This window comes from Carassius gibelio, chromosome B20 (assembly GCF_023724105.1).
Source record: "Carassius gibelio isolate Cgi1373 ecotype wild population from Czech Republic chromosome B20, carGib1.2-hapl.c, whole genome shotgun sequence".
Taxonomy (NCBI): domain Eukaryota; kingdom Metazoa; phylum Chordata; class Actinopteri; order Cypriniformes; family Cyprinidae; genus Carassius; species Carassius gibelio.
Window position 1 is genome coordinate 24,892,483 of NC_068415.1, and position 144,179 is coordinate 25,036,661.

The following is a 144,179-nucleotide window of genomic DNA, read 5'->3' on the forward strand; positions in this document are numbered from 1 at the left end:
ACTTAACCCACAGGAGAGCAGTTCCAGAGATTCCCATCTTTCTGAGGGTGGACAGGAGAATCTTGTGATTAACAGTGTCAAAAGCAGCAGACAGGTCCAGTAAGATGAGTACCGAGGATTTTGAAGCTGCTCTTGCTAGTCGCAGGGCTTCAGTAACCGAGAGCAGAGCAGTCTCAGTTGAGTGGCCACTTTTGAAGCCAGATTGGTTGCTGTCCAGGAGGTTGTTCTGTCCAAGGAACATAGAAAGCTGGTTGAACACAGCCCGCTCAAGTGTCTTTGCAATGAATGGAAGCAGGGATACCGGTCTGTAGTTTTCAAGAAGCGCTGGATTTAGAGATGGTTTCTTGAGCAGTGGGCTTACCCGAGCCTGCTTGAATGCTAAGGGAAATGTTCCAGATTGAAGAGAAGAGTTGATAATGTGAGTAAGTGAAGGTATGACTGAAGAAGAGATCGCTTGAAGGAGGTGAGTGGGGATAGGATCAAGTGGACAAGTAGTAGGATGATTGGACATGAGAATTTTGGAGACGTCCATCTCTGAGAGTGGGGAGAAGGAGGATAAAGAGTGTGCATCGGTCATTGTGAAGTTTTCCTCAGTCTGCGGTGTGGAGAATTGGTCACTGATGGATCTTGTCTTATTTGTGAAGAAAGCTGCAAAGTCGTCCGCTGTAAGAGTCGATGGAGGAGGTGGAGGCGGCGGATTAAGAAGAGAAGAGAAAGTCTTGAAGAGTGTCCGAGCATCATACACAATGCTGCTTTTTCTTTCTTTTCTGATATCAGCATTGTAACAAATGTTATAATCATTTTATACAAGTTTAATAAAGTTAGTGTTAAGTGACCTACATTTTAGACACAATATTGTCTGTGGTTGCTCAATTTTTGCCAAAGAAAATCGTTCCAAACAAAGATAACAGCACTGTTTAACTGAGCACCAGGCGCTGTTCGCTCCTGAAATGAATCAGCTTTCTGATTCAGTGACTCACTCATTACCAGAGTCAAACGCTTTGTTCTGAATGAATCAGCTGTTTGAATCTTGAATCATTTCAATTATATGTTTTTTTTATGTTTTTAGAAAAACATCAGTATTTAACGTTCAATGTTTAAAACAAAGCATTATTTATGCATTTGTATCTGCATGTTGAATGCATCCATGTCTCTCCAGAAAGGCTTACTTTTGGAATGAAAGAGACTGTACGTACTAAGTTTGGTTTAATGAATTGTCTCTTATGCTTACCCAAAGATACAAAACTGTACACATTATTAGTCCATTACTGCTCAAAACCTCAACAGTCAGCATAACAAAGCAAAGCACACATTACTTCACAATCATACACAACTGGTGTTTTTATACAGAGTCAGAATAGAATACAGAATAGTGTAATAAACTAGCACAGAGGGTTTGAGATGAGTCCACACTGACCTCTAGTGTCATCATGTGTGACATCACACAAACCCTTCCTAACAGGATCAACTGAAGAGAACAAAATAAGCTCAGATGTGTGCCTGTAACACAGAAGCAATAGCAATAGACATGGGTCAAAATTATCAACTTTTTTTTAAATGCCAAAAATCATTAGGATATTGAGTAAAGATCATGTTCCATGAATATATTTTGTAAATTTCCTACCGTAAATATATCAAAACTTAATTTTAGGCTAAGAGGGAGTGTGTAACATAACATATTATTTATTTGCCCCAGAGTTATTCATATTTTTGCAAATTTTTCTTTAAAGAACACCTGTTTTTTCTTTTTCATTTTTACTTATAGAGATAATTTATGGAATATTGGCCATGCTAAGTTGAAGATTTCTGCTAAGATTTGACCTGGTAGAAAAACATTACTATTAAAATCAATGCCATGATTCTCATTATGACCACTAGCTAGCAGCAGAGGATCAGTCATTGTCTCATTTACCATTTCCATTGTCAAAATTCAGCATTATTTTATATTGTAGTATGAAGTAGCAAGAGTTTTCAACTCATCGGATCTACTTGAATCACACAGATGACCTAATTTGTATTCAAAACTACAATAAAAAAAACTTAAAAGACAATAACTTAAAACAAGTAAAAGGCTCACTAATGGCCTCATGAAGAAGCAGGTAGTACTAGACATCAACCAGCAGCAGAAGATCAAGCAAAGGGCTTTGGCAAGACTAGGCCCTTTTGCATTTTTTTTGCGCCAAAGCACTGTTAACTATCAGTGTGTCATGTAATATTCCCATATAAACTTTAACAGCCAATTAAAAAATATTGGTATAATAAAATTTGCTACTTCATGAGATCAAAAAACTAATTATTAAAACCTCTTTATCAAGATTAATGGATCACACCGAGGTGTCGAAATGCTGAATCAGTTAAATCACTTCTAACAGCACTTAAAGGGTTAGTTCACCCAAATAGCATAATTATGTAATTAATAACTCCATCAGACCTCAGTTTATCTTCGGAACACAGTTTAAGATATTTTAGATTTAGTCCGAGAGCTCTCAGTCCCTCCATTAAAACTGTGTACGGTCTACTGTCCATGTCCAGAAAGGTAAGAAAAACATAATCAAAGTAATCCATGTGACATCAGTGGGTCAGTTAGAATTTATTGAAGCATCGAAAATACATTTTGGTCCAAAAATATCAAAAACTATGACTTTATTCAGCATTGTCTTCTCTTCCGTGTCTGTTGTGAGAGAGAGTTCAAAACAAAGCAGTTTGTGATATCCGGTTCGCGAACAAGTCATTCGATGTAACCGGATCTTCTTGAACCAGTTCACCAAAGCGAACTGAATTGTTTTAAACGGTTCTCGTCTCCAATACGCATTAATCCACAAATGATTTAAGCTGTTAACTTTTTTAATGTGACACTCCCTCTGAGTTAAGACAAACCAATATCCCGGAGTAATTCAATTACTCAAACAGTACACTGACTGAACTGCTGTGAAGAGAGAACTGAAGATGAACACAGAGCCGAGCCAGGTAACGAAAAACAGACTGACTCGTTCACGAGTCAAGAACCAGTTGCATCAGTTTTCGGATCACCAGTAGTTCTCTTTCTAACATTCATTTGGTATCTCACTATGGGACCACACCTCAGCACATACCAAAAAAAGTAGGAAAAGAGCTCTCTGTCGCAGCACAGCTCCGTACTAGTTATCATGTTGTGGTGGGCTTACCGTACGAAGAGAGTGCAGGCTTCATGGCCACTGCAAAAGAGCCCCGGAGGAAAGGGTCGTCCTCCTCATCCATGTGCGTGCGGAATGTGGATTCACACGGTCTCGGCATTACCTACTTGGGTGCTAAACACGCTCAGACAGCATTGACCGACCCTGAGGGCTGTCCCCACTGTGCAACATTCTCGGTCAAAACCCGAGAGCGAAGGCTTCATGTTGCAGTTACTGGGAAGTCGGACCCATGCCTCTCTGCTCAACCCAGAGAGGAACCAATGGATTGTCCACAGGCCTCCAGCGCCTGGGGTGAGATGATGGAGAAGGTGTCACCTTTCCTTCCCCCGCTGTTTGAAGATCCTTTAGCGGGACAGGAAGATGACGATGACAAAGTTTTGTCGACCACCCGAGGACAAGGATGAAGATGATGAAGATGCTATTCTTCTCCTAATGCAGTCGCGTCCGCCGAGTGCACAGGATAAGAGCTTACCTTCCCCTGTGCAGACGGATACAGATCTTCTCGAGGTCTGTCGCAAGGCAGAGGCTAGACTGACAATCGACTGGCCACCCCAACCAGCAGATTAAGGAGTTGAAAGAGACTTGTATGACGGAAAGAGACTTCCGTCACGTCTCCATCCAGCAAGGCAGTTTATTCCAGCCATCCCGGGTTGTGTGGCGGGAGTATGGGCTTAGTGGTTGTGGGAGAGAGATCGCTATGGCTGGGTTTGTCAGGCCTCTCTGACAGAGTTTTTGGATGACCCTATTGATCCGAAGGCCATGTTCGGCACGACGGTAACAGCTATGCGTCAGCAATGTGACCTGCAGAAAAAAGAGGGAGAAGCATTTGAGGTCTGTCTCCCCAGAAAGTTGGCAGCTCGTCCTTATCAACCAAGCCGTCCGAATTTCAGGCCTTCAGGTAGAAGAGGTCATTCGGATTATCAACCTTCCCGTCCTGCTCCGCCACAACAGCCGGGAAGTGCGGGCCCCCAGTCAAAGCCTGGTTTCATGAAACCGAAACAATCGTTCGCAGCGAAACACCGGTCGGCCCCCTCTCAGCGGAACACAAAGAGGCGGTCGACCTGAGACATCAGTTTGGCAACAAGAAGGGTTTGGAGAAAGCACTCAGGGTTTCTCTGTCCCATCCCTTCAAAATGATTCCTTTCTCCCTCCTGCGGGGAAACGGAGAAGGAATTTAAATGTGCAAAGTGTTCGTGTTGGAAGTTCAAAGTCCAGTGTTCACGGGAAAATGGCACATGTTCACCTGGTGGAAGCGGCTCTGACACCGTTAAGGAACGGAGGAGTCAGAGTTTCATCATATCTGGATGATCTGCTCATCTGCGCACCGTCTCCGTATCAAGCAGAGAGTGATACACACAGACTAGTGACGCATCTGGAGAGATTAGGTTTCAAGATAAACCAAACAAAAAGTTGTCTAATTCCTTCACAGGAAATAATCTACTTGGGTCTCAGATTGATTTCAGTGAGGTTTCAAGCGTTCCTATGAGAAGAGCGCATCAAAACATTTCTCAACTGCCTTTACCTCTTTCAACGAGAGAGTTTAGTCTCTTTCTGAATGTGTCTTCGACTACTGGGTCTAATGGCCTCAACAGTGTCAGTGGTTCCCATGGGACTGCTGAGAATGAGATTTTCAAAACTGGACAGCATCACAGGGCATTTGCCCCACTAGCCGTCTCAGCTGCAGAGTAAGAGCGATCTCTGTCATTGGAGAGCCCCTTCTTTTCTCAGGACAGGATGTCCTCTGGGTCCTGTACTATTGAGGAAAGTGGTGACAACAGATGCATCTCTCACGGGCTGGGGGGCAGTGTTTGAGGGCAGAACAGTGAGGGGAGTTTGGTCTTCGGCACTGAGAGAGAAGCACATACATTTTCTAGAACTACTTACAGGGTTTCTAGCTCTGAGACATTTTGTGCTTTTTCTCAAGAATGATCATGTATTGGTCATGACAGACAATACAAAGGTGATACCCTACATAAGCCGACAGTGAAGAGTGAGTTCTCACAAGCTCCATTTGTTAGCGAAAGACCTGATTATGTGGAGCAGCAGGAACCTCCTGTCATTACGCATGACGCATATTCGAGGAATAATGAACAGGGGAGCAGACTTACTGTCCAGAGGGAATCCTTTGTACGGGGAGTGGAGACTCCGCCCCGAAGTTATGATCATGGCGTGGCAGACATTCGTCTAGGCCGCTGTAGATCTCTTAGCATCGCGCACAGACGCGCAATGTCCCCTGTTCTTCTCTCTGGTGGGCAACGATGCACCGTTGGGCGTGGATGCTCTAGCCTACGATTGGTCAGACTTGTTACTTTATGCTTTCCCTCCATTTGAGCCTGATCGAGCCGACTCTATTAAGGGTTTGGGATTGAAAACATGTAATGATTCTGATTGCGCCATACTGGCCAGGGAGACTTTGGGTGGCGGAGATTGCGCAATTGCTCTACAACCAGCCATGGCCATTACCAGCACGCAGGGAACTCCTCTCACAAGCACAGGGGGAAATATTTCACCCTTCCCCTCAGAAACTAGCTCTCTGGGCCTGGCATGTGAGAGGCTAAATCTGGATGCAGCTGGGTTATCAGAGAACCGGGGATATGTCAGTAACCTAACTTTCTTTCGGACAGTTCGATTCAATAAACCAGTTGAAGAAAACAGTTCACCGGTTCTTTTGCGCTCAACGTAATGGCGTCATTTGCAATGATTGCCCTTGATTCAAGCTTTCGGTTTACATGTGCTCATAACAATTGTGAACACAAAGGATCAAAAAAAAAATAAGGAGAAGACGAAATACATTCGTTGCCAAAACCTCTCCATTTATTTTACAATCATGCCATTAACCAACATTAAGACAAAGTGCTAGGACTGCCAGTCTGCCACCAAATCCCGTCTCCCCAGCCACCAACAGGCAGCAGTCTTTATAGGGAGCAAACACCCAGAAACCGGTGCCTCCAATTACACCACAATCAACTTCCACCTGCAAGCAATCAAAACACAAACACACACAAGGCAGAAAAAAGCTGCTGGGCGTCACACCCTCCCCCATAAAATAAACTTTAAGAATTAAGTTCAAAGTTTACCCCCATAATCACCCTGCGTGATGAAACATGAATGTCAGTTCAACGTCATATCCGAAAACATCTCCTAAACTGCAACACCACCACAACGGGGACCTAGGAAGAACAACACGAATGACAAACACAACAATATATTATCACATTAATTCTTAAGACACCGGTGCACGGGAAAATGCGTCCGCCAACACATTTTCCATTCCCTTTATATGACGGATCTCCAGATTATAAGGTTGCAGGAACAGTGACCAGCGCATCAACCTTTGGTTAGGATTCTGAAGGGTCGTCAAAAACGTAAGGGGGTTATGGTCACAATAAATCACAACGGTCATACCACCCCCTCCCACGTACACATCAAAATGCTGAAGCGCCCAAACCAATGCCAATGCCTCCTTTTCAATAACTGAATAATTCAGCTGATATGACAAGAATTTTCTCGAAAAAAAAAACATACCGGACGCTCAACTCCCCAGTCATCATCCGTTAGAAGGACAGCTCCCGCCCCTACCTTACTAGCATCTACATGCATTTTGAACGGTCTATCCCACTGAGGAGCAGCAAGCACTGGAGCATTACTAAACAGCGCTTTGACATTCTCAAAAGCGTTTTGACAGATTAAACTCCAAAAAAAGGTACGTGATGCTTTCAATAAATCAGTCAATGGGGCAACAGTTTCTGAGAAATTCCTGCAAAAACTCCTATAGTACCCCACCAAACCTAAGAAATGCATCAATTCCCACTTTGTACATGGTGGAGGATACTTCAAAATTGCCTCAATTTTTGCAGTCACCGGTCGAACAACGCCATGAACAACGACCTTGCCCAAATAAGTCTCTCTAGCCCGAGCACTTTGCTAGGTTCACTGTGAGATGAGCCTCTTTCAAGCGATCAAACAAAGACTGAATTCGAAATAGATGTTCTTCCCATGAATCGCTATACACGACTAAATTGTCCAAGTAAACAGCACACCCCTCAAGCCCAACTACCACAAAATTCATTAACCGTTGAAATGTGGCAGGTGGGTTTCGCAATCCGAAACTCATAACGTTGTATGAAAATACACCATCTGGAGTTATAAAAGGGGAAGTCGTGGCCTAATGGTTAGAGAGTCGGACTCCCAATTGAAAGGTTGTGAGTTCAAGTCCCGGGCCGGCAGGAATTGTGGGTGGGGGGAGTGCATGTACACTTCTCTCTCCACCTTCAATACCACGACTTAGGTCGAACCCCCAACTGCTCCCTGGGCGCTGCAGCACAAATGGCTGCCCACTGCTCTGGGTGTGTGTTCACAGTGTGTGTGTGTGTGTGTGACACAACAGTGGTAGGCCTCATCAGGGATGACAAGGACCTGGCTTACAGAGAAGAGGTGGAGCAGTTGGCGGGCTGGTGCAGAGATAACAGCCTGATCCTGAATGTCGACAAGACCAAAGAACTCATTGTCGACTTCAGGAAGAACCAGCCCAGCCATGCTCCACTAATCATCAACAACATAACCGTGGAGGTGGTTAGCAGTTTCAAAGTTTCTGGGGGTGCTTATCACAAACGATTTTACCTGGTCTGTAAACACTGCATCACTGGTGAAGAGGGCACAGCAGCGGATGTACTTCCTACGGAGGATGAGAAGAGCCCATCTGCCCCCACCTATCCTCACCATATTTTACAGAAGCACCATAGAGAGCATCTTGACCAGCTGTATCTCAGTGTGGTGTGGAGGCTGTAGTGCCTCTGACTGGAAGGATATGAGAAGAGTGGTGAGGACAGCAGAGAGAATCATCGGCACTTCTCTTCCCTCCATTCAGGACATTGCAGAGAACCGCTGTGCATCTCGGGCCAGAAAAATCTGTAGCGACTCCTCTCACCCCCATTATGGTCTGTTTATTCTGCTGGCCTCCGGAAAGAGGTTCCGCAGCATGCGGTGTAGGACCACCAGGTTCTATAACAGTTTTTTTCCCCAAGCCATCAGACTGTTGAACACTTAGAACACTTTGTTGCATTGACATTTACACTGTACTGAAACTGTGGCCTATGCAAACGAAATTTCGTTCTGTACACACTTGTTGTATACTGAATGACAATAAAAGTCTGTCAAGTCAAGTCAAGTGTGTGTGTGTGTGTGTGTGTGTGTGTGTGTGTGTGTTCACTGCTCTGTGTGTGTGCACTTTGGATGGGTTAAATGCAGAGCACAAATTCTGAGTATGGGTCACCATACTTAGCTGAATGTCTCGTCACTTCTCTAAAAGCGTTGATTTCACGAGCACGCTCGGTCAATGGGACTTGCCAATATCCTTTTAACAAGTCAAACTTGCTAAGATATTTCACTGTGCCCAACTGATCCATGCAATCTTCTATACGTGGTAGCGGAAAATAATCTGGTTTAGTGATTGCATTTAATTTTTTATAATCTGTACAGAATAGATGTCCCATCCTTTTTCTTTACCAACAATCAAGGAGATGACCAATTTGACAGTGATGGAACAGCTAGATTATTATCAAGCAGATACTTAACCTCTGACTCCGGATGTTTTATTTTTTCCCAAGGTGCTCTATAAAAGCGCTGACGTATTGGAGGGGAATCACCCACATCAATATCATGTTGCACTATATGCGTCTGAGAAGGAACATCGGTAAACAGAGATGAATATTCCTGAATTAACTTCCACACTTTTTTCCACAGCAAGATGATCTAAAAATGTTGGCAAATTTTTCAAGGTTTCTGAATTACTTAAACGAGGACACATCACACTGTCTTCAGGCTCTATAGCTTCCTCATAATCTATTAAAGGCAACTCATTGTTTAACCCATAATCTACAGATAAGACAATTGATTCTGTTCTATGAGGCGATGTCTGTTCCTCCCGCACATAATACAGTTTAAGTACATTCACATGACATAACTGGGTTTTAAACCTTCTTTCTGGTGTGCTAATGACATAGTTTTCGTCAGATTCCCGTCGCAGTACTGTATATGGACCAGCAAACTTGGCTTTAAATGGTGATGAAACAACAGGTAACAAGGCCAGCACCTGATCGCCGACACAAAAAAACGGTATTCCGTTCTGCAATCATACAGTCGTTTAATTTTTAATTGTGCCCGTTACAGATTTACCTTCGCCAATTTAACAGCCTCAAAAAGTCGTCTTTTAAAACCATCTACGTATTCCGTTAACTTTTTTGGTGTTTCAGTATGTACCCAGCCCTCTCGCACAACAGTCAGTGGCCCACGAATGGTACTAAACTTACTCTCGATCTAATTCCGTACAATAAGTACGTAACAAAGACTTCAAAAACTGATGAAAGCGTTCTAAGGCACCCTGACTTTGAGGATGATATGCAGAGGATATATTATGCTTAATCTTTAGTTGACGCAATACCTCCTCAAACGTGTCAAAGGTAAAATTAGAGCCCTGACCTGACTGTATAATTTTAGGTATCCCAAAAACCGAAATGAATTGGGTCAATCCTTTTATCACAGACTTTGTCGTGATTGATCGTAACGCAAATGCAGCAGGATACCGAGTAACATGACACATAATGGTCAACAAATATTCACTGCCAGATTTAGAACAAGGCAATGGTCCGATAAAGTCTACAATTAGATGGTTAAATGGTTCAGACACTGCAGGAATCGGTAGCAAAGGAGCCGGCCTTGGATTCTGGTTAGGCTTACCTCACACCTGACAAGTATGACATGTTCGAATATATTTAGATACATCACGTTTTAAGTGAGGCCAAAAAAAAAAAAATGCGCGTAACATGATCGTAAGTCTTTTTCACTCCAAGATGTCCCGAAAAGTCATCATGAGCAAGTTTTAACACCATCAAACGAAATTGCGTTGGAACCACTACTTGTACAATTGACTCCTTCAGGAAAGCTTTAGCTTGAGGTGTCCATTTCCTTATCAGAATCCCATCACGAACAAAATAACCCTGTGCAGCATTTTCGTCAGACATTACCTGTGAAAATAACGCATTTAAGGTAAATCCGCCTTTTGCTCCTTAATCAACTCACCCGGAGACACAGAAAGAAGAGTCTGTGGCCACATGATGCCTCCATCCACCACAGACAGTTTGCACTCTTTCTGGTTGCAGCTGTTCGACTAGCGGCACGCGTAACCACACATGCTGAAAAAACATCAGATAAACTCTGCATACTCTCATCTATATCCCCAGTAGAAACAGGTTTAGATGTAACAATCAAAGGTGATGGCACGTCACTCCAAACCCGCTCTCCTGCCAGATTATTCCCCAGAATGACAGATATTCCTTCCTCTGGAAGAGCTGGTCTCACACCCAATTCGACTTCACCTTGAATTAAATGAGAATACAGACAAACCTTGTGTAAAGGTACAGACATTTTAGTCAGACCTATTCCGCAAATCAACAATGATCCACCCGTAAAGGTTTCATTTGAAAAAGGCAATACCGATTCCAAAATAAACTAAGCAGAGGCACCAGTATCTCGCAAAATTTTCACCGGAACTTTCTCCCCCTGCGGAAGTGACACGTAGCCCTCAGAAACAAAAGGTGAAAATCCAGAATTTGCACTGATGGTCTTTTCAACATGGGGCACACCTGCGAGCTCTAAACCACCTTTCATGGAAACAGCGGCCGCCAATGGATTGGACAAGCTATAACGATTGCAATCTTTTGCCTTAAGTATCGGGCAATCTTTTTTCCAGTGACCATGACCAAGGCAATAATTACAAATTAGCGAAAATTCAGGTTTACCAGCAAATTTTGTATTTACATAACGTGGAATAATTTACATATTTGGAGATTGAATCGACGTTACAACATTTTTACCTGCGTGTTCATTTTCCAACCGGCCAGCATCAAAACAGGATTTATGGATTAACTCATATTCATCAGCCAAAACTGCTGCCTCAGCTGCGGTTAACACCTTACGCTCTGCAATATACATAGCCGTTTGACTAGGAAGCATATTCTTAAACTGTTCTAAAACTAATAAATTGATCAAATCCTTGAATGATTCAACAGCCGAAGCAGTACACCAACGTGTGAAACATAACTCTAATTCAGGCACGAATTCGACGTGTGTTTGAGTAAAACGTTTTTTAACCCTCTGGAGTCTAAGGGTATTTTTGGGCCTGGAGAAGTTTTGTCATGCCCTGACATTTGTGTTTTTTTCAGGTTCTTATAAATATCTAAATGGGTAAAGTCTAATCTCACTGTAATCAGCAAAAACTGGGCTATAATAATATGTGAAATGCATGTATGTACATGATTGTGTTTTTGAGAAAAAAAATATTATGAGTGGTAAGTGAAAAACTAAAAATGTTAAAACACTTGAAAAGGCCATAAAACACATAAAGAACAATGGTTCCTGGGATTTTTGAGAACTGGAGCATGTAGCCTAGAATTTTTCTTTCTAAATTATGTGAAAATCATCTTGTTTACTAATTTACAGAAAACAATATATTGATTTAAATTTTCTAACACTTTTTGTTGGTAAAAGTCATATGTGAGTAGGCGTCAACTACCATGAATATCATTGTGATTTACACCTGAGAAGACAAAGGGCCGCATAATGAGCTGCATAGTGAGCCTTTCAGTCAGCTGTGCCACTGTGAGTGAGGAGTTACAAGAAAGAATGTGAGAACAAAATAAAAGTATATAATTTTATGTTTGTAGTTTATTAAGTATATATTTAATTATCCCACAACATAATTTAATATCAACTTGGGGGAGCAGTCAAACACTTTATTATAAACAATCAAAGCTGACTTTCAAACAAATTGTTTGGCATCATTACTCCAGTCACACAATCCTTCAGAAATCCTTTTAACAATCTTATTTTCTACAAAAAACATTTATTGTTATTATTATTATCATTATTATTAATGTTGAAAAGAGCTTAGAATATTTTTCTGGGTTTTTAGGGGGAATCAATTGAAAGAAAAGCATTGTTTTTAAATTTGTTACAGTTATCTATTTGTTACATTTATATTCAAGCTTTTGAATGGTATAGTATTGTATATTGTTATTGAAACTTCATAATGTTTCACTTGATTATACATTTAGTCAGGAATTATAGTTTGGAAAAAGTCTTTGGAAAAAGTCTTACTAGTAAAATGTTTACACGTTGTGTGAAAACTAGTACAAGTATATAAATAAATAAAAAGAGACTTACTCATGTTTATGATCTCTGTTGAATAAAGTGCTTCATTCTTTTTTTTTCTGAGGAAATCCATTTCTCAAATCCTCAACCACATCACATCTTTTTGGGGTGATTTATGTCTTATTCCTCTCATCGCGAAGCAAACAGTAAAATAAAAAAACTTGAACAGTCTGGCTGCTTTTTCTTCTGTGTGGGTGTATTCAAGCCGCGCTTCAGTTTGAATCTGAATAGCGCCTTAAGCGCGGGGGCGTGGTCACATTAGATATAATGAAGGGAGACATGAAAAATAGACATCGTGTTGTTTTCATATGGATTACTTTATCACAGAATATCTGTTTTCTGCGGCACTTGTTTAGTTTAAAAATAGACATGTCAAGCTTTCTATAGATATTAGCTTTCATGTCTCTTCGTTGAGTATTCAAGGAGTTACACTTCATTTTAATGATGTGATTGTCAAAGAAGATCAGCGCAGACAAAGGCTGCAGACAGCACACCTTGTTTGTTATCTTTATTGTATAAGTGCACAAAGTTTTGTTGTAATTATGTCTGTATCCAAAAAAAAGTAGACCCTTTACAAATTCGATTGATGTATTGCTCTTATCTGTACGATTAAAACTGAAAGTGTAATTTAAGTTCTTTTCGGGGTTATCAGGAGAAAATGACTCAAAACGCATATATGCGTTAATCGACTCGAAAGGGTTAAGCCCACGAAACTTCTGGCGATATGCCTCTGGAATCATTTCATATGCCTTAAGAACAGTATCTTTAACTTAACCTTCTTATAATTCTGACTCTCAGCCCCGCTCAATGCAGAATAAACTCTTTGCGCCTTACCTGTCAAAACACATTGCAACATTAAAGGTGCGCTCAGTTTCAGGCCATTTTTATTTATCAGCAACCCGGTCAAATAACACGAAAAACGAATCCACATCATCCTCATTAAATGAAGGCATCAATCGCAAATTTGCTGCCACATTAAACTTAGCAGAAAACAGGTCACTTTCTTCCACAACACTGTCACCAAACATTTGCATCCTACCTTCTTTCATGAGGTTAAGCCGCTGTTGTTCCAAATCTAATTTCCTTCTTTCCAAATCCTGCTGTGCAAATACGGTCTCCTGTTCCAATTTTCGTTTCTCTATCTCCATTTTTAACTTTTTATCATTCGTAGAAAGGTTAACATCGTAATGTGCTGAGACTTCAATCAATTGATCTTTCGTTAATAAATTAAGAACCTGCTCAGACGGATTTCCAAAAAAATCACTAACTTCAATCGATGTCATACTTAAAAAAAATATACCTTCACAATTCCATAAAAACATACACTTAAAATCTACTACATACTCACTAACTGCAAAATCATCACTAAAGGATACCCTAGAGATTCAACTTCACACCCTCCCTAAAAAGTAAACTAAGTAGACCCTAATCTTCAAGCATACAGTGGCGGGTTTTTATGCACCTGATACCGCAAGTCGAGAAGAACAACGAATTAAATTGGCGATTCCCTTAAACCTCGGCGTGCTCCCGAGACTTAGCTCTAACCACCGATCTGCTCAAAAATAATAAACTAAAACCAAAAAAATTCAACATGCCCAAAAAGGACATGCCGCTAAATCCTAATAGTGAAGCCAAAACTCAAGGGTTCCCACTAAATAAGCTACAGCTGTGAGCAGTTGAAAAAAACATATAAGCCTAAAAAATTTACTCATCTCTCCTACCAATTTAAACAATCCAAAACAAACTTACCAATCCTGCTGCCAGGCCAATAACAAAAAAAAAAAAAAAAAATACAATTCCAAATCAAAACCAAACATCCCGGATGAGCCCCCATTTGTTGCGAACACAAAGGATCACAACAAATAAGGAGAAGATGAAATACATTCATTGCCAAAACCTCTCCATTTCTTTTACAATCATGCCATTAACCAACATTAAGACAAAGTGCTAGGACTGCCAGTCTGCCACCAAATCCAGTCTCCCCTGCCACCAACAGGCAGCAGTCTTTATAGGGAGCAAACATCCAGAATCCGGTGCCTCCAATTACACCACAATCAACTTCCACCTGCAAGCAATCAAAACACAAACACACACAAGGCAGAAAAAAGCCACTGGGCATCACAATAAGCACAATAATAATTAGCACAGAATCACCAAAAGAATCAGTTTGGTTCAGACGCTCTGTGTGTCAGTCTGCTTCACGCTGAATCACACATGCGCAGCTGAATCATCATCCCCTTGTTCTCGGATCGGACACGTCTAGACAGAAACGGTTCTTGACTCATGAACGTGAACAGGGAGTGTCAGCCACATTAAAAAAGTTAACAGCTTAAGTCATTTGTGGATTAATGCATATTGGAGACACAACCCGTTTCAAACGATTCAGTTCGATTTGGTGAACTGGTTCAAAAAGATCCGGTTACATCGAGTGATTCGTTCGCGAACCGGATATCACAAACTGCTTTGTTTTGAACTCTCTCACAGCAGACACGGAAGAGAAGACAATGCTGAATAAAGTCATAGTTTTTGCAATTTTTGGACCAAAATGTATTTTCGATGCTTCACAATATTCTAACTGACCCTCTGATGTCACATGGACTACTTTGATGATGTTTTTCTTACCTTTCTGGACATGGACAGTAGACCGTACACACAGCTTCAATGGAGGGACTGAGAGCTCTCGGACTAAATCTAAAATATCTTAAACTGTGTTCCGAAGATGAACGGAGGTCTGACGGGTTTGGAACGACATGAGGGTGAGTAATTAATGACATTATTTTGCTACTTGGGTGAACTAACCCTTTAATGAGAACAACATCACTCACTTAGAGGACAGAGCGTTGTGTTATTTAAAGGGGAAGTTCACACATTTATGAGTAACAAAGGTTTAAGTAGCTGCATTGATTACTTTTATTGCACCGATCAGGCTTTTATATGTTGTTTGGAGTAACAAAGGGTTTTATAGGGTTGACTGAAATAATAATGCAAGAACTGACACTTCAAATCATTGTGTCAAGCAACAACAACAAAATAATTGAACAAAAAAATGTAAATGCAAAAAGTAGCCATATCACATCGAAACATATATCCAAATCCAGAATCAAATTAATGTATGTGTAAATTATGTGCAATGCTACTAGGGATTGTTACATAGGGCTATACAGGCATCTAGTGGCAACATAATGATATTACTGATAAAATCTGATCACCCTCTCCATGTAAACATTGAGCCAAACTAAAAATTATATGACACTTCAAATACAGTTTTCCAAAGATGTTTTTTGTCATTTCAGGTATCACGCTAATGCACGTTCAAGTTTTCACTTTGCTACTAAGTTCACTTTTAGTTAAATTATTTGATGTTATAAAAACAGGGTGTGGCATCATGATTGTGTGATACACCACTCCACAAACTGAGACAGACTCAATCCAGAAGAACTGAGTCTCCAAGACGCTTCAAGAAACCTTCCTGCTAAACTACAGTACTGTTAAAAGTTTCAGGCACTTGTGTAAAAATTTTGTAAAATGAGGATGCTGTCACAAATAATGTCATCAATGAATAAATGTTATTTATCAATGAACTTCTATTAACTGAATGAAATCAACATTTGGTGGAACATCCTCTGTTGCCCTCGGTGCACTTGAGCAGAGTATCTCAGGAGCTTTGCAGGATAAAGTGCAATAAAATAAACACCTAAATGTGTATTTTGAATGTTTTATTTGCCCTAGCCCAAAAAACACCTTATGGATGCAAAATAGAAAAACATCTTACAAAACAACAACAACAGAGAAACAATGGTTTTGCCTGTAGTGTCTCATCAAACCTGAGCCCAAATTACAAAGCAGAAACCTAGATGTGCTCCACAGCAGTGCTTCTGAACTGACTTTACTTCAGGATCCAGAGCAAACATGAGAACTGATGTGAGGAGAAGAGCAGACAGAGCGATCTAAACAACACAAGTGAATACTGTATATGAGAAGTGTTCTTCTCCTCTTTCAAAGGCGGTCCACTCAGTCCAGAAGCACTGGTTCACACATTACTGATCTTCTTCATAGTGCAAACTGTCTGTGAGAGCATGCTGAAGGTTTACTCACTGAAGCTGACGCTCTTCTCTCGGTGGTAGTATCCATCTGCACTCTTTTTCTTCAGCATGGAGCACAGGTCTACTCTACACACGCATTCGTCTCCAAACACACGGCCCTCGAACTCAGAGAACAGCGTCAGATGCAGCTTCTTAATGCCCTGCGAAGACACACACACGTCACACAGCACACAGTATGTCTAGAGCAAACAGAAGGACGGGCGAGAGAAGAGAGAGTACAGTAGGGGTGGAAGCGTCTGTCGAGGCCGATAACCTCAGCAGGAAGTGTGTCCTGTGGGAAGATTACGCGCCTCCAATCTGTGTCCTCCACATGAAGAAGAAGCATCCACCCGCTGTACTGTCTGTCTGTCACGTACACACACACACACACACACTCACTAGCCCGCACGCACGCACACACACACTCACACACACACGTTTGTTTTTGTGTAAAGTGTGTTCATCCCATAGGTGTAATGGTTTTTATTCTGTAGAAACTGTATATTCTATGGTCCTTCACCAACCCTACACCTAACCCTAACCCTCACAGGAAACTTTATGCATTTTTACTTTCTCAAAAAAACTCATTCTGTATGATTTATAAGTGTTTTGAAAAATAGTGACATGGCTTATGTCCTCATAAGTCACCCTCTCCTTGTAATACCTGTGTCATACCCATGTCATTATACAGAGTTGTGTCCTTATATAACACACACACACACAATTAAAAGAAGAGCTCAGCTAATGTAATTCCAGGTTATTTCTTCATAGACAAACAGAGAGAAACAGAAAAACTTGAACTTAATTTCCATAATGCAGCTGACAGAATCTGTATTATTTGCTTATGATTAGAGAAATCAAACACATCCTCCTTCTTCAGCACACACTCAGTCAACCCTCTCTCTCTCACACACACACACACTCACACTCACACACACAAGCCCCTTTCACACTGCGATTCCGGCAAATACAGGGGTAAAGTGTTCCAGCAATTGTTCCCGGGTCGCTAGATTTTTCACTTTCACACTGCCAGTGATGACCTGGTATATGTGCGTGCTTTCACACACAACCCGTAAAGATCCCGTAACGACACGTGACATCAGTGCATGACATTATACTTTCACTGAAGCAAGCGAACGATCTCTGCGTCAGCGCGGAAAGTGAGGAACTAACTGATCTCTGCTTCATTACAGTTTGCACATATGTTTTAATCCCGAATGTTGATCTTCCTTCAAAACAGCCGGTAAAAGAGTGATAGCGTGTGTCATCACTTCGACATGGCATTAGATCTGGCTTTTGTTCACACAGCGCTCGTCCCGGGTTGAACCCGGCAATGTTACAAGGTCCCCGACCCGGGTTCAATGCCTGAATCAATCCCGGGACGTGGTTGCTTTCACACAGAAGGCGACCCGACAATGTTCCGGAAATATGCCGGGTCCGATGTGCAGTTTGAAAGGGGTTACACACACACACACACACACACACACACACACACATATTCCATCTTCTTTCTTCATGAACAAATAGAGAGTTTTGTTCCATCTTTTCAGCACCAGTCTCTTTCTTTACATGGAGAAGAGCAGCGTGAACATTTACGTCTCTGTTTGATAGAAAGTGGACGTGGAAGCACATGAGATTGAGGAGTGCTCTGTAAAGTGTCTGGTGGGTTGTGGAAAGATTAACGCTGTGTAATGTGTGTTTGATGTGATTGTGGTGGACTGATGAGAAGATCTGGCGTCAGGTCTCAGCCCTCACTGTCTGAACAGATAGCATTAACCTCAACACCTGACTCATGCAATCACAAACACTTCTGCTCAACAACACTACGTATTTGATTGAAAATACACAAAAAACTGTGAATTATTATTATTTCAAACAGCTGTTTTCTATGTAAATATCTATTAAACAGTAATTTATTCCTGTGATCAAAGCTGATGTTTTACTCAAATCATTCACACCCTGTGACTGCACAAATAAATGGATGAACTTATTCAGTCTAATTATCTACAGATAGACAATATTATTTGAATAAGGAATAGTTTGTCATGATTATCACAAATACATAATTATCTACTGATCATTGTTGTTGTGCTGTGGTAAAAACAGCTTAAATGCTTCAGGTCTCATTCAGAAGAACTCTGTTTATGTGAAAACGAAAGAGTAAGATGTCAAACTCAGTTTCCATAATGCAACTGACAGACTCTTTAGTATTTGCTTATGATTAGATAAATCAAACACATCCTCCTTCTTCAGCACACACACACACACACACACACAAGTCCTCCTCACCTGCTTGTGTAGTTTAGGTGCTCCAGAGAGTTTGAGAAATATCAGATGAGATTTGAATGCTTTGTCATCTCCAGAAGCGATGCCCCGCTCCTCAAACGCCTCCCTGATGCTCTCTGGATGGAGAGAAACAACACTCAGAGCCTCAGACAGACAGATGCATCCTGGGATAGTCTATTTACAGCCTCCGCGGCTGGGCCGAGCCTACTCCACTGTCCTCAATGTAAGACAAGACCATAATCAATACAGAGAGAGAGAGAGAGAGACCGTTAACAGCCCGAGCTCTCAGGATCTCTGTGCATCTAAACCCTCAACACATTTCACTGGGGTTTTCTGTAATCATCTAAAATACTGTGCTCATGTAATTATCAGCCAGTATTAGTTCCTCTCACTGTCATATCAATCTGATTAAGCCAATAATAGAAGCACTGGAATAGTGGAAATCAGATTACTTTTCAAGTAACTAGTAAAGTAAGGCATTACTTTTATAAATGTCCTTAAATCACACCCTACATCCTCAGTCACTAGTCCCTACATTAGTTCACAATATAGTCCACTAGACAGAGTGATTGAAAACAAATGAGTGAATTCAGACACTGATCAACAGCTGTTAACTGGCAGAATTACTGAAGGAAAGAACAAGAAACAAAACTACAAATGACTTCCAGTCACAGCCTTAGATGAAATTAACCAAAATAAATCAGCAGAGGAGGATTACACAACTCCACAAACAGCATTGCCAGCTTCACTCATTTACTAACCTATTTTGACGAAACACTGATCGCCATTATGGTGACTTTAAAATTAAAATGTAATTAAAATTAAAAAACAACACCTAAAATCTCAATTGGAGCTTTTGTACACATGACAGAAATAAAGTAACACTGGTTAGTGAGAAGATACTGGTGATGCTGTTTTTTGGAGCCATTTAATCCTCTTCTGCTGAGATCTTGATAAATGTTATGTGTTTTATTTTCAGTTGATTTCATCTCTGGCTGTAAGCTGTGTTTATCTGCTTTTGTTTCTCTTTCCTTCTGTGATTCTGCTTGTTAACCGGTGTTCATCACTACTGCTCAATCCTCAGTTAATTAGTCACGTAATTATCTCATTAACCTCATCATTGCTTCATTGTCACTTCAACACTCTTTAGTGTGGACACATATAAGTGCTGTGGGATTAAAGGGGTTAAATGTGTGAGATGACGAAAAACACACTGTGAAATTTATTTTTAACAGAAATATACTGTTAATATAATTTACGGAAGAAAACTGTAAAAAATTAAATAAAATAAAATTGTAGATTACTGGCAACCACGGCTGCCGGTATCTCACCATAAAATCAAGAAGAATATAATAATGTAAAACCTAACAGTCAACTTCCTGTTGTGTGTTTATGGGTCACCACTGTGCTGGAGAGTAGAGCCAGTGTTTAAGTCAAGGCTGGACAGAGAAGCACTGATGTTGTGCTGCTTGTTGCTTTATTTAAAGGCAGTTATGTAGTTGCTGATGCAGTGTGAATTTCTTTGATAATTTAAATCACACATGAATATGTGCTGCTGTTATCTGCAAGACATTTGAGTTAAATTGGTGCTTTAAATAGCTTTGCATAAATTAGTAAGTTTTCATTCATGGACTTAAGCAAAATAGTTCTCAATACCAATATGCTTGAATTACTTAAATATTATGAATATTACAGTTTTTTTACAGAAACTAGGACACATTTCTCAATACTTACTTCAAAACTCTTCACACAGTGAGCACAACAGAAGTCTATGTGAGCTAAACTGAGGATCAATTATCATTGCTTTGGCACAAAATGCATTCAATGACTACATCTCTCAAATTTCATGAATTCTTCTCTCAGTCAGACACAACAACTGCCAAAACTCTTTGTACGTACAGGCAAGTTTACACATGCTTACATGCTGTTATCAAAACTGTTAAACTTATGTTCAAAACAATAACATCATACAAAACTGAATAAGACAGCAATTTGCTACATTTCTACAGTAATATTTGAGTGAAATATACTTTAAATCTCCAAATTAAATGCTATAAAAACAATTGGACAATTAGTAGATCAGCATTACTATTGTATCTGTATCAGTGGATGGTGTGGATACAAATTCTTCTATTTTGGAATTACTCAAAATAAAATAAAAAACAACATAAAATATTGATGAATTCTGCAACATTTCTGATTCATTCCAGTAACATATATTGCAGTGAATTATAATTGTGTCCTTGTTTCACACAAGAAAACATTGTATAATGCTACATGTTGTTAGTGTTTTTAGGTCATTGTTTTGTGGGTGACAAAGTGTGTTTGTCGGCTGTCAACCTTTGCTAGTGTTCTGGAAGAATGAGTTGATTTGAGACCTGAATAAACTTGGTAGTTGTAGTGCATTTTGAAGGTGAAATGAACTGCTTTGCCAAGCTGAAAGTTGGTTTGGAGAACTGTGTGGAGAGTTTTGAAAAAGTGATCAAAGTATTGAGAAATGTGTCCTAGCGCCTGTAAAAAACTGTAATTTATAAACCAATGTTAATTGGCCACTTTAAGTGCAGTCAGTTTCTGCAAATAAAACTCAAAGGTTTGCATATTAACATTGTATCACTTAATGAAATACAGTTTTCACTGTAAATTTAAACAGTTCTGTAAAACCTAAAATGTTACTACCGTATTTTTCATGGTAAAGTTCTGGCAACCATATCTGCTGGTATTTTACTGTGAGTTGAACAGATTTTTATTTATTTTTTTACAGTGCATTTTCTTCAACTTCAGTCTTATTCATTTGTTTTGTTATGAAAGGGCCTTTACAGTTGTCAAAAATATAACTTTGTGTTTTTTTTTTTTTTTTTTTGTTATTTAAAACCTAATAAGAAAGCCCAGCCCAGGTGACAAAAATAAACTAAAAACTAATTTATTGCATTACCTTTTATAAAAATTAGATTTACTTTCATATGAACTATCCATTTGAACTGTATACATGTATTTGTATATTTGTATGCATATCTGCATCATCAGCCACAATACTGCATAAATAATCAGTTTAGAGATTGGGGCAGGACTATCGGTCTGACTGACCAATGGCAGACTGACACATCCTAAGGAAGGACACAGTGTACTGATGAGAGGATGCAGGGTGAGCGTGAGTGTGGTCAGATGCTCTCCGTCCGCGATCTGAACCTGAAGCCACTTCCTGTTTAAAGTGTCCGATTCCACAGAAGGACAGGATCAGCCAGCGAGTTCAGAGGAGACTTCAGCTCTGACAAACACCACAAACATCCTGACAGTCCAGTCCTGCATGCTTCTGCTGCCAGTCTTCCTCTTCTATCTCATCACAGATAATGAGAGTGAAGGCATGTCATAATTACTGCTGTGGTGTGAGATGAATGCACACGAAGCTCTGGCAGATCAGTGTGTGTTCTTGGCCTTTAAAGATGATAAAGCAGCTTAGATTTGGAAGATTTGTTGCTTTACGGAGCAGCTAATGTGTTTTAACTTGGGATCTGAATTTAGTGTAATTCGAGAACAAAGACTGACCACACAAAACAGAGTAAAATTATAGCTATTATAATAATTCTACTATTATAAACTTTCTAACTGAACTTAACCGATTCAGTGACTCAAGCTGAAATTATCCAATATTTGCCCCTGAACTTGATTTCAGCTGCATTTTTTTAAACCCTGTTAGGGCAATTTTTATAAATACACTTGTCACAGTGTCTGGTCTGTGTATCCCTGGGTGTCCACTAGAGGTCTCACTTCCCTTTATCGTCACTGTTCATTGTTTTCAGCTGTTTCCACTTACATCGGAGTCCTTGCCTCATGTTATCTGTAGTCTCTTTCTTCCTTTGTGTTCTGTCTGTTCCTCATTGTTTGGATACTCTGGTTTTGACCCAGCTTGAACTGTTTACCCCTTTGGATTTGCCCTTAAATAAAGATTCATACCTGCATTTGGTTCTCTATCCTCGTTCCTGTATCACCGTACGTGACAGAAAGACTCCGTCACACAGAGAACCAGTGGTATGTCCATGTCTCATTCCCCAGCCACAGAGCGGGAGCGAGGCGGTTTTGAGGGAACTCGCCTGGTGGTTTTCCGGGGGACTAGGGGAGGTCGCCGAGGAGGGAGTGGTAGAGAGGAGACTCAGCATCGCTCTCAACCATGGCCTCCCATTGATCCGGGGCTCCTGTGGAATGGGTCAGAGCCACCGTCTCACCATGGCAGACAGAGAGGTGAGAAGAAGCGCACACCCGCCATGGGTGACAGTATGGATGCCAGCATAGCGCCACAACCCAAGATGGCCGACAGCCCAGCGCCACAGCACCAAGTGGTCGCCAGCCCAGTACCACAACACAAGATGGCCGCCAACCCAGCACCGCTGCGGTGCATAGCCACCAACCCCGCACCATGAGGCAAGATGGAAGCCAGCCTCACACCACAGTACCAGATGGCCACCAGCTCAGCGCCGACGTTCAAGATGGCCGCTGACTCATTCTTAGAGTATTTCTCCATGCTGTCACAGATTCTAGAAGTTCCCAAGACTGTTCACGTCAAAGCTGCTGAGCCAGCGCCACAACCCAAGATGGCCGCCAATCCAGCACCACAGCACAAGATAACTGTCAGCCCAGAGCCACAGCACAAGAGGGCCGCTAACCCAGCGCCAATGCCCAAATTGGCACAGGTCCAGCGCCACAGCCCAAGATGGCCACCAGCCTAGCCCCACAGCACAAGATGGCCACCAGCCTAGCCCCACAGCACAAGATGGGCGCCAGCTTAGAGCCACAGCACAAGATGGCCGCCAACCCAGTGCCACAGCACAAGATGGCCGACTCAACGCCTGAGTCGCCAGTCAAGGTGCCACCGACTCGCCATCATAGAGGGCGGAGTACGAGGAGACAGGCGTCTACCGTTCCTTAAGGCCTGGAGAACGTTCTCGAGCGGGCCACTGCCGTCCAGGGGGACATTCCCAAGCGGGTCGCTGCCATCCAGGAGGACGTTCCCGAGCGGGCCGCTGCCGTCCAGGAGGACGTTCCCGAGCGGGCCGCTGCCGTCCAGGAGGACGTTCCCGAGCGGGCCGTTGCCGTCCCCGAGGCGGTACCCGAGGTGGTGCCCGATGCTGTTCCGGAGGCCGAGGTGGTGCCCGAGGCTGTTCCGGAGGCCGAGATGGTGCCCGAGACTGTTCCAGAGGCAGTGCCCGAAGCCGAGGCGCCTCAGGTCTCCACAGACAGTCCAGAGTCTAGTCAGGTTCCCGTGAACTCTCCAGAGTTGAGTCATGTTCCCGTGAACTCTCCAGAGTCGAGTCAGATTCCCGTGGACTCTCCGGAGTTGAGTCAGGTACCGGTGGACTCTCCAGAGTCGAGTCAGGTCCTGGTGAACTCTCCAGAGTCGAGTCATGTTCCCGTGAACTCTCCGGAGTTGAGTCAGGTACCGGTGGACTCTCCGGAGTCGAGTCAGGTTCCGGTGAACTCTCCAGAGTCGAGTCATGTTCCCGTGAACTCTCCGGAGTCGAGTCAGATTCCCGTGGACTCTCCGGAGTTGAGTCAGGTACCGGTGGACTCTCCGGAGTCGAGTCAGGTTCCGGTGAACTCTCCGGAGTCGAGTCAGGTTCCGGGGGACTCTCCGGAGTCGAGGCAGGTTCCAGCGGACCCTCCGGAGTTGAGTCAGGTGTTTGTGGACCCTCCAGAGCCAGGGCTGGTCACCGATGACCCTCCAGAGCCAGGGCCAGTCACCGATGACCCTTCAGAGCCTCTCTCCTGGTCTCCCTGTTTTGTGTTTACACTTCTGGTGTCTGTTCCCCAAGTTTTATTTTCCGTCCCTCCGTCCCTCCCCCTGAGCCTCCACCTGTCCGCCGCCCTCCTGGTCTTTTTGGTTTGTTTTTTGTGTCTGAGGAGCATCTGGAAGCTGCTCCTTAGAGGGGGGGTAATGTCACAGTATCTGGTCTGTGTATTCCAGGGTGTCCACTAGAGGTCTCACTTTCCCTTATCGTCACTATTCATTGTTTTCAGCTGTTTCCACTTACATTGTTTGCACCTGTCTTTAAATACCTGCTTTGTTTCAGTCTGTGTTACGGATTCCTTGCCTCATGTTATCCGTAGTCTCTATCTTCCCTTGTGTTCTATCTGTTCCTCGTTGTTTGGATACTCTGGTTTTGACCCGGCTTGAACTGTTTACCCCTTTGGATTTGCCCTTAAATAAAGATTCATACCTGCATTTGGTTCTCTCTCCTCGTTCCTGTATCACCGTACGTGACAACTCTATTAAATGAAAAGTTGTTGTTTTTTTATGTCAAAAATTTCAACCAGTTATAATGCTAAGCCACTGTTTCTGTGAAGACAGAGCAAAAGACAAAAACTGCATCGTGGATATAGCCTATCAATTAAAAACAGCAACTAATTAGAGTGTGAAGCTGCAATATCATGATGTTGTAATAATGATTGTTAACGTTGATTAATAGTAAGTTTTTTGGGCAAAAGCACATGAGATTATGGCTACAGACAAAACAAGCTAAGGACTATTCCTTCATTTGTAAACTGCTTTTTACAGATTAGAAAATCAAGGCTTCACATTGCTTATTTCAGTAGCATGACAGACAAAACTGCTATTTAAAATGCAAGCATTGACAAACGTGAAGAAGCAATTCTGAACTCCGCCGCACAGAAGAAATGCCAAAGCACCCAACAAATGTTTTATTCATAGCGTGTAGCCAGCTGGGACATCTGAATGCAAGAGCAGCTGCGGTACTAGGACGATCCATGCATCGCTGGCCAAGCAAACATCGTCCCTCAGCTCTCGCACACGCCGCTTCATACAATGATTCCTCCGCCCGGAAGATAAGATGAGCTACAGGAGCTGGATAACACCGCTGCTGTGAAAGGTAAGTGAGCTCTGCTGCTGTTCTAGGAGCAAGTGTGGACTCACAGCTCCTTCCAGACCTCTGTGCTCAAGAAGGAAGGCTCTTTCTGCCTCTGTCTGCTTCTTCTTCTTGCCTGCCACTTTCTTTGGCTCGATCTTTACTTTTTTGACCTTCTTGACTCCTACAAAGAAAAGGAAAAGAGAGCTAATAAGGACAGGAGAGTAAGACTGCTGACTCATGCTGCCTATAGATAACAAGGTGCTGCTGCGGGTTTTACATTGAACATCTAACCCAAACCACATTCATCAAATACTGTACTACCGAGGCCTGATGATGCACAGCATTATTGCATGCTTGATTTCCAAATACCTATTGAGTTAAGATGGATATGTTTTGCATGCACAGCACAAAACACACTTTTCCAGAATGCAACTGCATGCATATTTAATCTGGCTGCTATTGTCTTTGGCTTTTCTTATAGTTATAGAGATATGAAAAATGTTAATGTTTGGCTGTGTGCCAAAATACGGTTGAGTTCGACAGGAAACAGCTTTTGACCTTAAACACAAAAGAAATGAGAAGCATTTTCTTCCCTCCATTAAAAATAAAAATACTTGAAAGAATCTGCACACTCCAACAAAAATCAATCACATGCGCATTGAAAAACAACAGTAATGTTATATGATTTTAATATGAAGTCTTTACACATACAGTAAGTGAATATTCGGATATAATTCATTCACTTTCCTGTAGTTTCAAACTTGATTTTTTAAGTGGAACACAAAATAAGATGCAGTGTATGGAAAACAATACAGGGACACCAACAGGGACTTTAAAGACATTGCATTATAAATACACATAATACAGTTTTTTACAGACACTAGGACACATTTCTCAATATTTTGATCACTTTTGCAAAACTCTTCACACAGTTCTCCTAACCAACTTTCAGCTTGGAAACCATTTCATATTCAAAATGCACTACAACTACCACAACACTTTCTTCAGGTCTCAAAGCCCACATAGACTTCTGTTGTGCTCACTGTGTGAAGAGTTCTGCAAAAGTGACCTAAGTATTGAGAAATGTGTCCTAGCGTCTGTAAAAAACTGTAATATGGAGCTGTTCCGCCTTTGCAGTTTCAACAGCTCCACTCTTCTGGGAAGGCAAGATTTCCACTAGATTTAGGAGTGTTTCTGTGGGATTGTTTGCTGGTGTTGGCTCACAATCTCTGTTCAGGCTCATCCCAAACAAGTTCTACTTTCACAATAACCCTAACCCAGACTCATCCAATCATGTCTTCATGGACCTCACTTTGTGCACCCAGGTGAAAAAAATGTACACTTATATTATATACTTAAAGTGCTCTATTTTGCACACAGATTTTGTACTTAATATGCTAAAAATGATTCTTTAGGACATCTTAAGGACCATCTAAGTGTAATCAACTGTGTTATGTTGGAACACAATGAATATGAACTAAAATGCACTTTACTATTTCTGTATTCAAAAGAATGTATTTAGTATTTAGTACTACCACTTGTTGACCATCTTTCATACACTAGTGCACTCAAGTGTACTATACAGTAAGTGGTGACTAAGTACATTTTTCAAATAGAGAGATATGTTAAAAGCACATTTTAATTCATATTCAAAAGATTCAAGATTCACTCTATGGGGAAGGCTTGGCTCATGAATATTAATGACATAGTTTGATGTTTACTCAGCAACTGACTGAAAAGCAGGCAGATGCTGGTGAGTGTTGGTTATAATTATGGATCATACTATTGTGAATGATGGCTTGGATTCATATAAATATCATGTTCAGGAAACATCAGCAAGACCAAATTAATATTCATGAGCTCAGCCTTTGCCATAGTAGAAGCTGTTTCTATGTGATGAATTGATTTTTTTGTTCTTTGTATCCAGCGCTTCCTTCAATCCACACTGAGGCTTTTATTTCCAAACATAATTCAGTCAAAACTGTCAGCCTTGTCGAAACATGACACAGACAAAGAAAAAAAGATTTGCCTCACAATACAGTGATTCTCATGCTATTAAAAATATATATTTTATTCTTCTTTAACTTTCCGACAGTATGTTCAAAGAGACAAACAGACCCATACAGAAGTTTATTATATGACATATATTGCTCTATATAGATGTATAGATAGATAAAGGTAGATAAAGATATGATTTTAGAACATATATAAATCCCCATAGTAAGATTTGTGAATGTACTTCTGTTAATAATATCACTATTATATAGTAGCAACTATGTCAACAATATACCGTACATGCTATTTATCTATGCATTTTTATTAAAACTTATATTCAAAAAATCAATAAAATACATGCCTTTTGTAGTTAATTACATAATCAACCTGCCATATATGTCCAAAAATGTTTTACACATAAACATACATATTTCTATGGCCTGGATATATGCAAATATACAAAATTGTACCAGTGTAGAAAAAGGTTTCATATATGTTTTTACTTCATGATAATATTCTTCAGGATTACATAGTAACAAGCTGAAAAAAGACAAAGCCGAGGTTGAAATCTAAACAGAAACTGTTCTGCATGTTCTTTCACTGTTTCTGGATGCTGTGAAAGCCAGATTTAGTCTTTGTTTGTTCTGACCTTGAACCCATTGAGTGATTCTTTTCACTTTCACAAATACTTTGGGAAGAGCTTGCACACATATTCTGATAACGCAGCTATTGTGTGCATTGCTGTGGAGGGTTCTGCTTCTCTCTCACACCCTCGTTTGTATTGTGTAACTTTATACCACTGCTTGGGTTTCAGGCCGCGGAGGGCGAGCACAACTATCACACAGCAAACAGGTGTACAGCAAGGACCCGTTCTCTGACCGTTTGCTCTCTGATGTTCACCTGAGAAGTTTCCGCCTGGAGTCTGAGGTGAGCCAATCCTGAGCGCTTGGGACCTGTTTAACAGGGTCAGGGCTTCAGTTACACACTATTCTCTCTTATCAATGCTCTGCTGGCTTTATAACCAAGCAAGAAAAGCTTTTTTCACTTCCAACAACCAGCATAATTACACAGCTCTGGTTCCACGGATGCCGTTTTGTCAGAGTTGTGCTGAACAAATATTTAAAGAATGACTCAATCGTCATGTGACTCCCACCAAACACGCTAAACACATACTGTATGGCCTTTATTTTCATGCCTTCACAGCGCACCATGTTTCTAGTTCTGTGGAAATAACCAGGGTGCTTTCTGAAACACGATGATCTTCACACCCTCATTACAATTCTGTCTACTTTTATTTCGTTCCTTGGAAAACAGAAGGAGAGTGTTTTAATATTCAGCTAATGTCCATGACTGTTAGAATGTAAACAATAACTTTATATTGTAAACAAAAGTCATGCAGTGTGTTAAAGATGCTGAATTTAAGTTTCTCCATACTTATCTTTCCTTTTTTTTGTCCTTTTTTTAAGCTTGTCATTGTATTGGAAGAGCAGCCTGAACATTCTTCAAAATTTCTCCTTTTGTGTCTAACTGAAAAAAAATTTTTTATATACATACATACATCTATACATTTTTCTTTCAATTTTAAGTACTTTAGTTATTTCACTACATCAAGTTCTACAATAAATTAAAATTGTTTCTTTGGCTGTTTTTATATTATATTGTATTTAATTTCAAGTAACAAAAATTATTTGTATTTTTTTAATTTTAGTTAACTATAATAACAGACTATATAACCCACATATATTTAAATGTTAATAATATTATATTAATAATATTATAATAATATTATTTTTTTATTAATAAATATAATACATCATATAAATAATAGTGCTGTCAAACAATTCATTGTGGTTTCTTTCCATAATATATGTGTGTTTTCTATGTATATTATTATTAATATATAAATACACACACAAGCGCATGTATATATTTCAGAAAAATAGTTTATGTTTATATATTAAATATTTATTTATAATATAGATTATATGAATATAAATATAGATATATAAATGTAAATATTTTCAAAATATATACTGTATGTGTGTGTATTTATATACACATAATAAATATACACAGAAAACACACATATAATATGCAAACAAAAATTTTTATTCTGTAGGCGATTAATCATCTGACAGCACTAGTAAATAATAATAATAATCACTAATAATCATTAATATATATATATATTAATGATTATTAATATATATATATACAGTATTACAAAATTAAACACACACACAAACATATACAGTACAACTATATGCCCTAATATTTATAGAATAAGTTTCAGAACAATAGTACTCTTGTAATATTATTATTAATTGTTCTCCATGGGACAGTGGCATAATGGCTGAAGGTGCATGTGTTTATGTGTGTGTCTGTGTGTGTGTTTAAGGCCAAACTTAGCATCGAAAGCATCTCTGTATCCTCTCTCCTTCCCAAATCCCCTTTACTTTAGCTCTGTCCACTGGCACTGGTCAGCTGTTACATCAACAACATGCTATTTATACCCTGCAGGTATTATCCCAGTTTGCTCCGAACCGTTATTAGTGGTGTGGTGAGCGTCAGAGCGAGTCCTGGTTCAGCCGTCAGGCTCAGGAGGGGTGTTTAGCTGGAGATCTGTGTCCAGGTGGAGGACGGTGATAATGCTGTAGCTCTAATCCCTTCTGAAATCTGTACAGTCATGCTCTGGGCTTTCAGCAGGAGCGTCATCTCTCACTGGAGGAAGGAGAAGCTTTAACTGCAGAAGAAGAGCCTCCAGGCTAAATCAGGCAGAGCTATATCAGGATAATCGATTTCTTCCAGGTCATCAGAGTCGTCTCAGCTGGACTGACTGCACACAGGTACACGCTCTGCTCATGTGATCCTGCAGCTCTCTGCAAGGTTACAAATGTACACACAATATGAGTAGGCCTGCCCTAAAACTCTCTTTTCTCTTTCTTTCCATAAACCACGCTAAATGCGGATGGATTATGCCTGTATTCTCTTCTGGACCTCTGTTCATCCTCCGGTGAGTGGAAAGTTTTCTTTCTGACACACAGTGCAAGTGTAGAGTTTAGACACACTGAGTTTGTAATAAAGCCTTATGATCTGTGGGCTTCTTCCTAAATGCTTGAAATTAATTCTGTAGACAAATGCAGTTGGGAAGCTCTTTACAAAGTAAAGTTTTGGTGGTGAAGGAGAAGCACCATAAAGTGCTCATGAAGCTGGTTGATGAGCGTCAGTGCAGTTCAATTTATTTATATAGCACATTTAAAAAACAACCATGGTTGACCAAAGTGCTTAACAAGCACAAGATGGTTTCATCATTCCCAGATGTCCATCTGTGAGAAAAGCTCTGGACTGGTTCTGTAATCTCGTCACTGAGATTTACACCAAGTGCTGTTGTTATTGCTGTAAGTATCAGAATGTAAAGTTGCATTAGTTTTCTGCTTCTGGAATATGAAATGTGTGCTTGAACAGGTTAAAGTCTGTGTAAACGGGAAGTTGCAATTACCTTTACTTCAGTATTGTGACGTGTTTCCATATCAAATTAATTATTGAATTACTGTACCTTGCATGGATGAATTGTTCACCACAAGACTAGTGGTGTGCACTAACAGAGTAAATCTGCTTAACTTTGATTTTATGCTTTCAATTAGATAGGCAGCGATGTTAGATAATGTTTTTCTTTCATTAGTTGTTTAAGCTTGGGTAGTTTTGGAGGTTAACACACAGTACTGGTGCATTATGGGTCTGTTCGTGGTCAGTGGTCATGTTAAGGTAATGTTTCTTATCTTTAATTCCTAACATGATAGTCTAACAGATCCTGATCTTGACCTTCACTAAAGACCAGGCCGTTTACAGCAAAGTGCTTTAGCTAAGAAAATCCTTAGTTTATAAAATATGATGGTTAATTTGGTGATGCTTTCAGCTGTCGTACAACACAGATTTCTTCAAATCTTTCACCAAAACCACTGCAGAAATTGCAAAAATAGCCTAAATGCCAAAATACCATAGTTCTAATCAGATGCTAAAACTCACAGGGCCAGGGAGAAGAAAGCCATGATAGCGTTTCAATTACCTTCCAAAAGAGGAAAATTAATGATTATGTTCGTCAGAAGTTCATCACTTCCTCAAGTGGAGTGTTAGAAACACTCATACAACAGTGTTGACTAGTTTACTGTAATTAAATACCAAGGTAAGAAAACACAAAGTATGTGGGTTATGAATGGACATTATTCGTATTTTTAAGAAAATAAAAAACTTAGATTTACTGTGTTAATAACTGCAGAAACGCATCCTCAGTCTGTGAACATCCCCTTTACTATATATGCTACTATTTAACATGGTATTTACACCATCGGCATTAAAGAAATGAAACAGAAGGACATAATGGTTTCTACTCAGTTTGGACGAGATTCCATGTTTAATCTATGTTTATTTTACAGTTACAATAATTGTATGGTAAATTCAAGACTGTGTAACAACTGTACAGATACAAAAAAATAATAATAAGTTAAAGATTTCTTCACTGTTTTCTTCTTTTTATCTAGTTTTCTTCTCGTGTTGCTTTAATCATATCCACTAGTGAGCGCTGTTTCTCTTTAAGTCCTCAGTCTTCGTCGAGGTTCCTTTTGTAGTCAACATCCTTATTATAAACAACTCTCAAAGCCCACCAATTGAATGCGAGAATTTCAAACAGACAGCGAGTCCCGCCAATGACACCTCGAGTTCGATTTCCGCTAGCCAATCAGCGACGCGGAGGCGGGCTCCAGTGCGCTCGTAGAGGGGAGGGTTCGCATGTCTCACTACGTTGGCTTTTCTCCCAGAAAGATTTCGGTGTGGGAATTTCAATTTTACATTTCTGAAACTGTCGGAGGCTCTTTAACCGGAGACCACATCCTCAAAGTTTCGCCGAGCGCGTCTAGACTGCAAAAGGTACGGCGATTTTGACTGTTTTTAATCATATCAGCAGTGTTTTTGTGTGCGTATATTTCCAAAAGCTGATTCCACAAGGAGCTGACTGAGGAGAATTTTATTATGAGCCGTTAGTCTGATGTCACGTCGTTCAAAAGATAACGCCGATAGCTGCGAGATTAATACTCGATTAACTCAACAGTGAGGCTTCTTTCTGGCGGGCAGTGTTTGGGATGGTCACTCTGTGAATCTGTGTCTCGAATGAATCGTGTAACGATGATTTACAGCCCGTCGTGGGCTGTTCGCATTGCTGTGGTGTTTGGAAATGTCGTTAATCCAGCGAACCCGACGTGTGTTCCGTTACAGTAAATGTGTGCGCTGCACATGTGACATATGGACAGTTCTCAAATCCCATATGGCGTCTTTATGTAACGATGTAATCTCCAGTCGAGATGTTTACACCGATCACTGCTGTTTGTCTGCTTTAACAGCGCTTTACCCGCCTGAACTCTTTAACTGCTTCACTCATCTGGATGTGACGCTGCATAACATCAGCGCATTTTCAAGCGACTGGAAGCCGTTAAAATCCTCTTACCGTGTTTTTGTTTGAGGTTAAATTTCAGTGGCACGTGGCTGACGCGAGGCTCACAGCCCTGTGTGTGTGCGTGTGCGCGAGCGTTTCTCTGACGCCAAAGCTTCAGTCCAGATGTGCTCTTTTTACATCACACACTGCGAGCGACGCGACGAAACGTCGCTTTATTCGCGTCGCAAGCACGTTTCACCGAAAAAAGCACGCCTCAAAGCTGTTGTTATTTTTTTCTCTACTTTAAAAATGTAGTTGCTGCAAGCCTGTTAGTAATACTTGTGTCATCATAACATTGGAGATATTTTAAAATTCGTATGAATGCTGGAACGCGCCAAAAATGTCTGAAATGCGTTTCCTGTTATTTTATTCTGAAGCTCATACTCTGTTTAAAAATGTAGTAGGTTTACACGATTTAAAAACATTAAAGATAGTAACTGTTGTTTTTTTGGCAGGCATTATGGACAGCCTGGCCTTTTTTTGTTCTGAAGGCCAGTCCTAATTTCTTTAGTTGACCCTTCACCAAAGTGCTGGAGCAGATCGTTCACCCAGAATAAATGATGAAAGTTCTGTCATATTTCCTCTCCCTCAGATTGTTTCAAACATATGAATTTATTTCTGCTGAACACACAAGACAACTTTTTGATGAATGATAGTAACCAAACAGCTTGTCCACACTGACTTCTAAAACATATTTTTTCCATACCATGGAAGTCAATGGCTACCGTCAACTGTGTGGTTACCCAGATTCTTCAAAATATACTTTTGTGTTTAACAGAAGAAAGAAACAACACGAGGGTGAGTAGATGTATTTATGGGTGAGCTATCTTGTTTTATGGCCAGTGATTTTGGCGCCGAACACTTTTGATTTAAAATATTTCCTGAAAGTCCCTCGGAGGTCTTTAGTTCTCTGTTCTTGATTCATGGTCAAATGACATGCAAGTAAACTAATAAAATATTTGAGGGTTTTTTTTTTTTAGTATGTGTACATTTTTATTTTATTAAAATAAATGTTAATAAATGGAGTTATTTTGATATAACTTTTTTGATGGAATGAATCATTTGATGTCTGTTGTGCACCAGATCATGCAGTGTGAGTTAGTGTTTCTGCATGCAGCGCGGGATCTTAACCCGGACTGCACGGGACACAAGCAGATACTCTCATCACACCGTGCACACAGTATGAAACAGTGCTTCTTCTCAAAGTGCATGTGATGGTGTGATGCAGACTGTTTTTCCTGTGTGAATCACACTGTTGTAAAGCTTCTTTCTAGTTCTGTCTAATGCATGTGCAGCTCTGTATCGCAGTAGAAGATGTTTGCATTTGTAAGTGTCAGTGTGGATCATGTGATGTGTGTATGTGCTAATATTTGACAAGAAACAGCCACTAAAAGAGTGAATGCACGGTTTCATTCCCATTACACTGTCGCAGGACTTCAGGGCTAGTTTTGACCATGTGAAACGACACGTCATGTGGACCGCGGCACCCGATTGAAGGGATTATTAGTGTGTGCTCGAGTGTCAGGGTTTTGGTGGAGTATGGATCTCTATTGGGTGAGCTGTGAAGGTTTTACCCCCAATTGGACAGTTTTCTGCTCCCTGAGTCCACCGGTGAAGCTTTATCCCCAGACCATCTGTCAGACCTGTGCAGCGTCCCTGCAGTGCGCACACACACACACACACACAATTTCACATCCGGTCTGCTGTGCATCTTCACTCGTGTGTCATAAGTGCACATGGGCCATGGTTTAAGTGTGAAAATCATTGTCACTGTTTTGGTTTGTTAGCTTGTGTTTTTAGACTGGTTGTTCACTGCATTGGGAGAATGCTGCATGCTAGTCAGTTTTGTTTTTGGTTTAATAGAAATCACAGCTACAGTGCTGTATAATTGAAGTTAATTTCATCTGATCTGCTTCAGGTTGATGTTACTCTATTAGCACGAAGTATCCTTTTCTTCTGCTTGGTAACTGTGACAGATCTTAACTGCGTTGTTTGGGTCTCCCACATGTCACCCTGCAACACAAACCTATAGTTTCATTAGAGCATCACTGAAGCTGTTTTCATCTAAGCTGCACATTTATGGAAAACATTTAGCATTTCTGTGCCATGAGTTTATTTCCTGATGGGAACAGATTTGGAGAAATGTTATCATTCCCTCCCCTGTTCACCAGTGGAATGAGAGCTTCCAGCTATAATATGAGTCTATAATCCATAATAAAGTCCATCTCATGTTGTCTCTCGCATCAAAATCCAGACACATACTGTCTGCTTGATCTGTGCAGATTTCTCTCCTGATTCAGAACGTAGCACTTTTTCACTGGAGGAAGTGTTATTATGGATCATGGACTCATATTTTAGTTAAAAGCGTCTAAATGCTGGATTTGTTTAATCTTTGGTCTGATGGACTGGAGTGCTGTGGATTATTGTGATGTTTTTATCAGACTCTAATTCTGACGGCACCCATTCACTGCAGAGCATCCATTGCTGAGACACTGATGCAATGTCATATTTCTCCAAATCTGATGTAGAAACAAGCTCTTGTAGATCTGGGATGACCTGATATTTTCATGTGATCTCTGGGAGCAGTGTTCAGGTGCCTGCAGCGAGGTCTGGAGAGCTGTCTGTCAGAAGTTGTGGGTGTTTGTTGTCTATGTGCTCTGGGTCTCTGAGCGTCCCAGCTGACATCACCCTTTGACTTATCATTAACTGGACAGAGATACATGTCTCTTCATACAGACACAAGCATCATAAACAACATCAGCTCAGTCACATTACCCAGTCATATAACTGAAATGTTCTGTATAGTATGGAGTGTCAGAGAATTAGCAGTGTGTATAGCCCCTTTCACACTGCACGTCGGACCCGCAATATTCCCGTAACATTGCCTGGTCGCCTTCTGTGTGAAAGCAACCACGTCCCGGAATTGATTACCGAATCGAACCCGGGTCGGGGACATAGTAACATTGCGGTAATCGATCCGGAACGAGCGCTGTGTGAACAAAAGCCAGATCTAATTCGGTATCGAAGTGATGACGCGCGTTATCGCGCGACTCTTTTACCGGCTGTTTTGAAGGAAGATCAACATTCGCGACGAAAACATATGTGCAAACTGTAATGAAGCAGAGATCAGTTAGTTCCTCACTTTCCGCACTGACTCAGAGATCGTTTGCTTGCTTCAGTTAAAGTATAACGTGCCTAGCGTTGTCGACTCGTACATTACACGTCACGCGCTGATGTCACGTGTCGTTACGGGATCTTCAAGGGTTGTGTGTGAAAGCACGCACATATACCGGGTCATCACTGGCAGTGTGAAAGTGCAAAATCTAGCGACCAGGGAACAATTACAGGAACACTTTACCCCTGTATTTGCCGGAATGGCAGTGTGAAAGGGGCTTATGTGAAGTCTGCATGTGCTGCACTGAACATAATGAAACACAGACGCTCGTCTGCTTCTCTGGAGGAACACATGACCTGCAGAGATTTCATTTGAGCTCTTCACCACAACCCACCCAAAGAATTCATCACACACTTTATATATCAATGCTTTCATTTAAACTACTAAATACACGTCTGTTTTGCAGCATTTTGTTTGTCAAAAATGAAAGTAATTTATTTGATGTAGATTTTAGAAGATTGATTAAATCTTTTAAAAGTTATTCATGTAGACGATTTTTTAATAATTTTTTATAAAACATTTATGTAAATCATCTTACCCAGTCCACAGAGATTAAAACAGACCGTTCAACTGATTAGACACCCGATTACAAATAGAGTCCGACCGATAATATCATAATATCACCATGTATCATTAATCATGTCATTATTAGAATTAGAATTATAATAAACAGGGATCTCCTACATAGGCAAAAATTTATAAAATTATAATATATATATATATGTATATATATATATATATATATATATATATATATATATATATATATATATATATATATATATATATATATATATTATTTGTCAAGCGATAGGTATGACCTATTACCTACTTATATTTAACAATATTATTACAAAATTGTCCTGTTATGTCTGTAAAGCTGCTTTGAAACAATCTGTAAAAAAGAAAAAGAAAGAAAAAAAGCCCGTGTTCAGCTCACATTTATTTACATGTCCCCTCTGGTTTAATCATTTCTGACGCACCTACTGTAGTTACTGTAACTACACTATATTTGCTCTCACAGACACATTCACAACGGACCCGTATATCTTCTCCTCTTCTCTTTGTGCAGGGAAGCGACGAGCACGCGGTGCGACGCGCCCGTTTTTTGATAGTAACGATAGCCCGTCCCCACCGCATCGAGTTAAAAACATCGGTAACACTTTAGCATAAGGTTCCATTAGTTAATGTTAGTTAATGTATTAATTAACATGAACTAAGCAAGAACAATCCTTCTACAGCATTTATAAGTCTTAGTTCATGTTAATTTCAACATTTACTAATGCATTATTTAAATCAAAAGTTGTGCTTGTTAACATTAGTTAATGCACTGTGAATTACAATGAACTAACAATGAATAACTGTATTTTCATTAACTAACATTAAGAAAGATGAATAAATACAGTAATAAATGTATTATTCATTGTTTGTTCATGTTAATTAATACATTAACTAACATTAACTAATGGAACCTTATTCTAAAGTGTTACCAAAACATCTAAACTTTTCAGAATGCCGCAAGCGCACCGCGGGTCATGTGACAAGAACTAACCAATCAGCGTCATCCTTTCCCGTAACAACGTTGAAAACTGAGCCAAGATGAAGGAACAGCTGTTCATAGCTGTATATGGATTGCCATTTTGAAATAAATTTAGTAGCAGAGCTACTGCGAGCGATTTTTAGTGCTGCAAATCCATTTATCCTTTGCTGAAATTTCCGCCTCTTCATGGAGAGAGCATGTCATGGTTTCTTAGCAAAGGCAGACGCCTCAGGAGCGCTTCTGCCAGAGCGATTTGGAAAGAAGCAGAAAGCGGCGCGCCTAGCGTTTTCCACGCATTTTTAGGCGCGATATGTGAACGGCCCCTTACGCGGTCATTATGTGGGAAACACTGCAGATATATTTAGAATAAGATAAAAACTAAAGTTATAGTTTGACCTCTTATTAACGTTCGCGCTCTTCCACTGATAAACATGGTATTAGCTTTGTGGCTTATATAATATAGCAATGCATTAGCGGCTGTAAGTGATGTTACAGAATATTTAGAAGTGATAATGATAGGACCGTTAGCTAGAACTACCACAGCATTTTTGTATACAGTGTATGAACTAGGGATGTCAAATTTCGATTATTTCCATGATCGATCGTCGTTTAAATTAACGATCAATTAATCGATTAATCGTTAACCATAATACTGTAAAATGCGTCTATTGCAGGCACGCAGTCAGCGGTATGACAGGATGTGCAAAAGCCACACACACACACAAAACGCTTTCTCACTTGAATTAAAGAGGTTTTAGTCTGAATAAAATGCTAGTAGCAGGATTATAAAATGAATAGATGCGATTATGATCATTTGATAAAATGAAGAGAGCGCGCCATACTTTTGAGGTCATTTTACTTTGTTGACAGTTTCCAATCCCGCACGGAGAACGCTGAATGCGCCTCTTTAAATGGTTTTGTGCTGCTCGTTGTTGTATTTTAAAGCACAATTGCAATGTTTTCAACTGACATTATTGTATAAAATTATCCGAAATGTGGAGCGCGTGTGACTGCGCTGCACATTAAGTGAACTACATCGGCGCTGCTGCACCAAAACACACTGTTGCTCACATTAATTTGATCCTGCTGGATTCTGTCCTAGAAAATGTCAGATTTTTTAAATCCGGCATACAGTGCATTAGATCGTGACAGTGCATGCGTGCACACGAGGATGAGCGAGCGCGGCTTTGGCCAGATTTATTTGGAGGTTATTGCTCATGTCTCATTCGGCACAAATCGAAATGTTTCCATATTCGCAATGTATTTGAATGTTAAACTATTATTTATAATGTAAACTAGGCTTGTACTTAACACGCATTCGCATATAGACGGAAAAGATGATCCTCTTCATATGAGCAAAAACGTCCTTGGAACAGCAGAGAGGACCGGTATACTACGGTCTATTTAAACTGACCAGTGTAACCTTTTAAATGTTTAGTTGACTATTTTATTTTGATAATGAACAGACTGCGATGAAAGTTTGAATCGCTAGAATATACGTGTGCAGCAGGCTCCGGGGCGATCGAAACAGCTGAGACAGAAGAAAAATATATATATTTTCCGCAAAAGTGTTTACTTTCATTTGTGCACACTCACAATAAAAACAGAAGATTTGTGCTCTTTTAAAATAAAGCAAACAAACAGAATACGTTGTCATCCTTTTTTTTTGTGAACTTATGGAGCGCCCACACTTCTGTTTTAAATCCGTTAATCTTAATTAGCCTATTTAAGTCGGATATATTTCGCATAGCCTATTTAAAAAAAAAAAAAAAACATGAAAACAAATTGTTATTTTTATGTTGGGCCTATTACTTAGTAGGCTATAAATTTTCCTTAAAACATCCCATTTTGTCCCAGGGCTTAGAACCTGTGCCCTAGTCAGGTCCATGCAGAAACTTGTGAACGATGCTCGGCGTCACCGTTTAGTGACAGCAGTGAATGCTCCAGGAATGTGTCGGTCACAGCGCCTATTAATCGCTGTTTTGAATCCAGCAATTATTTATTTAGAAATGATAAGATCTGATTATGACAAGTGTGGTATAAAAGCTTTGTTTATTAGAGGAATAATAGGTTAACTGGAAAATGTTAGCTCGCGACCATGCTTTTGGACCCCATAGTCTTCATTTACGCGGCTTTGTTCTGGTTTGCCGGTTGGTCACGAATTTCCACAAATTCAGTAGGCTATATTTAGGCATTGTTTCTTTTCCTAAATATTCATAGTCTAACCCTCTAATTTCCCAGGTTTATTTTATTATCTTTCGCTTTAAATAACTGTTTTCGCATCTCTTACTGTGGTAAACATGGGAAGGGAAATTAAAGATTTCATGAATTAAGAATTCGTTCGATTTATTAATTTGTTCCCTTATTTCACTTAAATCATGGGTTATTTAGGGAACAAAATTAATGAAACATGGACAATTGCCACATTAATAATTCGTAGGAATGAATTAACAAGTTGTAGGAATGAATAGACAACCTGTCCTGTCACTGTGTCCCGCAGCCCTGCAAAGCGCACGATATAAAACAGTTATCTGATGAAATGATTAGTAACTACATTTCTATTGCATTTAATGTTGAAGAACTTTTATGTTGTTTCTATTTTAATGTACTTTAAAGTTTAAATCACATTAAAAGCTTAATTTGTACATTGTGAATGAATGATGATGCTTTTATATATCGTCACCGTCACTCACAGCCGCTCGCACGTGTTGAGTGCGCATGAGCCGCACGCAGCCCAACATTGAATCGGTTAACCGACCATCGATAGCCTTAATCGATTGCATCTCTTATCGACAATTAATCGATCATCGATTAATCGTTGACATCCCTAGTATGAACTAAATCATCTCACATGACGAATGACAGACTCACCGTATAAACAGTACATCTCTTGTGGCTTGGCTGATCGCTTTCTTCTATAGTGGAGTTGCAGACTCTCTTCAACTGCAGAGCTCCCTCTGGTGGGCAAACTATGCAACACTCATAACATGAGAGAAGCATGAGACTCTGTTTCTCATGTTTCATCGGCCGTTATAAACGCCGATGCAGATTTAAATGCAATAAGCTCATATTCAGCCGAAAATATCGGCCGGCCGATATATCGGTTGGGCTCTAATTACAATTTAAAGGGTCATGAAACTCCAGACTGCTTTTAAAGAGACTTTAGCTTGTGTTTGTGTTGCATATCATAGAAGACAAAGTTAGCATCTTTTAATTTTAATTGTTGGAGAAAACTGGTTAATTTTAAGATCTTTTTGTGTGCCATTTTCATCGTCCGGGTTTAAAATCTACATTGTGTTGATGTCACTGTATTTGTGACTGTAGTACATTGACACATCGGTGTGTATTAAATTATTAATGAGACTGTGTGTTCTTATCCTATGAGAAGACGCTTCGCTTAATTATTCACAGCAGCATGTGCTGATTTGCTGTAACAGACGCTTGAGACTGAGATGACGTCCCACACATTAACTGAGAGAAACACTCATGGATCGAAAGAGAGCGTTTGCTCTTTCGTTTTGTAATAAGAGTTTGGCACAAATGCGATTCTGTCATGAGTAACCAGTTTTACAGCTCCTTGACACAACCCATCAAAAGCTTTATATAAACGCCACAGAATAAGCTTTAAATGTTATCAGCGGTGCAAGCGCATTATATATGTTTTCGACGCAGAGTGTGAATGGCTGTGCATTTATCGGTGTTTTTAACTGGATGGGGTGAACTGAAACTGTCTGTCTCCTCTCTTCCCCCTCCGCTCCTCTGCACACCATGTAGTGTGAACTAACCCGTGCTCAAATGGTGTTCAGTGACCCTTTAATTAAACCTCTAAAACAGTGAAAAATATATATATATGACCGATTCAAAAGTGCCATAATAAACCATCATTGTCTTCATAGCCTGAGTTTTTAATAGCAGCTGTTGCTGAGAGCAGTGTTTCCTCTCACATCACTGCACTGAAGCGTTCTGCTCTGGTGTTTAATAAGCTGGGTGGAAATGGGGACAGGTCTGAGGGTGCGTTTCCTGTTGGACTCTGGGGCATGCTGGGACAGTGATTGCTTAACCATTCGGAAGGGTTGTGGGAATATCTCTGTGAGAGCTACTGGTGTTACATCATGCAGCAAGACTTCAGTCCAGTTCAGCTCTCACCAAACCAGTGGATCTCATGAAGATGGGGTCTGATGAGCTGTCTGAATGACATGTACAGCTCACTCAGTGACAGTAAGAGCGTACCAGAGCGGATCAGCTGTTCTTTCAGACTGATTAGAAGGAGAGCAGAGGAACGGCTCGGGGTTTGGCCCGCTCCCAAGCGTAGTTAAAAACGGCTTATCCGCAGGACGCCAGTTTAGAGAGCCAACCTTTCACCTGAAGCACAAGAGAAGAAGTCATCTGGATAAAATGTGCTGCTCCTCAGATCACGGTGCTTGATAGCAGTTGAAAGAGTGGCTCGCTCGTGTCCTGAAGAGTGCTGCTGGATCTGTCTGGACTGGAGGAGGCTCTGGAGGGAGAAATGAAGCACTTGTACTTAGAAATAGTTAGCTTTTTATGGATTACAGTATATGTAATGACCAAGAATGAAACAGCTTTTAGTAACCACAGACCTTATTTCAAATGTTTAGCCAAAACCCATCGACACTGGATGTGGAAGTGTTAAAATGCATCTTTTGACTGCAGCTCTCTCCAGAACGGTGATGATCACGTGATGATTGTGTGTTCAGATCTGCACATCTACATCTGATCTCCATACCTTTATTTTCAGAAGGGATTCGATCCCAATCCAATGCAGCACAGATCAGTTTTTAAAACTTCTGTGTGTTGATCACATCATTCTTTTGTGAATTCTAAAATCTGCTAAACATAGAAAACTTAGTTTTAAAGAAAAAATAACAAATGAACAAAATCTGTGATAAAGATACTATTATAAATTAAGTTAGTGGATAGTTCAGCAGCAAAAGATACTCTGGAAAAATCATGAGTGCACAATTTGATCAAATCTAAGCATGTAGTGAGATCACTTTTATTTCTTCCCCACTAAATAAATAATGTTAAGATTGACTGTGTTTCTGACCAGGGACTTCTGTGTATTTCTATCATGTTTCTATTCAAATCCTGAAGATTTGGGGTGTCCTGTAAACACAGATGTCTTGAGTGTGAGCTGGTTTATTTCTGCAGCTCTGTTTGGTGATGATGACGTGGCAGAAATGAAAGCTGTGTGTGTGTGTGTGTGTGTGTGTGTGTGTGTGTGCAGTAAGCTGAACTCAAGTTTACCTCGGTGAAGGGTTACTGAGGTGATGTGTGCACCTGTGTGGCGCTGAAGCCCTCCCAGTGAGACCAGTTCGTTCCGCTCGCTGCACTAACGAGAGACCAGAGCGGAGCACAATAGGCATTCAGAGCTGACAGCACATCTCAATCCATGCTCTGTGTGTGTGTGTGTGTGTGTGTGTGTGTGTGTGTGTGTGTGTGTGTGTGTGTGTGTGTGTGTGTGTGTGATCTCTTTGTCTGATTTTCTCCTTGTCAGGGCTGATCAGGCCTCTATGTGAACAGCTTTATTCTGCTGTTCCTCTCTCAAATCTCAAACCAGTGTGAACTTGACACATGCTCTGGTTTGTGACTCGTTTTCTCTGGTGTCAGATCTGTCTCTACCAAACACTGAATGGTCATTACACAGTAATATAGTATATATATAAATGGCCATAAATACTGTGTTCTGCAAGTTAAGATTAGAGAGAAAGACATGAAAAAACGTATTTTGCTGGCAGCTTGTCAACCTTGATCATGAGAATCATATCTTTTTTTTGTGGTCGTTATGTTTGCTTCAGTCATTTTGATTCAAACCAAGCAGACCAGGATTTTGGTCCGTGTAGTGAATTTGCATGAGTGACTCAAACATATCAAACATTTTTCATCCTTGTGTAAAATTCCCAGTCATGAGAACTCTGATGGGAATGACTGGATTTTGCCTGTGAAATTTCACCGAACATCAGTAAATGCATGTAATCCTGACAGCTGGCAGCTGAAATGACTATAGCAGTCCAAACTCAAAATATTGTTTCTCCGCCCCTCCTCAGACTCGGTCGCCAGATTGAGGAAGCGCTGTAAGGCGATGAGTTGATTTATCTGTTTTAGATCCGGTAGTATCTGTGACCTCTGACCCAGTTCGTTTGCTGGCTTCCATGGCTGCAGTACGCTGTGTTTTCCACCAACTTGGCAACCCGGGTGGAGTCCCACAAACCAAAACAAAAAGACATTTCAAAGCAGAATAACTGGCAACAAACAAGCATGTGATCTTAACCTGTTTCCTAAATATCTGCAAGCATATTATGGTGTTTATGCAAACAAATGAGACACACAGCAGCTGTAAGACATCAAACAGAATGGCATCAGGACTGTTTCTGAGCACATCTGTAGATCTGAATGGTGTTTGATGGCTCAGGAGTGACACACTGGAGCTTTTCATAATGTGATTGATGTTGTGTTGGGCTCCTCTGTAATCTCTGATGTTGGAATCAGACGGATGCCAAATGGACGATATGAACATTTTGAAGAGGTTTTTTTTCACAAGGCTGTGTGGGACAGATGGCAGCACAGATTACAAAAAGTGTTTGCTCATGGGATGATTTTCCTCTTAAACCTCATTAACAAATGTCTGTATGTCCACCTGGAACGGGTGGATGATGAACAAATCTGAGCTCTACTAGTAGTAGATTTCTTGAAAATAAAAAGCTAAGTTTTTAATGTTTGCAGTGTAGAGGGTTGTTAATGTTCGTAAACTCTGGGAGAATCTCCCTGTGGTGCTGGAAGAGGGGTTTCTTTGAGCTGAGCTCCTCTTTTCCTGATGCACATCTTTAGCTGATAGGTTCATCAGTGTTGGAAGTTTAAAAAGACGGTCAAGATCAGTGCTGATCTGAGCTGTGTGCATCTGGACTCACACCCTTGACTCGTGTTCTTGTGTCTGAGTCCTCCAGTCCTCGGTGGATCCACGTGTGTCCCAGCACCGCCTCGGATGATGTCATCATGTCAGAGAGCAGGTCCATCCAAACAGCTGGAAGTGTTCGGCTGCTGATCTCACGCTGGAGCCGCTCGAGCGTTGATGTGATTGTGTGTGTGTGTGTTTACATCGGTCTTCCTCTCATTGATCAGCTCAAGATGTCCACTGAGATCAGTCCAGCTGTCAGCTGGTTAACTTCACTCTTCACTAGAGCCGTGTGAAGCAGTTCAGGGGGATCAGATCTCAACAATACAAGTCCTTCAACATTGAAAGAGTCACTAGACTTTGGATCTGAGCCCAGTTTAATGATGTTTCTCCATAAAGAGAAATTTGTGCTCACATATTCTGCTCTGTGCTTTGAATCCTGCAGGACAACATTTCTTGTGTTTCCTCTGTCACACTGGATGAAGTTTTTTCCACTGAGCTCATTGCAGTGACATTTTCAGGTCACTGTCCTGGGAAAAATATCATCGCTCCCCCTCTCTCTCTCTCGCTCTCTCTCTCGCTCTCGCTCTCCCTCTATCTCCCTCTATCTCTGTCTCTCTCGCTCTCCCTCTCTCTCTCCCCCTCTCTCTCTGTCTCTCTCTTGCTCTCCCTCTCCCTCTCTCTCTGTCTCTCTCTTGCTCTCCCTCTCCCTCTCTCTCTCTCTCCCTCTCCCTCTCTCTCTGTCTCTCTCTCTCTCCCTCCCTCTCTCGCTCTCCCTCCCCCCCCCCTCTCCCTCTCTCGCCCCCCCCCCCCCCCTCTCTCTCTATCAGTGATGGCTATAGAGGCGGTCTTCATGGGCATCTCACTAGGTTTTGGAATGTAAACCATGTTAAACCGCATTTGCGGCATTTATTTTTTTGCTGAAACTTTCAGATATTTTGATATTTTCAGGGATTGTGAAATATTCTGTTGCCCTAAACCCCAAATATGATGATGATGCTTGAGCTTTCAGGCCCATTTACTGTATTTATTTCAAATAAATTCCATTTGTTTTAAAATATTAAAACTGCAGCATACAAAAATCATTAAAATATTGTCTGAATGCAGTTGTAATTGCATCTTTGTTGGAATAATGCAAGTCAAGAGGATTGGGGTAAAATCCCAAAAAACCCCATCAGGATTGGAGTCAAAACTGAACTACATCTGTTAGGATTGTTGCGGTTAAAGTGTAACAATTGAGTGTTATTGGCATATTAAATATGAATGGAAAGGTGTTAGTCCAGTGAACCTATAAAAACAATTTCATTTTTATTTCCTACTATCTAAAATCTAGTCTGATAGCTGAGTGGTTTTCAGACAGTAGAACAGAATGGTAATCAGATTCAGTGTTACAATCATTGCATGTAACATTATATTATTAATATCTTGAGCTTTCTGTCAGGTTTTCTGCTGAATCTCGATCTTCTTTGATATGATGCAGTGATTCTCCTGATGGCAGCGTGTTGGAGCTGCAGGAGTTGTTTGATGAGAGATCGTGAAACACACACACACACACACACACACAGAGGTCGCAGACTCGCGGGACACTCACTCCTCAAATGCGCATGTTTAAACGCGTCATGAATAATTCAGTTCTCGCTGGAGTGGAGTGTATTCAGGGATGTTTCCAGTTTATTTAAAACTCTTAAATGAGGGCAATTTGTTCCAGCCCAGCGGGTGCGATCGTGCAGATCCAGTGTGTGTGTGTCCTCTCGCTGTGACCTTCTTTTATTGCTGCTGAGTTGACATGACACACACTGCATGCGTAACCAGGAACTGACCGTCTCCATAGCAACCCTGAGCCCCGGCAACTGGAAGGGGCAGCGAAAGACAAGAGAAAGCGTTTGTCTCTGAGCTGTCCAACACTGATCTTAGTAAGAAATGGCTGATGTTTGTAGATGCTGCAGCTGTGGACTGACGAGAGGCTTCTCAGAAATATAAAATTGGTGATCCAAGATGTCGATGAGTTTGTTTCTTCAGCAGGTTTGGAGAATGTAGCATCATCGGTGGATGTTTCTCTGCTAGTGTCACGGAGCAGGCGTGCTACAGATACATGGTGTTATTATAGACGTGGCACACAGCAGGCGCTTGTTTCTATCTGTGCATTTCTAGAGGGAGATAAAATGACAAGAGTGCACATAAACTTGGTAAATCAATATAAACAACATTTATTCACAACACATTGACTGTGTAATCACTGGCACAGTGTACAATTGTGGTTTTTGCATTTAATATTCCTAGGACTTAAGGCCCATTCACACCAAGCACGATAACTATAAAGATAACGATAAAGACATTTCTCAGTCCACACCACAATTATAACGATAAAGGCACAGAGAAACAATATCTCTGGAATCACTTTCAGAATGATTTTTTTCTGATGAATGATAAAAACATTGCCAACCAATCAGAATCTATCCTGCTGTAATGAGCTCCAGAATTTAAAGAATTTCTAAGTGTGCGCTTAGAATACACAGACAATATCGTTCGCTGGTGTGGACACTAATATCGTTATCTTTATAGTTATCGTTCTTGGGGTGAACGGCCCTTAAGGCTGATAATCACTCCTCCACAACCGTGCTGGCATCCACAGGAAGGAATTAACCTGCCAGCGTCCTCAGGTGAGCGTGAGCTGCTCGTGGTCAGTGTCCAGGACCTCCAGCTCAGAAACCTCACCTCAAGCTGACGCATCAGGTCATTAAGTAGGGGACCATTACCTGATTTAAAACTTGAACGAATGTATTAAATGAATGAATGAAAAGGAAAAGTGATCAGAGATGTTTTTGTAATGACCTCCAAACGAAACCTCCTCCAGAGTTGCTGCCTGTCTCCACCTTTTGGTTGTTTCCTCCTGTCCTTCTCCTGCTCAGTGGAAATGGTGAAAGCACCCAAGCTGGCTGGGTCATCCAAATACTGGATCAGCCTTGACCAGCGTGACCAGGAACCTGAAACATTTCAAATGATCTTCAGTCAAAGGTCTTCTCTCACTTGCTTTGCTACTGCAAACTGTTCCTTGAAGGCCAAGAAGTCCACGTCTTCCTTTTGGAAGATCCTGGAGAGACGAGCCAGGTGTGAGCTGCAGGTGAAGAGCAGCTATGAAGCAGTATGTAAGGAAGGAATAAAGTCCTTTAGCTGTAGGACATTTCCTGACTTCTGCCTCCTCAGCCTAAACTGTCAGTGCTAGTGGTCAGCATTGGTGATGTATTATGTTAGTGTTGGGTGATATGGTCATTTTTCAGATCGTCATATGGTCAGCCCGTGAGATCGACGATACATGATATTATCGTGCATGTGTGGAGCAAGAGAGAGACTCTTTGTTCTTGTCATAGCAGAACTATCTGGTGTTTTAAACCGTGCAGGTGCACGAGAGAGAGACTATGGAATCACCAATAATCTAAAAAATACACTTTCAAACATACTGATAAACTAACGTTAAATATAAAATACTGTATCTAAAACAGTTCATATATAGTCGGATGTATCTGTCATATCACTCATCCTGTGACAAATCTGCCACATCTGCGAATGGAAGTTATCAGTCTAAATGTCAACTAGGGCTGCACGTTTTCAAGTTTTTCATTAACCGTTAACCGAGGCCCTTAGCGGTTAATACTCGGTTAACCATAGTGTGCGCCAGAGTTTCCGTTGTCCGGTAGTTTCCGGACATTGGCCGAAAGCGACAAAATTTAATCTCTCCGGTCAAATTGTCCTATTAAAACTGCCTAATAATCCCGCCCACTAACACAATCTGAATTTGAGAATAAACCTAAAATGTATAAAGCAAATATACACCGACCTTTGGCTATGTTATAAAGGAACAGGCTCTATAATAGTTATGTAACTTTCCGTGTTTAGGCGAAGGTAACAAGCAGGCTCCGCGGCCGCCTCGCTAAGGCTATGACTATGTTTGACAGGTACAATATTTGAAAATCGATAATTATTATTATTTTTTTAATTACATTTATATCTGAATTTATGTCAACCTATAGACTTTCAAATATCAAAATGTCATGAATTAATATGTATTTGTGTACAAAATGACATATAAAAATATTTTCCTATTATATTTTGCCTGGAAACGCTTCCAACAAGGCGTCGGTTCTATTTCTAGCATGCACGCGTCGAGCCGCGCGTCTCACGCAGGCAGTCGGCAAGCTCTAACCTGTTAACATGGGAGCCGAATTAAAAACAGACACGCCACGCAGCTGTGATGCTTTCGCCACGCATCCAGTGTGTCCTGACCGGCCTAATGATGCCCGGGTGTTGGCTGTTGAGATTACAACAACGAGGTTGTACTTGAAGTATATCTAAGCACTGTATTGCAATACTTGCATTTTGCCCCGTCACTCTCAATTTTAAAGTGCTCCAATGCTGTACTTTTTTTGCCCGCTTCATATTAGAAAAATTACTTCTTCTTGTGGACATTACAAATGTCTGGGAGCGCTCTGGTGGTGCAAAAATGTATTACAACTAAATTCAATGCACGCCATTGACGTCACTTAACCGAGCAAAATGTTTCACTCGGTTACGCAATTTTTAACAGTTAATCGGTTAACCGGTTAACCATGGACACCCCTAATGTCAACGGTGAAAATCAATAGTAGATTTATTTTAAAATCCAACAGTTTGACACTAATATTGGGCATAAACGAACACGTTAAATATAAAGTATTAAAGGGGGGGTGAAATGCTCGTTTTCACTCAATATCCTGTTAATCTTGAGTACCTATAGAGTAGTACTGCATCCTTCATAACTCCAAAAAGTCTTTAGTTTTATTATATTCATAAGAGAAAGATGGTCTGTACTGATTTTTCCCAGAAAAACACGAGCGGCTGGAGGCGTGGCGTGTGGGCGGAGCTAAAGAATCACGAGCACCATTAGGCTTTTGCGTTGAGAGAGTTTGGAAGCTGTGACATTACCGTGAGGAAAAAAACATCATCCAAAACAATCCATGGCTTACAGTCAGATTCAGCCGTTTATTTATGATCCAGAATCCGATCCCGAGGCTGAAACTGAACGAGAGCAGCAGCAGCAACGACTCGCTCTGAGCGGGGCTCGAACCCGGGTCTCCGGCATGGGAGGCGGAAGCACTAACAAGGAGGCAGAGATATTTGAAGCAGTTTTACTCACCGCCTGCGGTTCCAACACACGATCGTGACCCTTTTTCGTTGGGATTGCATCATCCTTAAGAAATAAACGATATGCAAATCCGTCGTCAAACTGGGCCTTGTTTGTAAAACAAGCATCTTCGAAATGCAGGGAACAAACAAAAACACTTGCACAACTCCGTTGATGCTCTGTAAAAATAAACTCCATCCACTGGTCCCTTAATGCTGTTTCTCTTTTGGTAATCTGTGCAGGGTTGTCTTGCCCTGGCAACCAAAAACACACTTCTTTTGTGACATTTGGCGACGCTCTCGCTCTGATCAGTGAAGTCTGTTGTGCTCTCAGTGCTCTGCTATACGGGAGCGCGCTCTTCCAGCAGAAGTGCCTCAGGACCCATATAAGGAAATTCTGCTCCATCTAACGTCACACAGAGCCATACTCGAAAAAAACTTTCCCAAACTTGTGACAAACCGGAAGGAGTATTTTTGGAACAGAAATACTCCTTCAAACGTACAACTTAATTTTTGAAACTTTCTCCATGTTTAGCATGGGAATCCAACTCTTTAACAGTGTAAAAAACTCAGTATGCATGAAATAGCATTTCACTCCCCCTTTAACTAACCAGTGCACATTTTTGTAAAACCTCTTCAGTTTTTCTTCAGCCTGTGTGCTGACATCATGAGGGTCAGGTGGGCGGGTCTGAGTACTGAACCAGTAATATCGGTCTGCTTTAATAATCCAGTCAAATCCTGATGGTTGAGCTCATGAATACTGTCAGGGTTTGTGAATATCACTAGCAGTCTTGTGTAAGCTGATTTACACACTCCCTTGATCACACACACTGATGGATGTGGTTATGAATGAGCTACACACACACATGCACGTTACAGTCCTCTCTCCAGTGTCCTGCAGCCTGAGTTTATTACCTCATGAGTGTGTGTGTGAGTGTTGACCCAAACCGTCTGTCCCTGATATGTGTGTGTGTGTGTGTGTTTATGCACTGGAATCACATTTTGCAGGTGAAAGCAGCTGTAAACCCATTACAGTAACTTGATTTAGAGCGACCTGAATCTGTTTCTGTGTCTGTGTGCTCTCAGAGTGTGTGTTTGTGTGTGTGTGTGTGTGTGTGTGTGTGTTTTTCATACCTCTGTCATGATTAGGGTTGCAAAAAGGTGGAAAATTTCCAGTGATTTAAGTCTCACAAAACTACTTTGTTCTTCCAAAAGAGGACACAACTAGAAATCAGTGGTTAAGTTGTATTTCAACACTGTTCCAGAACAGTTCAACCCAAATATTGTGAGCAGCACATTTTTACGGAGGATGAGGAAAGTTTCTGTGAGAGTGGCCTACGACGTAAAGTTTTATTAACAAATTTTGGGAGGAGTACGCACCGATAATCAACACGGCCAGTTCACTATCAATAACCACAGTATCCAACCACCAGGAGAGAACAGCTATAAATAATCATATCAGCCTTGGCTTTCTCCTCTCTAGTCTTTCAGCATCCCTCCACCGGTGACCCGTTCCTCCGGGAGGAGCGCTCAGTGTTCGGGATGATGCCGAGCTCAGAGACCTCTCCCTGAGCATCACTCCAGAGACCAATTCTGTCCTTCTCTCTTTATGATCGTCAAACTGCTGTCTGTTTCTGTAAAGTGGGACAGTTCCATATTTGTGAGGACAGTCTGTAAGTACGTTTACATATGTAAAGAATTATCCACTGATGGTTCAGACGTGAGTTTTGAGCAGTGTAGAGTAGAGTTTGTTCGTTGTTTCTCCCATCATTATGTTTCCGCAGTGTGATACACAACACAGCGCGTAATAAGACATAATAATCAGTATTATAATAATATGTAATCAGTCCCCACTGGATGCTATAAATGCCTTGTTTGTGATGGTTTTATTGGTTTTGTCTTGTTGTGCTGGGAGACATGTCACAGTGTGGTGAGGGGCGTAACATATTCGTCATACACTTGAGGGATTCGTCCAATCACAACACACTGGATAGCTGTCCAATCAGAGCACACCTCGCTTTTCAGAACGATGAGCTTAAAAAATATATACCGACGTGTTTCATAAAGGCAGAGCATAGAACAGAAACAATAATGTGCAGTATGTGTTTTTGAACCTTAAACCTCGTAAACACATTGCATTACACCAAATACACCAAATAATGTTCTTTTTAGCAATGTCATATGACGTTATATGATCCAATAAGTTAATGTAAGCAAAAATAGTAGTTCCATGTAGTTAATTGGTTGAACAAATGAATCAGAAGTTATCATAACTTAAAGACTGATGGGAGTTGTTTTGTGTTTGTCAGTGTAGAGTTGTAGTTTATAGGTGTGTGTGTGACAGCAGAGGATCAGGTGACTTGAATCACTTCTCTCTTCATTGATTTGGTGTGATGAAGTGAGCGGAGCAGCAGAACAGCTGCTAACACAGTTACTGACGGCCGTAGAAACACTGCTGGTTCAGGGTTTAGCAGGTTTCTCTGTAGGCGGAGATCGCAACAAAACTGCAAACCAGCTGAGTAGTGAAGTGGCACTTGTGAAATTGACCAGCACAATAATCCTGCAGCACATGTAACACCGGTGCATAGTGTAGTTTTATGAAGAGCCGTCTCATCGTCAGGTTCGGATGAGAGCGGTTCAGTGTGTGTGTGAGGCGATGAATCGAACACGAGCACTCACAGCATCTGTCTGAGAGCTGCCAGTCAACCAGAAGATCAGTGATTTCTGTGTGCCACGCTCAACTCTGTACATTATTACTACATGATGCTCAGACGTACTGGGAAGGTGAATATATTGTTCATTGCATTTTCATTGTTTTTTTCCCATACATAATCTAGTCCTAATGTTCAGAAGAGGAAACTAAGACAAAAGACGTTTGCGTCCTTCAGTTTGTTACCTTGTTGTATCTTGTGATCATTCAAACAGATTACATTTCTCTAATGCGTCAATTAGTTATGAACAACTTCTCAACAAAATAACAAATGATTATAGCAAACTTTATTTAATTTCAACCCATCACAAAATAATAGAAAAGGAATCAATGTCAAGGCTTTATTGCTCTGTAATGTGTGTGTGCTCTCATGCAGAGGCAGTGCTGCTGTTGTGTGCTTATCATGAGAAATGTTTGCTTTCAGAGCTTTAGTCACACACAGATATGAGATCCATGGCTTTAGATGTCATTCAGACCAGATCACACAATAGATGCCAGAGCAGGACACCTGCACGATCACACACACACGCACACACACAAACACACACAGACACACACACACACAGACACACTGATGACCATTAGAAGAGGGCTGGGCTTTACGGCCAAAACTATTATTATAAAACAGTAGTTTTTCCTTTATCAATATTATCCCAATATTAATTTCCGAGGGAAGGAAATGCTTTTCACATGTCAGACCTTGAGAATGAATGTAAACTTGTTTTTTTACAGTTAAAATACCTTTTAATTGAGGACCACATGAAATCCATTTTATTTTCCCACATTCTGTTTTCCATTTCATTTATTTAGCCTATTTATTTAATACAAACGTATTATTTAAAATGGTTTGATGAGATATTAATTAATAACATATGATAAAAATATTAAAACATTAGATATGCACAGTATTATTGGCAGAATCGGTTGATAATGGTTTGAAGTGTGAATGTTGGCATCGGCCCGATATGAAAAATAATGTGTGCATGTTTTGCAGATAAGAGGAGTACACTAACTCCCATGTGCTCAGGGTGTGCTCGTGATTACTGTATTTTCTGCACTATAAGGCACACTTAAAGGCTGTGTTGCAGGGTTAATTTGTTAACGAATTTGTGCAATTTGCTTGTTGGTAATAAACATTTAAACTGTTATCCATTGTATTTTTATGTGGTTGGGTATCACAAAACGGAATATGGGTTTGCGATTGTCATCGCATCTCGTGCGCCACTGATAAAGGCCAAAGTATAATTTGACTGTCCGCATGATGTAATTATCGTCATCAAGAGGGCTCACAGTCCATGTGGTCTGAAGAAGTGCCTGCACGTGGACGGGGTGCGCGGCTGTCAACAGCGAGGTGAATGATGACAGAAGTGGTACTGCGTGAGGGGGGTAACATTTCCATCACACGCTTGAGGGATTCAGCCAATCACAACACACTGGATAGCTGTCCAATCAGAGCACACCTCACTTTCCAGAACCTGAGCTTTGTACAAATCATGTGTTTCAGAAGGAGAAACAATAATGTGCTGTATGTGGAAAATAATGTGCTTTTTCAACCTTAAACCTCATAAACACATTACACCAAATACACAACATAATGTTTTTTTAGCAACGTCATATGACCCCTTTAAATAATGTTTATTTTTATTCATTAATGTGTAATAAGTTTTATTTTTTAAACCAATCGTACGCTCTGAAAATTGTAGAATTTTTACAACTCTTTTGCTTTAGACCATCTACAAATATTTCACCTTAAAATAAAAGCTTCAGTGTACTGTCAATAAAATACTGTGGGGTCGAGTTAGGGATGGGCGTTTTCCTCAAATATCACATTCGGATATTTGTGCTCACAAAAAATTAATCTTCGAATATTCATTCATTTATTTAAATTTAATTTAATGAGACAGACTTAATTTTTCAGCAACATTTATTGTTTCTGTAATTTTGAACAAGTTTACACACAATAAGCTTGAACATTACACACCGTGTTTTGTAGCTGAAAATCTTTAACAATGTGTGCAAACAAACAAAAGTACAGATTAAAAGCAAAAAAACAAGACGCACCACTCGCATCAAGGAAATTTTCTGATAATGTTCAAAAAACATTTTTTCTTCTCTAAATTTTTCATCGAGAAACGTGAGATGTTTGTGCAGAGGGTCTAGGGCAGACACGAGAAGAGGAGTTTTCACTGCATTCTCCAAGTTAGCTGTGTTTATTCACTGCATATTTGAAGTACTGTAGAAGACCGCAATTCTTAGGGGCTGTTCACATATCGCGTCTTTTGCGCGCTCAAGTTTGTTATTTCCAATGTGTGCGATGCAGAGGCGGTTCGACGCGCCCGTCAGTTTAAAACATCTTAACTTTTCAGAATGCCTGAACCGCCAACTGCCCACCGCTCCGTGCGTATGTGTGTATGTGTGTGTGTGTGCGTGTGTGCGTGTGTGTGTGTGTGTGTGTGCGTGTGCGTGTGTGTGTGTGCGTGTGTGTGTGTGCGTGTGCGTGTGTGTGTGTGTGTGTGTTCACTACTGTATGTGTGCACTTGGATGGGTTAAATATTGGCCACGCACATTCACTTCACTTTCACTAAATTAAAAGTTGGATGAAAAGTATATTGGATTTATTATATTAAAAAAATATTCTTTTTAGGCTATTACTATTAAATGTAATGTCAAAATTTGTCACGATTTCTTCAGTTTAGACCAGACTTTTATTTTGATGGAAGGCTGTGTAGATCTTAGTTTCAGTGTGTATTTGACCTGTGTTTCTCAAAGTAAAGTGGTAAATCTGCTGAGGTCGCTCTGGATGTCCTCGTACAGTGTGACGAGCGTCACGTGTGATGAAACACTGAGAACACACACTCATCACACATGCACTCACTGCTGCTGTCATGTTTTCTGCTGATAGATTCATCCACATGCAGTATCGTTTCAGATGGAATTGTATTGTGATGTAAAACTATATGATTCCTCTTCTGCTGTTACTGCCCTCAGAAATAGCAACACTCAGATGTGGTGTGTTTGAGACCGACAGACAGATGGGTGCTTGTGTGTGGCTCTGGATCCTGATTAGTTTTGACAGCTTGTGTTGATTGCCATCTGCAAGCATTGCAATTTGGGGATTAGAGTGTTGGGACACACACACACACACACACAGACAATTATCCGTCCTGGTGCTTGTTCTAGACTTGCGAGGATGATGATGATGATCTTTATAAGGTTCTGATAGAGATGCATCGATCCGATTCTCAGGTTCTGTTTCGGCTCTGATACTGTTATTTTCTGCTGGATCGGGACGGATATCAGTCGGACGAGAGAAGGCTCAATATACTTACACAGATTAAATAAACTACACATCCATATCAGTTGTGTTTTGGACTGCTCTATGCTTCGCTGTGACTGCATGTTGCATCATTTTGCACACGGGATGCTCATAAGTGCTTTGTGCGGCGCTGTCTTGGAGCTTTTTGTATTCTAATACTTTAGTGCAATGAAAGATTATTAATAGCGTTTCTTGTTCTGTCCCATTAAGGCTGTTAATAATCACATGTACTGTATAGCACAGTCATGGAGGCAGCAACATATGATTGATAGGACTCCATTATTATGCTATACATTTTAAAGACATGTCTTTTCATTTTATAGTTTATATTTATTTATAAATGCATGTTTTTAATGTATTTTACAACAATAAAGATAGCAATGTGTATAATTTTACCAGATTTTATTCTACACTTATTCACTTTTATTTGTTCCCCCGTAAATTTGCTTCTTATTTTTAAAATAAAATAACAATGATGATAATAATAAGTACAACAGCTTTATAAATATGTTTATTATAACACTCACACATAGGCTACTCTTCAGATTGCCATCTACAGGGCTCCAGACTAACTTTTTTCACTAGGAGCACAGTGGCCCCCAACTGAAAATTTTAGGGGCACAACCAGAAAATTTAGGGGCGCACACCGTAAATCAACATGCTAACCAAATCTACTAATTTCCACTGTATTACTAATAAATACTTTAATAATAGATGCAGAAATTACAATGTGCTGTTTCAAATTCAGTGTCACATTTTATTCTGCACTTTTGAAGATGCAACAACAAGGTAAACTGACAGCACCATCGCTGTCATGACAGTACAAATAGTAAACAAAATTCCATACACTCAGAAAAAAAATGTGCTTAGTAAAAAAGTTTGTGTGCATGCTGTATCGTTGTTGTATGTTTCGTTAAGTTTTAAGCCATTCTTCCTTTGAAGGTCGAGCTGGCTTTTGTATTTGGTGAAAGGTAGTTCTAATGCTTGTAGTACCTCAGCCATCTGAATTCTTACAGCCAGTCTTCTCGAAAATGGTGAGTGTGGACTAGGGCCGGCCCTAACCAATTTGCTGCCCTAGGCAAGATTTTACCTGGCGCCCCATGCATCACAGCCCATTTCACCCTGTCATTGTGTTCATGCTTTAGCATATATATATATATATATATATATATATGTATATATATATATACACACACACACACACACACACACACACACACACACACACACACACACACACACACACATTACAGCAGAACTGTTTCCAACACTCATAATAAATCATCATATTAGAATGATTTCTAGAGGATCATGTGATAGATTGGATGTCACATGTGACACTGAAGAATGGAGTAATGATGCTGAAAATTCAGCTTTGCATCACAGATATAAATTATAATTTAAAGTATAATAAATTGAAAACAAATTATTTTAAATTGTAATAATATATCACAATATTACATTTTTTTATGCATTTTTGATCAAATAAATGCAGGCTTGATGAGCAGAAGAAACTTCTTTCAAAAACATTAAAAATAGTAATGTTTCCAAACTTTTGGCCTGTACTGTATCCCCCCAAAACTGCACAAATGTAGAGTAAAACATTAATAAAAAAGTGATAATAAAAAATATGTCTTAAAAATGACATGATTGTACAAAATCACAGTCTGGGGACTCAGATCAACTGCTAACATTAAGCTTAAGGTAAAAATAACTGCCATGAAATTATAGTATCTTACTCCTATGCAATAAATTGTTCTTTCACTACATCTCTTTACCTCTGTCTTTATCCTCTTCTCTTCTTTTTGGCACTGTATCTATCGCAGACTATGCTCATTTATAATGTGTCATGTAAATTCGGCCTTGCGTCACAATCAGGAAACTTTCACCGTGTCTAGAACTGGCGTGAGCTGCCAGGCCCGTTTCTACGAGCTGTGTGTTAACAGAAGCAGTGCTGTCTACATTGGATGTGGCGTCGGGCACGCTACGCAACAAATTACCAACAACTGATCGTGCGCGCGCTCTGTTTCTGACGCACTTCAAGCACTCGATGGGCGGGGGAAGATTGAAGAGCCAGATTTTTTTTTTTTTTTTTTTTTTTTTGCTTTATTTGGAAGTATTTCGAATTAATGTTTTTTAAATAGTAGCCTATTATAAAAAAAAAATGTAAATAAAAAAAATTCACTAGTTCACTCATTCTGGCACCCCTATGGATGAGTGGCGCCCTTAGCATTTGCGGGTGCAGACTTTTTTCGTCACACCAACCTCTGACTCTGAATCATCATCTGACGGTGACACTGTAGACTCTGGCACTGGTACACTAGCCGCAGGTCGGAAGAACGAATCAATAGTTCGCTTGCTCATAGCTCAGACGCACTCACATATCAGGTTGTGAAGATATTTGTCTCTGTTTCCTTCCCACAGATGTTTACGCGCGCTGAATTATCTCTAGGCCCCTCCCCCTCCACACATTTTAGCCACTTACAGTGGCCATTCCCTATTCTTCTCACACGCATTTGCCGCTTCACAGTCAGGCATCACTCAATGTGTTCAATGTGCTCGCGTCTCATTAGTATGTGTGCAAGTGTGTGTGTGTGTTTGCGTGCGTGCGTGTGCAAATCTACTGGTCGCACATGTGCAACTGGATGTAAAATTCAGTCGCACACTCTCAAAATTTGGTCGCAAAATGCGACCAATTGGTCGCAGTCTGGAGCCCTGATCTATAATATTGTCTAATGTTTTAAATGAAGTCTCTTCTGCTCAGCATTTATTTGTACAGTTAAATTGTGCTTCGTTGGTATAGTGTCTGCTAAAATTGTAAAAAAGCAGGACAAAACAGTAAAAAACACATTGACTATTCCGTTTACTTAAAGCAAAATACATGGGTGAAACAACATGAAAAACCGTGTTCAGCATTCTGCCCATTGTCTCCTTTTGTTCTGCTTCAGGCCAAGAATTGTCATTTCGGTCATCCCTAGTGATACAGTGATGTTATTAGGTATGACTGTTACACCATCACACCCACTACGATGAGCACCTGTCAGGGGGGTTGGAGAGGTGTGCCCAAACCGTGAATCCTTAGAATGGAAAATAATGCCTAATAATTCCTAACACTGTGTCTACACTGGATGTGAGCGGCGCAACACGACTAAATAGAACCACAGATCTATAATAGAGATTCTTTATATATAGATCAGTCAATAGAACTAGGGATCAAACAATATATCGGGCCGATTTTTGAGGATTTGACGTGTATCGGCATCGGCCGATACGTGGCTGCTGCATTCGCCGATTGTTTTTCCCAGCATTATTTACAGACAGGCGTCCACAGGCAGCTCTGTGTTAGTGGAGACGCTGCAGTTCACACTGCCTCTCCCCCACTAATGCCCCGTTTCCACCGCAGGAACTTTACCCAGGAACTAGGGACTTTGGCCTGGTACTCGGTGTGTTTCCACCGCAGGAACCAGGAACTAAATAAAGTTCCGGGTAAAGAAATGCCCCTCAGAAAGTCCCTGCTGGCGAGGTGGTGCTTTTTCAAAGTTCCGGAACTTTCGGGGGCGGGACTTGGGCGCTAAACATCCTGATTGGTTGAGTTCATGCAGCATTGGTTGAGTTCAACCACCATTTATTCGGATCATTTTCAAAATATTACTGTTATTGTGTCATGAAATGTGATTTTAAAAGTATTTCAGGCAAGAATGTAGTTGTTTAAAACTCAAATCTTTGGTTTATTTATAAAGACAGGGCCTCTTTAAAAATGTGTTTGGCCGATCTCAGAGACGATGAGCTCCACTCGATCAGCGGGAGCCCAGTGATCATGTATCCGCAGAGAACAGCCTCTCCTGGGATAGACCTTCTGATGTGTGCCGCTGGCTCTGATGTGTCTTTAGTGGTTAAACATAAAATATCAGCTGCGGGGTAAATCTAACAGGTTTCCTTTGGAGGGTATTCAATTTATCTATATGTTAAAATGAAAATTAAAAAAAAAAGCAAATCTATATAATATTTCGTTTCATTGTAATGGCTGTATACATACAGTACACACATCCCTGAGCTAAGTACATTTCTGCAGCTGTTCTTATGTTTAAATGAAAACGAAAGGAGGCAGTGGTATTTGATATCCTATTTCGTTTTATTTATTAATATACTGAGAGGAAAATTGCAGTAGCCAAGACGAGCTGACAGTACACTGCTGTTTGCAGATTTACCGGACTTGTGTCGTCGCAGACATCACACTCCCGAGACGAATGTGCAATCTTCAGCTGGGACGTTCCTGTGACAGCAGATGTCACTGATGGACACCGACATAAAAACAATATACATTTGATATTTTACAAGATTAGTTTTTATATACAGTATTACATAGCATATATATTTATAAAAAAAAACTTTTTTTAAATATAAAATGTATGTTTATTTGCAACAGTAATGCTAACAATAATAAAAATAGATTTATGACAGTAAAACAGTGACATCTGCTGACGGACACGTGCTGCGCTGTCACAGGAACATAATGAAGATAACCAGCTGAAGATAATGAGGAAATGTTGTCCTTCCTTTAGCCAAGTGCACTCCTAACAACACTTAATGTGACACGCGTGCCCTGCTCACTCCAGAGTCCCCACTCCACAGAGATCGGGATGATCACTTACATTTGGATTCTGCTTCGCCATTTTTGTCTTCTCTTCCAGATGAACTGAATCATGATGTTCATGACGTTCACTTATGGGTGATTTATAAGATGCTTTTCCACACGGGCCGAACTCACTCAGCACAGGTACGCTTTCATCTTCCAAGCTGAAGCCAGTATGTGTATATATGACAATATGGGACAAATATAATGTCATTTAGTGGCGGCAGGTGAAGCGTGCTGCTGTTAGATGTACAGTCAGACACGACGATGTGCACGGTTATCACATACAGTCGTGGGAACAATGTGTTCGGCAATTAAAGACGCGACAGCACGAGTTTGTGGATGTGCGTCATTGAATCAATGTCTCAGTAATTAAAGAGGCAGGGAGGCGTGTCCCAGTGTGTTAGCCCTAGTGTAGTGCTGTGTTTGCATCAGTGGTTTTCCCCTGGCCCAGGGTCAGCTGGACGTCTCTGTGCTCTGTGTTGTAACAGCTGTGTGCTCTCAGAAACTCCCACAATTCCTCCAGCTCTTCTCTTTCAGCCCATCTTGAGGAAGTGTTGCGCTCATGAGTGTCCTGATGAACCTGAGGTGTGTGTGTGTGTGTGTGTGAGATTGATTTGAGCACATGTGCAGTGATCTTATTCAGAATCAGGAGAGTGTTGATTTTCATTTTGGCGGGATTTAAACGGTTACAGCAGGTTCAGGGGGCGTGACCATTGTTTAACATGCCAGAACTTCATTAAAACAATGCCAACATTGGTCTGGTGTTGATCCTGACTCAGGATGGGATCTGCAGATGTTTCACACGCTCACCTGCAGATTTCTGTCTTGGTTTGAGTGTGGAGGATGTGAGTTACTGACCGGTTTCAGTGTTGCTGATGTCATCGAGCTGGCAGCTGATTGGTCCGTCAGCAGCTGCTGATGTTCCTGCAGTGCATCGTGGGTCGTCTCATGAGCGCTGTGTTGTGTTTGTTCAGCTTGTGTTGTGTGTCAGTGGAGCTCACACACACACACACACACACACACACACTCACACACAGTGCTGTGTGTTTGCTCATGGTGGGGTTTGATGACTATTCAACATGAAAGAGTGTTTTGATGCTTTTCATTCTTCACTGATTCTCTGTCTCTTGAAGTCTCAGACTCCCCCACATGATGATGGATGTGATTTTGTTTCATGACAGTGGAGTTTACACACACACACACACACACATGCACACACACACACTTCACATAGAAGCAGGGTAATTTAAATTTCATTCTTGTATTTGTAATTTTTTATTAAAGGGTTATTTCATCCAAAAAAGAAAATTAGGCCTGGTTTTACTCACTCCTGAGGAATCCTAGGTGTGTATGTCTTTCTTCTTTCAGATGAATCCTGTCAGGGTTATATAAAACTAGTCTTTGAGCTTTCAAGCTCTATCATTGCAGTCAGCACGTGTTGTGTGTGTTGTTAAAAAGTGCCTTTCCATAAAAAAAAGTGTCTCACACAGCTCTGGGGGGTGAACAAAGGCCACACATGCGTTTTTGTAAGAAAAATATTGATATTCAAATTAGGGGTGTGCACGGAAAGCCGGACATTCAAATATTCGTTCTGCTTTAAGTATTCGATAAATACAAATTATATTAGAATTTCGTTATATTTTTGCTTGCTGTAAAAAAAAAAACTATAAAACCTAATTCGGTCACTTTCTGTGATTCTCCACGGCATATTTGAAGTACTGTAGAAGACCGCAGTTCTTATGGGCCGTTCACATATCGCGTCTTTTGCGCGCTCAAGTTCGTTATTTCCGATGTTGGCGCGTGGTATGAGCGCTCATAATGGAAGCGACGTGGTGCGATGGGCTTGAAAGATCAAAGACTGTTTATAATATAACCCTGACAGGATTCATCTGAAAGAAGAAGGACATGCATACAGAAATTATTTGTTCCAATTTAAGTTGATTTGTACATTTTATGGGCATTTTTACCTTAATAAAACCATTTTTTTCTTCTAAAAGTATGCTTTGTCTTTTAAGTCAATTCTTAATTTAATCAGTCAGTTAGAATTAGACATTTTATGTTACCAAACAAACAACTGTTTAATTCAGCTCAGAGGGACACGAATGCATTTAACCTGCAGTTACAAATGCATAAATAATAGGGGTGTCACGATTTCGATTTCGATTTTAAATCGAAATCGATCGAAATTAAGTCACAGTCTCGAACTTCGAATTAAGAAAATGGAATCGTCGATGCTGCCACGCTCCCATGTTGTATGACGGCAAATCAATGACAAAAATAACCGAGCATTCAACTGATGCTGGCGCGCACGCTATATGGCTTCCACGAGAGGAAAACTGAATCGAATGCGAAGAAACGGGAGCCCGCGAGCTCATTTCAAACTCTAACGTGCGCGTGACATGTACTCTGCCCGCAATAAAAGCCCTCGCGCGCGCATGCTCATTGACCACATCCTCGCGCTCGATCATCTCACCTCTGCTCGCGCGAACAATTTTATTTTTGTCAGTCGTGGGGCGGGGCTTGCTGTTTTAGTTGTTATCTCAAATGTCATTGGTTATTCCCCTTTTCCTAAAGTCAGTATTCGACGCCTGTTAGAAAATGAGTAATAATTGACTTGACTTGACCCATCACTTCATCAGTGGACCAGATACATGCGAGTAATCATTTCTTTTGCTTGTTTAATTTATTTTTGTCTTTAATGTAATTTAATGCATTGTTTATAGAGTAGATCTTTTGTAGATACTTGATTAACTGGAATTCTTCTGATTGCTAGTGATTGTAGTCTTGTAATAAGAGATACACATATTTTACAGACTGTAATGATGCACACACACACACACATACTGTACATACATAATATATATATATATATATATATATATATATATATATATATATATATATATATATATATATATATATATATATATATATTATAAATAAATCTAAATGAATGACAGTGAAGTGTTTAACAAGTGTTTTATCTTTAATCTTTTAAATAGATGCATCGTAATATTTGAAGGTTAGTTTAGTCATTTTTTATTGTTTTTGTTTGTTTTGTTATGAACTTGAATGTCATCTTTTGTGACTGCACTTACAAAAGAGAAACTGGATGGCAGTTTATTTTAAGTTTTCAATTGACTAAAGATATAAGTTATTGTTACATTATGTTGTTAATGAAAGTTTTAAATTTGACAGTGTAATGTGGTACATTGCAAACAAAGGTCAGATATTATATTACATAAAAGTCTAGTTTGAAAAATGACAATCTGTGCTTTAAAGAAGTGAAGTGACATTCAGCCAAGTATGGTGACCCATACTCAGAATTTGTGCTCTGCATTTAACCCATCCGAAATGCACACACACAGAGCAGTGAACACACACACACGCACACACACACACACACACACACACTGTGAGCACACACCCGGAGCAGTGTTCATCATTTATGCTGCGGCGCCCGGGGAGCAGTTGGGGGTTTGATGCCTTGCTCAAGGGCACCTAAGTCGTGGTATTGAAGGTGGAGAGAGAGCTGTTCATGCACTCCCCCCACCCACAATTCCTGCCGGCCCGGGACTAGAACCCACAACCCTTCGATTGGGAGTCCAACCCTCTAACCATTAGGCCACGACTTCCCTAAAAGAGAATAAATGTAAAAATCGAGAATCGAATCGAACCGTTACCTTAGAATCGAAAATGCAATCGAATCGAGGATTTGGAGAATCGTGACACCCCTAATAAATAATAGTGTCATTTAAAAAAAAAGTGTAAATACAGTTATTTACAATTATAAAAATAATGAAAAGATACTTTAAAAGTGACACGTCATGAAAATCTGACTCTTCTGGGTTTTAAGTGCTGTTATCAGGGTCACGGTGTATCTACCACCCAAGGAAACATGACTAAGATTAACCCAGTAACTACGTTTTGGTAAGCTCTTTTCTGCAAGCGTCTGAATAAAGAGTGCGTCTGATTTCACTCCCTTGGTGACGTTTCAGAGATTTCATTATACATGTATACGTGGATCTGCTTCCACTCAAAATAGGGATTTTCAAAGGGATTTTGAGCTGAAACTACACAGACACAAGCTAGGGACACCTGAGACTTGTATATCGTAAAAAGGGATATAATATCTCCTTTAAATGTGAAATTAAAACCACCAGAATGTGGCAGCAAGTCTCTGTTAATAAGTGATTCATGCAATTGAACCGAATCATTGGATGAAATAAAGCAAAAACGGGCAATATAGTGTCTAAAACGTAAGTCTCTTAAGATTAACTTCTTGTTTAGTAACACATTTGTAATCATAGTGTGATTTCCAGTCTTAAATACGTCCAGCACTTTATTATTTTCCAGTCTATGTCCAGTGTTTATGGGGTGGTGCGTCAGTAATAATGGTCCGTAGGGTTACAGTAAATGGACTAAACGAAGCCTCGAGGCTAATAATTTGGCTGAATGGTTTTTTTGTATAGGAGTTACTCAAGGTATTGTTTCAGCTCTATAATGGTGTACTTAAAGTGAGAAGTTGAAATGTCTCATTCATTGATTTCCTAAAACTGCAGCAGATTAACAACACTTTTAGAAGTCACACTGTATGGAGCTGCACCTCTTTCACACAGACACACAGGACAGCTGGACTTCATATTCAATAGCAGTGTTTTTGAGCTTTAATATCCACACATTATGCCAAAGCCCATGGCATTCCATACTGTATTGTACATTCCCTTCTGGATTCCTTTCGTGTTTTCTGTGCGGTGGAAGTCCTAGGGCCCTGCATACAGACACGCAGAGAATACAGCTGTATACACATTCTACAATCATAAGAGTCACGCATCAGGGATATAGACATCAACAATCGCTGCTAACAGAGCTGAACTTTAAAGACGTGTGTTTGTGTGTGTGTGTGTGTGTGTGCGCCAGTGTGCCGGCCGTGATGACGACAGAGGTGGGATCAGAGACAGACGTGAAGAAGGAACCGGAGAAGGATCCTGAAGTCCAGCAGCAGACCGAGCAGCCTGAAGAACCTGCTGACCACACCGCCTCGACCAGCGCTGACCAGCCACAGGTACAGCTGATGTCACAGCATGGACTAATGCACAGACATTAAGATATGACATCAACATGCATTTAGCATTATTACAATCACCCCCAGAACTTCACCATGATGAGCTTTTCCTCAACAGTTCTCCTTGAAGCTAATGCTTTCTGTTAGTTTAAGCACACACTAAGAAAAGTAAAGACCAGACTGAACGTGGTGTGTGTGTCTGCGGGGCGGGGCTAACTCACAAGCAGCTCGCATTGTCAAAGAAACATGAAGAAAGACAAATGCATGGATCAGGAGGACCCACACAGGGTTCAGTTTCCTAAAAAAACAGTGTTGTTAATAACGAGATATTGTCAGAACAAAATCACAGCACTTGGACAGTTTAGAGAATCACAACAATGGAAGTGTTATGTTTGAGTTTACCTGACTACAACTGTTCAAATATCAATCTGTAACTTATATAATGTGTAGTTATCGCCATCTTTCCGCCTTGGAGTTAGTTTTTTCACAGGAGAATCAGATTCAGTGTGGACATGCACGCTGTGTTAATGAGCGACCTGCTTGTTATAGATCAGAAAACACCTGAAGTACCTTCTTACCGCAAATTATTTGAAAGTAAGCGTACTAACTTGTATTTACATTTGTTTTTAAGCAAGTTGGTGATATGTAATAATGCATATATTTAGCAAAAAGAAGCTTATGTTTTTTCTAGCTGTTTATGGAGGTTTTCATGCTTGTTTTTATTAACTTCTGAATTTGAAAGCTGAGACCTCTTTATATCAGAGGTAACAAAGCACAGAGCCTGTTGTGAATTGGGTGGGATATGCACTAGACGTAAAGCTTTGTTCACACATCAGCACAGAACAGCATAGATGCATTCCTGGGATGAGAGGCGATTGAAGTGGTGTTTCCTCCTGCGCAGGAGCAGATCCAGAGCGGCCAGGCCGAGAGCGATCAGGACGAGGCTGTGTCTCCGGAGCCCAGCAGTCCTCCAGCTGCCGGCACACAGAAGAAAGAGAAGGGCATCTCACGCTTCCTGCCTCCATGGCTTAAACGACAGAAGTCACAGAGCCAGGACAAGCCCAGCGAGAGCTCAGCGCCGCCCAAGCAGGAGAGCGTGGAGCTGAAGGAGGAGCAGGAGGAGACGAGCCAGCCGAAAGAGGAGGTGGACGCAGGAGGAGCAGCGGCTGCCAGCACAGAACAGACAGAGGAGGTGAAGGAGGTGAGAGAGGAGGTGCAGACGGAGGAGGAGGAGTCTATCGGCAGTGCTGACACACAGGTGAGAGAAACATGGACGACTATGTCTGGATGTATACACCAGTAACACTTCTGTTTTTGGTCATTAAGGAGACTTTAACAGTGACAGTAAAAACATTTGTGATGTCAAAAGATGCTGTTGGTCAAAATGTATCATGTTTCCACAAAAAGATTGTGCAGCACAACTGTGTTCATCACTGATAATAATCAGAAATGTTTCTTGAGCAGTAAATCAGCAAAATGATGCAACCTTGGAGAGCAGAAGAGACTTCTTTCAGAAACATTAGAAATCTTGCCCACCCCAGTCTCTTGTTCGGCAGCATTCAAGAGATTAGCTTGAACTCAGGAGACAGTGGACTGAATGCTGGATGGAGCAGTTCATTCATTTCATCTCTCACTCTGATCTGATTTTAGTTTTAAAAGGACATTTTATGTGTCAAAATGCTAAATTAAGACACTTTTTAAACCAGAGATTTGTTTATTTATTTAAAGTTTTTATCAGTATTTTATTAAAAGAAAAAAAGAAGAAAACAAGTAGCTCAGATGGTTATGCTTGACATTGACTGTGATTTGATTTTTTGAAACAGTTGCAATCCTTGTAGATGTTTTATTTTATTCAGAAATGTTGTTGATTATAATCAAGCGTTGATTTTGGAGCTCGTCTGCATATCTGCTGGTTAAGCTCTTAGATCACTTCCTGCAGCAGCTTCTGGTGTTTACTACAGATCTTTCAGGCTCAGAAAACCTGCATGTGATGGGACTGTAATCCAGATCAGATGCTGAACACGATGGAGGAGTGAAGACACACTCGCCCTCCGTCACATGATGCTGTAGAATAAACGCTTCCTTACACCACACGCTTCAGTCAGAACCCATCAGTCAAGTGTCCATTCCTTCAGCATCTGCCCAGTGACATCATCCAGCAGCCATCTGCTCCACTGGAAAACACCAGAGCGCCCGTGTGTGTGTGTGTGTGTGTGTGTTAACCTATGGTGTGTGTGTGTGTGTGTGTTTCTGCAGCCTGTGAGAGAGGAGAAAGAGGGAGAATTGAAGGTGGAGGAGAAAGAGGAGGAGAGGAAAGAGGAAGAGAAAAAAGAGGAGGGGAAGAAAGAGGAAGAGAAGAAAGAGGAGGGGAAGAAAGAAGAAAAGCAACTGATCCAGCAGGAGGCAAGTGTGCTGTCAACTCACAAAGTCAACAAGAAGATGAAGATGGTGGTGTGTCACGTGACCCTGCTGGACGGCAGCCAGTTCTCCTGTGAGGTGGAGGTAAGACACGTCCATCTCTCCGTCTGTGTATGTTAGCAGCTGGATGTTGTGATGTTGAAGTCATTCTGCTTTACTACAAACGAGTTGGTAACACTTGCATGAGCTGGATAGCTATTAAAGTCCACATCACAATCTAGTCTGGTTCCATTTCCTGTCCTAATTCATGTGGTCTGATTGTGATCAGCTGTCTGTGAGTGCTTGTGCTGTGTGAACACTTCAGTCGTCCTGTTGACCGTTGGTCAGGGGTCAGATGACGGTTCATTCAGTTGAAACCTTTACTCCAGTCTGTCTGTGTTTCACTGCTGTTTATTTGATGTTAATTTAGGGTGTTAATAGGCCTGCTGTGTAGGTGGAGATATGTGTTTGTTGGTTGGATTTGTCTATATAGTCTGATAATCAGCACAGGTGAGATCTGACATGCCCATCAGCATCAGCTCCACAGCAACACGACCCATTGTACCTGGATCTGCCAGCAGTGTAAATGTAGTCACTGTGTCAAAATGTATTTATAATATATACATCATATATCATTTGAAATATTTATTGTAGAATTAAAAATAGCTCAATTATAAAATTAATTCAAAAGAGTTGCAGTAGGAGTGTAATAGGAGCTGTTAATGGATCCGTCATCGTGTTGAAAGGAGCGTTCAGATGTGTGCAATGACCTCTGACCCCGCAGTGATCTGGTGAGTGTTTTGGAGGTCAGATAATTGGGGGTCTGTCAACAACCCCAAGAGGTTAAACCCTCGCTGTCTGCTGTTGCTGCTGGGATGTGGACACGTGGAGTTCATGCGCACAAACACAGTGGTTTGAGTCTTACTTATCAGATAGGTCCTTCAAAGTATCTTGGAGAGGTGAGGTGTCCAAGTCACAGCATCTAACTACTGGGGTGCCTCAGGGCTCAGTACTTGGACCACTTCTCTTCTCTGTCTACATGGCATCATTAGGTTCTGTCATTCAGAAACATGGCTTTTCGTACCACTGCTATGCTGATGACACTCAACTCTACCTCTCATTCCATCCTGATGATCCGACGGTAGCTGCTCACATGTCTCTGCTCACATGTCTTACTGGATGAAGGACCATCAGTACTTGACTTTCTCAGACCACATTGTTAAAACTGTCTGGTCCTGCAGATTTGTTTCATTCAACATCAAGAAGATCAAGCCCTTTCTTTCGGAATATGCTCCTTGTTCAAGCTCTTGTTCTGTCCAGGCTGGACTATTGCAATGCTCTCGTGGCAAGACTTCCAGCCAGTACTATCAAACCTTTGCAACTAATTTGGCAGTAAGAGTAGTTTTTAATGAACCGAAAAGAGTCACACCTCTGTTCATCAAGTTTGTGCTCACTACTAATAGCTGCTTGCCTACAAAACCACCACTGGCTCTGCAGCCCTTGACCTAAATTCACTACTTCAGACTTATGTGCCCTCTAGAAGCTTGCATTTTGCAAGTGAACAACTCGTTTTAGTGCCAAAAGTGCCATCCCAAAGAGACCACATTGCAGTGTAGCTTATTGTCTGATGCCATATTAGATCTTAATATGACAGCAGCTTAATTATATGTACATTTATACATGACATTTATACAGTCATTTTTGCTGGAAGTAACAAGAGCAGTGAATGATTTTCTTTTCACTTTGTCTTTTGTTGTTTGATTAACAACAGCAGCAGGTATTTTAAGCTGCTGTCTCTTTGAGATGCAATGCACTGATCTACTATCTTGATGCATGTTTTTTCCACCCAACTTTCTCTGTTAACCAATCTTGTGTATATGAAAAAGTACACAAGGATAGGAATTTGTGAATATGCAGCACAAAATCAGAGTGTTTGAAATACTCATCCACATTGTTTTGGTGTGCTCAACAGACATGTCTGTGATTGGCTACAACATTCAACACTTTAAAAGCACACACGGTGCACATGCTGTAAATGGAAGCCTTCACACAGAGCCAGATGTCTTCACAGAACACTGATACATACAGGAGCATTAAAAAGCATGATATGTTTATACAATTTTTAAAAGAATCGTTTGAAATAATTAAAGATATTATAGAATGACATCTATTTATCTTAAGTAGTATGTAAAGAACTTGTTAGACGTCTGTGCTCTGTGAAGGCTATCACAGTAAATCGAGAACCTATCTTCGGAGGCTGAAGTGAACAGCAGTGCAGGTGAGTGTTGGGATATGATTGATGGTTTGGGCACTCATCACGGGGCGCTCTGTGAGCTCTGAACAGCCTCGGCTTTGTCCCATCACTGGAAAGTGCTGAGGCATTGCTAAGCACCATTGTCCTGGTGTATTCATGCATGAGACGGTGGCATGTTTGCTCAGAGAAGAGCGCCACTGTCTCCGGGTCGCCCGGACGCATTAGCCGCAGCTTCACACAAAGCTTTCCAGACGTGACGCTTTATGGGGACGGTGGGGACAATGAGGGCTCTCAGGATTAGATGTTAGGAGTGCTGCTGCATTTCTGTCCTGATGGCAGGATATAGTCTTGTCTATCTGGAAAGCGAATAGATGATTGACAGGAACTCTCAGCCAATCAGAGCGCAGTGACCTACATAACAGCAGGACGCATATGGCGTTATGTTTTTAATGCTGTAAATGCAGAGATCCTGTCCCTGAGTGTTTTCTTCTCTCTCATCGCGGTGCGGTATATTGAGATATGGCCATCATGAGGAGACGGAGACCCTGATCTCTGAGGCCTCAGCTGTGTTTGACACTAATGCTGCAGGACGCTCGTTCACAGTCACTCTCTGTGGTCTCTTCTTTATCCTGTGTAAACCCTGCTCAAACATCCCATCAGTGATTCTCTTGGACTCTACAATGAATTTATTCATGCTATTATTGCGTGGGCAGTTAGAGTTCCTTCTTTTGTTCTCATTCATCTTCTTTCTTTTAGGCTTTGGCTGTCATTCATTGCTGTACTCTCTGATCCTGTAGTTTTTTTCTGTCTCATAGATCTAGTCTGCTCATGCATGTCTCTCTGAGCATGTGATCTTATAGCTGCTAGGCTTTTGCTCATAATAATCCAGTGCATCCTTCACTTCTGTGCACGAGTAACAGCAGCTCAAACAGATCTGAGTACCTGACCATTCATCTGTTAAGCCTGTGAAGCCTACTGTATCATATTTGAAATGCTGCAGATTATTTTAGATTTTTCAACAGGATTCAACCTGTGAAACACAATCTACTCCACTCCTCCTGTCATCTGATTGATCGTTTGTATTTCTTTCTGCAGTAGAAGCCCTTTAGTGTAATTGTACAAATGTCCAGTTTCAGCTGCTGCTTCAGTGTCTTTCTGCTGTCAGATCTTGTCTGATTGTGATCAAGTAAAGGTCAGAATAAGGTCAGTAATATCTCCAGATGAACTCTTCCTGGACTGAAGCAGCTCAGCTTTACTTGATTCTCCATCAATCATGTTTTAGAGTCTCAAATCTGATCCTCAGGATCTTCTGAGGAGCGTTTGTTTCTTCATTTCTCGGTCATCATTAGATTGCATTGCATTCACAGACTTAGCATTTAGATTTTCTCCCAAATGTTAACATTCACTGAAGACAGAACTGACTGATTGGTTTACATGAATACTCACCAAGAAATGACTTCTGACATAATTGTTTGTGAATTTTACTCTCAAGTGCATGTGCTTCCAAATAATTGTTTTATTCTTCCTAGGAATGTGCATCATCCTAGTTGTCACTGTTTAATGGCTAGCAGCACTTTACTGTGGTGAAATCATCTCACAGTCACTTCCTTTACTCTGGATCAGGATCATCTGACATCCCTGCTGTCCTCGTGTGTGTGTGTGTGTGTGTGTGTGTGTGTTGAGCAGCACGAGTCATGTTTCTGCTCTGGTTTGTTGTGCAGATGTCTCCACCCATGAGCACCTGCAGCTTTCTGTGGCCATCGTGTGGTGTGTGATACACTAGTGTTTGTTTGCTCCCGCCGTTCACCTGAGAGTCACTCAAACTGAGATCCATTAGCTGTGTGTGTGTGTGTGTGTTTACCCAGTGTAATGTCTGATCTCTCATCAGTAAATCTGCTGCGAGTGAATGCTGGCATTAGTTTGTGTAATTGCATCCATAACAGCAGCTTATGGTTTTCTGTGTGTCGTGTCATATCCAGACAGATTAAGACTCTCTCTGTGTGTTTATTTATGAACGTGTAGTTGATATGAGACTCAAACTGACACCTGGCACGGATGCAGCATCAGATGTTGTTGTTGTCAGCCATTCCTCATTTATCCCATGAAAAGAACTGTCTGACAACACACACTTATATATAATGTAACTCTGTAAGTCTGCTTCTAGTTTGGGGATCTTTCACTCAAAAGGACTGAAACAAATCATTTAAAATAATAGTGTTACACTAAAAGTCATCCTTATCTGTCAGTTTAACTGAATAATATCTACATTTCCTGTCATGCTCTAATTGTATCCATTAGAAAAATAATATGCTGCTTGACATGATCACAAGCAGTTGTTTTAGGTGAATTTATTTCCATTTCTGTTCTAACAACATTGTTTGACATGATAATTTCCCCTTTTGATCCCATTCTAAACCCTGCGTCCCTGCAGCACAGAAGCAGTCATCAGTTGTAATTATACATTTTTATTTGGTCAAAAATCATTAGGATATTAAGTAAAGATCATGAAGATATTTTACCGTAAATATATCAAAACTTAATGTTTGATTAGTAATATGCATTGCTAAGAGCTTCATCTGAACAACTTTAAAGGTTTTCTCTCAGTATTTAGATTTTGTTTGCTCCCTCAGATTCCAGATTTATAATAGCTGTATCTCAGACAAATATTGTCCTATCATAACTTTCAGATAATGTGTAAATCTCAATAAAACAAGTGGACCGTTATGAGTGGTTTTGTGGCCCTGGGTCACATATAGGGATGTACCGATCATGATTTTTCATGGCCGATACCGATTTTCTTAAAAATCTTTTAAGCAACAAACAAAGAATGAAAGTGTGCATAAACAAGATATTTGGTATTTAATAGGCCAAACTTGCTTTTGGCTATTGAAAACAATAACTGTAACCATCTGAAATTAAAGGCAGTTACTGCAAAATAAGTAGTCTACATTCAGTACAAACATAGATGGTACAGACATCAGCATTTAGCTTTTGTTTTTAAATTGGGTTGAAACTACAGAGAACTGGCCTTTTAATAGATTAACTGTAACCATGTGAAATTAAAGACAACAACTGCATAGTTCTACAATACAATCAACACACATTCAATAAGAGGTTTCTTAATCAGCATTCAGTATTTTAGTTTTTACATTTGGTTTTAAATAAAAAAAAAAAAACTCTTTACCAGTGAGACTAAATAAAAGTATGCTATATAAATACATTTTCCAAAATTGGTGCGAATAAAACAAAGATGCAAAGGGTTTCATTCATCCAATAAAATAAATAAATAAATAGGGTAATGATTCACATCTATATTTTTTTACTTGAGCCAGTGAAAAATAAATAACTTATTGTCTAAAGTAAAAAAAAATATATATATATATATATATATATATATATATATATATATATATAGATGTGAATCATCATTATCCTAAAATGTTTTAATTGGATGAATGAAACACTTTTTCTCAGTGTACTACAGCAGGTGATTTTTTAATTAAATTAAGTCTGTAATTTTAAGGTAAAATTAAAAAAAAAATAGTCATCCTAATGCAGAACTGACGTTTATTTCTGGCTTTTCAAACTTGTATGCAAGTAAAAAAAACAAAAAACAAAACATTTCAGTTTAGTCCAGTTTAGTTCTCATCTAACACGTGAGAAGTTGATCTGAACATCTCTTCACGCTCTACCCGTGTTCAGGGCGCAGACCGGTACAGTATAGGGTCGCGCAGCTTCAGTGCACGCAGGAAAGGCTCTCATTTGTGCGCCAGTACACCAATGTCTGATCGCTTCCTGCTGCTATCTGTGCCTCAGACATGAAGCTCTGCATTTCCAGTACTGATCAGCCGCCCGTGTCCTGTGCACAGATTTCAAAATACTCTTCCACACAAATGACATAGCGAACGATTACAATGTAGTCTGTGCACGCGAACACACTTCCGGGAAAAATCGGCCGAAAAAAAGACTAAAAACCGTCCGGTTCCGATTTATGGCCGGTCAACCGGTGCATCCCTAGTCACATATAGACTAATATAGCATGTATTACTACAGTATGGGTGTGCTCTGATCGATGGCCTACTGATCACTGTGGGATGTTTGATCGGTGGTCTCATAAACCGATCTGCAACAATATAACATTTAACACAAATAAAGCTGTTCTATAGGAAATCTAGATTGTATTTAAAGTACTGTTATAAGAAGTTGTTTAAAAAAGAGCATCTCTCTCTTCTTCACTGTGTCTAGAAACGGGCGAAGGGCCAGTACCTGTTTTTTCAAGTCTGCGAGCACCTGAATCTGCTGGAGAAGGACTACTTCGGCCTGAGCTTTAAAGACCACGCTGAGCAGCGGGTGAGTTCAGAAAGATTGTGTTCCTCAGAGCAGTCTGTGTGACTCGTGCGCTGTATCATGCTTATTAAGATCTCAGTGTCACACTATAACAGACTGATGCAAACAGCCGAGAAGTGTGCTGAAGTGCAGTCAGAGCGCATCTGAATCCAGAGTCAGGCTGAGGTGGATGTGAATGCAGCGAGACAGAGCTGTGTTCAGTGATCTGACCGACTCCTCTGTGTTTGTGTGTTACAGTGCTGGCTGGACATCACCAAGGAAATCAAGCGTCAGATCCGCAGTACGTGCTGTCTCTGTCTCTGTCTCTGTCTCTTCATGTGCTGGTCTGGGTGGGTGGGAGTAGCTGACAGTAACACAGACCCTGCTGCTGCTGGGAGAGCTGTTATTATCAGAGAGCACACACACACACACACATCACAACATCAACACTACTCGGGTTTATTTAGGAGCCCAAACGGTTCTGCAGCTTGTGATATGAATGAGTGAGAACAGTTCAGCAAACTCTGACATAAACTGATGTGAATATGAGTCTGTGCTCTGTATGTGCAGTAATGAGATGAGATGTAAATGATCCACACATATAACACAGTGATCGAGAGCTGAAGATGTGAGATGTTCTGGAGGCTTGTGAAGATCATTCCTCCGCTGAGGAACAGTGAAAGTAAAGCTCCTCAGAAGATCCTGAGGATCAGATTTGAGACTCTAAAACATGATTGATGGAGAATCAAGTAAAGCTGAGCTGCTTCAGTCCAGGAAGAGTTCATCTGGAGATATTACTGACCTTATTCTGACCTTTACTTGATCACAATCAGACAAGATCTGACAGCAGAAGCTCCGGCTGAAGGTAAATCTCTGAACTATCAGCAGCTCTACACAGTTAACGTCTGCTTGTATGGCACTGGACTGCAGGGAATGAGTGTGTGCTGAACACTTGCATTGTTTGACATGCGGTCACACACACAGGTGAATCAGACGTCTGATCTGCTGCTGTGACTCAGTCTCTGCGTCTGTTGAGCGTCTGGAGGAGAGCTGAAAATAGACAAACAGGAGAGAGCGAGAGGAAACACAAGAGCTGCTCTCCTTCAGGACACGTCTATAAAAAAGGCAGCTGTGTCCTCGTTTCCAGAGTCTCTGACTGAAAGAATGAGTGTCTAACTTTGTTGCACAGCACACACACACACACACACACACACACACACAAATACCAACGAGCAAGACCCAGTGCAGTTCATGAACATGCAGAGTTATGAATTGTTAATCTGCAGCATTTTGTTCAAATAGAGACATATTTGTGAATACAGCTGTTATAGTTTGTATTAAAGTATCATCATTTGTACGTGTAGTGATTGTTTAAATGTGTGGATCAGGCGACGCGTGTGCATTCATACACATCTCATCTGAGTCGATCTGTTTGATCCATTTGAGTTTCGAGACGTTCATTCCACCCTTTTATCCTTGAGCAATCCACACGGGGAGAAATGATGTGAAGTGTGAAAATGAAGTCTCAAGATCCAAATGAACCGAACAAGATCGACTCGAACTAGACGCCAGTTAATGCACGTGTCACCTGATCCACTTATGCACGGATTCCTTTCTGCATGAACTATTTATGATATATTAATGCAGAACAGAACATTTTCATTCTGAATGACTGTAGTGCACACAATGCATCTCTGTGACACCCAGGTGTCCAAAACAGACCCTCACACCTCTGTGATAAACATAATGTGTTTTATCCCGTCTGAATCAATAGAAGAAAAATGCAGACGTCAGGTGATAAGAATCCAAACTCAAGCGTAGTTCAGAAGACTAGTCCCGTGTGAATAGATGTATGTAGGTAGTGGCCCTTGTTTAATCCGCTCTCTCTGGTGTGTTTCTCTTCAGACTCTCAGTGGCAGTTCACCTTCAGTGTGAAGTTTTACCCTCCGGACCCGTCTCAGCTGACGGAGGACATCACCAGGTACAGGAGCGTGTCTCCTCTGCTCTGAAACACTGCAGGTGTGTGTCTCACGGTTTGTCTCCTGTCTCTGCAGGTATCTGCTGTGTCTCCAGCTGAGGCAGGACATCTCCTCGGGCCGGCTGCCCTGCTCCTTCGTCACACACGCTCTGCTGGGCTCCTACACCCTGCAGGCGGAGCTGGGGGACCACGACCCCGACGAGCATCGGCTGGACTACATCTCAGACTTCCAGTTCGCCCCCAACCAGACCAAGGAGCTGGAGGAGAAGGTGGTGGAGCTGCACAAGTCCCACAGGTCTCAACAAGTCTTGTAGTATTACAAAACTCTTCACTCTATTACATTTAGGGACAGAAAACGGGAATCACGACACAGCTTAATGTGATGATTCAAGTCCAAATATATATATATATATGAGAGCTGCGTGTTCAGAGTCACACCGTGGCACTGTTTCAGCAGTCTGCATCCAGTGAATAATGCACAGCTGTGTCAGGTGTTTGTATCGATCTGCTGTCTGTCAGGGTTTACTTCATGATGTTGTAATGTGTTTGAATGAGCTGGGAGACACACACAGACATTTCACAATAAGAGTCCCTGTATATTTCAGGCTGGTTTATTATTAAACATCTTATGTTATGCATTTTCTTAATGAACCTCATGGTTTAGTCACAGACTAGATCTGGCATGTACCTTGTCATAGGTAGAAAATACTAAGAACATTATTTCACGTATGTTAAGATGTAGATTTCACTAGTATCTGCAACATTATCAGCTTATTCCCTTTTTTAAACATACTCAATATAATATTATGATATATCAGAACACCATTTTCAATACATTGAATTGATGAAGCTTGTAGTTAGCGTGTTTTTGTGTAACAGGAGAATATTTGCGGTTTAATTAAAGAAAAGGTTTTTGTTTGAGTGCTCTGTAGGGACAGTATTAATCTGAGAAGGTCTCTTGCAGGTCGTGTGTTTTAAATGTAGAGTAATAACTGGGAGCAGATAGACCGTGACATCACTGGTGTCTTCATCTCTGGACAGCAGGAGTCATGAGATGCAGCGCTTGTGTCTGTTTGATTCCCTCACTAGAGACCTTGTGATTTCAGAGCTCCTCACTGACGTGTCCTGATTACACCTGTCTCATATCTCCTCCTGCTCTTTCAGGGGAATGACTCCAGCCCAGGCAGACACACAGTTTCTGGAAAACGCCAAGAAGCTCTCCATGTACGGTGTCGACCTGCATCACGCCAAGGTAGATCATCTCCAGACTGTCTTCTATGTTCATCGGCCCGTTGCTGGTTTAGTTTACTAGCAGTCCACAGAAAGCAGCATTAGGGTTAGATGTGTGATCTGCTGAGCTCTAGACCCGGCGGGAGCAGCTTCAGCTGAACAAACACTCAGACAGAGAGTCTCTAGTCTGAAGCTGGCCATCATATCAAATACATAAAACCATAAACTTGAGTGAAAACAGAAAATGTGAAAATAACTGAAGCAAAACATTTATGTAATTTTAGTTCAGCTTTTTCCATTTAGTTTAACTCGATATACAAAAATAACTGAAACAGCATAGTTCTGATTTAAAAATTTCCAGCACATAAATGTGATGAAGAAAATGTCACAATATAACACGCATCTAGATGTCGCTCAACATTGAGTCTACACATGAATTATTTAGTATTTTTCTGGGTGTGCTGAGGTGGTTTTGTCTCATGAGGCTGGTCTGCTCTCCTCCGAGGGTCAGAGGTCACTGGAGACCTGTGGCTTTGAGCACTTCCTGAAGCGCTGATGTGTGAGAGAGCAGCTGGAGCTGTGCTGGTGTTAAAAGCCTCTCGTGGCGACAGATAGTCTGAGTTCAATCTGTTATCAGCACTATTGATTCCTCTCAGAGCTGTACGGTTAACACAGACGGATCAATAATCAGTGCTCCACGGCCCAAAAGCCCCCGCAATCACCATCCATTTAGGACGTTACATAAACACATTCAGATAAGTGCTGGTGTGGCCGCATGATGGATGCCAGTTATAATAGTGTTACGACACTGCAAGAGTTTGAGTTTGGAGTGATTTATAGTTATTGTGTGTAACGGCTGGTGTCAGTTTCTTCTGTGAACCTCTCCGGACCTGCTTTACTTCCAGTGAACTGAAAAACAAATCAACACATCAATGTCTGAGTCTGTGGTGTGTGTGTGTGTGTGTGTGTGTTCATTCAAGTTTATTTGTATAGCGCTTTTTACAATACAAATCATTACAAAGCAACTTTACAGAAAATTATGTTTCTACAATATTTAGTAGTAGCTTAGGTGACTGTCAGTTTGTGCACGTTTGACAGGATTTGTAGAAAAATGAATACAAGACGTAGTCAGCCAGACGATGAACATTATTTATTTTATTAATAATTAATAATTGTTATATGATGCAGTCACACTTGTAGCAATAATTGTTAGTTCTGTTGTTGATTCAAGGTTAGCATCATCTGAGGTCCTCTGAGGGTCAGCATCATCTCTTCTCAGGTGTTCTGGGTCCAGACTGGAGCTTGTGTAAATCCTAGTTACATAGAAACAAAATAGAGACATCATTAGCATAGCTGCTGTTCCACCAAAGTAAAATTAATTAGTTTAACCCAAACTAAAGTATAAAAATGTGCATTTGATCAGATGCAACTACAGTCACAATTTAAGAGATACATTATTCAACCACCTAGAAGTGCATTACAATAGTCCAGTCTAGAGGTCATGAATGCATGAACTAGCTTTTCTGCATCAGAAACTGGTAACATGTTTCATAGCTTGGCAATGTTTCTAAGATGGAAGAATGCAGTTTTTGTAACATTGGAAATATGATTTTCAAAAGACAAATTGCTGTCTAATATAACACCCAGATTTCTGACTGTAGAGGAAGTAACAGTACATCCGTCTAGTTGCAGATTGTAATCTACAAGATTCTGTGTAGTGTTTTCTGGTCCAATAATTAGTATCTCTGTCTTATCCGAATTTAATAGGAGAAAAATATTTGTCATCCAATCTTTTACATTTTGAACACACTCTGTTAGCTTAGATAATTGGGAAGATTCATCTGGTCTCGTTGAGATATATAGCTGAGTATCATCAGCAAAACAGTGTAAACTAATCCTGTATTTTCTAATAATATTACCAAGGGGCAACATGTATATTGAAAATAGAAGGGGACCTAGGACAGATCCTTGTGGCACTCCATATTTTCCTAATGATAAATGAGATGACTCCCCATTTAAGTAAACAAAATGGTAGCAATCGGACAGGTAGGATCTAAACCATCTTAGTCTGCCCTTAAATATGTGTGTGTGGCCTGCCCTTGTGTATGTGTGTGTGGGAGATCTCAGATCTGTCTCCGATATCTGCGAGTGCCTGTCTTTATTTTTCTAGTAGTTATTGAGATTGATTGAGTTTTTACTGATCTCCTCCTGACATTAAGAACAGATGTGTGAGCAGAACACATCCTGAAGGTGGATGTGAGTGTCTTTCAGTAAAAGACTGCTTGTCCTCTCTTTTCCCAGGACTCGGAGGGAGTGGATATCATGCTGGGAGTGTGTGCAAACGGTTTGCTGATCTATAAGGATCGTCTGCGGATAAACCGCTTTGCTTGGCCCAAAATCCTCAAGATCTCTTACAAACGCAGTAACTTCTACATCAAGATCCGGCCGGGAGAGGTACGACTGAGCAAAACACGTGTCAGGCTGATGGTAATCACTGTCAGTAAAACTGAGAACATGATTTATGTGTGTGTGTGTGTGTGTGTGTCAGGCCGAGCAGTTCGAGAGCACCGTCGGCTTCAAGCTGCCCAACCACCGGGCTGCCAAAAGAGTTTGGAAAGTGTGTGTCGAGCACCACACCTTCTTCAGGTAAACATATCAGCAACACAACAGAGGTTCTGGTGAGCTGAGAGACTTTAGGTGACCGCAGCCTCACAAGACCTGAATCCATCCTGGAGGGTGAGGTGTGTGTGTGTGTGTGTCTGTGTGTGTGTGTGTGTGTGTGTGTGTGTGTGTGTTAGAGCTGCACGGTTAATCCTTAAAAGACTGCGATCTCGATTCAAACACACATGCAATCCCATTTTTAAATGACAACGATTCGCATGTGTATTAAACCTTTGAAAAATCATCCAGGAGCAAACAAACTACTGCTGCTGAAAAAGAGAGCAGAGAGTTAGCATGTTTGGGTAAGAAACCGCTTCACAAACTTTTAACCACACAGTATTAGTTCTGACACACAGTCATTCATATTATCACTGAAATACTGGGATGTAAGTCTGTAGTTGTGATATAAACACTGATGTCTATGGTTGTGATCAAAATACAGCAAAATCACCTTTTGAAAGTAACCTTTGTGTCAATTTGCAATTTGTGTCAAAGTGACTGTTTACAAAAAAGATTTGTCTTTGAATCATTCATTCAAGAGATTCATTCAAAAACACTGATTCATCCAGTAATGAAACATGTGGAGTATTTGTGAGTGAGACATCGAATCATTCATTCAAACCACTTTTTCATCATTTTAATATTAAAATTTGGTGTATTAAATATATTTTAAAAACTTGCATATTGACACTTTTAAATAAAATGCAGCATTTATATTTTGTCCCACATTATTTTGTTTAGTTCAGAATCATGGGAGAATCTCTATCTGGAAAGAGAAAAAAAAAATTGTGATTCTCAATTTACCAAAAGCATGCAGCTTGTGTGTGTGTGTGTGTGTGTGTGTGTGTGTGTGTGTGTGTGTGTGTGTGTGTGTGTGTGTGTGTGTGTGTGTGTGTGTGTGTGTGATGGAGCGTGAAGGTGGCTGGGCATGAACAGGTTGTCGTCTTCTCTTATGTCATGTGTGTGGTCAGTGTAGCGTGTTTGAAGCGCACACGCAGTGAGGGGTGTGTGTGTGTGTGTGTGTGTGTGTGTGTGTGTCTCCGGAGAGCTGCGTGACACACTTTAGTGAACCTCACTTGACTTCAGATGCACTGCTGCTGCTCTCTTTTGTGTCCTGTCATATTTTCTTTTCAGTTATGTTTAGTGATTTTTCTTTTATTTATTTTTTTTTTTCAACTGAATGCAGTTAAATTTTTCATTTAGCCAAAAATCTAATATTTAAATTCCAACATACATTAAAATTGATAAACTGATATTGTCAACCAACAAAAGCATCACACAGCTGTGATCTCCTGGTGTAGTGTATCTATAGTGTGCATGACTCTGACACTGTCACAACACGACATCAGAGAAAGACTAATTCAATGCAGCGCTTCTGGTAATCATTTCATTAAGTGTCATTAAATCGTCTGTTTTACCCAAAGGTTTTGGTTGCAGTTAATACTACGAGTTTGTTGAATGCTTAAATCCCATTGGTTGACGAGTTTTCCGAGGTGTGCAATTATACATATAAGAACCAAAATTCCACAATGACACATAGTAAGAAAATAAATATAGTAAACAACAAGATAAAACTAATTATTTCTATGTTTTTGCCATAAAATTAGGTTTTATTATGCACAGAAAGAACATACTCGCTCTCTCTCTCTCTCTCTCTCCCACTCAAACACACACACACACACGTACAGTACTCACTCACACGAGTAAAATAGTTACATGTCATTTCTCTCTACTAGGGAGTGAACGATGGCCGTGTTCTTGAAGCAGATACACTAACAGTGTCGTTATTGAGCGCTGCTGTCTGTCTCTCGGTCCACAGGCTGGTTTCTCCTGAGCACCCCACCAAGACCAAGTTCCTGACCCTGGGCTCTAAGTTCCGCTACAGCGGGAGAACACAGGCGCAGACGCGACAGGCCAGCTCCCTCATCGACCGGCCCGCACCCAACTTCCAGCGCTCCTCCAGCAAACGCCTCTCTCGCAGTCTTGATGGAGGTACAGCAGCACACCTGCTCTGTGTGTGTCACAGGAACACTGCATGAAACGGCTCTAGATCACATCCCTGTTCATCAGTTGAGTCAGGAACAACCTTCATGTGAAATCCACTTCTTCTTGACACCTGCCATTTAATTGGATTAGGAAATATGGGCTGGGAAATACAGCTAAAATTGTATCTCTCTACTTTTCCCAAATCTTGATCAGCTAAAATACCTTTAAAATGTAAAAAGGTGAACTTTTTTCTAGAAACAACAGTTATTGTTAAAGTACATGCACATTGTTTATGGCACATTCAGGGCAAATCTAGACTTACTGAAGAAAACAATTTTTTTGTACTAACCAAACTAAAAAGAAACATTTAAAATCATATTGAATCAAATCAAATATAAAAATATGAAAACTATTCAAAGTGTAATCTTCCTTACCAAAATTGTGGCAACAAAGCAAGTTATTTAAAGCAGAAAGAAACATGACTCACTTTGAATCCAGTTGTCAGTCCTTTGCTGTGAGTAGCTAGTGGTGTGAGAAATAAGGCAAAGCGAGACAGGAGCGTTCCCTTTCTAAATCATTTATTATAGTCAGTGAATAATCGTTGTGTTTGTTGTTCGTGGAGACATGCTTGTTCTGAGTAACAGAGGCACGACACATCTGACTGGTGCTCAACAGAAATGTCTGGAAGGGGCTACAGGGGTCAGTGTAGATGTGAAACACTGGAAACAGAAGCACATACAAGAGTTTGAAAGCACAGAGGTGAAGGAGCGGTATTAGTTTGGCTTTCTTAAATGTGAGCTAAACATTTAATGTTCACTGATTGTATATCATCAGCAGAATTATTATGATTTGATCTCCAATATCTGATATACAGCCCAGCCCAACTGGAAATACTCTTAGCAAAAGCCAATTGCTGAAATGATTCATTTTGATGTAATATTTTCATAACTATTAAATGTTGAATAGGATGGCCTGTGATGTTGTGTGTGAGTGTGTGTGTGAGTGTGAGACCAGAAGTCTTTATCTGCTCCCAAACTCTCTGGTCTCCAGTGGGCTTCGGCACTTAGAAAGGCACTGAGGCGCAGCGCCTGGTTTTTCTTCTTCAATACAACATGCCTGAACCTGGTCAGAGGAGCAGAACACAAGCGTGACGGGCGGCTGGTGCAGCAGCAGGCGTGACGCAGCGTGTTTGTCACTGAGCTCTTCCCCCGGGCCATGAGAGCTTCTAGGTTATGAACTCTTTATCTGCAGGAAATCTCCCAGCGGTGTGTGTGTGTGTGTGTGAACTGGTTTAATCTACATTATAAAGGTCCAGATGTGTTTACTAGGATGGTAAACCTGAAATCAGCTGCAGCAGTGCTCATGAAGACAGACTAATAAACACTAAATGATACACATGTAAAAGTGCAGATAGGTTTCTGAGAGTTAAACACCAGCTTCACTGTCATTTGGCTTTTCTTAAAGATATAAAAACAGCTTAGTTCAGTTGGACAGGATGCTTGAACTGTAAACAGAGGCGTCTGCTCCAGACGTAAAGCATGATAAATGAGTAAATCAGCGCTCACGTGAACTTCAGCGTTCATTCTGCTTGTTACTTGCCTCTCGTTTGTCTTGTTTTCTCTCTGTATGAATGAACCCAGGTTTGTTCATCTCCGTCTCTGCTGTACTCGTCTCCTGATGTGTTGTGTTCATGAATGGATGTAGCCACATTGTCCCGGCTCTCTGCTGTAGACAGACACAGGAAATGAGGGACACCTGTTTCCTGTCTGTGGAGCGAGCAGGAGAGATGAGGGTTTATAGGCGTTAGGCTGCTGTATGAGTTGATGATAAACTCTTCTGCTCAGGCTCAGAGCAGAGCCACACTGCATACACATATTAAACACATGCAACTGATGGAGTCAAGTGCTGAACAGAAATATGAGCTTTACTTTTGACCTGTAAACCCTCTTGGGATTTTGCATGTTGTACTTCAGGAGTCATGAAATGCAGTTTCAGATTTTTATATTACATTGATCAAGGTTAGTTTGCAGAATTTTCCCACCAAAAAGATCCGATAAAAAAAAAAAAAAAAAAAAAACATTTTTTCCATCCTCATTTTGGCTCTCTGGGGAAAAAAGCCCTCGATTTGAAGGGGTGTGTCCTCTTGCAGAAACAATGCTGTGACTGTGGCCACGCCCCATTTACAGCATGTGTGTTCTGTGGCCACGCCCCATTTACAGCATGTGTGTTCTGAGACTGGAGATGACGAGCGCTGTGATAGAGCCAGATCTGCTCGAGTCTGTTTCCAGTGTGGGAATTGTGTTCGCTTGCTTCATTTCCAGTACATCGTTTTTGAAGTACTCTTATTACTGTTATTACTGTCACAAAAGATGCTGCAGCTTAAGTAGGTCTGGGAAATTACATCGAGTCTCATTCATTTGCCAAAGGTTAAACATTTGTTTTGTGCTTGGTGTTTTAATAGCATTAAATGCTAATGTCTGTTACAAACACACTTTCAAATTGTAAATAAATGCACTGACCTGCATTTTCTCTGAGCACTGCCGTATCTGTCAGTAAAGATATTGTGAAAAACACCCACGTTGAATGAACAGCAAAAGAAAACTTTATCTTTATCAAGTCATTCATGCTCATCATTAATATAAACTTCAGCCATGCCTTTCTAGTGCCCAGAAGAGTTTTCTTTTCTGCACTGACAGAACAGTGTCTGGTTGGACAGCCAGCAGCAGTGTGATCTAGTGATTGACGGATCGATGATGACGCACGCGTATGAAGAAGAAACTGGGACGTCACCATCCTCTTGATTTCAAATCCAGATCTTTAAGAAAACAATTCATTTTGAAAGAGTTAGTTCAGAGTTTTGAGCTAGTTTGCAGCATGTTTTTACTATCGAGTCACCTCTTATGTGTGTTAACATCAAGAACATTTTGGGTCTCCATTTCATGGCTCCTTTCAATCTGGGGGAAGAGTGAATTATTTTCTGCTGATCCTCGTCACGCAGCACACGCTGTGGCACTTCAGTGTTATGAGCTCAAAACATTCCTGTAACAAGTGGTTTGGTCAACAGTGAGAGTGATCCGTTTGTTACCGGTTAGCACGTGGTCATTATTCTCCTTGTGTAGAGGGCAGTGTGTTAACTCTCTCAGTACTGGATCTGTTCCTGCTGCGTGACGGACACTCACTCAATAATCTGTCATAACACAGCCCAGCTCCTCTCCACTGATATGAGCCTGTTTCTCCTCCTGCTGGGAATTCAGTCCCTGCCTGGTGTTTTAATAATGTTGAGTCCCCCTGGTGGCTGCGCGGGGAACTGCAGGCGGCCCAGTTCTGCAGCGTCTCAGAGCGGTCACAGAGTGACATGATGCAACGGACGTCCCAGCAGCACAGCCTACATTAGCCTACTCTCCCACTGCCAGGAAAAGAGCGCTCACATGTTCCTCAGGAGCATCTGATCCATTATTCACAGGCTGCTAATGGAGAGCGGCGGAGCTGCTGTGAATCTCACAGGTTACATTAATACTCTACACTCAGAAGTGTGCACTGTTGTGCTCTTCTGGCTTACTAAACACACTGCCATGAGAACACTTGTATAAAGCAGATCCAGATTGTGTCTGTGTGTGATTGATGTCTGTGGATGTACATGTGATTTGACCTCAGGGGCTTCTGAGTCCCAGCTGAGGTTTTGACCATGGTTAGAATGAAATACTGGCTTACTGCATACTGTGCACTCCACCATGTGTAATACAGTACAGGAAACTGTGTACAGCATGCAACATTAAATGTTTTACACTGAAGCGTATGCTCTATTATAGATGCCTGAGATCATCATGTGCATGTTGAATTCAGTAAACAGGGACCAGTTGAAGTCAAATCTGTGTTTAAGTTCCTTATCTTAGAAGTCTGATCAAAAGAGCAATCAAGAGAGTAAAAACCTTGGCTGATGTTACTTCTGCTTCGTCCTCTCACTGGGAATAGAAGTTGTAGTCATAATGATGTGCTCTCATCTACACATACATATTTTGGCAGATGTAGTTGCTAGTCTGGATGCACTTCTGCATGTCCACAGAAATCACAGAATGAAGCCGGACTCTAATTGTTTCTCATGGGGACGTGAAGTAACTTCAGCGTTCACACAGGATCTTCTGTGATCGTATTGCCATCCGAATCCAGTGTTTTTCTCCCAATGGCTATATGAACTTCTGTTTTTGAAGAAAACACAAAGGTTTTGTGGTCATCTGAATTCACATCTCTGAGATTACAAGAAAGGATCAGTCCAAAAGTCATTATGTGAATAATGCGTGATCACTGTTAAGTGTGACTGTTGCTCTTTTGTAATGTGCATGCATGGACTCTGTTATTACTCACATGTTATGTGACTGTTTACAAGAATAATACTATACTATTTAGAAAGAAACTAAAGAACAAAATCACAAGCTTTTGAAATGTCATTATAGTGTGCATTAATTATAATATAAGCTACATGAATTATTATAGACATTTAAGTAAATCAGGGCTTGCACAAATGTGCATTTTACTAGTCAAAGAAGTAGCTGGCTCAGATGTTTAACTTCATTTAGATAAGAGTTAATAAATTATTTCTGCTAATTTCCACATTATTGAAATCACAAGCGCAAGACATTTAAACCATAGCACTTCAGTTTTTCTCATTTTAAATGGGTTATTTAAATAATCAAATAATAATCACTGACTAACGGTATGTTTCTGTGTGTGTGTGTGTCTGTGTGTGTGTGTGTGTGTGTGTCAGCTCCTGTGGTGAGTGTGAGTGATTACAGTCAGGCTGCAGGTGCTGGAGAGAACGGTCCGGCTCTGGAACTCAACTCTGACTCTAAGGTGAGAAAGACTCTCTTCATCATCTTCATCACAGTCCTCAGCTCTATAGGAAGTGCTCTGGAACAATAACTAGATATTACCCCTGCTCAGATGTTAAACGTACAGAATCCTTCCCACTCATACTGCAACAATGAGTTCTCTCTTATGGTGTTTCATCTTTCCCCCATTTTTTTGTATTGATGCTGGTTTAATTTGTTGAAATGCTAACCCTAGAATCATGCTGCCTGAATGTTTTGTAATACACTGGGATCATCCTCTGTTTGGAGACACTCATACACGGCTCACACTGCTGAGTCCGGTTCTTGAACAATACCCAGAGAAAGCTCCATCCCCAGCTGACCCGTACGCCTCGAGTCGGTCTGCCACCCCGACGTGACCTTTCTCTGTCCGTCAAAGGCCTGTATTCATGTCGTCCGAGAGCCCTGAAGGAGCGCTGGCATTCCTGCCCTAACCTACAGCTCTCACATGAAGAGAGTCTTTCACAGACGCCCTAAACACAAGCCAATGGAGGATGTTAGTGCTTTGAGAACGTACTGCCCTCAAACACACACAGACCAGCTTCGTGACAATTACAGTGTTATCTAGCCCAGTATTGGCTGATTCTGTGGCGACTTACATTACACCCCTCTGTTCGTTAGATATGATGTAGGTCCAGCCCACTGAAGAGCGGTGATTGAGTAACTCTTGTTTAGGGCACTGGAATCCAGACAGATGCCTCTGTGTTTCTCTCAGGGCCTTTTCACACTCGGTCTGAACCAGAGTTCACTTCCTCACCAGTGGTTTACCCCACAGACGTAAAACAAGTGATTCAAAGAATAAAAAGAAAGTCTTTAGAAAGAAAGAAAACTAAGATATATATATATATATATATATATATATATAATAAAAACTGTACTGAAACATTATTTTAAATATATATACAAAATATTAATATTACTGTATATTAAACATTAGTAAGCTTAAAGTTTATTTACTTATGGTAACAGGAACAACACTTAAACAGCTTTCATTAATCTTAATGTTATAAATGGACTCTTATTTTAAAGTGTTACGGTGTCAGTGATCTGCCTCTAGAGGCCGCTGTCTCTGTATGATGACAGCAGACCCTTCTCAGCTGATCCAGCAACGACGCAAACCGTAAAACTATCTGCAGGGATTTTTGCTGATAACTGATAGTTCCAGCAATCAATTATCTGTGCCGATTAATCGGCAAAACCAATACATCGTCCGGCCTCAGATCAACATCATTAAGGCTATAAAGCAGCTCCACAGAAGACAAAAGTGTCATAAATCAGCTCAGTTTACATTTTATCATCCGATAGTGGAAGTGCAGTTCAATTGGTAATATTACTGAAAATATACATATTTGTATATATACGTAAGATTTATTTTTGCCATTTTGCCTTTATAATGACAGGACAGATCAGAGCTAGTAGGGATAGAGACAGGGTAGCGGGATCGGGAAAGGTCTTGGGTCGGAACAAACTCGGGACACCCGTAGCGCAGCTGCACACAAGGTGACATTTATATGCTAAAATAATGCACTGTCAATGATTGTTTACTTCCACAAATTGGTCCAGCTTTTAAACCAGCAGTAATCCATACCCCAGACACTCTTAAGCCCGGTTCACACCAAGAACGATAACTATAAAGATAATGATATTAGTGTCCACACCAGCAGACAATATCGTCTATTTATTCTAAACACACTCTCATCTGCCACTTTAAATTATCAAACTTGTGAGATCAGGATTGATTCAGTGATTTATTCTACATCTGCTAAAAAAAAGTTTTGAAAGTGATTGCCATGCTATCGTTTCTCTATGCCTCTATCGTTCTAGTTGTGGTGTGGTGTGGATTTTTAGAACGATATCTTAATTGTTATCTTTGTAGTTATTGTGCTTGGTGTGAACGTACTCTCATTGAGAATCTCTTTCACGGCCACTGAAGAAACTGAATTGAGCTTGATTGGACTCCACAGCCTGGTGTGAAAACGCCCTCCTCTCTCCTCCTGAGCTTCTGCACCAGCACTCTGCCAGCTTATGTTGTCTAACACTTGCCCACACACACACTGGCACACCCCTAAATACCAGCCTTTCCTAATGTGTCATCCCTCACACCCCGACCTCGACTCGGCTCACTGACTAATGTTGTGTTTCTCTCTCCCCTTCTTTTCCCCCGCGCACTCCATCATGTCTTTTTTCCATGCACATTCCTCTTCCGTTGCATTCTGTCGTTTGCACCCATGCAGTCTCTCTTCATGTTCCCATTCTCCCCGTCCTCCTCCACCCTCTCCTCCCTGCCGCCCACCCTCGACACCATCTCTGAGCTAGACGTGTTGTCTGACATCTGCGAGGATGAGCCTGATCTCCACCTGGAGCCGGACTCTGAGCCTGTGAGCCGGCCGACCCAAGACTCCGGCAGCGGCGAGGGTTTGTCCACAGAGTCCCGCTTCGCCCTGCCCTGGCTGGGTCTGTCCGTGCTCCACTTCTGCAGGGGTCTGCACCTGCCCTGGCTGCTGGACGAGGACGGCTGTCTGCTGGAGGACCGTGCCGCTCTGCTGCTCCCCGCCGGACTGCACCGTCACCTGCCCCTCTCCTCCCCTTCCCTCCTGCTCCTCTTCGCCATCATCCTCTCTGCCTGCCAGTCGGTGGTGCTGTCTCTGCTTCTGGTGCTGCCTTTAGCCCTGACCCTGTCCCTGTGTTATCTGGAGCCGAAAACACTCCTGCGCTTCAGACCGGCAGAGGTCACGGCTGAGACGAGCTCTCCAGAGGAAATGCACTGTGATCCCGCTGCCTAAACTGACCCCTGACCTCCCTGTTCCTTTCTCCCTGTCTACCTACCTCCTAATTGCTACTGTGTGCATTTTGTCTCTGTTCGCATCTATTGCTCTTTCTCCCGCTCCACCTTCCAGTGCCAGATTTTCAGTGTGAAATGCAGATCAGTCCCTGCGCTCAGATTGTAGCTGTGTAAATCAGCAGTATTCCAGTGGGATTTTATTTATAGTCCACATCCTGTCTGAAAAAACTCTTTCCCACTTCAGCTGATTTCCTTAGAGCCAAACCACTCGACCAGCTTTATAAAGGGGTCATATGACGATGCTAAAAATAACATTATTTTGTGAATTTGGTGTAATGCAATGCTTTTACATGGTTCATGGTTAAAAAACACATTATTTTCCAAACGATATACATTGTTACTCTTCTCTGCATCACCTTTCTGAAACGCGTAATTTTATTTTTTTTACAAAGCTCATCTACTGAAAAGCGCGCTGTGCTCTGATTGGCCAGCTATCCAGTGCATTGTGATTGGCTGAATATCTCAAACATGACTAATATGTTACGCCCCTTACCATATTTGGAAACACACAGCGTCTCCACGGCATCAGTCATACAGAGAGAATAAAAGTTACGCTTTCTTTCTTTGCGTGAACATTTGGCCGTCGTTATGCAAATCTTCCCACACAGTGATGTAGACATGTGGGGCGTGTTTAAACAAGGCGTTTTAGGAGGCAGTGGACAAGTCTTAACTTTTACAAAGAAGCTCTCTTCAGGTTTGAGACTTTAGTCTTTGCAACTTTATGGATCATATATATGCACAAACAGCTTGCAACACTCAAAAGACAAGAAAACCTTGAAATCACATCATATGACCCCTCTAATCTTAGACTAAACGGAAGATTTATATGTATTTTGGATCGATTTCCCTCTTGAGTTTATTAAAGTCCTTCAGGTATTTTCTAAGAGTCTCACACAGATCAGCCTGTTCCAGAGCTCAGGGCTCACTCCTTTTCACTTTGATTGGGGATTCAGGCCTTCCCATAATCCATTTCACCTTTTCAGACTATTCTGTCCATTATTCCACCAATTAGAGTCCACAGGTGGAGGTCATGGAGGAGCCAAACGTGGATGCAGCCACATCCATCACCTCTGAAATGGCCTTTGAGGTCTGCTAACCTTCCCAGCATGCATCGTAAACACATTCATATGATTAGCACACAGTCCAGAGGTATTGTAGGACATGTTTTGAACTAATCTTCATCTTTTATCTCCGGTGGCATAAGCAGACGGATGGCACTGGCGCTCCTGAGAGAAAGGTCTTTCACTTTTGTTTAAGATGCAAATTGTTGTAATTGACTGTCTTTTTTAATTTCATGTTTTTGTCAAATTGACAGTGATGGGGTTCTTGCATCATGGTTGTTTGATGATGTGGAATCTTGGCTTTGTTGTGGTGATTGTTTTTATTTGCTGTTATCCTGTGCTTTTTCTGTAATTACAACTGCAAATCCGGCTCCAATCATGTGTGCTCTCTGGAGTAATTTGCTGATTGACTGGCTGAGCAGTGCTAGATGGTGTCTTGTGATCAAATGCTGATTTGCATGTATTTTGGTTACTTCCAAGAACCCTGATACAGATCAGGAAATCAGTAGTGTCACGTATGAACCGAACTGCATCAGCCTACAGTCACATCAGAAGGTCTGAAAGCACATTAGGAATTTGAGATTGAAGATCAGTTTAAAGCTGGAAATTGACGGCTTAAATTCAAGAATGTTTTCAGTTCAACACACATTGATTTGCTCACAATATAATTAGCAGTGAAAATGGCACATTAGAAGCATTTTCTCTGGTGCTCTCAGACTTTCATTTTCCATTATGCAACATTTCCTCCTCATCAGAGATGTTCATCAGATTTGACACCAGTTCATTACCATCTGTCTTTTTCCTTTTTGTTCAAATGTGTTCTCATTTGTAATCCACAGAGCAAGTTGAGAGTGCAGGGGGAAAATATATATGTCAGACATAGCAATTTAATGTTGGAGGTTCGTATGTCGTATGTAATCAATGAAAAAGACACAAAGCAAAAGCATAATGGATGGTGGACATGTGTCCCCTCTCTGGCTACTGTCCCGGGCTGCCTCTCACTCTTCCTCTCTCAGGCTCTGTGTGCATGCATTAGTGTGTGTGTGTGTGTGTGTGTGTGTGTGTGTGTGTGTGTGGGCTGCATGTTAAACTGGGTGAACTCAATGTACGTGATACATGGTGTTTTTAACATTTGTGTAAATGTCATGTGAGAATGGTTCTTATAGCAACACTAATAGTATTTCCCTAACCAGACAAGTGACTTTCTGCTTTGGTTGTGGTGATCATTTAATTTTATAACTGAATGGATTTACTCATCCTGGGGTGACCCTGTCAGTGCCAAAGACACCCGGCTCACGAGCCCTGAGACAGACAGACAGGGTTTGGTTTGTGGTTAGCAGGATAATGTGGCCTAAATGTCAGTGTTTAAAGCTGAAGTGTGAGACCACGTCACCAAACACTAGAAGTTAATCGTTAAAAGGCAAACAGATCAATCACAGTGTCAGTCCACTGATGTCAAACTGGAACAAGTGCACTCAGTCTGGTGTCTCAGAAGCAGTTGTGTGTCTTTGGCTCCAGTCCTCAGTGTGTAAACTAGTCCTGCCTCACTGCTCCCCACAGACGCTGACCTCTGACCTCTGGCCTCTCACCTGACCCTCGTGATCCCACCAGAACCACACATACTGGGATTGCCAGGGTCCTTCAGATGTGTAAGACTGATAGATCTTGTTCAGGATGATGACTGTAGGGTTTGAGGGTTTATTAGACCACTCATTTCACTGGATATGATTGAAAATGAGGGACAGACGTACAGTCAGAGCAATAGTACTGTTTTTGGCCCTGACCTTATTTTTATCATCTTTCCACAAAAGCTCTGCAATATTCTGTCAGCTGCACTACGAACACCTGGATGTAGAAGAAATCAAGATTATTATACTTTCGTTAAAAAAGTTAAAGTAAGTTTGGAAAACCTGAGCAAACATATATTGCTTGCAATTAGTTTCCTGAAAAGTCTACAGTGGCAAACTATTTGAAACCACCAAAACAAACTCCAAACGAGCTTTTGTTTAGCCTGATTAGTTCAGAAGTGATGTGACACCCATTAGAACTGAAGAACAAATGGTTAAAAAGAATGTGTGATGTCATTTGAAAGTAAATCTCACTGAAACCAGGTTTGTTTTGGTGGTTTGTAACAGTTCACTAATAAAAAAATTAAATTAAATTAGGGATGCACAATATTAGATTTTTGCCGATATCCGATATGCTGATATTTCTCAAATCATTTTGGCCGATACCGGTAAATATTTCCCTTTGTTTTGAAACTCCACCACGTCTCTCCTGTGCCGAAATTATAAACAAATAGTTTTTCATTTTTGCTTTGATTTGAGCAAAAACTGCTTTGTTATGAGTAATACACTTTATTAAAGTAATTATTTTTATTGAGATTGCATTGAAAGCCTTTTCCGTTGACAGATACAGATGAAATCTTAAATTGTTTTGGTTAATTTAACATTACAGACTCATATATAGGTCTGAAGCAAAAGAGCTATAAAAATTCTAAAAGAAAATTACGTTTTCTTAATCTTTTTGAAAAGTATGACATATTACTAAATAAATCTGTATATATTAAATGAATTTACACGTGCTATGTTAATGAGATTTGTGTATTTTACTTTCATTTTATTAGAAGTAGGCCAACAGTGCCCCCTAAGTAAATAAAACAGCATTGCGCTAGAAACCATTAGAACAGAAGAATTAATGGGTGAAGGAATGTGTGCCATCTAAACATACTCCAGATGAACCAGATTTTGTTTGTGATGATGTCACACCCCATTCGTTCCTCATTTTCACTAGTATATCAGGGCCTTACTAATGTGTAGTTCTGTCCCTCACAACCTTATTGTCTTTTGTCTCAAATTACTACTAAAGCAATAACGTTGGACATCATTAGTTATTGAAAGATGTCCCAGAAGCTGACAGCTCTGGTCCAAGTCTAGCTAGCTTCTGTTCACATCATGATCTATCTATCTGTGCTGAAGGGAGCTCAGGACTCGTGGTCCTCTGGGGTGCGTCGGGGAGCAGTGAGGCTTGACTCTAACGGACTCTGCTCTCTCCATGACTAATGTGCTGGTTGTTGGTTGTCCCTTTGTCCTCCTGTCTGCTTCTTGGATAAGGACTTGGATAAGACCCAGGAGGATGTGTTGAAACATCAGGCTAGCATTAGCGAGCTCAAGCGCAGTTTTATGGAGGCTAGGCCCGAGCCCAGGCCCAGTCAGTGGGACAAGCACCTGTCGGGCAGTCCTGTCACCTCTCTGCGTCTGCAGGCTCATGGGGTACGTGTGCTTCTGCCCGGGACTCGGACGCCTCCTCAGACGCTCTGCATGCCCCTCTCGCTCCGCTCTGCTCTGCTCTGATCACAAGCTGGTTTACTCTGGGGGTTTTCTGGTGCACTGTGGGACAGTTGGGAAAATACTGCGTAAATAAGTGTCTTCTAATACGCCATTGAATAATGAGGTGTAACGATTCATTAATTTAGTCAATGCATCATTTACAAATCCTGCCAATGCATATCAGTGTCCTGCAGCACAGAAGCAGTCATCAGTGTCACAGGTGTATTTGTAGCTATAGACAACAATACATTGTATGAGTCAACTACTGTCAAAAAACTCTTTAGGATATTAAGATCATGTTCATGAAGATGTTTTGTAAATTTCCTACTGTAAATATATCAAAACTTAATTTTTAGATTTTTGTGCTCCCTCAAATTCCAGATTTTCAAATAGTTGTGTCTTAGACAAATATTGTCCTCCTAACAAACCAGACATCTACCTTCAATAAAAAAATTAAAAAAAAAGACCTGTATGACTAATTTTGTAGTCCAGGGTGATGGATCATATTGATCTTAAAACCTGTATTTTTGAATTGGGACCCGTTTGGGACCCAGAAGCATTCATATCATTCATTGCACTTAGAAAAACACAAAATCAAATCATTTAAAATTCAATTGAATCTCATTGTGAATCTGATTGCATTGGTCTGAATTGGCTAAAATGGTTCCAGAATGGAGTTGAAAATGTATGAATCGTGAGTAGTCATTAAACTTGCTGTAGGGTTTTCCAAAAACACATCGGGCTTAGAAAAATAACATAATAAAATGATGTGCTTGAGCAAAACAACATCAGATTTTATTCGTGTTTTGGAACAGTCCTGTTGGAGCTTTGGTTCTCTCTGCACTGTTATGACTAGAGTGACTGCTCAGACGCTGTCCGTGGAGGAGAGATGCCTCGCTAACACCTGCCAACATTGTCTGGTTGAGTCTTAAGTAGATTTAAGAGGATGACCCGTAATCCCAACTGTCTCACACACACACACACACACACACGCCTCCTGTCAATGGCAGGCAGTTCTCCCTCTGATTGGCTCTTTGAGTTCATGCTGTACATTTGCTCATTCTGTCCTTTGGTTTCCTCACTGCTCATGAATGTTTTGTGTTTTCTAGCAGAATGCTTCTCTTATTGTTCAGGTTTTCTCATTGTCTCTTTCAGCTGCGCACATGCTCTCTCTGTTTATTTGAATATGGTTTAAACTTACTCTTTTATCAGTCAGTGTAAATGATCAGCTCCTGCCAATGACTATATTGCACATTTTTGCATGTGTGTGAGTGATTTATGCATTTTATTTGCACCCGTGGTGGTTTCTGGGTAACAAACACTGTTGTTCATGCTCTCTGCTCTGTTCATGTTGAAATGCTTTGCTGCTATTCCTGTAGTGTGTGTGTGTGTTTGTGTGTGCATGTTGTGTGAGCTGTTCTCTCCTCACTCTGTAGAATCACTGAAGTGCTTTGTGTTTCTCTCTCTTGTTTCTTCTGTTTCTGTGTCTGTTGTCCTCTTGCCCTTGGCTGTGGTTTCATTACCATAGAGTCTGGAAGAGGAGCTCACCTCTCTCTTTCTGAGTAAGGCATGCTTCTCTGGGCTGTCTGGCTCCTGCAGTACCACAGCCGCTCCAGCAGAGGCCAGTAAAGTCTCAGCCATTACCACTTCTGCTGTCTGGCGCTCTGTCTTCATGCAACTGCTTACGGCTTATATTCTCTTCTGCACCTCATTAAAGCAAACCAAGTTCATGCTCAGATCTGGCAGTTGGGATTGATCCAGCCCTCGCTGATGTGTGTAGAAACACTGTGTGTGTGTGTGTGTGTGTGGGGGGGGGGGGGGGCAAATAGAAATAATGGACTACTGTTCAAATGTCTGGGGTCGGTTTTATTATCAGTGTTGAACGTTGAGTTCTGCTTCACAATATTTTTGTGTAAACTGTGATACTGATATAATGTTTAGAATTCTTTGTTGAATAGCATTTATTTAAAATATATATCTTCTGTAGCGTTATAAATGTCTTAACTGTCACTTTTGATCAATTTAATGCATCCTACATTAATCATAGTATTTGATTTTATATATATATAATGACCTTTTGAACAGTCGTCCATAGATGAATTAATTATTTCTTACACATCTAACAGCAGTTCAGAAATGGACAACAAATTTAACTAAATGTACAACAAAGCCATCAGAATCAAACCGTGGTTATATTGTCATTATATGAATGAGAGCTACAGCTCAGTTTCTACACACACACACACACACACACACACACACACACACACACACACAGCAGTCTGTGAATCACACACATGAGAACAGCTCTAGAGGGACTGGTCCTAAACATCCAGTAACAACATCATGAGCAAATCATCACGTCTCTGCCGTCGTCTGTGTGTGTGATGTTTCTGTTCACTAGCATCACTGCTGACTGCCGTCTCAAACCCGTTCACTCTCTTTCCCCCGGCTGTCTGGGGACATCCGATCACTAGCGGTCAGTAGAGACACGTGTCTCAATGCATCTCCTGTGATCGGGTCTCGTCCCGTGAAGGACTCCTCTGAGAGCGTGTGTTTGAGTGACTGTGTCTATGATTACCTCCAGGTTCCACAGGAAACCCCTCCCCGTCCCGGGACGGACAGCAGAGACACCAGCAAGGTGGTCATCGTCCTCGCTCAGCCTAACACCTAACATCACCTGAGCAAACACACACCTAACACTGCACACACACATCTCATCCTTTTCCATTGCAGACCTCATGACTCCAGCCCTCTTCTCTCATCTTCACCAGATTGATCATCCGTGTGTTTGTCCATGCATTCATCCATCTCTCAGCTTGTTATGATCCTCTCGTTCTCATTGTGTTGCTTGTTGATTGTGTGTGTGTGGTGTAGCAGTGTTTATGGATGTTTGATTCAGCACAAATGAGAGCAGTGCTGTGAGGGACAGATGTACAGTGTGTTCAGTCTGACGCTTACTCAGTAGCTTTATCTTGTTTAAAGAAAAACAGCTAAATGTTTTACTGGTGCAAAGACAAGTATATTCATTTTGTACAACAGCTGCAACTCCTCTTTGTGGCTTAATTTAGGAGCACCACTAAGTAAATCGTTATCTGTTATATCCCTACTGAATACTGAACAGACATTTAGAAGTTGATTTTAAAATGCAAAGTATTGAAACCAAAAAAGAAGTTCAGCAAACATTTGCATTTTTAATACACCATGGGCCTATCGTGCACCCGGCGCAAAGCAACGCCGGGAAAAAGTTTTGGTCAGACGCAGTTAGCATTTTCGTGTCCAGCGCCACGTCGTTTAATTAGCAAATGCATTTGCACCCATGTGTGTGCCCATGGGCGTGCTGGTCTAAAAAAAGAGTTCAGGCGCATAGCTATATGAGCTGAAAATAGACTGCACCATACACCAACTCAAACCTGGTCTAAAGTCTAAAGTCAATGGCACAATATTGTTTTGTTATTCAAAGAGTGCGTTGGTAGAAATTGCGCCTCTGGGCAGTCCAAAGTGCATAATGACTTTGCTTATTACACACAGGGGTGCGTCACACAAACATGCCAAATATTAAAAACAAAAGGATTACAGTGTAAAATATTATTATTGTGTAGGCTACATATACAAATGCAATGATGGATAGTCATTGCGTGTATTAGAACTAGGATACCTATTTGCAATTCAGCCTATTACTAGTTATAATGATGAATGAAATTCTACTTCATCCCATGCATTCTTCACCTCGGGAAGCTTTGGTGGATTCCTGCTTGTCCCGTAGATGATCTGCTCGCTCGCTTTAACCTCTTAAAGGGAATGGGAGATGACACTTTGGTTGGTTTATTGAACGTTACGCCCATTGTTCATTAAGAGAATAGGGACAACCCATTCAAAAAATGGGACCATTTTTCTGTCGTTAAAATGTGGATTTGGACACGCCCTGAGTGCACCTGCGCCGTGCATTTTACTTGGGCCAAATACAGACAATACGTCATATAAGTAGTCAAGGGCAAAGACACAGCTGTGGCTATTCGGACAGGGCAAGTGATAGGGATTGTGCACAACTAAAGAAGACATCGACCTCTGCTTTGTGAACCGTGGCGATGTTTCCTCTTGTTTTAGGCACCAGACAAGACCAGGTTTAGTTCTTGTAGACTGTTTTGCTGCTTCTCAAGTGCGCAACAGTATGCGTTTTCAAGGTCCACTAAAGTGCACTCATTGAGCAGACTGTACATCTCTCTGTCACAGCCTTGTTTTTATTTGCAATACAGTGACATTGATTTCGACTAAGGTCTGCAGGAAGTTTGTTTCCTTCAGTTTTGTTTCTGTGGTCATGGTTTATGTTTTTTGTTTTTCTCTCCATCCCTCGTGTGTGTTTGTGTGCTTGTCTGGTGTAGAGTGCAGAGGTCAAACCTGAAGTGGACGACCAGCCAGAGGTCATAGAGGTTGTGGAAGAGACCGTTGTCATCGAGGAAGTCGTTAAAGCCAAACCCAAGAGCCCCGCCCCTGAGGCGTCGATTCCCGTGGAGACGGAGGTCAAGGAGGAGAGGAGTTTATCATCAGACAGCGAGAGTGAAGAGGAGGCAGAGTACCACGCTCAGCCGCCCAGCACAAGCATCTCCATCCAACAGATCAAAGAAGAGCCTGAGGAGGAACAGGAGGCGGAGCTTACTCAACAAGCCCCGCCCTCTGTGATAGAGTCACAGCCATCTGCAGAAGCAGCTGAGCCCGGCCCTGCGGCGAAGGAAGAGAAAGCAGCAGAGCGTACACACGAGCCACTGCTGACGACGGACGAAGCTCCCAATGGACACGCCCTCCAAGCTGAAGCCCCGCCCACTGCCGAGGAGGAGGAGCCTCACATCGTGAATGGCAGCGCCTCTCGTGTGGAAGCAGAGCACCTGCCGCAGGTTATTTGTTGTTCGGAGGTAATTGACATCCCAAAAGCTGTGACGGCCACTCTTCTCCTCATCTCCTCTTCCATTTCCCGCTCCTTCCTCCTTCCTGGATGAAGATCCTGCTTTATCTGCGCAAGGCTGAAACCTCTCTCTAGCCTGTTTTAAAGGAAGCCATTACTGTATAAATGAAAGCGTCTTAATGTTTGTCTTTCCATCCTCTCGCCTTTAAGTTGAATTTTTTTTTATGCCATCCTACTCCTCTACACACACACACACATGAACACAGTATTCTGAGTCGCTGCATGCTTGTATCTTGTGCGCTGCATGTCATCTATCGTTGCATGGAGTTTAGTGGTGCATGTTTAATGTAGTGTACTTGATATATTTCTATGAGAAGTGGTTTTACATTGATTCTTCGCTCTGCTGGTAGAGAGAGAGCAGCAGAAACTTCAGTAATGCCACTCAAATGAGTTAATTGCACGGATAAATGGCGCACATCTTAAGTATTGATAGAAATAAAAGCTCAATAAATTGACATCTGATATCATAACCACACATCGCTGTGTGTTTTGTGGGCTTTTGAGTGTGTGTGTGTCGTCCTGTAAACACTGCCAAAGATCACAGGAACCAAAACTGCACTAATGTACCATCAGACAGATCTTGTTGGCTTTTTTCCAGTTTGTAGGCTGCATGTGTTATACCAAAGACGTGTAGTCTATAGTGGTGTTTCTTTGAGCTGTGTAGCAGTGGTGTGTGTGTGTGTGTGTGTGAGACGTCAGACCGCACACCTCCTGTACCTGTGCTTCACACTGACGGTCTCTGTCTCTCTGTAGCCTCCTGTTGTGAAGACTGAGATGGTTACCATCTCAGACACGTTTGCTGCTCAGAAGACGGAGATATCCACTAAGGAGGTCCCCATCGTGCACACGGAAACCAAGACCATCACGTACGAGGCCGCGCAGGTGAGAGGGTCACGTGATCCTGTGAAGAGATCACATATGGCACTGGATCTATAATCACAGTATCTGTCTCACTATGTGTGTGTGTGTATTCTCTGGTTAAATACATTCCCTCGTGAGGTAGTTTTAATGTGGCTGTGAATTGCCATTATCTTGTGGTTTATAGCTCATTACTTTTTCAAAAGAGCGTTGAAATGCTCTGATGCTAAATCCTGTCAAGCTGCTCATAATTTTGACACCTTCATCAGGATTGACTAAAACGATCTGCATCAGTGCAGCATCACGCAGCTGTGTTTCATCAGAGAGTGAGAGTGTTTGTGTTTGATCTGTGATTGACAGCTGGATGGTAATGGAGACGGGGAGCCAGGCGTGCTCATGACTGCTCAAACCATCACCTCTGAATCACTCTGCACCACCACCACCACACACATCACCAAGGTACAGCACACACACACACACACACACACACACACACACCGCTGACTGTGACATTTGGGCTGATGAGAGAGGTTATGAGACGAATGATCCTGTTCAGGATGGAGGATATTAGCTGACAGGTAAGAGTAGGGTTATAGATGCAGAGCAGACAATCTTGAGCTTGAGCAGGTTCCTTTGTATTTTAATATCAGAAGTGAGTTTTATGTATGACCAGTTTTTGCATTTAAGACAACATCAAATCAAAGCCCTATTTACACTGGAAATGTTTGGTGTAGGATTTACTTTGAAAATGTAAATGGGACAAATAATTACAAGGAAACGGTGAGTGATGTTGAATTAGACTGAATTAGTATTTCAATGCAAAAACCTATAAAAACAATCAGAATTGAAAACTTGCAGATGAAGTGCTGTCCTGTTATCTGTTCAGTGCAGTTCACATCATGTCTGTGTCTTTAATGATTGACAGACACTAAAGGGCGGGCAGTCAGAAACTCGCATTGAGAAGCGCATCGTCATCACGGGAGACTCTGACATTGATCACGATCAGGTGAGACGCACACACACACACACACACACACACACACACACACACACACAACTGTCGTCTGTGTACATGTATAAAGCCAGATGCACACTCTGATTGTTGCCTGAGTCTATTTTTAGACATGTCTCAGGTTTCTTTGGTCTGAAACATTTCCACTGGTTTGTCTCATTATTTAGCATTCTCTTCAACATGGTCTTCTCAGGGTTTGCTAACAGTCAACTAATTCCCTCTATTAGCCCTGATGCTTCTGACTTTATTTAATCTATCTACACATTTGCTTAAACTTGCTTTGGTTTGTGGGACATCAGTGAGGATCTCAGGACACCATCTGATAAGGCTGTGATAAAGTGAAAAAATTTATCGCTGTAAATTCAGTTAAACATACACTGATTTAAATTGAATCTACTGAAGTTGTAAGCGATGCTAAAGCAGTGAGTGTGTTTTTATTCTTCACATTAACAGTACAGACAGCAGCAGGTTTATTAAGCTGCTGTCACTTTAAGACCGAATGCACTGGTCCAGTATATGCACACACATCTGATTTTCTTTTTTTTATTTCCACTTAAGACAGAGAAACTGCGTTTATGTGAATGTTGAATATTACACTAAATAAATCTCACATGCTATGTTAGTGAAATAGTTTGAAAGTTAACACTGGCATAGAATTAAAGAATGCAGTAAACTTTTGTGATAACTAAAGTCAGTCAGTCTCTCAGTAAAGGCAGATTGTGAAGACTGTTTAATCTAATATCATCATGTTGCCTTACATACAGTCTGAGCTTAACTACAGCTGATCTGTTGTGGTTTTTCTGCGCGTTTATTGAGTATCTCAGTGGGTTGATATTGTAAAGTTGAGAGAGTCACAGACTGTGCAGGTGTGATTGTAGTGTGGAGGAGCTCGTGATGCTCAGCTGCATGACCACAGGTGCTCGTGTCGTATGACGCACACATGCACGCAGCTTCTGATTGGTTAAGAGCCTGCACACAGGTTACCATAGCGATGTGACATTTGCCATCCTCTCAGACTGAGAGCTGTTCACGCAGGTCCCGGCAGCAGTTCTTCACATGCATGTATGTTTCCCATCATCCGTTTGCGTTCAGTTGCTTGTGTATTCATTATTGTGTTTTTTTTTCCGTTAAACCTTTTGTTTGCTTGTGTGTGTTTGTGTTGGTTTGTTTTGGGCGGGCTCAGGCGTTGGCCCAGGCTATAAAGGAGGCCAAAGAGCAGCACCCTGACATGTCTGTCACTCGTGTGGTGGTCCACAAAGAGACGGAGCTGGCCGAGGACGAGGACTGAAGGACAGGTAAGCTCTGACCAGCGGCTCCTCCTGCTCCGGCCTCCTCCTCCACTGAGAGCCTGTCCTTTCTCCCCTTTGGTTTGCTCTTTTTCTTGTTGTCATCTATCCTTTTGTGTTTGTCTCTTTCTTTTCTCTGTCCTGGATCTGCTCAGTTTCTCATGTTAAAGCAGTGTGGATTCACACTCACTTGTGCTGAACTGGACTCTCATTTTAGGGGATCCTCATACACCTTTGGAAAAAACAGAAAAGAAATTACCGTAGTAGTATTATCATATGATTGTTAAATCCCTAACTTTTATTATCCTTTCAGTATTAAACATAGTGGTGTTTTTGTTAATCACTGCTGCTTAATGAAATTATTAGAAAAAGATTAGTATTTATTATAGAGAAAGCTGCATGCAGTAATTAAAGAGCCAGTAAGATGAAACTTCGAAGCTTCCTATCACTGTTTATAAGTCCTGTACAATAGGTTTAAATCCATCCAAGGTTAAAAAACATTGTCATTTTGTCAAAATATCATTTTAAAATTACCTCAATTCTCAGAGATCGCCAAACGGTTCACGGGAAGCTGTTCAAAAGATTCAGTTTCCTTAAACCCCACCTTTCGGTAGCATACTGTGTTCTGATTGGTCAACTAACATAGTCAGGTTTGATTGGTTGTTCCGCACACACCTCCACGGTAAACTATGCGTTAGCATCTGTTTGGGGTGAATTATGTCTTATTCCTCTCATCGCGAAGCAAACAGTAAAATAAAAAACTTGAACAGTCTCGCTGCTTTTTCTTCTGTGTGTGTGTATTCAAGCCGCGCGCTTCAGTTTGAATCTGAATAGCGCATTCAGCGCGGGGGCTTGGTCACATTAGATATAATGAAGGGAGACGTGAAAACTTGTTACACTTCATTTTAATGACGTGTTTGTAAATGAAGATCAGCGCAGAGACAGGCTGCAGACAGCACACATACTGATAAGGTGCTCGGGAGAAAACAAACACATAACTTCATAATCATACTTCGTGTTGTGATTCGGAGATGCTCGTTGGTCTAAATAAAGTTGGTAATGAACCCTCTTTTATGGCCAAACGCTTTGAAAATCCCGCTGTACTCACCCAGATTAGAAAAGCAGGCCATGACATTACAATGGTTTTGTAATAGTACACCAATGCATTTGTAGCCTTTTATATCAAAGTTTAAAATGGCCAACATGGATTAAAGAAAATGGATACCATTTGACTTTAAATTCTGCTTCAATTATAAAGAGTCCAGTCTTGTGACTTTTGGCCAAACCGTTAAGAAGTTAGGAGGAAAAATTGGCGCTGCTCTGAAACACACCAAATTTGGGATCAATATGCTAAAGCACTGAGGATAAGTAACCAAGTTAATTTTGGTTGTCTTTTTGATGAGCTCTTTTGTCATATTATTTGAAAATGGTTTAACTAATCAACTTGAATTCCATAAATTTATTTCACTGTGGTCTGAACATTTTCAGATTTATATTTTTGTGAAAATCAGAGCAACAGTCGGGGGGTGTTTGAAAAGGTTTTAAAAAGTGTTTTTAGCCCTTTTATAAAGAGGTTATTAGTAGGGCTGTGAATCTTTGGCAAGGCAGCGATTCGATTCGATTACGATTCATAGGTTTTCGATTCAAGAACGATTTTTGCAAATTTAGAACGATTCGATTCACAATTAAATTCGATTCGATTATAACGATTCGATTCTGCATTCTTTAAGTGCATTCACGGGAGTATTTAAATGCTTCTACTAAATTCTTTAAATGCTTAGTCAGGCGGCAAATTACAGTAGCATTTATGGTTAGAGAACCATAGGTAAAAAAAAAAAAAAAAACTTTTGTCCATTGTTAAATACTAGTTTAATGATGCGACATGGCATACGTAAAAATGTATGTAAGCCAATTTTTTTTAAAAAGAGCTTAAAGAGTATTATGTATAAGCTAACATTTTGTCACACCAGGGGCGTAGCCATAATTTCAGAAGTGACAGAAATGCCAAATACAATCATTTTATGTATGTAGCCTATATAATAATAATAATAATAATAATAATATATTTTATTTATTTATTTTATTATTTTTTTACAAGGAATTATCTTCTTTTTAAATTACTTTTAATTAGCTGTAATAAATCAAATACACTGCTGGACAATAATCAATCATTTGTAATCGATATTTTTTTCCTAATGGCAATTTTATGATTGTTTTATATACTAGGCTACATTTAATTAGCAATTATTAAAATTTTCTGCACAGAATAAGGTAGAAAATATACTTTATAGTTTCTGTACTGTAATAAATGTCAATTAGCACTGCATCATTCATAAATTGTTTGTGGTTTTTTTTTGTTTCATCAGTTCATTCTGCTTTTATTCAGTTTAGCTGCAGATATAGCCTGGCACGTCTATGAGAGCGAGATCACTTCTCTTTCAGTGTGAAAACGTCTTCATCTCTATTTAACTTTTCCTCTCCATCAGCGAATGATTCTGAGAGAAAACGCGCCAGATGTCTGTTTGCTAATGAAACAAACGCTACTTTCTTGCATTTGATTATCAGATAAATCTCGCGCTCCTATCTCAAGGTCGTTGTTAATGCTGTGGTTAATTTTAAAAGTTTCCTTCCTACATTCGGTTCATCCGCATCGTTTAAAAACATTTATCATTCAATGGATCTGTGCGTATGATTTAAACACTTACATTTCTGCTCCGTCCATGCAATAAATACAGCTGTCGACGGCTCCGGTAACTCCATCGGTAAGATGCAGAGAGCATTGACAAACTACAGAAAAGTAAAACTACTTCACGTTAGTATTACTGGCCACGAGTCCTATAGATCACACATCAGCTGCGTCAGAGACGAAGGGAGCGCGTGAAGGACAGATGGAGGCACGATTCACGAACACTCTTCAAGGTCTCCATTAATTCGTGCGTGTAGTAATTTAATGTGTATACATTTTGAAAGCATTGAATCGCTATAGAAATCGCGATTCATTCGATTCTTAGCATTTTTAATCGATTACTGTCCAAGATTGGCGATTCACGATTCAAAAATCATGTTTCAAGATTGATGCATATGAATCGACAGGGTTTGTAATCGATGCATCGAGAAAACGAGTGAATCGTTACACCCCTAGTTATTAGCTTAAACGTAAGAGCAGATTTGGACAGTTGGTGGCACTAGGGGTTTGAGTTAGAGACTCATCATTTGCTGTGGTTAATGTTCGGATGATTCTCACCAGTTTAATAACCTCATCAGTATCTTTGACTGAGAGTGCCTGGTGTCACTGGGTGTGCAGTGTAGGTGGCGTCTAGATGTGTTGTGTTTTCATGGCACTGAGAGGAAGTGCTTTAGTGCCCATATGAGCGCTGTCACGTCTCCAGCGTGACCTCCACCCCAGCAAACAATGAACTCCTCTGAGAGATTAAAGGCACTCGCAGCGCTGCCGATGCGCTTCCCTCCGGATGTGTCAACAGTGGGCGACTGTGTTGTCTTGGGATTAGAAATCTCACAGGCCAGGATATCTGCAGGATATGTGTTCAGATCTAGAGCCCATCAGATTCAGGTTCATTTCAACATGTCAAAATCAGGAGCTAGAGAGACTAGAGAGCTGGGTTTACGCTGTCATCATCGACAGGAGGTCATGTTGAGTTGAGCACCGCTGCTGAACATCCAAACATTCCCACCTCTCCTCAAACTACAGCTAGATTTGAGTGCACACTGTGTTTGAGCAATAGTCTAAGAAGGGTGAGATCATTAACACAGCAGATGACATGAGTTTGTCATTGACCTCATTTATTAAAAAAGGGCTCTTCAGCTAACATAAGCATAAGCAAATGTATTCAGCAACAACATATCAAATGTATTATCAGAGAAAAAGTCATGGAAATGATTTGACTGATGTGTTTATGAAATGAACCTGCAAGTCTGGCGCCGGTACAGGATGGCTGCCTCCGTGACGAGCTCCGCATATGTTTTTGTGTTTTTGTTAGTTTGTCCTGTCTTTAGTTATATTCCTGCCATCAGTTTCACCAGGGAAGAACTGCTGAACATTCGGCAGAACACACCACAGGATATTTTACCGGATTTCAATTATTCAGACGTTTTACTGAACGTTGTTATCGGAGGAGCGGCGGCGCTGATCAAGCGCTTCAGGACGCGCAGACGGGGGAAGCGAGCGGGAGCGCTCGTCAGACTCAGGAAGCGCGGATTTCGAACGCCGTTGCCTAGCATCCATCTGGCAAATCTCCGCTCTCTACCCAACAAAACGGACGAACTCCTTCTGCTTTCTCGGACAAATAAGGATTTCACACACTCTGGTGCTCTGTGTTTCACGGAAACCTGGCTGAATGACACCATACCGGACAGCGCGCTCCATCTGCCGGGCTTTCAGCTGTTTAGAGCGGATCGTGACACAGAATCAACGGGGAAATCGCGTGGTGGCGGGACATGCTTTTACATCAATGAACGGTGGTGTACAGATGTAACTGTGTTAAAGAAGACGTGCTGCTCAAATATCGAAACACTCTTCATTAACTGCAAGCCGTTCTATTCGCCGCGGGAGTTTCACTCGTTCATTCTGGTCAGTGTTTACATCCATCCGCAAGCTCATGTGAGCTCAGCTTTACAGAAACTCGCTGATCAGATCACAGAGACAGAACAACAACACCCTGACTCTGTTTTAATCATTCTCGGGGACTTTAATAAAGCCAATCTGTCCCGTGAACTGCCAAAATACAGACAGCATGTTACATGTCCCACAAGAGACAGTAATATATTGGATCACTGTTACACCACAATAAAGGATGCATTTCACTCTGTTCCACGAGCAGCTTTGGGACGTTCTGATCACCTTCTGGTTCATCTAATACCGTCCTACAGGCAGAAACTAAAATCAGCTAAACCTGTATCAAGGACTGTAAAAAGATGGACTAATGAAGCAGAGCAGGATTTACAATCTTGTTTTGACCTCACTGATTGGAGTGTTTTTGAAGCTGCTGCCACCGATCTGGATGAACTCACAGAGACCGTAACATCATATATCAGTTTCTGTGAGGATATGTGTATTCCTACAAAGACTCAACTAATTTACAATAATGACAAACCGTGGTTCACTGCAAAACTCAGACAGCTCCGTCAGGCCAAAGAAGATGCTTACGTGAAGGGGGACAATGTCTTGTATAAACAGGCTAAATACACATTGGAAAAGGAGATCAAAGTGGCAAAGAGGAATTATTCTGAAAAAATAAGGACTCAGTTCACTTCCAACGACTCTGCATCAGTGTGGAAAAGTCTAAAGAAGATCACCAATTACAAGACACCACCCCCCAGCACTGTAGAGAATCAACGACTGGCAGACGATCTGAACGAGTTTTACTGCAGGTTTGAAAGAACACCCATCACCTGCCCTGAACGCCTCCCCACAAAACCATTCACACCCTTCACAACTCCTGCAACCAGCCCTGAATGCCTCTCCAAACTACCGTTCACACCATTAACAGCTCCTGCAACCCATCCTGAACACCTCTCCAATCAAGCACTCTCACCATTCTCACCTCCTGCATCCCCCCTCTCCCCCACACCTGCAATTCAGATCAGCGAGGATGAGGTGCGCCAGGTCTTCCGGAAGCAGAAAAGGAAAAAAGCACCAGGCCCAGATTGTGTTACACCAGCCTGTCTGAAATCCTGTGCTGACCAGCTGGCCCCCATCTTCACACAGATCTTCAACAGATCGCTGGAGCTGTGCGAAGTCCCTTCATGCCTCAAATGTTCCACCATCATCCCCATCCCTAAGAAACCCAAAATTACAGGACTAAATGACTACAGGCCTGTGGCTCTAACGTCTGTAGTCATGAAGTCATTTGAAAAACTGGTGCTGGGCCACCTGAAGGACATCACTGGGCCCTTGCTGGATCCTCTTCAGTTTGCCTACAGAGCAAACAGGTCTGTGGACGATGCAGTAAACATTGGACTGCATTATGTTCTGCAACACCTAGACAGACCGGGGACTTATGTGAGGATCCTGTTTGTGGACTTCAGCTCGGCCTTCAACACGATCATCCCAAACCTCCTCCTGCCCAAACTAAATCAGCTCTCCGTGCCCACCTCAGTCTGTCAGTGGATCAACAGCTTCCTGACAGACAGGCAGCAGCTAGTGAGGCTGGGAAAATACACATCCAGCACCCGTACAATCAGCACCGGAGCTCCCCAGGGGTGCGTTCTCTCCCCACTGCTCTTCTCCCTGTACACTAATGATTGCACATCTAAGGACCTCTCTGTCAAGCTCCTGAAGTTTGCAGATGACACCACACTCATCGGCCTCATTCAGGACGGTGACGAGTCTGCTTACAGACAGGAGGTAAAAGAGCTGGCTGTCTGGTGCAGTCTCAACAACCTGGAGCTTAACACCCTCAAAACAGTGGAGATGATCGTGGACTTCAGGAGAAATCCCCCTGCACTCTCCCCACTCACCATCATGAACAGCACTGTGACTGCAGTGGAGTCATTCAGGTTCCTGGGCACCACTATCTCTCAGGACCTGAAGTGGGACATTCACATTGACTCCATTGTGAAAAAGGCCCAGCAGAGGTTGTACTTCCTCCGCCAGCTGAGGAAGTTTAACCTGCCACAGGAGCTGCTGAAACAGTTCTACTCCACCATCATTGAATCCATCCTCTGCACTTCAGTAACTGTCTGGTTCAGCTCAGCTTCTAAATCTGACCTCAGAAGACTACAGAGGGTAGTCCGGACTGCTGAGCGAATCATCGGTTCAACCCTCCCATCTATTCAAGAACTGTACTTATCCAGAGTGAGAAAAAGGGCTGTCAAAATCACTCTGGACCCCTCACATCCAGCACACTCCCTCTTTGAACTGTTGCCATCTGGTCGACGCTACAGAGCACTGAGCACTAGAACGACCAGACACAGGACCAGTTTCTTCCCTCAGGCAATCCATCTTATGAACAGCTTATAATAACGGCGGACACACTACACTTTATATTTATATACACACACACTTTATTTATCTAACACACATACTTAGTATACACTTAAATTTTTGCACACAATATATATGTACATACATAACTTCATTTTGTAATATACTTGCCACAATTGTCATTTGGATATTGTTATTCACTATCTACTTATTTGTATTTTTTATTCTTTTATTATGTGTTTTATGTTCTGTCGCTGTCATTCTGTTGTACTGCGGAGCTTCTGTCACGAAAACAAATTCCTCGTATGTGTACATACCTGGCAATAAAGCTCATTCTGATTCTGATTCTGATTCTGATTCTGAATGCCAGCTGTGGGGTAAAGTGTGTCAGGTGCTTTAGGGTAATTATCTTCTAATGATCTGAATATTTCATGTTTTCCTGGCCGCTTTATGAAATACTTTAAGATAATAATTAGCTAATACACTGCTCAAAAGAAATTAAAGGAACACTTTGAAAACGCATCAGATCTCAATGTGGAAAAATATCATGCTGGATATCTGTAATGTGTTAGGAACGAGAGGATGCCACGTCGTTTGATGGAAATGAAAATGATCAACCCACAGAGGGCTGAATTCAAAGACACCCAGAAAATCAAAGTGAAAATTGATACAGCAGGCTAGTCCATTTTGCTGAAATTTCATTGCAGCACCCAAAATGGTACTCAGTAGTTGTATGGCCCCCACGTGCAACACCAGGGTGTGCTCCTAATGAGACGACATTACCCTGGGGTGTTCCTCCCAGATCTGGACCAGGCATCACTGAGCTCCTGGACAGTCTGAGGTGCAGCCTGGGGGCGTCTGATGGACCCAAACATAATCAACAAGGTCATGCGAGCGTGGGGACCTGCAGTGGTATAAATTCCCTCATCCTCCAGGTACTGCCTGCATACTCTCGCCACATGAGGCCGGGCATTGAACCCACGACCAACTGCACCAGCGTAGGGTCTGACAATGGGTCCAAGGATTTCATCCCAATACCTAATGTCAGTCATGGTGCCATTGTTTAGCCCAGTGGTTCCCAAGCACGTTCCCCCCAGTACTGCATGTTTTCCATGGCACCTTAATCAAACACACCTGATTCAGATCATCAGCTCATTAGTAGAGACTCCAAGACCTGAATTGGGTGTGTCAGACAAATGAGAGATGCGAAATGTGCAGTATTGGGGAGCCTCCAGGAATGTGATTGGGAACCACTGGTCTGTCCTGCAGACGTCCCTCCATGGAAATGCCTCCCCAGACCACACTGGTCACAGCAGGATAACATTCTCCACGGCTTCTCCAGACCCTTTCACGTCTGTCACATGTGCTCAGGGTGAACCTGCTCTCACCAGTGACCTGCAAATTCTGCTGTTCAATGGAAAATGCCAGTCGAGCTCCATGGTGCCGGGTAGTGAGCACAGGGCCCACTAGAGGACATCGGGCCCTCAGGCCACCCTCATGAAGTCTGTTTCTACTTTGTTTGGTCAGAGACATTGGCCTGTTGAAGGTCATTTTGCAGCGAACCCTGTTCTTCCTTGCAGTTAGCGGTCCTGCGGATGACATCTATGGTCCTGTCCATCTCTCCTGGAAAGACGTCCTGTCTCCTGGCATCTCCTCATGCTCTTGAGACTGTGCTGGGAGACACTTCAAACCCTCTGGCAATGGCACATATTGATGCCATCCTGAAGGAGTTGGACTGCCTGTGCAAACTCTGTGGGGTCCAGGTATCACCACATGTGACACTGAACCTAGCCAAATGTGGCAAAACTAGTGAAAAAATATCAGTGGCCTGTACTTGTAAAACCATTTCCTGTGTCTCGTTGCCCATCGAATGCATCTGTTGTTAATTTAACTCCAAAGCATCTGAAACTGAGTAGCAACCCCCTCTGCTATTAACTGACCTGATCAATATACCAGGGCTTTACTCTGTATATGTTAAAAAAAGAAAGAAAAAAAAGTTTTCTTAGATTTTTTTTTTTGAGTAGTGTAGAATGGATGTCAAGTGATTGAATCTGAATCTTTGACTGAATCACTGACTCGCTCGATTCCTTCAGAATGTGGGTGAAGGAATCAAGAGAAAGTACCATGAATATGTTTATATATATATATATATATATATATGCTGAGCGTATATTTCTTTGGCTAACAGATAATTAGGAGGAACGAGTTTGACCGCTGTTCTGTGGCACATCTTACCCCACTCTCCTCATGCCTGTGCTCTGAGAGATCTGTGTAGTAACTGTTTACTTTGTTTTCTCTCTCTCTCTCTCTCTCTCAGAGCTGAAGAGCGGCTCAGAGTTCATCCGTCGTGTGGAGGAGAGAAGAGCGGCTCTGATCCTGTACAGAAACACATCTTCATCTTCTTTAATTCAAAACAGAACCACTTAGCTAACATTCGTAGCTTTTTATTTTTTTTTTAGTCTTTGTTTTATCTCTATCCCTCAAAAGATTGTCTTGACCATTTCTGAAGACCAGATGTATGTTGTTTTTATTGTTAAGTAGTAATTCACATTCCTAGTTCATGAGGAGGAGTAATGGATCACTTTGTGGTGGAGGAGCATGTGAGCATGTGAAGATGATGTTGAGGGGGCGGGGCTAAAGGTGAATGTGTTTTCCTGATGTCACAGTGTTTGTAAGGGACCAGCACAGGACAGTGGCACTGTGTGATTCTCATTGGTGGACGGTGGAGCCAATCATTCCTCAATGCAGTCAAACACACACACACACACATTCCCCCGAGGAGAGGATGAGCAGCTTTACCTCTCAGTGACCAGATGCAACGCAGGACCTCCATCACCATCAAACCTAGGCAGCTCTGTGGGAACTTTCTCATCTCCAGACATTTTCTGGCACCAATATTCACACACACATATATATATATTTTTTTTTCTTCTTTCTGTTTTAAATCAGATGATTTCCCACAAGGTCACTCTGTTTTCCCTTTTAAATATCTTTAATCTGTTTCATGAACTTTTGATTAAATGAACAAATGAGATTGAACTGCCAGCGCTGAAGTTTTTAGTGGCCGAGCGAGGCCCGTGCTCTCTTCTCTCTGTCTCTCTCTCTCTCAGCTCCCATCTGCTCCATCAACCTTGTTTTTAGCAGTTAATGGTAGGATAGACTCTCTCTTTCTTTTTTAAGCAGCTTTGGATGATCTGTCATGTTTTATGCCCCACCCGACCCTTTGTGTAACACTCTTATCATTAAAGTCTGTTTATTCTCTAATAACCCCGAGACTGCTTCATCTTAAGTGATTGGATGTGTGTTTGGGGGGGGGGGGGGGGGTTAATGATTGTGAATTCAGTAGGTGTTTAGCTAGCATTAGCAGCACTGCTCTTCAGTGAAGTTAGACGCTGCACTGCCATCTATTGACGTGGATCAGAATACCCCCATATAATTAAAATGAAATGATTTGTGCAGTTGACCTTGTGTGAGTATGCACCATTCAGATGATTCTAAACATTGTTTGTTTGTTTATATATTCATGCCTAAAGCTTAAAAAAACTGCTGAATGCACATTTAATGCACGCCAAGCTCCAAATGCATGTGAAAAATTGTCTTTGGTCCGTAAAATACAGTAATGTATATTTGGCTGGATGTTGAAATGCAGGCATGATAAAAGTGATAGTCCACACCAACAACAAAACATAGCAATATTCACTTCAGATTCTCATATACGATTCATCTCCATTCTGAGTTTCATATTTTTTATCGTTATCGAGACTCGCAACTATTTTTTTGTTCATTGCAGAAGTAATACTGAAGTTCTCCCAGGCTGTTTTTATTTCAAGTCAAGTCACCTTTATTTATATAGCGCTTTAATTTCATTGCGTCAAAGCAACTGAACAACATTCATTAGGAAAACAGTGTCTCAATAATGCAAAATGATAGTTAAAGGCAGTTCATCATTGAATTCAGTGATGTCATCTCTGTTCAGTTTAAATAGTGTCTGTGCATTTATTTGGAATGAAGTCAATGATATCGCTGTAGATGAAGTGACCCCAACTAAGCAAGCCAGAGGTGACAGCGGCAAGGAACCGAAACTCCATCGGTGACAGAATGGAGAAAAAAACCTTGGGAGAAACCAGGCTCAGTTGGGGGGCAAGTTCTCCTCTGACCAGACGAAACCAGTAGTTCAATTCCAGGCTGCAGCAAAGTCAGATTGTGCAGAAGAATCATCTGTTTCCTGTGGTCTTGTCCTGGTGCTCCTCTGAGACAAGGTCTTTACAGGGGATCTGTATCTGGGGCTCTAGTTGTCCTGGTCTCCGCTGTCTTTCAGGGATGTAGAGGTCCTTTCTAGGTGCTGATCCACCATCTGGTCTTGATACGTACTGGATCCGGGTGACTGCAGTGACCCTCTGATCTGGACACAGACTGGATCTGGTGGCTACGGTGACCTCGGAACAAGAGAGAAACAGACAAATATTAGCGTAGATGCCATTCTTCTAATGATGTAGCAAGTACATAGGGTGTTATGTGAAGTGTTTCCGGTTCCGGTTTACCTAATTAATGCAGCCTAAAAATCCTTTAACAGATTTGGATATTAAAAGCATATTAGTATGTTATGTGTAAGCCAGGTTAAAGAGATGGGTCTTTAATCTAGATTTAAACTGCAAGTGTCTGCCTCCCGAACAATGTTAGGTAGGTTATTCCAGAGTTTAGGCGCCAAATAGGAAAAGGATCTGCCGCCCGCAGTTGATTTTGATATTCTAGCTATTATCAAATTACCTGAGTTTTGAGAACATAGCGGACGTAGAGGAGTATAATGTAAAAGGAGCTCACTCAAATACTGAGGTGCTAAACCATTCAGGGCTTTATAAGTAATAAGCAATATTTTAAAATCTATACGATGTTTGATAGGGAGCCAGTGCAGTGTGGACAGGACCGGGCTAATATGGTCATACTTCCTGGTTCTAGTAAGAACTCTTGTTGCTGCATTTTGGACTAGCTGTAGTTTGTTTACTAGACATGCAGAACAACCACCCAATAAAGCATTACAATAATCTAACCTTGAGGTCATAAATGCATGGATTAACATTTCTGCATTTGACATCGAGAGCATAGGCCATAATTTAGATATACCTTTGAGATGGAAAAAAGCAGTTTTACAAATGCTAGAAATGTGGCTTTCTAAGGAAAGATTGCGATCAAATAGCACACCTAGGTTCCTAACTGATGACGAAGAATTGACAGAGCAACCATGAAGTCTTAGTGTTCTAGGTTATTACAAGCAGAGTTTTTAGGTCCTATAATTAACACCTCTGTTTTTTTTTGTTTTTTTTCAGAATTTAGCAGTAAGAAATTACTCGTCATCAAGTTTTTTATATCGACTATGCATTCCATTAGTTTTTCAAATTGGTGTGTTTTACCGGGACTTGAGGAAATATAGATCTGCGTATCATCAGCGTAACAGTTAAAGCTAACACCATGTTTCCTGATGATATCTCCCAAGGGTAACATATAAAGCATGAAGAGTAGCGGCCCTAGTACTGAGCCTTGAGGTACTCCATACTGCACTTGTGATCGATATGATACATCTTCATTCACTGCTGTGAACTGATGGCGGTCATATAAGTACGATTTAAACCATGCTAATGCACTTCCACTGATGCCAACAAAGTGTTCAAGTCTATGCAAAAGAATGTTGTGGTCAATTGTGTCAAACGCAGCACTAAGATCCAATAAAACTAACAGAGAGATACACCCACGATCAGATGATAAGAGCAGATCATTTGTAACTCTAAGGAGAGCAGTTTCAGTACTATGATACGGCTAAATCCTGACTGGAAATCCTCACATATACCATTATTCTCTAAGAAGGAATATAATTGTGAGGATACCACCTTTTCTAGTATCTTGGACAGAAAAGGGAGATTCAAGATTGGTCTATAATTAATTAGTTATTTTTGGTCAAGTTGTGTTTTTTTTTTTTTTGATGAGAGTCTTAATAACAGCCAGTTTAAAGGTTTTAGGGACATATCCTAATGACAATGAGGAATTAATAATAGTCAGAAGAGGATCTATAACTTCTGGAAGCACCTCTTTTAGGAGCTTAGAGTATATAGGGTCTAACATACATGTTGTTGTTTTAGATGATTTAACAAGTTTATACAATTCTTCCTCTCCTATTATTCTGCCCTGGCAATGGTGTTCTAAACCAAAGGCTGACAGATAGCTAACAGGAATAAAGCTTCATCACACGTTCTTCGTTGTGCTTATGTGATGCACTTTACTGTAAAACTGAAAGAAACACAAAAATACAAATTACAAAATGATTTACAAAATAGCATGGACATTTTCACATTCACAAACATCTGTTTACAGAATTAAACAACAAAATAAACAACCGAATTATGTCTTTGAAGAAAAATGCGACTATGTAACCTTATTAGCATATTAGCTGTCAGATCACGCTATATTTCAGAATCAAACATCAATCTCTAAACGTCTTAATAACGACCAGCTTTTAATTAAATTAACACAACATTATTGCAGTTATTTTCAATATGAAATTTATAACTTACGGTCGTATCTACTCCAAGGATTAGACAGCATCTAAAACGCAGATCACAGAAAACGACTCTTCTTCTACTGTTTTACGAGCTTCCTGTTGCGTTCTACTGAGTATTGTAATAACGATTTTCACCACAAGGTGTCACACATGAACTACTTATACAAACCAGAATGAAACTAAAGAAAAAAAACTAATACTGCACAGAACACTCCCCGCCTGGTATAACTTGTGTTATACCACTATGCATTCCGATTATTTGACAAAAGTAAGACAACATCACATATAGGTCTTAAGTACTCTCTGAATACCCCTTGCTTAGCAGTCTTCACCATAACCTTACAAATTTTTCCATCAGATGAAGCTATAGTCTTTGCTATGAGACCAATTGGCCACTCACTGCGCTTAGCTTCCCCATCCTTCAACAGAACAATGTCTCCTTCCTGAATACTCTCTCTCTCCTCTGTCCATTTTCTCCTGGGTTGCAAGGTAGACAAGTACTCCTGCTTCCATCGCTTCCAGAATGAATCAGCCAGCATCTGGACTTGACGCCACTGATTTTTGTGCAAGTGCCCTATCTCAAAATTTCCTGGAGGCGCTGGAGCAACACTCGCCTTCTGAGTTAAGAGCATTGCTGGTGAAAGCACTTGGGGCATGCCCGTATCTGATGAAATTGGGATTAAGGGTCTGGAATTCATGATGGCCATGACTTCTGCCATTAAAGTTGTTAAGACCTCATGCGTGAGTCTTGTGGGAGTTTTCATCAAGAGAGCCTCCAAAATACGTCTGGCAATGCCGATCATTCTTTCCCACACTCCTCCCATATGGGAGGAATGTGGAGCATTAAAGGTCCACGTGCAACCTTGATTCTGCAAGAAGCCTTTCAACTCTGAGTCGCTACTGTCAATGTGGAGTTTCTTGACTGCTCCAACGAAATTTGTCCCCCTGTCAGAACGAAAGTGCTTCACTGGTCCTCTGACAGCCAAGAAGCGACGCAAAGCACATATAAAGCTTGACGCTGATAGAGACTCCACAACCTCTAAGTGAACTGCTCTGGTATTTAAGCAACTGAATATGACAGCCCATCGCTTGTTCTCAGCATTATGCCCTCTTGTCTTACGTGACACCACAGTGAATGGTCCAAAAACATCAAGACCTGTGTGTGTGAAAGGTGGATCTACAGAAACTCTATCTGAGGGCAAAGCCGACATCTTCTGACTCTCCATCTTACCTCTCAGTTTCTTGCACAGCACACATTTGTGGATGATATTTGAAACAGATCTTTTGCCACTGACTATCCACAATCCAGCACTACGTATAGCACCCTCAGTAAAATGCCGGCCTTGATGAGCCACTTGATCATGATAATGCTGAATTAAAAGACCGGTTACGTGATGATTGGGAGGGATTATCAAGGGATGCTTCTCTATATCAGAGATGTCAGCACAGTGAATGCGACCCCCAACTCTTAACAGACCCTCATTGTCCACAAAGGGGTCAAGCCTCAGGAGTGTGCTACGCTGCGAGACTTTACCAAACTTAGTCAAACTCTCAAATTCTTCCTGGTACACTTCTCGTTGTACGGATTTGACTATAGTCGCCTTGGCTTGTGATATCTCCACACCTGAGGTTTTAGTACACAGATGCCATTTTCGACAGAGTGTGTCAGGAAAAGATTGTGAGAATGAATTTGCTATGTGCGTCAGAGTAGTGATAGCTCTCACCAAGGATCTCCAGCTTGAGAAACGTTCAAATCTGCTTGAGCCTAGTAAGTCCTCTTTGACGTTAGTTGCCAGTGTGTTCACTTGGGGGCGAATTTCAACATCCTCTTCTGCTTTTACAAGTCCATATGACTCTCCTAAACTACATCCTATAGGGTCACATTCCCTAAGGAACTCTGGACCTGAGAACCAGTTGGTAAGGGGTAAGTGGGCTTCTGCCACAAACCTGGTGGCATGATCTGCTGGGTTCTGTTCAGAACAGACGTAATGCCATTGACTAGGTTCCGTGGTTTTTCTTATGCGTGCAACTCTGTTAGCCACGTACATGTAGAATCTGCGTGTTACATTGTGAATGTAGCCGAGCACTATGCGACTGTCAGTGTAGAACTGGATATTGTGGAACTCTATGTCAATTTCTTCCTTTATAAGTTCCATCAGCTCAACAGCAAGTACCGCTGCACATAACTCCAGGCGTGGAACAGTATGTGCTGGAAAAGGGGCCAACTTGGATTTTCCCATTACAAACCCCACGTGAAGCTGTCCGTTTAAGTCTATTACTCGTAGGTACGCTACTGCAGCGATAGCTAAAATAGAAGCATCCGAGAAGATACACAACTCTCGAACCTGAGCTCCACACAGTGAGGTTGGGACATAAGATCGTGGTATTTGCAATCGATCAAGCTCTGCTAAAGATGAAGTCCATACCTTCCACGAATCTCTTTTGTCTGCCGGAAGAACAGTGTCCCAATCCTGTTGTATAGTTGAAAGTTCTCTCACTATAGCTTTGCCTTGCATAGTGACTGGACAGACAAACCCGAGGGGATCATATAAACTGTTGACGGTGGAAAGGATCCCTCTTCGAGTAAAGGGTTTGAGATCTTGAGAAGCTTTAAATGTGAAGCAGTCTGCCTTGATGTTCCAACTTATACCAAGGCTGCGTTGGAGAGGTATTGGGTCTTTATCAAAATCCAGGCCTTTGAGATCGTTGGCTCTCTCACTAGATGGAAAAGCTTCCATCACCGAAGCACTGTTAGAAGCCACTTTATGCAGATTCAAGCTTGACTTTGATAGCATTGCTTGCGTACGCTTTAGGAGATCAATGGCTTCTCTTTCAGTAGGGACAGATGTGATGCCATCGTCAACGTAGAAGTTGCGTAACACAAAGTCCTTAGCATCCATACCATAATCTGCTTCGCCATACTCTGCTGCTCGCCTTAAGGCATATATAGCGACTGCTGGCGAAGGACTATTGCCAAAGACGTGCACGGTCATTCTGTAATCAATGATCTCCTTTTCTGCACAGTTGTCTTTGTGCCAAAGAAAGCGAAGATAGTTGCGATGCTGCTCTTTTACCTTGAAACAATAGAACATTTGTTCTATGTCCGCCATCACAGCTACTTTCTCCCTACGGAAGCGCAACAGCACACCCAAAAGGGTATTGTTAAGATCAGGTCCGCTCATCAAAACATCATTAAGGGACACCCCTCCATACTGAGCGCTCGAATCGAAGACCACCCTGATTTTGTCAGGTTTGTGTGGGTGGTAAACTCCAAAAATTGGCAAATACCAACATTCTTCCTCTGATTGTAAGGGTGGAGCAGGTTCTGCTTGCTCATTTTCAATCACCTTCTGCATAAAACCAAAGAAATGCGTTTTCATATTCGGTTTCTTTGAAAGAGTGCGCTGCAATGAGTTCAGCCTTTGTATAGCTTGCTCTCTATTGTTCGGGAGTTGCTTTCTTGGAGAGCGGAATGGAAGTGGCGCCACCCAGTGGTTATCATTATCAAGGTACACCTCTTTGTCCATTATGTCGAGAAAGACTCTATCCTCTACAGATAAAGCTGATTTATCATCCTCTGAAGATCTGAAGAACACATTCTCTTTTAAGCCAGTTGTATAGCTCTCACTGGTTTTTGAACACTTGAGAGAACATGGTGGGTCGGGTAGATATGACAAAAAAGGTGACTCACCCCGCTCTACGACATTGAAACCTTTTGTGCATGGAGAGAAGAATGACGTTCGCCCATTTGGAAGTATGTTGGTCTTATAAGCGTTCACGCTGGACTGACAATGAGTCCCATTCAGGCAAACTTCTCCCACTATCACCCAGCCCAGGTCTAAGCGCTGTGCGTATGGTGTGTTGAGGGGTCCATTTCGTTGTTCACGCACTTTGTGCACACTAAGAATATCTCGACCCAAGAGGAGAAGGATAGGAGCACAAGAGTCTAAAGGAGGAATTTTATCTGACACAGCAGTGAGGTGGGGGAAACACATAGCTATCTCCGGCGTGGGAATCTCGGATCTGTCATCTGGTAAAGTGTTACACTCTATCAAAGGCGGAAGAGCAACTACTGTTTTCCCATCAAGCGATTCGACAGAGAATCCATTTACTTTCCTCCCCGCCGTAGTCACTATACCTGAACACGTCTTCAATGTATAGGGGGAAGAACTGCTAACGATGTTGAACAGATCAAAGAACTGTGACTTCACTAATGATCTATTACTCTGTTCATCCAGTACAGCATAAATGCGTTTGACTCTTTCACGTTGATTAGAGGGATAAACATTTACGAGACAAATCTTTGAACATGACTTGGGCCTACTAGCATCTCCACAAATCTCAGTGCACTTGTTGTTTACCTCAGCAGTGTCTTCATCTGTTTTTTCCATGTTTTGATCTGCAGTTGATACAGACACCTCAATGGACCACGGGGCAGGACCCGGATGCATGGCTGCAATGTGTCGGTCACTGTTGCATTCTCTGCACTTAACAGATGCTCTGCAGTCTCTTGCAACATGCTTAGTGGAAGCACAACATCTAAAACAGATAAACTTTTCCTTCAAATGTGCTTTTCGCTCATCTAGGTGTTTGCTCCTGAATGTGCGACACTTGTAAAGTGGATGAGGTTTATTGTGTATGGTACAAAACTTGTCTGGATCTACATTCTTGTCTAAGTTTCTGTCTTGGTTTGGTTGCGCAGCCATTATTTCAGTTTTCTTGACGAAGACAGAAGTTCTGTTACTCAACTTGGCAGCTCCGTCTGATTTTGTATTGTTTGAGTAGCCAGTTAAAGCAAGAGCAAAACTAGGGTCATTTCTAGTTCTTGCTTGTCTACAAACAAATTCAACAAAGAAGCTGAAAGGAGGAAAGTATACATTATGGTCTTCTTTGTACCTGGAACCTTGCGTAATCCACTTATCTTGAAGACTGAATGGGAGTTTTTCAATGATGGGGTTGACTCCCCGCGCTGCGTCAAGGTAAGCAAGACCAGGTAAACGACCACTTTCTTTTGCTGACTGCAGCTCGAGTAGCAAGTCCCCAAGATCTCTCAGACGATGGTTGTCTTTGATTGTGATGCGAGGAAAAGTGTCAAGTCTCTTTAACATCGCCTGCTCGATGACCTCTGGACACCCATAGCAGTCCTCCAGGCGACGCCATATCATACGAACTCCTAAGGCAGGATCACTGACATGAACTGATTTGATTCGTTTGGCATGACTGGATGAATCAGGACCAAGCCATTTGACAAGAAGATCTATCTCCTCTCTACTAGCTATATTGAGTTCACTGGTTACAGCTCGAAAAGACGTTTTCCACGCCCAGTAATTTTCTGGACAGTCATCAAATTGGAACAAGCCAGAACTCACCATTTCTTTCTTCAGCAAATATGTAGTAAAGTCGTTTGCATGAGGTGATGGTGGTGCTGGAGTAAAGCACTCAGCAGGAACTTGAGAGGGCAGGCAGGAGTCACGTTGCTTTCGTACTGGATATTTTTGATGCTTTACTTCATCAGCTCCATCATATGGCTCAACTTTTACATTCGAACGAGAACACTGGAAGTTGTGCCGAGTTGTCTGTTCCTGCTTCATAGGAATTGTCTCTGCATTCAATTCCTCCTTCACTGTTGGAGGGAGAGAACTTAGTGAGCCTGCAACATAACTCTGTGTCACATAACTTGAACCCTCACTTTCATGTTGTGAATTAGGAGTCAAATTAGGAGAATTTCTTTGCTGAGAATGTTTCTGCACATACTCTTCTGTGCGTTCAATTCTACTTGAGATGCATGATTCTTTTTCTAGATCGACACTTGCTCCGTCTTCTTCATAAACTGCAGCTTCATAAACTTCTGCCTCTGTAGATGCTGCTACAGCTTCTTTTTGCAGTTGTAACACGTATAAATCAGCTTCAACTTCTGCTTTTCTGCGAGCTGTCTCAGCTAGTGCTTTCTGTTGATGCTCTTCAATTTGAGCTCTTTCTCTCATCATGATGGCTTCCTTTTCGGCATAAGAGGCCTTTACTTTGCATGCGGCTGCTTTAGCTCTTGCTGTGGTCGCAGCTGCACTAGCCGAAGATCTACTCGAACGACGTGATCTGCTTGACCGTGATCTTGTTTCTAAAGGTTGGTCAACTTCCTCTTGTTTCTTGCGAGGCTGTGACTCATCCATCTTGATAATGTAGTATTACATGTAAGCTGGACGGAATCCTGATTGTTTGTCTTCACCCGCTGTGCAGTCGACCTTTTACTATTCTGCCCTGGCAATGGTGTTCTAAACCAAAGGCTGACAGATAGCTAACAGGAATAAAGCTTCATCACACGTTCTTCGTTGTGCTTATGTGATGCACTTTACTTTACTGTAAAACTGAAAGAAACACAAAAATACAAATTACAAAATGATTTACAAAATAGCATGGACATTTTCACATTCACAAACATCTGTTTACAGAATTAAACAACAAAATAAACAACCGAATTATGTCTTTGAAGAAAAATGCGACTATGTAACCTTATTAGCATATTAGCTGTCAGATCACGCTATATTTCAGAATCAAACATCAATCTCTAAACGTCTTAATAACGACCAGCTTTTAATTAAATTAACACAACATTATTGCAGTTATTTTCAATATGAAATTTATAACTTACGGTCGTATATACTCCAAGGATTAGACAGCATCTAAAACGCAGATCACAGAAAACGACTCTTCTTCTACTGTTTTACGAGCTTCCTGTTGCGTTCTACTGAGTATTGTAATAACGATTTTCACCACAAGGTGTCACACATGAACTACTTATACAAACCAAAATGAAACTAAAGAAAAAACTAATACTGCACAGAACACCTATAGTAGAGAATGAGTGGAACTGTTCCTCAGGGGGTCTATAGTGCACTGTCTGATGTGATACTGTAGCTGACGGCTGAATGGTTGCAATTTTATCTCTAATAGTATCGATTTTAGAAGTAAAGTAGTTCATAAAGTCATTACTGCTGTGGTGTTGGGAAATGTCAACACTTGTTGAGGCTTTATTTTTCGTTAATTTAGCCACTGTATTGAATTAATACCTGGGGTTATGTTTGTTTTCTTCTAAAAGAGAAGAAAAGTAATCGGATCTAGCAGTTTTTAATGCTTTTCTGTAGGATAGGTTACTTTCCCACCAAGCAATACAAAATACCTCTAGTTTTGTTTTCCTATAGCTGCGCTCCATTTTTCGGGCTGCTCTCTTTAGGGTGCGAGTATGCTTATTATACTATGGTGTCAGACTGTTTTCCTTAACCTTCCTTAAACGTAAAGGAGCAACTGTATTTAAAGTGCTAGAAAAGAGAGAGTCCATAGTTTCTGTTACATCATCAAGTTGTTCTGAGGTTTTGGATATGCTAAGAAATTTGGATACAGGGAGATATATTTAATATCAGGGAGATATCAGGGAGATAATTTAAAAAGCAGTCTTTTGTGGTAGAAGTGATGGTTCTTCCATACTTGTAACAAGAAGTAGAATTTACAATTTTGTAAATTGTAAATTCTTTTACAATTTTGTAAATTGTAAAAGACCATCTCTTTCAACAGGTCAGGTCTGCCCCAAAAACTCATCTAATTGTCTATGAAACCTATATTATTCTGTGGGCACCACTTAGACATCCAGCCATTGAGTGATGACAATCTGCTATGCATCTCGTCACGCAGTCAGTCTTTATGCTGAAACTGACCAATCAGGATAAAGAGAGCTGGGAAATACAAAGACCTTACAAGACATTGGTAGTTTTGTGATGTCTGAGCATGCATGTCCTAGCGTGAGACACAATGTCCTCTTCAAGTTCAGAAGGAGATTGCTCATTCTCTATGGTTTTGCTAATTTATCCTGGTAATCTGAAGCCTAAAATCTGTATTTCTCATGTGGTGGAGTAGGATACTGTGAAGGACATAAATTATTTTGTGTTCATAGGAGTTGGTAGAGTGATGTGTGATCAGTGCAGCAGTAAATGAAGAGGTTTAGCATATTTGATAGTCATTACAAAGACCACAAACTTCTGGAGAAACACACTGATTTCTTTCTAAATAACATACATGTATCTGCTGTTTGAGGAGAGGTGGAGGCACTAACACACTTCACTGTGATCTGACTGACGCTCTCCGGTGCAGACCGTAACACAGATGAATGGCTGTTCTCCGAGGGTCTGGTGTCAGGGCCAGCTCTTCCTCTGCTGGAAGATAGAAGGGAGTCTGATGAACAGCAGCACAAACTCTCTCTTATCATGGCCTGGAGTCTCTGACCTCCTTCATCTGCATGTGAAAAGACCTCCGACTCTGTTTTACTGAAGCAATAGTGCACCTGAATGACAATCCTTTCATCTATGGAAGTCAATGGCTACCGTCAGCTATTTGATTACCAACATTCTGTGTTCATTTTGTGTTCAACAGAAGGAAATTCATTTAGGTTTTGTTGAGTAAATGATAGGATTTACATTTTTTGGTGGGCTTTCTTTTTCAACTTTGCAAACTAAACAATGAAGCTAATGGAGAAATCAGCCCTAGTTCCTCTGTAGTTACATGAGTTTTAGGGTTAGGCATACTAACATTGTCTCGCAGACTGAAAGCTCAACTGACTCATGAATTGTCAAAATTGATCACAGATGACAGTAAAATAATTTAAAGAATTTCACGACAAGAATGTTGCTAAAGAAAGAATAAAAATAAATAAAAGTTCAGCACACCTGTATTAAACATTGATAATAATTATAAATGTTTCTTGAGTAGTAAATCATCATATCAGAATGATTTTTGAAGATCATGTGACACTGAAGACAGGAGTAATGATGCTGAAAAGACGGCTGCCCAACACAGAAATAAATTACATTTCACATTTACTTGCTTAGAATACATTATAATTTGAAATTATATTTCACAAGGTTACTATCAAATAAATTCAGCCTTTAAAAATGTCCTATTAACCTTAAACCTTTGAATGGTAGTGTGTATGCTGTGTGTGTGATTATATGGCTAGTGTGAGTGGTCTGGTGTCTTACTGTCTCTGAGAGTCCAGCTGAGAAGAGCGATGAGGAGCAGCAGGAGCGTAGTCACACCCGTCCACAGGAACCATCCCAGGACCTCGCTCAGGAACACAGGAACCATCCCAGGACCTCATTTAGGAACACAGGAACCATCCCGGACCTCGCTCAGGAACACAGGAACCATCCGGGGACCTCGCTCAGGAACACAGGAACCATCCGGGGACCTCGCTCAGGAACACAGGAACCATCCGGGGACCTCGCTTAGGAAGACAGGAACCATCCCAGGGCCTCGCTCAGGAACACAGGGATCATCCCGGGATCCTCGCTCAGGAACACAGGGATCATCCCGGACCTCGCTCAGGAACACAGGAACCATCCCGGGAGCTTGCTCAGGAACACAGGGACCATCCCGGACCTCGCTCAGGAACACAGGAACCATCCCGGCCTCGCTCAGGAACACAGGAACCATCCCGGCCTCGCTCAGGAACACAGGAACCATCCCGGGAGCTCGCTCAGGAACACAGGGACCATCCTGGACCTCGCTCAGGAACACAGGGACCATCCCGGCCTCGCTCAGGAACACAGGAACCATCCTGGCCTCGCTCAGGAACACAGGAACCATCCCGGGAGCTCGCTCAGGAACACAGGGACTATGCCGGACCTAGCTCAGAAACCCAGGAACCATCCTGGACCTCGCTCAGGAACACAGGAACCATCACAGGACCTCGCTCAGGAACACAGGAACCATCCTGGACCTCGCTCAGGAACAGAGGAACCATCCCGGGAGATCTCTCAGGAACACAGGAACCATCCAGACCTCGCTCAGGAACACAGGAACCATCCCGGGACCTCGCTCAGGAACCCAGGAACCATCCCGGGAGCTCAGTCAAGAACACAGGAACCATCTCACTCAGGAACCCAGGAACCATCCCGGGAGCTTGCTCAGGAACCATTCCGGGACCTCGTTTAGAAACACAGGGTACCATCCCGGGAGCTCGCTCAGGAACACAGAGACCATGCTCAGGAACACAGGAACCTCGCTCAGGAACACAGGGACCATCCCGGGACCTCGCTCAGAAACACAGGAACCATCCCGGGACCTCGCCCAGGAACACAGGAACCATCCCGGACCTCGCTCAGGAACACAGGAACCATCCCGGGATCCTCGCTCAGGAACACAGGAACCCAGGAACCATAACGGGAGCTCAGTCAAGAACACAGGAACCATCTCACTCAGGAACACAGGAACCATCCCGGGAGCTTGCTCAGGAACACAGGGTACCATCCCGGCCTCGCTCAGGAACACAGGAACCATCCCGGCCTCGCTCAGGAACACAGGAACCATCCCGGGAGCTCGCTCAGGAACACAGGAACCATCCCGGGAGCTCACTCAGAAACACAGGAACCATCCCTGGACCTCGCTCAGGAACAAAGGAACCATCCGGAATCTCGCTTAGGAACACAGGAGCCATCCCGGGAGCTCACGCAAGAACAAAGGAACCATCCCGGGACCTTGCTCAGGAACACAGGAACCATCCCGGACCTCGCTCAGGAACACAGGAACCATCCCGGACCTCGCTCAGGAACACAAGAACCATCCCAGGAGCTCACTCAGGAACACAGCTTATAGGGAATGAATGAATTCAGTAGGTGTTCAGCTAGCATTAGCAGCACTGCTCTTCAATGAAGTTAGACGCTGCACTGCCATCTATTGACGTGGATCAGAATACCCCCATATAATTAAAATGAAATGATTTGTGCAGTTGACCTTGTGTGAGTATGCACCATTCAGATGATTCTAAACATTGTTTGTTTGTTTATACACTCCTGAACAAAATCTTAAGACCAGGGGATGCTTGCAAATTTTACACATTTAGCACTAGTGGATCATAACCAGGTTGTAAGTGGTGCTTCAAAATGCCAAAAGAAGAAACAGGAGCAAGAGACAAAAAATAGAGAGTAGGCAATTTATTGAAAACTGCATTTAAAGTCAAACAGGCTGTTCATCAGCTGATCAAAAGTTTAAGACCATAACCATAAAAAGGTCAAATCTGCACAAAAATATGTCTTTCATGTCATTGTTCTTCAAGCAGTCCTACTGTCAAGATCTCCTGATGGCAAAGGCAAAAAAGCTTTCTCTCTTTGAACGTGGCAGGATTGTTGAGCTGCACAAACAAGGTCTCACACAACGCGCCATCACTGCCGAGGTTGGACGCAGTAAGACAGTCATTTTACATTTCTTAAAAAATCCTGAGAGTTATGGGACAAAAAAAGTCAAGTGGTAGACCCAAAAAGATTTCACCTGCACTGAGCCGCAAGATCCAACGGGTTGTCCTTGAAGACACAGGTCGATCCTCGACCCAAATTAAGGCCCTTACTGATGCTAACTGCAGCCCAATAACGATAAGACGTCATCTGCTAGAGAAGGGCTTCAAGAACAAAAAACGTCTTCAAAGGCCACGTCTCCTCCCACGACACAAACTTGCCCGTTTGGAATTTGCAAGGGAGCACCAAACATGGGACATTGAAAGGTGAAAGAAAGTTTTATTCTCTGACGAGAAAAAATTTAACCTGGATGGTCCTAATGGCTTTCAACGTTACTGGCATGACAAGGAGATCCCACCTGAGATGTTTTCTACGCAGCACAGTGGAGGAGGCTCCATCATGATCTGGGGTGCTTTTTCCTTCAATGGGAAAATGGAGCTTCAGGTTGTGCAGGGGCGTCAAACGGCGACTGGCTATGTGGATCTGTTGCAGAGGCATCCCTCTTGACCGAGGGCCCCCGTCTGTGTGGTAATGACTGGGTCTTTAAACAGGACAACACTGCAATTCACAACGCCAGCCTGATGAAGGACTTCTTCCAGGAGAATAACGTTGCTCTTTTGGACCATCCTGCATGTTCCCCTGATCTAAATCCCATTGAGAACATTTGGGGATGGATGGCAAGGGAAGTTTACAAAAACGGACGTCAGTTCCAGACCGTGGATTCCCTTCGTGAAGCCATCTTCACCACATGCAGCAACGTTCCCACCAGCCTCCTGGAAACAGTCGCATCAAGCATGCCGAAACGAGTGTTTGAAGTGATCAACAAGAACGGTGGGGCTACTCTCTACTGAGTCCTTTTTTGACACTTTAAGTTCTGTTGTGAGTTTATTTCTGGGATATGGTCTTAAACTTTTGATCAGCTGATGAACAGCTTGTTTGACTTTAAATGCAGTTTTCAATAAATTACCTACTCTCTATTTTTTGTCTCTTGATCCTGTTTCTTCTTTTGGCATTTTGAAGCAACACTTACAACCTGGTTATGATCCACTAGTGCGAAATGTGTAAAACTGTCGATGCATCCCATGGTCCTAAGATTTTGTTCAGGAGTGTATATTCATGCCTAAAGCTTAAAAAAACTGCTGAATGCACATTTAATGCACGCCAAGCTCCAAATGCATGTGAAAAATTGTCTTTGGTCCGTAATATACAGTAATGTATATTTGGCTGGATGTTGAAATACAGGCATGATAAAAGTGATAGTCCACACCAACAACAAAACATTGCAATATTCACTTCAGATTCTCATATACGATTCATCTCCATTCTGAGTTTCATATTTTTTATCGTTATCGAGACTCGCAACTATTTTTTTGTTCATTGCAGAAGTAATACTGAAGTTCTCCCAGGCTGTTTTTATTTCAAGTCAAGTCACCTTTATTTATTTAGCGCTTTAAACAAAATTCATTGCTTCAAAGCAACTGAACAACATTCATTTGGAAAACAGTGTGTCAATAATGCAAAATGATAGTTAAAGTCAGTTCATCATTGAATTCAGTGACGTCATCTCTGTTCAGTTGAAATAGTGTCTGTGCATTTATTTGGAATCAAGTCAATGATATCGCTGTAGATGAAGTGACCCCAACTAAGCAAGCCAGAGGCGACAGCGGCAAGGAACCGAAACTCCATCGGTGACAGAATGGAGAAAAAACCTTGGGAGAAACCAGGCTCAGTTGGGGGTCAGTTCTCCTCTGACCAGACGAAACCAGTAGTTAAATTCCAGGCTGCAGCAAAGTCAGATTGTGCAGAAGAATCATCTGTTTCCTGTGGTTTTGTCCTGGTGGTCGTCTGAGACAAGGTCTTTACAGGGGATCTGTATCTGGGGCTCTAGTTGTCCTGGTCTCCACTGTCTTTCAGGGATTTAGAGGTCCTTTCTAGGTGCTGATCCACCATCTGGTCTGGATACGTACTGGATCCGGGTGACTGCAGTGACCCTCTGATCTGGACACAGACTGGATCTGGTGGCCACGGTGACCTCGGAACAAGAGAGAAACAGACAAATATTAGCGTAGATGCCATTCTTCTAATGATGTAGCAAGTACATAGGGTGTTATGTGAAGTGTTTCCGGTTCCGGTTTACCTAATTAATGCAGCTTAAAAATCCTTTAACGGATTTGGATATTAAAAGTATATTAGTATGTTATGTGTATGCCAGGTTAAAGAGATTGGTCTTTAATCTAGATTTAAACTGCAAGAGTGTGTCTGCCTCCCGAACAATGTTAGGTAGGTTATTCCAGAGTTTAGGCGCCAAATAGGAAAAGGATCTGCCGCCCGCAGTTGATTTTGATGTTCTAGGTATTATCAAATTGCCTGAGTTTTGAGAACGTAGCGGACGTAGAGGAGTATAATGTAAAAGGAGCTCATTCAAATACTGAGGTGTTCAACCATTCAGGGCTTTATAATTAATAAGCAATATTTTAAAATCTATACGATGTTTGATAGGGAGCCAGTGCAGTGTGGACAGGACCGGGCTAATATGGTCATACTTCCTGGTTCTAGTAAGAACTCTTGCTGCTGCATTTTGGACTAGCTGTAGTTTGTTTACTAGACATGCAGAACAACCACCCAATAAAGCATTACAATAATCTAACCTTGAGGTCATAAATGCATGGATTAACATTTCTGCATTTGACATCGAGAGCATAGGCCATAATTTAGATATACCTTTGAGATGGAAAAAAGCAGTTTTACAAATGCTAGAAACGTGGCTTTCTAAGGAAAGATTGCGATCAAATAGCACACCTAGGTTCCTAACTGATGACGAAGAATTGACAGAGCAACCATCAAGTCTTAGTGTTCTAGGTTATTACATGCAGAGTTTTTAGGTCCTATAATTAACACCTCTGTTTTTTTTTGTTTTTTTTCAGAATTTAGCAGTAAGAAATTACTCGTCATCAAGTTTTTTATATCGACTATGCATTCCATTCGTTTTTCAAATTGGTGTGTTTTACCGGGACGCGAGGAAATATAGAGCTGCGTATCATCAGCATAACAGTGAAAGCTATTACCATGTTTCCTGATGATATCTCCCAAGGGTAACATATAAAGCGTGAAGAGTAGCGGCCCTAGAACTGAGCCTTGAGGTACTCCATACTGCACTTGTGATCGATATGATACATCTTCATTCACTGCTACGAACTGATGGCGGTCATATAAGTACGATTTAAACCATGCTAATGCACTTCCACTGATGCCAACAAAGTGTTCAAGTCTATGCAAAAGAATGTTGTGGTCAATTGTGTCAAACGCAGCACTAAGATCCAATAAAACTAATAGAGAGATACACCCACGATCAGATGATAAGAGCAGATCATTTGTAACTCTAAGGAGAGCAGTTTCAGTACTATGATACGGCTAAATCCTGACTGGAAATCCTCACATATACCATTTTTCTCTAAGAAGGAATATAATTGTGAGGATACCACCTTTTCTAGTATCTTGGACAGAAAAGGGAGATTCGAGATTGGTCTATAATTAACTAGTTCTCTGGGGTCAAGTTGTGGTTTTTTTTTTTTTTTTTTGATGAGAGGCTTAATAACAGCCAGTTTAAAGGTTTTAGGGACATATCCTAATGACAATGAGGAATTAATAATAGTCAGAAGAGGATCTATTACTTCTGGAAGCACCTCTTTTAGGAGCTTAGATGGTATAGGGTCTAACATACATGTTGTTGGTTTAGATGATTTAACAAGTTTATACAATTCTTCCTCTCCTATAGTAGAGAATGAGTGGAACTGTTCCTCAGGGGGTCTATAGTGCACTGTCTGATGTGATACTGTAGCTGACGGCTGAATGGTTGCAATTTTATCTCTAATAGTATCGATTTTAGAAGTAAAGTAGTTCATAAAGTCATTACTGCTGTGGTGTTGGGAAATGTCAACACTTGTTGAGGCTTTATTTTTCGTTAATTTAGCCACTGTATTGAATTAATACCTGGGGTTATGTTTGTTTTCTTCTAAAAGAGAAGAAAAGTAATCGGATCTAGCAGTTTTTAATGCTTTTCTGTAGGATAGGTTACTTTCCCACCAAGCAATACAAAATACCTCTAGTTTTGTTTTCCTATAGCTGCGCTCCATTTTTCGGGCTGCTCTCTTTAGGGTGCGAGTATGCTCATTATACTATGGTGTCAGACTGTTTTCCTTAACCTTCCTTAAGCGTAGAGGAGCAACTGTATTTAAAGTGCTAGAAAAGAGAGAGTCCATAGTTTCTGTTACATCATCAAGTTGTTCTGAGGTTTTGGATATGCTAAGGAATTTGGATACATCAGGGAGATAATTTAAAAAGCAGTCTTTTGTGGTAGAAGTGATGGTTCTTCCATACTTGTAACAAGAAGTAGAATTTACAATTTTGTAAATTGTAAATTCTTTTACAATTTTGTAAATTGTAAAAGACCATCTCTTTCAACAGGTCAGGTCTGCCCCAAAAACTCATCTAATTGTCTATGAAACCTATATTATTCTGTGGGCACCACTTAGACATCCAGCCATTGAGTGATGACAATCTGCTATGCATCTCGTCACGCAGTCAGTCTTTATGCTGAAACTGACCAATCAGGATAAAGAGAGCTGGGAAATACAAAGACCTTACAAGACATTGGTAGTTTTGTGATGTCTGAGCATGCATGTCCTAGCGTGAGACACAATGTCCTCTTCAAGTTCAGAAGGAGATTGCTCATTCTCTATGGTTTTGCTAATTTATCCTGGTAATCTGAAGCCTAAAATCTGTATTTCTCATGTGGTGGAGTAGGATACTGTGAAGGACATAAATTATTTTGTGTTCATAGGAGTTGGTAGAGTGATGTGTGATCAGTGCAGCAGTAAATGAAGAGGTTTAGCATATTTGATAGTCATTACAAAGACCACAAACTTATGGAGAAACACACTGATTTCTTTCTAAATAAAATACAAGTATCTGCTGTTTGAGGAGAGGTGGAGGCACTAACACACTTCACTGTGATCTGACTGACGCTCTCCGGTGCAGACCGTAACACAGATGAATGGCTGTTCTCCGAGGGTCTGGTGTCAGTGCCAGCTCTTCCACTGCTGGAAGATAGTAGGGAGTCTGATGAACAGCAGCACAAACTCTCTCTTATCATGGCCTGGAGTCTCTGACCTCCTTCATCTGCATGTGAAAAGACCTCCGACTCTGTTTTACTGAAGCAATAGTGCACCTGAATGACAATCCTGTCATCTATGGAAGTCAATGGCTACCGTCAGCTATTTGATTACCAACATTCTGTGTTCATTTTGTGTTCAACAGAAGGAAATTCATTTAGGTTTTGTTGAGTAAATGATAGGATTTAAATTTTTTGGTGGGCTTTCTTTTTCAACTTTGCAAACTAAACAATGAAGCTAATGGAGAAATCAGCCCTAGTTCCTCTGTAGTTACATGAGTTTTAGGGTTAGGCATACTAACATTGTCTCGCAGACTGAAAGCTCAACTGACTCATGAATTGTCAAAATTGATCACAGATGACAGTAAAATAATTTAAAGAATTTCACGACAAGAATGTTGCTAAAGAAAGAATAAAAATAAATAAAAGTTCAGCACACCTGTATTAAACATTGATAATAATTATAAATGTTTCTTGAGTAGTAAATCATCATATCAGAATGATTTTTGAAGATCATGTGACACTGAAGACAGGAGTAATGATGCTGAAAAGACGGCTGCCCAACACAGAAATAAATTACATTTCACATTTACTTGCTTAGAATACATTATAATTTGAAATTATATTTCACAAGGTTACTATCAAATAAATTCAGCCTTTAAAAATGTCCTATTAACCTTAAACCTTTGAATGGTAGTGTGTATGCTGTGTGTGTGATTATATGGCTAGTGTGAGTGGTCTGGTGTCTTACTGTCTCTGAGAGTCCAGCTGAGAAGAGCGATGAGGAGCAGCAGGAGCGTAGTCACACCCGTCCACAGGAACCATCCCAGGACCTCGCTCAGGAACACAGGAACCATCCCAGGACCTCATTTAGGAACACAGGAACCATCCCGGACCTCGCTCAGGAACACAGGAACCATCCGGGGACCTCGCTCAGGAACACAGGAACCATCCGGGGACCTCGCTTAGGAAGACAGGAACCATCCCAGGGCCTCGCTCAGGAACACAGGGATCATCCCGGACCTCGCTCAGGAACACAGGGATCATCCCGGACCTCGCTCAGGAACACAGGAACCATCCCGGGAGCTTGCTCAGGAACACAGGGACCATCCCGGACCTCGCTCAGGAACACAGGAACCATCCCGGCCTCGCTCAGGAACACAGGAACCATCCCGGCCTCGCTCAGGAACACAGGAACCATCCCGGGAGCTCGCTCAGGAACACAGGGACCATCCTGGACCTCGCTCAGGAACACAGGGACCATCCCGGCCTCGCTCAGGAACACAGGAACCATCCTGGCCTCGCTCAGGAACACAGGAACCATCCCGGGAGCTCGCTCAGGAACACAGGGACTATGCCGGACCTAGCTCAGAAACCCAGGAACCATCCTGGACCTCGCTCAGGAACACAGGAACCATCACAGGACCTCGCTCAGGAACACAGGAACCATCCTGGACCTCGCTCAGGAACAGAGGAACCATCCCGGGAGCTCTCTCAGGAACACAGGAACCATCCAGACCTCGCTCAGGAACACAGGAACCATCCCGGGACCTCGCTCAGGAACCCAGGAACCATCCCGGGTGCTCAGTCAAGAACACAGGAACCATCTCACTCAGGAACCCAGGAACCATCCCGGGAGCTTGCTCAGGAACCATTCCGGGACCTCGTTTAGAAACACAGGGTACCATCCCGGGAGCTCGCTCAGGAACACAGAGACCATGCTCAGGAACACAGGAACCTCGCTCAGGAACACAGGGACCATCCCGGGACCTCGCTCAGAAACACAGGAACCATCCCGGGACCTCGCCCAGGAACACAGGAACCATCCCGGACCTCGCTCAGGAACACAGGAACCATCCCGGGATCCTCGCTCAGGAACACAGGAACCCAGGAACCATAACGGGAGCTCAGTCAAGAACACAGGAACCATCTCACTCAGGAACACAGGAACCATCCCGGGAGCTTGCTCAGGAACACAGGGTACCATCCCGGCCTCGCTCAGGAACACAGGAACCATCCCGGCCTCGCTCAGGAACACAGGAACCATCCCGGGAGCTCGCTCAGGAACACAGGAACCATCCCGGGAGCTCACTCAGAAACACAGGAACCATCCCTGGACCTCGCTCAGGAACAAAGGAACCATCCGGAATCTCGCTTAGGAACACAGGAGCCATCCCGGGAGCTCACGCAAGAACAAAGGAACCATCCCGGGACCTTGCTCAGGAACACAGGAACCATCCCGGACCTCGCTCAGGAACACAGGAACCATCCCGGACCTCGCTCAGGAACACAAGAACCATCCCAGGAGCTCACTCAGGAACACAGCTTATAGGGAATGAATGAATTCAGTAGGTGTTCAGCTAGCATTAGCAGCACTGCTCTTCAATGAAGTTAGACGCTGCACTGCCATCTATTGACGTGGATCAGAATACCCCCATATAATTAAAATGAAATGATTTGTGCAGTTGACCTTGTGTGAGTATGCACCATTCAGATGATTCTAAACAATGTTTGTTTGTTTATACACTCCTGAACAAAATCTTAAGACCAGGGGATGCTTGCAAATTTTACACATTTAGCACTAGTGGATCATAACCAGGTTGTAAGTGGTGCTTCAAAATGCCAAAAGAAGAAACAGGAGCAAGAGACAAAAAATAGAGAGTAGGCAATTTATTGAAAACTGCATTTAAAGTCAAACAGGCTGTTCATCAGCTGATCAAAAGTTTAAGACCATAACCATAAAAAGGTCAAATCTGCACAAAAATATGTCTTTCATGTCATTGTTCTTCAAGCAGTCCTACTGTCAAGATCTCCTGATGGCAAAGGCAAAAAAGCTTTCTCTCTTTGAACGTGGCAGGATTGTTGAGCTGCACAAACAAGGTCTCACACAACGCGCCATCACTGCCGAGGTTGGACGCAGTAAGACAGTCATTTTACATTTCTTAAAAAATCCTGAGAGTTATGGGACAAAAAAAGTCAAGTGGTAGACCCAAAAAGATTTCACCTGCACTGAGCCGCAAGATCCAACGGGTTGTCCTTGAAGACACAGGTCGATCCTCGACCCAAATTAAGGCCCTTACTGATGCTAACTGCAGCCCAATAACGATAAGACGTCATCTGCTAGAGAAGGGCTTCAAGAACAAAAAACGTCTTCAAAGGCCACGTCTCCTCCCACGACACAAACTTGCCCGTTTGGAATTTGCAAGGGAGCACCAAACATGGGACATTGAAAGGTGAAAGAAAGTTTTATTCTCTGACGAGAAAAAATTTAACCTGGATGGTCCTAATGGCTTTCAACGTTACTGGCATGACAAGGAGATCCCACCTGAGATGTTTTCTACGCAGCACAGTGGAGGAGGCTCCATCATGATCTGGGGTGCTTTTTCCTTCAATGGGAAAATGGAGCTTCAGGTTGTGCAGGGGCGTCAAACGGCGACTGGCTATGTGGATCTGTTGCAGAGGCATCCCTCTTGACCGAGGGCCCCCGTCTGTGTGGTAATGACTGGGTCTTTAAACAGGACAACACTGCAATTCACAACGCCAGCCTGATGAAGGACTTCTTCCAGGAGAATAACGTTGCTCTTTTGGACCATCCTGCATGTTCCCCTGATCTAAATCCCATTGAGAACATTTGGGGATGGATGGCAAGGGAAGTTTACAAAAACGGACGTCAGTTCCAGACCGTGGATTCCCTTCGTGAAGCCATCTTCACCACATGCAGCAACGTTCCCACCAGCCTCCTGGAAACAGTCGCATCAAGCATGCCGAAACGAGTGTTTGAAGTGATCAACAAGAACGGTGGGGCTACTCTCTACTGAGTCCTTTTTTGACACTTTAAGTTCTGTTGTGAGTTTATTTCTGGGATATGGTCTTAAACTTTTGATCAGCTGATGAACAGCTTGTTTGACTTTAAATGCAGTTTTCAATAAATTACCTACTCTCTATTTTTTGTCTCTTGATCCTGTTTCTTCTTTTGGCATTTTGAAGCAACACTTACAACCTGGTTATGATCCACTAGTGCGAAATGTGTAAAACTGTCGATGCATCCCATGGTCTTAAGATTTTGTTCAGGAGTGTATATTCATGCCTAAAGCTTAAAAAAACTGCTGAATGCACATTTAATGCACGCCAAGCTCCAAATGCATGTGAAAAATTGTCTTTGGTCCGTAATATACAGTAATGTATATTTGGCTGGATGTTGAAATACAGGCATGATAAAAGTGATAGTCCACACCAACAACAAAACATTGCAATATTCACTTCAGATTCTCATATACGATTCATCTCCATTCTGAGTTTCATATTTTTTATCGTTATCGAGACTCGCAACTATTTTTTTGTTCATTGCAGAAGTAATACTGAAGTTCTCCCAGGCTGTTTTTATTTCAAGTCAAGTCACCTTTATTTATTTAGCGCTTTAAACAAAATTCATTGCTTCAAAGCAACTGAACAACATTCATTTGGAAAACAGTGTGTCAATAATGCAAAATGATAGTTAAAGTCAGTTCATCATTGAATTCAGTGACGTCATCTCTGTTCAGTTGAAATAGTGTCTGTGCATTTATTTGGAATCAAGTCAATGATATCGCTGTAGATGAAGTGACCCCAACTAAGCAAGCCAGAGGCGACAGCGGCAAGGAACCGAAACTCCATCGGTGACAGAATGGAGAAAAAACCTTGGGAGAAACCAGGCTCAGTTGGGGGTCAGTTCTCCTCTGACCAGACGAAACCAGTAGTTAAATTCCAGGCTGCAGCAAAGTCAGATTGTGCAGAAGAATCATCTGTTTCCTGTGGTTTTGTCCTGGTGGTCGTCTGAGACAAGGTCTTTACAGGGGATCTGTATCTGGGGCTCTAGTTGTCCTGGTCTCCACTGTCTTTCAGGGATTTAGAGGTCCTTTCTAGGTGCTGATCCACCATCTGGTCTGGATACGTACTGGATCCGGGTGACTGCAGTGACCCTCTGATCTGGACACAGACTGGATCTGGTGGCCACGGTGACCTCGGAACAAGAGAGAAACAGACAAATATTAGCGTAGATGCCATTCTTCTAATGATGTAGCAAGTACATAGGGTGTTATGTGAAGTGTTTCCGGTTCCGGTTTACCTAATTAATGCAGCTTAAAAATCCTTTAACGGATTTGGATATTAAAAGTATATTAGTATGTTATGTGTATGCCAGGTTAAAGAGATTGGTCTTTAATCTAGATTTAAACTGCAAGAGTGTGTCTGCCTCCCGAACAATGTTAGGTAGGTTATTCCAGAGTTTAGGCGCCAAATAGGAAAAGGATCTGCCGCCCGCAGTTGATTTTGATGTTCTAGGTATTATCAAATTGCCTGAGTTTTGAGAACGTAGCGGACGTAGAGGAGTATAATGTAAAAGGAGCTCATTCAAATACTGAGGTGTTCAACCATTCAGGGCTTTATAATTAATAAGCAATATTTTAAAATCTATACGATGTTTGATAGGGAGCCAGTGCAGTGTGGACAGGACCGGGCTAATATGGTCATACTTCCTGGTTCTAGTAAGAACTCTTGCTGCTGCATTTTGGACTAGCTGTAGTTTGTTTACTAGACATGCAGAACAACCACCCAATAAAGCATTACAATAATCTAACCTTGAGGTCATAAATGCATGGATTAACATTTCTGCATTTGACATCGAGAGCATAGGCCATAATTTAGATATACCTTTGAGATGGAAAAAAGCAGTTTTACAAATGCTAGAAACGTGGCTTTCTAAGGAAAGATTGCGATCAAATAGCACACCTAGGTTCCTAACTGATGACGAAGAATTGACAGACCAACCATCAAGTCTTAGTGTTCTAGGTTATTACATGCAGAGTTTTTAGGTCCTATAATTAACACCTCTGTTTTTTTTTGTTTTTTTTCAGAATTTAGCAGTAAGAAATTACTCGTCATCAAGTTTTTTATATCGACTATGCATTCCATTAGTTTTTCAAATTGGTGTGTTTTACCGGGACGCGAGGAAATATAGAGCTGCGTATCATCAGCATAACAGTGAAAGCTATTACCATGTTTCCTGATGATATCTCCCAAGGGTAACATATAAAGCGTGAAGAGTAGCGGCCCTAGAACTGAGCCTTGAGGTACTCCATACTGCACTTGTGATCGATATGATACATCTTCATTCACTGCTACGAACTGATGGCGGTCATATAAGTACGATTTAAACCATGCTAATGCACTTCCACTGATGCCAACAAAGTGTTCAAGTCTATGCAAAAGAATGTTGTGGTCAATTGTGTCAAACGCAGCACTAAGATCCAATAAAACTAATAGAGAGATACACCCACGATCAGATGATAAGAGCAGATCATTTGTAACTCTAAGGAGAGCAGTTTCAGTACTATGATACGGCTAAATCCTGACTGGAAATCCTCACATATACCATTTTTCTCTAAGAAGGAATATAATTGTGAGGATACCACCTTTTCTAGTATCTTGGACAGAAAAGGGAGATTCGAGATTGGTCTATAATTAACTAGTTCTCTGGGGTCAAGTTGTGGTTTTTTTTTTTTTTTTTTGATGAGAGGCTTAATAACAGCCAGTTTAAAGGTTTTAGGGACATATCCTAATGACAATGAGGAATTAATAATAGTCAGAAGAGGATCTATTACTTCTGGAAGCACCTCTTTTAGGAGCTTAGATGGTATAGGGTCTAACATACATGTTGTTGGTTTAGATGATTTAACAAGTTTATACAATTCTTCCTCTCCTATAGTAGAGAATGAGTGGAACTGTTCCTCAGGGGGTCTATAGTGCACTGTCTGATGTGATACTGTAGCTGACGGCTGAATGGTTGCAATTTTATCTCTAATAGTATCGATTTTAGAAGTAAAGTAGTTCATAAAGTCATTACTGCTGTGGTGTTGGGAAATGTCAACACTTGTTGAGGCTTTATTTTTCGTTAATTTAGCCACTGTATTGAATTAATACCTGGGGTTATGTTTGTTTTCTTCTAAAAGAGAAGAAAAGTAATCGGATCTAGCAGTTTTTAATGCTTTTCTGTAGGATAGGTTACTTTCCCACCAAGCAATACAAAATACCTCTAGTTTTGTTTTCCTATAGCTGCGCTCCATTTTTCGGGCTGCTCTCTTTAGGGTGCGAGTATGCTCATTATACTATGGTGTCAGACTGTTTTCCTTAACCTTCCTTAAGCGTAGAGGAGCAACTGTATTTAAAGTGCTAGAAAAGAGAGAGTCCATAGTTTCTGTTACATCATCAAGTTGTTCTGAGGTTTTGGATATGCTAAGAAATTTGGATACATCAGGGAGATAATTTAAAAAGCAGTCTTTTGTGGTAGAAGTGATGGTTCTTCCATACTTGTAACAAGAAGTAGAATTTACAATTTTGTAAATTGTAAATTCTTTTACAATTTTGTAAATTGTAAAAGACCATCTCTTTCAACAGGTCAGGTCTGCCCCAAAAACTCATCTAATTGTCTATGAAACCTATATTATTCTGTGGGCACCACTTAGACATCCAGCCATTGAGTGATGACAATCTGCTATGCATCTCGTCACGCAGTCAGTCTTTATGCTGAAACTGACCAATCAGGATAAAGAGAGCTGGGAAATACAAAGACCTTACAAGACATTGGTAGTTTTGTGATGTCTAAGCATGCATGTCCTAGCGTGAGACACAATGTCCTCTTCAAGTTCAGAAGGAGATTGCTCATTCTCTATGGTTTTGCTAATTTATCCTGGTAATCTGAAGCCTAAAATCTGTATTTCTCATGTGGTGGAGTAGGATACTGTGAAGGACATAAATTATTTTGTGTTCATAGGAGTTGGTTGAGTGATGTGTGATCAGTGCAGCAGTAAATGAAGAGGTTTAGCATATTTGATAGTCATTACAAAGACCACAAACTTCTGGAGAAACACACTGATTTTTTTCTAAATAACATACATGTATCTGCTGTTTGAGGAGAGGTGGAGGCACTAACACACTTCACTGTGATCTGACTGACGCTCTCCGGTGCAGACCGTAACACAGATGAAGGGCTGTTCTCCGAGGGTCTGGTGTCAGGGCCAGCTCTTCCTCTGCTGGAAGATAGAAGGGAGTCTGATGAACAGCAGCACAAACTCTCTCTTATCATGGCCTGGAGTCTCTGACCTCCTTCATCTGCGTGTGAAAAGACCTCCGACTCTGTTTTACTGAAGCAATAGTGCACCTGAATGACAATGGAAGTCAATGGCTACCGTCAGCTATTTGATTACCAACATTCTGTATTCATTTTGTGTTCAACAGAAGGAAATTCATTTAGGTTTGGTTGAGTAAATGATAGGATTTTTTGGTGGGCTTTCTTTTTCAACTTTGCAAACTAAACAATGAAGCTAATGGGGAAATCAGCCCTAGTTCCTCTGTAGTTACATGAGTTTTAGGGTTAGACATACTAACATTGTCTCGCAGACTGAAAGCTCAACTGACTCAAGAATTGTCAAAATTGATCACAGATGAAAGTAAAATAATTTAAAGAATTTCACAACAAGTATGTTGCTAAAGAAAGAATAAATATAAATTAAAGTTCAGCACACCTGTATTAAACATTGATAATAATTATAAATGTTTCTTGAGTAGTAAATCATCATATCAGAATGATTTTTGAAGATCATGTGACACTGAAGACAGGAGTAATGATGCTGAAAAGACAGCTGCCCAACACAGAAATAAATTACATTTCACATTTACTTGCTTAGAATACATTATAAATTGAAATTATATTTCACAAGGTTACTATCAAATAAATTCAGCCTTTAAAAATGTCCTATTAACCTTAAACCTTTGAATGGTAGTGTGTATGCTGTGTGTGTGATTATATGGCTAGTGTGAGACCATGCCGGACCTCACTCAGGAACACAGGAACCATCCAGACCTCGCTCAGGAACACAGGAACCATCCAGACCTCGCTCAGGAACACAGGAACCATCCTGGACCTCGCTCAGGAACACAGGAACCATCCTGGACCTCGCTCAGGAACACAGGAACTATCCCGGGACCTCGCTCAGGAACACAGGAACCATCACAGGACCTCGCTCAGGAACACATGAACCATCCCGGGACCTCACTCAGGAACACATGAACCATCCCGGGACCTCACTCAGGAACACAGGAACCATCCCGGGAGCTCGCTCAGGAACACAGGAACCATCCCGGGACCTCGCTCAGAAACACAGAGACCTCGCTCAGGAACACAGGAACCATCCCGGGACCTCGCTCAGAAACACAGGAACCATCCCGGGACCTCGCTCAGGAACACATGAACCATCACAGGACCTCGCTCAGGAACACATGAACCATCCCGGACCTATCTCAGGAACACAGGAACCATCCCGGGACCTCACTCAGGAACACAGGAACCATCCCGGGAGCTCGCTCAGGAACACAGGAACCATCCCGGGACCTCGCTCAGAAACACAGGAACCATCCCGGGACCTCGCTCAGGAACACATGAACCATCCCGGACCTATCTCAGGAACACAGGAACCCAGCAACCATCACGGGAGCTCAGTCAAGAACACAGGAACCATCTCACTCAGGAACACAGGAACCATCCCTGGACCTCGCTCATGAACATAGGAACCATCCGGGACCTCGCTTAGGAACACAGGAGCCATCCCAGGAGCTCACTCAGGAACACAGCTTATAGGAAAGATGTTCAGAGAATAACTTGTTTTTTAGTGTGTTTCTCACACAAAGCATCACATCTTAACTTGACAAGACTTCACGTCCAGTGCATCGGTGCTGTATGACCTGTAATCTGCACACCATCGTAACCTAAATAAGCTTTTCCATGCGGCTTGTCCATCTCATTGATTTGAAATCCTTGCATAACCCTCAGCTGAAGAATCTTATACAGGACCTGAGTGAAAGCACTATTCAGGTCGTCCTGACTGCAGGAGCTGGATGTTGTGATGTGAGCAGACTGGTCTTTCTCTGTGTCTCATGACAGGTGTTTTCCAGATTAACGGTCTTTATCATGTCTGTGGTTTGGGCTCCTGATGGCTTCATTTACATACGGTGGTATTTGATAGAGAGACCCAATACATCTTGATCTCCTGCTCGTCTCCTGTTCTCTTCTGTCATCTTTCCCTGTAGAGATCACTGTTCTTCTCCATTGTTGATCACTGCGTTTGATCAGCCCAGACCTCTGATTAAATCAGTTCTACTTCACTCTTGGTTTGTTCTTCTCCTAAATATGATTTGCTTTGCTTTCTGATGCACTTACTAAAACCGGAGATCAAGGTCAAAACCAAAAACTGCCCTCGAATGCATTTAAAAAAATAGAAATAATATATATAAACAAATAAATTGCCCTTGAAGGGTCATTTCATGATAGAATACAGTTTCATTGACCTTTTTTTCATCTGATACACAAATTTGAAATAATCAACATGATCAATTTGTATTGTAAAAAGTGCTATACAAATAAACTTGAATTGAATTGAATGAATCAAATTTAGCTGATAAATTGCTTCACAGAATACTTCTGTCTCTGATTGATAGTTTAGACAGTATTTTATCCAGTCAAAGCTCTTTTAGTGTAACTGTACAAGCATCCAGCTTCAGCTCAGCTCAAATCTTGTCTGATTGTGATCAAGTAAAGGTCAGAATAAGGTCAGTAATATCTCCAGATGAACTCTTCCTGGACTGAAGCAGCTCAGCTTTTCTTGATTCTCCATCAATCATGTTTTAGAGTCTCAAATCTGATCCTCGGGATCTTCTGAGGAGCTTTACTTTCACTGTTCCTCAGCGGAGGAATGATCTTCACAAGCCTCCAGAACATCTCACATCTTCAGCTCTCGATCACTGTGTTATATGTGTGGATCATTTACATCTCATCTCATTACCGGAGATACAGAGCACAGACTCATATTCACATCAGTTTATGTCAGAGTCTGCTGAACTGTTAGAAAGATCTCACTCATTTATATCACAAGCTGCAGAACTTCATCATATACTCATCAGTATCTGCACCAGATTGCATAGTTTTTATTACTTCACTGTGATGCGACAAAAGGGTTTGTGTTCTTTTAATTTAGCCTCGTGCTTTAGCGGTGACATTTGAGCAACTGTTCACCATATTTGATGAGCTCTGTGTGTGTTGATCAAAGTTCAGATGTCAATAAAAGCCTACATTAAATCTGTTCATCATAAAAAGCAGACATGTCTCTTCAGAAGAGCTGGATTTGATTTATGTATCTGTTTCTTTTACATTATTTTTTAAGGATCAAAGTTTTGCGTGACTTTATGTGGACTTCCAATGGAGGGACAGAAATCTCTCAGATTTCATTCAAACATATCTTCATTTGCGTTCCAAAGATGAACCAAAGTCATGGATTTGAAACAACATGAGGGAGAATAAATGATGACAATATTTTCATTTTTATGTCTACTACGACAGTGACAGAATCAGAAATGACCCTGGAGTTGTTTCTAATCATTGATTCAGTGCTGAGTGAAATAAATGAAGGAAATGGTTAAAAAGAAGAGGGCAAAAGAAGGTAGAGCGATGTGTTTTATGTGTTTGTCTCGGCTGCAGTTGCTGGCTTCTCTTCATCATTGAGAGTCTCTTCTCCAGAC

The 144,179-nt window shown here is 41.5% G+C and overlaps 2 protein-coding genes and 1 long non-coding RNA gene across 22 annotated transcripts in view; 2 read left to right on the forward strand and 1 right to left on the reverse strand.

Moving 5' to 3' along the window:
- LOC127983547 (A-kinase anchor protein 7-like) overlaps window positions 1-18,986 on the reverse strand; it is a 37,061-nt gene extending 18,075 nt beyond the window's left edge. The window contains exons 1-3 of the mRNA XM_052585736.1: window positions 18,962-18,986; window positions 18,752-18,864; window positions 16,476-16,623 (exon numbers count right to left, since the gene is read on the reverse strand). Coding sequence (XP_052441696.1) covers window positions 16,476-16,623; window positions 18,752-18,864; window positions 18,962-18,986 — 286 coding nt within the window. The remainder of the gene's footprint in view (window positions 1-16,475; window positions 16,624-18,751; window positions 18,865-18,961) is intronic.
- A 6,322-nt stretch (window positions 18,987-25,308) lies between these two features.
- Window positions 25,309-30,446, forward strand: LOC127984379 (uncharacterized). Its single transcript, XR_008160578.1, has 3 exons — window positions 25,309-25,626; window positions 28,415-28,527; window positions 30,307-30,446. It is a non-coding gene; the product is annotated as an uncharacterized LOC127984379 (long non-coding RNA).
- Window positions 30,447-32,354: 1,908 nt separating this feature from the next.
- On the forward strand, window positions 32,355-112,849 carry LOC127984353 (protein 4.1). Of its 20 annotated transcripts, none has more exons than XM_052586976.1 (25): window positions 32,355-32,523; window positions 65,450-65,594; window positions 66,496-66,852; window positions 67,851-68,096; window positions 74,491-74,595; window positions 74,830-74,872; window positions 76,477-76,552; window positions 76,626-76,844; window positions 77,714-77,801; window positions 80,081-80,233; window positions 80,328-80,425; window positions 82,260-82,432; window positions 87,189-87,274; window positions 91,146-91,220; window positions 91,338-91,370; window positions 92,034-92,093; window positions 94,308-94,466; window positions 96,052-96,144; window positions 97,111-97,164; window positions 98,906-99,433; window positions 100,237-100,365; window positions 100,702-100,800; window positions 101,267-101,347; window positions 102,537-102,648; window positions 111,900-112,849. In XM_052586976.1, exons 2-24 carry the CDS (start codon window positions 65,463-65,465, stop codon window positions 102,639-102,641), a joined length of 3,192 nt encoding a protein of 1,063 aa, XP_052442936.1. In that variant the 5' UTR covers window positions 32,355-32,523; window positions 65,450-65,462; the 3' UTR covers window positions 102,642-102,648; window positions 111,900-112,849. The 20 variants fall into 20 exon arrangements, with proteins under 20 accessions (XP_052442936.1, XP_052442937.1, XP_052442942.1 ...); XM_052586977.1 differs by having other exon boundaries at window positions 91,341-91,370; XM_052586982.1 differs by lacking the exon at window positions 102,537-102,648.
- The last annotated feature ends 31,330 nt before the right edge of the window (window positions 112,850-144,179 follow it).

What these genes read in the sequence shown, in the direction of transcription:
- LOC127984353 (XM_052586976.1), top strand. Translation starts at nt 65,463, where the DNA reads ATGACGACAGAGGTGGGATCAGAGACAGACGTGAAGAAGGAACCGGAG. An exon ending in TCAAGATCCGGCCGGGAGAG is followed by an intron (nt 80,234 to 80,327) that starts GTACGACTGAGC and finishes TGTGTGTGTCAG; the next exon opens with GCCGAGCAGTTCGAGAGCAC. An exon ending in CTGGCGCTCCTGAGAGAAAG is followed by an intron (nt 91,371 to 92,033) that starts GTCTTTCACTTT and finishes TGTAATCCACAG; the next exon opens with AGCAAGTTGAGAGTGCAGGG.